General features: G+C 43.4%; 3 protein-coding genes and 1 long non-coding RNA gene across 9 annotated transcripts; 1 reads left to right on the forward strand and 3 right to left on the reverse strand.

Annotated features, from left to right (window-relative positions):
* Window positions 1-9,082: 9,082 nt before the first annotated feature.
* Window positions 9,083-33,699, reverse strand: ACSM2B (acyl-CoA synthetase medium chain family member 2B). Of its 2 annotated transcripts, none has more exons than XM_004750269.3 (14): window positions 33,588-33,699; window positions 31,736-31,920; window positions 26,791-27,001; window positions 23,890-24,097; window positions 22,484-22,627; window positions 20,552-20,708; window positions 18,309-18,388; window positions 17,970-18,093; window positions 16,704-16,784; window positions 15,485-15,586; window positions 14,470-14,597; window positions 14,249-14,348; window positions 13,087-13,206; window positions 9,083-9,424 (listed from the first exon to the last, which is right to left on the reverse strand). In XM_004750269.3, the coding sequence occupies exons 2-14, from the start codon at window positions 31,910-31,912 to the stop codon at window positions 9,320-9,322; spliced, it is 1,737 nt and encodes a 578-aa protein (XP_004750326.1). In that variant the 5' UTR covers window positions 31,913-31,920; window positions 33,588-33,699; the 3' UTR covers window positions 9,083-9,319. The 2 variants fall into 2 exon arrangements, with proteins under 2 accessions (XP_004750326.1, XP_044928048.1); XM_045072113.1 differs by lacking the exon at window positions 33,588-33,699 and adding an exon at window positions 33,231-33,322.
* Window positions 33,700-34,456: 757 nt separating this feature from the next.
* LOC123389728 lies at window positions 34,457-41,355 on the reverse strand. The gene is made up of 3 exons (XR_006604380.1): window positions 39,456-41,355; window positions 36,244-36,341; window positions 34,457-34,558 (listed from the first exon to the last, which is right to left on the reverse strand). It is a non-coding gene; the product is annotated as an uncharacterized LOC123389728 (long non-coding RNA).
* A 68-nt stretch (window positions 41,356-41,423) lies between these two features.
* ACSM5 (acyl-CoA synthetase medium chain family member 5) lies at window positions 41,424-75,843 on the reverse strand. Of its 4 annotated transcripts, none has more exons than XM_045072139.1 (14): window positions 75,765-75,841; window positions 67,817-68,029; window positions 64,248-64,458; window positions 63,032-63,239; window positions 60,693-60,836; window positions 58,403-58,556; window positions 57,147-57,226; window positions 55,195-55,318; window positions 54,528-54,608; window positions 54,282-54,383; window positions 44,770-44,897; window positions 44,580-44,679; window positions 42,646-42,765; window positions 41,424-42,215 (listed from the first exon to the last, which is right to left on the reverse strand). In XM_045072139.1, the coding sequence occupies exons 1-14, from the start codon at window positions 75,807-75,809 to the stop codon at window positions 42,105-42,107; spliced, it is 1,821 nt and encodes a 606-aa protein (XP_044928074.1). In that variant the 5' UTR covers window positions 75,810-75,841; the 3' UTR covers window positions 41,424-42,104. The 4 variants fall into 4 exon arrangements, with proteins under 4 accessions (XP_044928074.1, XP_012910572.1, XP_004750328.1 ...); XM_013055118.2 differs by lacking the exon at window positions 75,765-75,841 and adding an exon at window positions 71,879-71,961; XM_004750271.3 differs by lacking the exon at window positions 75,765-75,841 and adding an exon at window positions 71,201-71,432.
* PDILT (protein disulfide isomerase like, testis expressed) lies at window positions 74,026-114,553 on the forward strand. 2 transcript variants are annotated; one of them, XM_004750272.3, is made up of 12 exons: window positions 74,029-74,299; window positions 84,235-84,443; window positions 92,381-92,587; window positions 98,364-98,497; window positions 99,609-99,746; window positions 103,040-103,150; window positions 103,233-103,358; window positions 105,907-106,104; window positions 108,552-108,672; window positions 111,160-111,338; window positions 112,695-112,790; window positions 114,217-114,553. In XM_004750272.3, the coding sequence occupies exons 2-12, from the start codon at window positions 84,242-84,244 to the stop codon at window positions 114,448-114,450; spliced, it is 1,746 nt and encodes a 581-aa protein (XP_004750329.2). In that variant the 5' UTR covers window positions 74,029-74,299; window positions 84,235-84,241; the 3' UTR covers window positions 114,451-114,553. The 2 variants fall into 2 exon arrangements, with proteins under 2 accessions (XP_004750330.2, XP_004750329.2); XM_004750273.3 differs by lacking the exon at window positions 103,233-103,358 and having other exon boundaries at window positions 74,026-74,299.
* The last annotated feature ends 3,475 nt before the right edge of the window (window positions 114,554-118,028 follow it).

The raw sequence follows: 118,028 nt of genomic DNA on the forward strand, positions 1-118,028 counted from the left end.
CTGGGGACCCCGGCCCAACTTTCACAGCAACTTTTCCCTCCCACCCTCCAATGAAGCAGGGACAAAAGTACCACAAAGATTGCTGGAGACACCTAGGACATTCCTGGATTTGAGAGCAAGCCTGGCTTCCAAGAGGTGGGTTGTCCTGACCAATTCATTTATGATCAATTTTCAGCTCAAGACAGAGTTTTTATGGAGAGGAGAAAGTGAGAAGGCAGTGATAAGATGACTTGCCATAGTAAGGAAAGATTAAACAGCCAAAATATCAAAGTATAAAAGGCCCTGATACTCAAGCAGAAGAGGCAGATACTTTGGGGAAGAAAATGGGGACAGGAAGGAAAGTCTACAAGACACACTCTGGGTCTCAGTGGCTCTCCCATGTGGAACTGTAACGCTGGTGTTGTGGGTGAAGAAGTCCAGCTCTGGGCCAGGCAGCCTGGTTCAGTCTAGCTTTCACCAGTTACCAGCTCTGTGACATTGAGCTGGTTTCTTAGTCCCTTGTGCCTTGGTTTGCTGATCTGTAAAAATGGGTCTATGATAGAGATAGTGGAATCCTCTGAAGATTCCGTTCACACTTCTCTTTTCATTTCAAAGCCTCTCTTGTAGTCTGAATGAGCCCATTGAATTCCAGGTCTGAATATTGAACACTAGGAAGACACAAGTCACATCTAGTTTGGGCACTGAAGAGCAGTTATGAGTTCTCTATACTCTCATCCCCTGACTCAGTGGTCCTGGAAACCCCGTGTGGACAGAGTAACATCAAAATATGGCAGAGATACTATCAGCCTCCTTATCTGTTGTATTGTGTGGTTAGAGGTTTCTGTGACTTGTCCTGACTAGCCACCAGGACCTGCATGTGCGCAGGTAGGCTAAAGAATGTTGTTTTGTGAGACTTGTGCTGCAAGTTGGGAGCCTTGGGAGCCTGGTTAGTTATTAGCTGGCTTCCAGGTCAGAACTGGCCCTTCTGGTCTGGAATCTAAGAGCTATGCATTTTGCCTTGCAGCTCTTCTGGCTCCAGGCTGGGCTAGCCCCACCAGAATGGAATCGGAAGGGGAGGGAAAGCAAACTCAGCTAGTCCAGCCTCCTTGAATATGTAAAGAAATCACAAAATAGGAATTTAGCTCACTCCAAACTGTGCCTAGGCAGGCATCTTTCGCTTCAGAGCCCATCATTTGCCCTATGGCCCTAAGGTCAGATGGAAGTCTCAGCTTGGGGGAGGACACTCCACCCAGGCCTCTCCATCCGGCTGCTGGCCTGGCTGTCTCCATGAGACTTCCCCAGCTAAGCTGGATGTTTTAAGTTCTCAATTTGATGTAACTCTGTCTTTTTTTTTTTCTTTTTAAGATTTTATTTATTTTTTTGAGAGAGAGAGAGAGAGAGCGCGTGCACATGCATGGGGGGGTGTTGGTGAGAGGGAAAGGGCAGAGGGAGACAGAGAAGCAGGCTCCTCACTGAGCAAGGAACCTGATGCAGGACTCGATTCTAGGACCCGGAGATTACGACCTGAGACAAAGGCAGACACTTAACCAACTAAGCCACCCAGGTGTGCCAGGATCCACTTCTTTTCAGAGTACTCAGACTGGAAGAATATGGGAGAGGGAATGATAACCACACGCAGAGAGAAAAGAACGACCAAAAAAAAAAAAAAAAAAAAAAAAGACCAAATCAAAAAGCTGCATCTTAGTTCCTGTAAATACCCCCGCTCTTCTGAGCACATGCCCCCTTCCTGCTCACTCCTCCCTGGTACACCTCCTTTGGCGGCAAACTGGCTCTATTAGCCTACTGAAGGTTTAGTTAAAGGGAGCTAAAATTAAGAGGTTAACTTCAGATTAGAGTTCTCCCAGCCTATATGCTGTGCCCAGGCTGACTGCATCTTTGATTAAAGCTGATTCTCTTGGTCGCCACTCTGCCCCTCACACTGCGCCTCTCAAACAGGTATCTTTTCCTAGTGCTTTGTGTGAACCCAGGGCAGTGCCTCCATGGGCATCACTCTGGCAGATCTCTACTGCACCCGTGTGGTGATGTTGGAGAAAGACCAGTTCCCAGTGGGTGGGTCCCTGCGGCAATGAACTAGAAGTCACACTGGCAACTCTCAAAGTTGGCCCATTTCTGGTAACCATCAGTTTGTGCACTATAGTTAAGTGTCTGTTTCTTGGTGGGGGGAGTGGGGCGATGCGTAAAATAGGTGATGGGGATTAAGGAGTGCACTTGTGATGAGTACCAGGTGTTGAATCAGTGTTGAATCACTGAACTGTACACCTACAACTACTAATCATAGTTTATGTTAACTAACTGGAATTTATTTTATTTTATATTATTTTTAATTTTTGAGGGGTGAGGTTCAGCACGAAAAAGAGAGATTCCCAAGCAGACTCCTGGCTAAGCCCGATGCAGGGGTCGATTTCCACAACCCTGAGATCATGACCTGACCTGAAATCAAGAGTGGGACACTTAACTGAACCACCCAGGTGCCCCATTAACTAACTGGAATTTAAAAACTTTACAATATATATTCCTTAAGTAGAAATAAAAAATAAAATCTGGCTACTTTCACCATGGATCCTTAGCTAGCTACTTCCTTTTAGGTGAAGATGACACTACTTGCCTTTTCTTTCAGGTTTTCTTTATTTTTTTTCAGTGTTCCAAAATTCATTGTTCGTGCACCACACCCAGTGCTCCATGCAATACGTTCCCTCCATAATACCTACCACCAGGCTCACTTCACCTCCCCCCAAAGCCCCCCTCCAAAACTCTGTCTCTCAGAGTTCACAGTCTCTCATGTTTTGTCTCCCCCTCCGACTCTCTCCAACTCACTTCTCTCCATCTCCCAATGTCCTCCGTGTTATTGCTTAAGCTCCACAAGTAAGTGAAACCATATGATAAGTGACTCTCTCTGCTTGACTTATTTCACTCAGCATGATCTCCTCCAGTCCCGTCCATGTTGATACAAACGTTGGGTATTCATCCTTTCTGACAGAGGCATAATACTCCATTGTATATATGATATGGACCGTATTTTCTTTATCCGTCCGTCTGTTGAAGGGCACCTTGGTTCTTTCCACATTTTAGCGACTGTGGCCATTGTTGCTATGAACACTGGGGTACAGGTGCCCCTTCTTTTCACTACATCTGTATCTTTGAGGTAAATACCCAGTAGAGCAACTGCAGGGTCACAGGGAAGCTCTATTTTTAATTCCTTAAGGAATACAGGTTCCACTCCTTCCTTCTTCTTTTGCAATCTTGCTCCATTCTTACTATTTCTCAGACTTAGTCAGCCATACCTCCCCTTCATTTCTTCTCTTTCCTTCTTTCTCCCTTCCCCCTTCCTTCCTTGTTCTCTCTCTCCCTCCCCCTCTCCCTCATATCCTTCCTTATTCTTCTTTCATATGACCATGCACAATTACCTCTATTCTTTATTCAATATTCTCCTTTACATCAATTTCCTTATTAAAATATTAAATATCACCACAAACAAATCCATAGCAGTCTAAATGAAGCTCTGTACCACCACTATAATTACTCAATTATTACTTTTAAAAGATTTTTATTTATTTATCAGAGAGAGTGAGAGACTGGCTGAGCAAGCAGGAGGAGTGGCAGGCAGAGGAAGAAGCAGGCTCCCTGTTGAGCAAGAAGCCTGATGTGGGACGTGACCCCAGGACCCTGGGATCATGACCTGAGCAGAAGGAAGACGCTTAACTGATGGAGCCTCCTAGGCATCCCTAATTAAGCAATTATTTTACTTGCCACAGGGAAGAAACTAAAAATGAATACAGTGAAAGTAAAAATTATTGCTGTTATTAAATCCCATTTCCGGGGCGCCTGGGTGGCTCAGTGGTTTGGGCTGCTGCCTTCGGCTCGGGTCATGATCTCAGGGTCCTGGGATCGAGTGCCGCATCGGGCTCCCCGCTCCGCAGGAAGCCTGCTTCCCTCTCTCTCTCTCTCTCTCTGCCTGCCTCTCTGCCTACTTGTGATCTCTGTCTTTCAAATAAATAAATAAAATCTTTAAAAAAAAAATCCCATTTCCAATAGAGTTCACTGTCAAATACATGAGACCAGTCTTGTTCTCTTTTTGTTTAAAAAAAAAAAAGGAAATTAAGATTTGATCAGTTGTTTGTTGTTGTGAGAATACTGCACAACAAAGAGTGGCACACATTTATTTAACACACATTTCTCTCTCATAAATCTCAGACTAGTGGCTCTTGGCATAGTGGACAGCAGAGGCACCCAAATCAAACCAAAACCTGTAAGTACATTTATTTTTTACATTTATATTTTTTTTTACAATTTTTTACATTTTTACATTTAAAATTTCTGCTTGCATCATCTCTGTTAACATTCTATTGGCCAAAACAAGCCAAAGACCATGCTCAACAGCACGGAGCAGAGAATCCTATTCCTCTCCGCAGGAGAGTGTGTATGGGGGAGGGGGTGAATAGAAAGCAAGTAAAAGCAAGAAAAAAATATACTCTACCTCACAGGAACAGAGGACATAGAAGTCACAAACTGAGACTTTGTAATTGACTTAATGGAAGAGAAATGGGAAGGGAGAGCTCTGGCTCTGGACAAAATCAGGGTTCCTTTAGCAAGGAACAAGGCAGAGTAGAGGTGATTGTGGGCAAAGCCACTGAGTAGGTGTATTAGACATCTAGGGCTGCTGTAACAAAACATTGCACACTGGGTGCTCTAAACAGACATTTATTTCCTCACAATTCTGGAGGCTGGAAGTTCAAGATCATGGTGCTGGCAGGGTTGATTTCCTCTTGCCACCTCTTCACATGGTCATCCATCTGTGCAATGCACCCCTGGTGTCTTTCTGTGGGTCCTAATCTACTCTTCTTTTAAGCATGCCAGTCAGGTTGGATGAAGGCCCATTCTAATCACCTCATTTTAACTTAATTGCCTCTTTAAACACCTTATTTCCAAGTATAGTCACATTCTGAGGTACTGCGGATTAAGGTTTCAACATACAAAATTTGGGGGACACAATTCAGGCCATAAGAACAGGAGAAAAGCAATGTTCACCATATTTGTTCAAATCCTTTCCTCCTCCAAAAGTTGCTTCCTTGCTTATGTATCTTTTCTTCTGTTCCTTCCCCTTCCAATTAGTGTTTATTGGACATAGTTGAATACATTAGTTGTTACCAGCATTTCTGTCATAACCCATAGCTAATTTTTTCCCTTTAATTACTCATTGAAATGGTTGATTTGTTGGTTGTTGTTGTTGCTGTTTTCTGGAAATAATTTTTCTAATATTCTTGCTTCCAGATGAATGAATCCTTTCCAGTTCTGACTCTTGGCCATTCTGGGCGATATCAATGAACTCTTTAATTGCTCTCTTCTTTCTGTTATCACACTTTGCCTTTTTTGAGTCTTCTCTCTCAATATTGTCCACAGGATCCTCTTCCTCTTTCTTCTCTTTAGATATCCTTGTCTGTCCCCCAAGGACCTATCCTCAGGAATAGTTCCTCTCGTTCCCTGTGAACTTTCTATCTCATTCTCTCTCTTGCTCTGGATAATTTCCTAAACCACATTTAAAATCATGACCTCTCCCAAATACAAACTTAAATATCCAACTGATCACTAAATATATAACAGCCTTGTTATGGCCTGCGTTAACATGATCACAACTGAATTCAGTATTCCCACCTTAAACCTGTTTCTCTCAGAAAGTGTTATAATTACCTACCTGGTGTAACTAATCAAAACCCTAGACATCGCCCTTAAGTGCCTCTTTTCCCTTATCCCACATGACTTATTTAGTCACTAAATCACCAAGTTCCAAGAAATAGAATTTCTTCTGCTATGAATTCTCAAATTTGGGACACCTGGCTGGCTCAGTCAGAAGTTATCATACGGTTTCACTCATTTGTGGAGCATAACAAATAGCATGGAGGACAAGGGGAGTTAGAGAGGAGAAGGGAGTTGAGGGAAATTGGAAGGGGAGGTGAACCACGAGAGACTATGGACTCTGAAAAACAATCTGAGGGTTTTGAAGGGGCAGGGGGGCGGCGGGAGGTTGGGGGAACCAGGTTGTGGGTATTAGAGAGGGCACGGATTGCACGGATTGCATGGGTGTGGTGCAAAAACAATGAATACTGTTATGCTGAAAAGAAATAAAAAATTAAAAAAAAAAGAACATGTGACGCTCGATCTTGGGGGGAAAAGTTCAAGCCCCACATTGGGTATAAAGATTACATAAACAAGTAAACATCCCTCTAATGTATTCACCCTTCACCTACCAACACAATCATTTAGAAATGCATTGCTGCCTAAGTTCATTACCCTCCAGATGAAGTCCAAACCATTTATGCATGTGTTAAAATAATCCTCCCTTTGTCACTTCAGAACTTGAACCTGATGTTGAAATAATACTGAGTGTACCTTCCCAGGCTAAGCTCCTCCTTCTATCTGCAAATAGTGGCAACAAGCCTAACTTATGCCATCAACACACACACACACACAAAAATTGTTTAGTTTGGGGATTCCCCCCATAGCTAATGATTGCCCAGGGAAGTTATACACATTTCATACTTGACCAATGGGACTTGGTAACCCTTACTTCTTGGTTTTCAGGGTTACTGGGGTAGACTACAGGCTTTTGCTAGATAAGCACAAGAAGGATGAGGTGGTCTATCTTTAGCTCATCCTGAAAAAGACCATATTCAGTGATTTCATTGTAGTCACAGGAAGCCAATCTTCGTGAAAAGGACTGACTAGGGACGCCTGGGTGGCTCAGTTGGTTAAGCAGCTGCCTTCGGCTCAGGTCATGATCCCAGGGTCCTGGGATCAAGTCCCACATCAGGCTCCTTGCTTGGCAGAGAGCCTGCTTCTCCCTCTGCCTCTGCCTGCCTCTCTGTCTGCCTGTGCTCGCTCACTCTCTCTCCCTGTCTCTGACAAATAAATAAAATCTTTAAAAAAAAAAAAAAAAGGACTGACTAAATATTATGATTCCTTTATACAAGCTGACTAGAGAAGGGGGTAGAGTGGAGAGTCAAACAATATATTTTGCATGGGTCATACATTTCCCCTAAAGGGCCAAGTTCCCATCATCAATCATTCCTGAGCCTACGAGTTAGGCATGGAGGAAGGGGACATGATAAAAAATGATGAAGATTGGGGCGCCTGGGTGGCTCAGTGGGTTAAGCCGCTGCCTTCGGCTCAGGTCATGATCTCGGGGTCCTGGGATCGAGTCCCGAATCAGGCTCTCTGCTCAGCAGGGGGCCTGCTTCCCTCTCTCTCTCTCTCTCTGCCTGCCTCTCCGTCTACTTGTGATTTCTCTCTGTCAAATAAATAAATAAAATCTTTAAAAAAAATGATGAAGATAGCAGTGAAAGTGTCAAAATGAACAATCTGCTAGATTTTAAATTTTTGGAAGCTGTCAGTTAAATGATGCTCCCTTAAATGTAGATAAATCCAGACTGAGAAAGACAAAGTTTTGCTATTTGAGTAGCAGACTGTCTCTCTCTAATAGGCCGAACATAAAATTCTGGTGTCACCCAGTGGATTCCAGGAGGAGTATATGACAGGATGTACACATTCTAGTAGGTTTTTTCATTTTAAATTACATTCAATTAGCCAACATTAGTATAAATGTAGTACATCACCAGTTTTTGATGTAGTGTTCGGTGATTCACTAGTTGAGTATAACATCCAGTGCTCATCAGATCATGTGCCTAGTGGGTATTTTAAGATTACCGCAAGAGAAGTATTTTGTCAGGGGCTGGAAGAGAAGGCAAGCAAGAGGAAAGGATGCATAGGTGTTGTATGCAAATGGGTCTAGGTTTGAACCTGTAGCTGTCATTTATCAGCTACAAGTCTTTGGGGTATGTCACTTAATCTCTCCAAGTCTTTGCTTTCTTCTCTGGAAAATGGGGAAAATAAGGGGTGACTGTGAACATTAATCAGTATATGTATTTGTTTGGAATAGTATCTGACACTTGGCAAGAGCCTGATAAGTGATTGATATTCTTATTACTGTTATTGCTATTATTATTAAGTATTCTGACAGAGAAGAGCCTTAGACCCTCAGATTCTTTGCTTTCTTCTCCAGCTTACTTGAACCGGCTAGGAAGATTCATCTTCCATCCCTGGGTTGGAAACGATGCCCCCAGAGGCCCCAAGAATGGAGTCTGTGGTTCATCGTTCGATGCCTTCCCTCCCCGCCACCCCCCCCCACTTTACTTTCTCCAAAGACAACCCCTATGGTCTTGATTGTAAAATAATTTTATTACTTGATTATAGGAAGAGGAGATACTACCACAAACATGAGCCATGGGGAAGGGACACTTTCTTTGAGGTGCCTATATTGTTCTTACACCTATGTTCCAAGGTTTGTAAATGCCACACAGAGGTGAAACATGATAGTATTTATAAAATTCCTAGGACAGTGTCTGGTATATGGCACGTGCTCAATCAATGGAGATTTCCCTCCTCTGGTCATGACTGTCCTGAGGTTTGGGGTGACTTGGAGAGGGCTCCACTGTCCTATCCATGTGCGTGAGCCTGTGTGTATGGACCCTTGTCCAGGGTTGAGATGAAGTGATTTGACCCTTCATTTCCTTCCTAAGATGCAGGGTTCTGCTGGACTCTGCCACTGTCTGTTTTTCTATCTGCGAGACTAATCGTTAGTTGCTCTCCCTTCTCCCAGCTTCCATCATTTTTCTTCATCAGTCACTCTTACGATTTTTATTGAGCTTTTATTTCCTCCCTCCCTCCTTTCCTTCTTCTCTTTCTCTCCCTTCCTCCGGTTCTCTTTCCCCTATTCCTCCATCCCACCACCTTCCTGCCTCCCTCCTTTTCTTTCCGAATGGCTTTCACTGTTTCATTTTTTTTTTTTTTTAAACAGAGCAGCTCAGGCTCAGGAATACTGGGGGAAGTATTTGTGATTTTAAGATTTTATTTATTTTATTCGACAGAGAGCGAAATCACAAGTAGGCAGAGAGGCAGGCAGAGACAGAGGGGGAAGCAGGCTCCCGGCTGAGCAGAGAGCCCGATGCGGGGCTCGATCCCAGGACCCTGAGATCATGACCTGAGCCGAAGGCAGCGGCTTAATCCACTGAGCCACCCAGGCGCCCCCACGGTTTCATTTTTACTCTGATTTTCCTCTTTTCTCCTCCTGTCTCCTTTCCACTCTTTCATTCCCTCACTTTCTTCTTTCAAAATCTAATATGGCAAGATTTTATGCTAATAACCAGGGAAAGAGAGAAATCTGTTGTATTGTCATGAGGAATCTCATATCCGCAGAGGAAGGCAGAAGGCCCAAAGGGAAATGAAAGTAAGTAGAAGTATAGCACCCAAAGTGATGCCCATACAGGTCTCACTGGGGCCCAGCTTGCCTAGATGTCTTCCACTCCTTGTCTCGAAGAATCTTCCGCTGGATTTTCCCTGTGACAGTCTTGGGCAGGTCTGAGACAAACTCTACCTGTTGGGAAAAGTTAGTCCAGAGTGGGCCATCTGTGACCTCAGTGGGGATGGGTTTTTCAGAGGAACTGCTATAGGGTGACAAAAAGCTGTTAAGGCTGGAGGCTCCAGGTGAGTGAGGACTGAGCCTGGAACACTCCAAGGGCAGCCCTTAGGCAATAAGAAGCTTTGGAAAGTGCTCTGAGACAAAGGCAAGAAGAGATGGCTGGAATGGGACATAAAGTTCTAGTCAGTGATGCCTGATGTACTCTAGGACAGGGGAGAAGCAGCACAGCAAACACAACGTGACACGGTCCTCAGTCACCTGAGCTTTCACATCAGACTCCCTGGACTGCCATCTCTCCTCTACTGCCTGCCTGGCTTTGGACAAGTCACTTGGCTTTTCTAAGAATTTCTGCACTGGGTAAACTGGAGGCAGCAACAACTGTGCTCGGTTATTTGAAGATAAAATGAAATTACGCAGACTGAGTTCTTGATGGGTAAACACTAAATAGGTAAACACTCAAAAACAGTGGCTGTGATTAACCTGGACTACAGACAGTAAATATTTAAGAGTTAGGAAACCTGACTTTGAATTCCAGCTCAGTCATTTCCAGTTAGCAAAATCATAAAATCTCTCCAATTTCATTTTTCATTATCTGCGGGGAAAAAAATATTTGATGTCGAGGACTCCATCTCTAATATTCCTGAATCCTAACATATGGACAATGAAGACAATTTACTTCCTGTTACAAGGCCCAGCTTGCCAGGGCATTGATCTAGGAGTCAGATGGCCATGGGTTTGATAGAAATAAGAAAAACTGGGATACTGACACCAGTATGGAAAAAGGTATCTTCTTAAAAGGTGATGCTGGGGGTCTTCCACAGGCAAGACTGAACTTGTTGAGGAAGGGGTTTGTTAAAAATCACAATGGGATGGAGCAGGGGTTGGGAAACTGTAATCTGAGGGCAAAATCCAGCCCTTCTCCTGTCTTTGTAAATTTTATTTCAACACAGCTACACCCTTTAATTCCCAGTGGTCTCTGGATCCTTCACACTGCAAGGCAGAACTGAGTAGACAGCGAGTAAGGGTAGGGATAGAGGGTAAAGAGAAACTAGCAGGGGAGATCTGAGAAGGGTTTGGTCTCAGTAAGGAGGGAAGAGATAGAAAGAATGCTGCCCAAAGCATTCTAGAGGAGAGACTTAAAAAAAAAAAAAAAGATTTTTATTTATTTATTCGACAGACAGAGATCACAAGTAGGCAGAGGCAGGCGGGGGGTGGGGGGGAGGCAGGCCCCACACTGAGCAGAGAGCCCAGTGTGGGGGATCGATCACCAGGACCCTGAGATCATGACCTGAGCCGAAGGCAGGGGCTCTAACCCACTGAGCCACCCAGGAGCCCCTAGAGGAGAGACATTTAAAAAGAGACACATCTATTGATATTGAATAATATAATGTTATATTGTGGATCCATTGGATACTCCAAAATATTAAGTTACAATTCAAAATTCATTGTATTTTGGGGTTGATTTGATTTCTAGTTTCCTTTTTTTTTTTAAAGATTATATTTATTTATTTGACAGACAGAGATCACAAGTAGGCAGAGAGGCAGGCAGAGAGAGAAGAGGGAGCAGGCTCCCCGATGAGCAGAGAGCCCGATGTGGGACTTGATCCCAGGACCCTGGGATCATGACCTGAGCCGAAGGCAGAGGCTTAACCCTCTGAGCCACCCAGGTGCCCTCTAGTTTCCTTTTAAAATGCTTATTATGCACTAGTCTTCTGAGTACTTTAAGTCTTACAAATATTAACTCTTCTTCTTAACAACCTGGAAAGGGGTAACACCATTATTCCCATTTCACAGATAAGGAAACTGAGGCACAGAGAGATTATTAAGTGATGGAGACGAATTTTTAATGAAGCTGTCTAATTCCAGAGACTTTGCTATACTGACTGCCTCACTGTGAGTTTGTGGCTGAAAGTCTGGCTGCTCAGAGATCCCTGCAAGAATGATTTAACCCTCCCAGCCCCTACTGCTGCAGCCAAGGACAGATTCCCTTCCCCGGGCCACAGCCCCATCCCAGCACAGCCTGCATCCAGGTCTGATCTACATGGGGCTATAAAGTACCCTCCCAACCTTGCCCACAGCTCAGGCAACTCTGAAAGGTTGTCCTAGCTGCAGATCACAACCCCATGGGGTTGGCTGAGGCCCCCCGTAAGGCTACATCAGAGCGCACCTTCACCTTCTGCCGAGTCCTGCTCCCTTCTCTCTCCTTCCCTTCTCTTTCTTTCCCCAGGTGTTGATTCCAAAGCACTCACTAATAAACCGCTTGTATGTTTATCTCCTGCCCAGAGTCTGTTTCTCAGAAAATCCATCTATGACAATCAGCCTGTGCCGACAAAGCATTAGTGAACTTCTGGTTTCTATAAACATCTCAGTAGCTTTAGGCTTAACATAGTTGCTCTCTTCTCTACCCAAGACTCAAAAATATATACCCTTTTCCTTTTCTCTGGGGCAAGTTCCTATCTTGGACCCACTTCCAAAAACTGGCTCCCCCCTTCAGTGTCAGCCTCCATGCCTTAGTTCCCTGCCCCAGAGCGACAACAGGTAGAGTGGACTCTATGCTTTTTGCCTTTTCTGCTAAGAGCACTTCCACTTTCCTGTGGGAAGCCACCCCCCTCTCCCTCAGTCCAGATCATAGGGGCAGGGCAGTCTTCGCTCCATCTTTCCTACACTTGCTTCAGAGGTGATCACAAGACCCAGAAGTGGCCAGAGTGTTCCATCACCCTGGTTCTAGGGATTATTTAATGATGGGCTCCTGACCTAAAGTAGTTCACTGAGAATCAACCTGAACACTTTCACTGGTGCTTTTGGGGGATAAATGCTCTTTTATTACTATGATTAGCTAAATTGTTAAAGACCTGTGTTTGGACCTGCTGTTGGCCATTACAAAAGGGAAACATTTTAAGAAATGAAGTCAATACTTTCTGTAAAGAAAGAGGGTCAAAAGGTGAAAGAATTATCACTGACCACATTATTTGAATGCCTGGTACCGGTCACAACTAAAGCTGTCCCTGCCCCTGGACAGTTGTGTGAGCAATAAAAATTGTGTTCAATTTCTTTTTTTTTCCCAAGATTTTATTTATTTGACAGACAGAGATCACAAGTAGGCAGAGAGGCAGGCAGAGAGGGGAGGAAGCAGGCTCCCACCGAGCAGAGAGCCCGATGTGGGGCTCGATCCCAGGACCCTGAGATCATGACCTGAGCTGAAGGCAGAGGCTTTAACCCACTGAGCCACCCAGGCGCCCCTAATTTCTTTTTTTTTTTTTAATTTAATTTAATTTTTTCAGTTTCCAAGATTCATTATTTATACACCACACCCAGTGCTCCATGCAATACGTGCCTTCCTTTCTGTTGCTGACAACCGAAAGAATCCTGGATAAATAGCGAGATCCCAGTGCAGAGAGTAGGAATTTGGTGAGGAAGTTGGGAGCATCCAACTTTCAATTCAAAGCCACCTAAAGGCTGAGGCAAATATTCAAGCCTCCAGACAGCTTCTAGATGTTCATAATCCCATATAACTTTGGAATTACAGGCCTCATCCAAAGTCTGAAGAAGAGAAATACAAGAAGAGATATCTCTCTCCTTCCTCAAGCTGGGGGAGCAAGGGAGCTCAGAGACCTCACCTTCCTTGGGTACTTGTATGGGGCTGTCACTGACTTCACGTGCTGCTGCAGCTCCTTGGTGAGCTGGTTAGAGTCATGGGACAGAAACTCTGGGGCCAGGACCACAAATGCCTTTACCACCTGCAACAAAGATGAGGGCCAAGAGAGAAGGCATTGGAGTATTGTCCCCTGGAATAATGCAGAAGCAGGGCTAAGGTTTCCAACACAGCACCCCCTTTATATACCCTCAAATGTGCCTCTAGATACCTGGGTGAGAGAAAGGGAGAAAGTAGGGATAACAATGGCTAAGTTTCCAGCTCTCCCTCAAGTGGCTTACTGGATGGGCAGGTAGGACTGTAAATTGAAACCACCCTCACCTCCTATCAGTGGTAGAGACAAACTCCTTATAAGACAAGAGCAAAAAATGAAGACTGGGGGCCATAAACCTAAATGATTTTTTTAACCACTCCAAACTGCAATTTGTACATCTATAAAATGATGATCAATTATCATACTTAATTCATGGGAAATTAAATGAAATCATATATAGCAAGCCTTGGCCCAGTGCTTGGCACAGAGGGATTTTTGGTAGGAGATCCCCTTTGGGTCTCCCTTCCCTAGTGGCTTCTGTGATTTCAGTGGCTGATATGGCCAACACCTGCCAGAGATAGGAATTTATTCAATGTGTACCCTCTTGAAATGTACTTGGACACTGACCCACACCTTTGTACCTTACCTTTCTCTATACATATACCAAGTTCTACTAGACTCCATCTGGGCCTGTTTCTATGATCATAGCATTAAAGGGGTCTTTCTTCTTCCTTATGTTCTCATTGTAAAGCCCATGGCTCAGGGGCTCTACCTTTTGGCTCTAATTCTTCCTCTGTTCTGGTCAGGAATCAAATTCTGATTCAAATGCCAACCAGCAGAATAGAATGGAATCCCTGTAGCCTCATAATAATAGACCACATATGGTGTTTGCTATGTGCCAGGCCTTCTTGCAAGAACTTTACAAACATTAATTTGTTCAATTCTTGCCCAAGATCACACTGCTGGTAAGCAGCAGGGCTCTCCAGCCTCCAGATTCCATGATCTTAACTATAATGAACTGTGTCCTTGTTTCCAAAATCTGCACACCCCCACCTCCCACCCTTGCAACTCCAGTCTGCTGCTCCCACGTCACCTCTCCTCGGACAGGGTCAGGGCTGCTGACTACAGCCGTCTCAACCACAGCTGGATGCTCCATCAGTGCATTCTCAACCTCTGAGGGCCCAATCCGGTACCTGTAGAAGAGCCTGTCTTTCAGAGAACGCTGGGCACGCAGCCTCTAGGCCAGCCCAGAAGCTCAGAGCCAGCCAGAATAAAGATCCAGGTTTCCCTTCCCAGCCCAGAAACCAAGCTCACCCGCTAGAGTTAATGATTTCATCTCCCCGCCCCAGGTACTGGAAATAGTCGTCTTGATCCTTGATTGCCCGATCTCCAAGGATCCAAAAATCCCCTCGAATGTTGGCTGCTGTCTTCTCAGGATTGTCCTAGCGACCACAGGAAGTCATAGTCACTGTAACTGCAAAGCTGAAATCCTCTTCCCCAGGGCTGGCACGAGTAACTACACGTGATGATCTTGACCGGGCCTGCCAACCTCAGCCTCAGATGGACCTGGAACTTACCCCTTTATTCCAATTAATGTCCCCAGTGTCTCTGACCTGCTCCCCAGGGTCCAGTCTGAGGGATAATACTGATGCATTTATCCACCTCTGCTCTAGGGCATTACTTTGTAGTAAGCACACAATAAATGGCAGCAACTATTAGTATGGCATTTATTATTTGATTGTTTTATCATTTTGGTATAAGAAGGTGTGTGTTTGAGGTCTTCCCTGTCCATTTTTAAAATAGTGGTGTTCTTGGCTGACTCTTAGAATCTCTGACTTCACCATCCATCCTCACCCATACAGGAAAGTGGTTGGACTTAAGGATCATCTAATTCTAACGTTCCAAGGTCTGAAGACAGGGATGCTCTCAACTATTGGTGAAATCTCAATGTCATATCTAGCGTGGCTCTAAAGGACATTGTTAGGGGAGAAATTTGGAGAGAGGCAGGGCTGCCCTTGGGAGAGTACTGCTGTATGTAGTTTGGGGGCAATAAACTTTTTTGGCCTGAAACAGTTTTGGAGTGGAGTAGAAAGGGTAATGGGAGGAAGATAATTCTTCAAAAGGAAACTTAGGGGTAGGTTAAGGATGACAGGGGTGAATACCCAGTTTTTTCTCTCTGCAAAGTACCCATTATTGGACACTGGACACTCTTTGTTCCAAGTCCTGTCATGGTTTACCTCTTGGGAGGTATATAACTTTGTCCCCCACCAACCCTCTCAGAGTCTCCACTATCCCCACAGAGAACAGAGGGGAGGAGTGGGTTCCTCACCACATAGCCAGAGAAGATGCCTATAGGTCTGATGGGCTTTACCCTGATGCCCAAGTCTCCCTGTGTACCAGGAGGCAAGATCTTGCCCTTGTCGTCCAACACCTGAAAGAGGAAGCAGATAGGAAGAAGATTCTGCAGAACAGGAGGTGGCTAGAGTGGCAATGTGGAAGAGTTGAGCTGGTCTGATGGAAGACCCCCTTACTCCAGTGGTGACCAAAAACAAGAACAAGAAGCCAAGGGCAGCAAAGAATTTTACACCTCAACTTCTAAGCCTGGGATGGTTGAGGCAAAGCCCCTTATGGAGACAGGACCAGATGAGCTTGGGAAGAATCTTCTGGCTGTAGGAGCTCAGTAAATATAATAGCCTCCCATTTTCTTTGAGGGCCATGAACTTGGACATCAGACAGATCAAAACTCAAAGTATGCCTCTGCTACCTTACTAGTTGATTTGAGCTGACTGAGCTCTATGTTTCAGTGCCTTCATTTGTCTAACAGGGATGATAATAGCTTATGTCACAGAACTATATGAGAATGAAGGAAGGTATTTTTAAGAAGGTATTTAAAAATGATTATCACAGTCAGGGGGAGGGAGAAGCAGGCAATTACAAGTAACATTGAATAGAGTAAAAGTTAACACTTCAGATACATATACCTATGCACATAACCATAGACACAAATTCTATACATTGGAATTTAGCCCAAATAAATAATAAGGGAAAAGAGCAAAATTCTAGCTAAGACATCTTGCTTGTTGTTTTTACTAGAGAAAATTTTGGAAATCATCCATTGACCAACAAAAGGCATAAACAGTAGTGGAACCATCCAATCTACTACTATATAGTCATTAAAATTCATATTGTAGATAGGTTATTATTTGACTTGGAAAGATAGTCACCCCAAATTATTCAAGATAAAAGTAAATTACAAAATGATATGTCAAGATTCACCCTTATTTTTTAAAAATGTATATATTTATAGAAATGGCTAGCTACTTCATTTGCTGGCAATTCAAAGTGGTTTTCTCTGGATGATAAAAATATGATTAATTTTCTTTGGTCTTTCCTCTCTCCCTCCCTTCCTTCTTTTCATCCTTATCCTTCCCTTTTAAATATTATTTAAATATCTTTAATTTTTCCTCAGTGAACAATGCAATAAATAAATTACTGAAAAATTAGTGTATTCCCTACATTTCCCTCCCTCCTTAGAGCCCCTAACAAACCTGCACATCATAATGGGGAATAGCAGTTCCCAGGTAACCAGGTTTGAGTTTCATGGTCTTGGAAACTCTGCAAGTGAGTCCCTGCAGAAGATGGTAGACAGATTGGCAAATCTTAGGAGGAGTTATATGGTCACAGAAAAATTAAAAAAAAAAAAAAAAAAAGATTAAGCAGAGCAAATTCTAAAACAGTCCTGAAGTTGCCTTTTCTTGAGTCGCTCCCTTCCACGCCTGTTCCAGGCTGCCTTCCCTTTACTGGATTCCCATCCCGGGGTTGCGCTAAATTTTTTGGAAAGCAATCTGACTGACCCCTCCCCAGGGAAAAGGAACTGACAACCACATTTTAATCTCTTTAGTGGGAGCTATACTTTAATAAGTGACCATGGACCACAAAAGTCCTTTAAAACAATATGGGATTAAATTACCTCCCATAAGAGAGCCAGCTCTGCTTGAATGCTAAAATGAATCCCACAGAGATGCTGGTGTTTAAAGGAACATTCCTGAAACATGGCTTTTTCAGAAAGGCTAGAAGCCCTTGCAACACATCCACTGTCCTCATCCCCACTTGCAAAGCTCTTCTACATCACAGCGCTCTCATCCATAAGCCCTCCAGGAATCCTGCCAGGGGGCCCGCTAGACATAGAGGGCTGTAAGATAAAATAGTGGAGAGGGGACCAGAGGTACTAAGAGTCATAGGTAAGAGGCACTGGAAAGGTTGCTGGGGAAACTAAAAGCAGCAGTGTACAGAGCAATGCAAATGCTCCTGGTGCTCAAGGGGCCCCAAGAGTTCTAAGAAGACATCTCAGCAGGGAAGGTGGGGTCCTACTGGGTTCTTCTCCCCATAGCTCACTTTTGTCTGAGCAGCTTAGGGCTAAGTCTGATGCACTTGATAAATTTGGGTCTCTGCTGAAATGCTACCGCATTACAGAGGACTTTCCTGACAACCATATCGGAGATGCCAGTCCCTCATCCCACATCACCCCATCTCACCTGTTTTACTTTCCTCCCTAGAACATCTCACTGACTACCATGTCCTACATCTATTAATTTGTCTCAGCTCCCCACTCCCACTGGAATGTAATGTCCGAGACAGGAGAGCTTTGGCTAACTTGTTTCTGTTCAATTGTCAATACCTATTCCATAGCAGGTGCTCAATAAATATTTATTGAATAAGTGCCTGATAAGTGGTGGCTCATATTTTTACTCTCAGAAAGCCTTTCAAAGCCCATCAGGTGCACCAGCCCACTGGTTCCCCCTAGGAGCAGATACCGTTTCTGTCTGGCCATAGAATTCTCGGATGTCCAGTCCCGTCTGGGCCCTCCAGTTCTCCAAAGTGTCTGTAAGGAGGGATTCTCCACCACTGAAGCAGTTCTGTAGATGTGGGAACTTGTAACTGAAGGAGAGAAGGTAGGTAAATGTTCCCCCTCAGCCTCCCTGGAATGAAACTCTGTCTAGGCAAGAGGACTCCAGGTACTTTAATGATGAGGTAGGCTTCACAGGGCAACCCATGCTTAACGGTCCGAGAGATGAGCATATATATATGTGGTGGAGACACAAGGATGGACCGATAAACCCAGAGGCTCATACCAACCCCCAAAGTGCCATCACCTAGAAAGATCCTGTTGTATCAACATCCGGTAAACGATGGGTGCTCCTACCATGTTGTTGATGGGGTAGCTGGACAGCACCTGGAGGGAGAGAGCCGGCTGACATTAACCACTAGGCTAAATGCCGAATTTACCAGCATGCACCGTGGCTGCAAGCATGGGGCCTGGAGTTGGGCTCTGGATTTAAATCCTACCTTCTTTATTCTGTCTATTTCAGACCAAATCCTCAAACCAAAAATAACAGAGAAATAACCACCTATCATTACGGAGATACAGGTCCAGGACTACAGGCTGAAAGGACTAGATTACAGGTCCTGTAATATTTGTCAAATTCTGGCTCCTCCAATAACACCCTTCTAGAATTATGTAAACCATCAGTCCCCAAGGGAAGTCACTGTTGCAAATCGGTTGTATGGTCTTGGTTAAGTCATTTAACCTTCCAGGTCTCGCTTTGGTAATAGATAAATTCCAGCCCTATTTTCCTGAAGCATTCTTGGGACATAACTCAGGTAGAAAAGTGCTGTGAAAAGTTAAAAATACGGGGGCAACTGGGTGGCTCAGTCAGTTAAGTGGTTGAGTCTTGCTTTTGTCTTGGGTCATGGTCTTGAGGTCCTCAGATTCAGCCCCTTGTTGGGCTCCAGGCTCAGTGGAGTCTGACTGAGGATTCTCTCTCTCCCTCTTCCTTTGCCTCTCCTCCAATCACACACATACAGGCGCTCTCTTTCTCAAATAAATAAATAAATAAATATTTAAAAAAGAGGAAAGTCAGAAGTGCCTATAAACAATTCATAGAAGTGTTATTAAAAATAGCTAGTACTGATTAGTTGCCTGCCCCTGTGCCATCTCATTGAATTCTCATAATAACCTCATGGAGTGTGTATTATCACCCACATTTTAAGAAGGAAAACTGTGAGTCAGAGAGTTAAGTAATTTGTCCAAGGTCATACCAACTAACAGGGACTAGAACCAACATTTCTGGCCCTTACTTTCAACGTGTTGCAACACTACCTCCATCCCACGTTTTGCTTTGTGTATAATGTATCACGAAGAGAGATTCAGGCAAAAGTGTCTAGAAAAAAATATTAACATTAGCACAACATGCAATTATTTCTTCAAACTGTGCTTTAAAAAAAGATTGTATTTATTTGTCAGAGAGAGAGAGAGCACATGTGCAAGCACAAGCAGGGTGAGCATTAGGCAGAAGGAGAAGCAGGGTCCCCAGTGATCAAGGAGCCTGATGCTCCGGATGTGGGACTCGATCCCAGGACCCCGGGATCAAGACCTGAGCTGAACATAGACGCTTAACTGACTGAGCCACCCAGGTGTCCCTCCTCTGAGTGTTCCTGATGAACTGATATAAATGATGAAAAATTTCTCATTTCCCTTATTGCTTTGCCTTACAGGAAGCTCAACAGGAAATGAGCTACTTATTTGCTATACTTCTTACTCTCCTTAACCCAACCTACTCAACTCACTGATATCTCCACTCTATATTTTCCTAATATGCTTTACAATTTCACATCTGTTTTCATGCTGCTGTTTTCCATTTGTGACAGTTAACAAAAGCCATTTCAAATCCTTTTTGGAAAGAGGCGGTTACTCTGTTTACATTTGTTTAAAACAGAGAATGACAGAACCATTTGAAGAGAATCTCTTGAGAGAATCCAGACCATGCCTGACCTTTTGACATTTAAGTATGCCATCCAAGCCTCAGATTGCCCCCAGGGTCTCTGTTGCTAGCCAAACAGAAGCCTGAGTGGGCTATCAATTGCTTCAGAGACCTGGAGGCCCCAGGACACCAGTGGCCCAACTTCCCAACTATATTGGAGATCCAACATAGGGCATGCCTTTGCAAGCAAAATAATCCCATTTCCATTGCTTTGTTGCTCCAGGGTCATGAAATATGTAGATTTTATTTAATGGCTGTCCCGTTAAGTTCCACAGGAAAAAAATCTGATACTCTAACACCGAAGCAAAAGCCCATTAAATATGTTTTGACTGAACGGATGGCCTATGATAACTGCCTCCTGAATATATCCCTTTTATCTGTATAAAAGTCTCTCCTTTCTTGGACCAGGAGCTCCATGGGGGCAGGGACCATTTCCATCTTGCTTACCGATTACTGTCCATCCATGTGGCAGGAGTTAGTAAGTATTTGCTGAATTGAAAGAAACTGTAATAAACTGGAGTGTGCAAACCTTGGGCCATCTCTGACCTTCTGGTGCAAACTGGATCCTGTCTTACCTTTAGAATGACTTCTGGGTCAAACTTTGGCAAAAGATGGATAAATGTGCACGCTCCTGCTATCCAAGGTTGCAGAAATGAAGTCAAGATGTTCAGTATCCAAGCTGTGTCTGATATGGTCCATATTATGTCAGAGGCTTGCAGGCCCATCCATTTGCTGAGAATAAAGAAGAAACACATGTACATCCAAGTACATGAGAGCATGCTGGGGTGGGTGGAACATGAGTTGGAGGTATAGAGGCATAGAGGGGTGTGAGTGTGCATGCGTGTGCGTGTGTGTGTGTGTGTGTGTGTGTGTGTGTTGTAGCACTGTATGTAAGTATAAGCAGGCAGGAAGAAAGAAAGTTGTTCTAAACACATGTCCTATTTAAAGAAGGAGTGAGTATTCAGAAGGTGTAACCCCAGCTGACAATGGCCTTACAGATAATTGAGTCTCATTCTCATTCTATCCCCAGAACTTAGTACAGATTTTGGCATGAGGTAACCACCCAAAAAATGTTTACTAACAAAAGACATCTAAATGAATATCCTAAAAAGTCGCCTTGCTAAGTTCAAGTTTGGTCAGATAGACCTTTGGTTCTCTTTTCTTGAAGAATCATGAATTGCCTAAGCATAGTTGAAGGTCTTGTACAGGGTGAAATGTGTCTCTTTTCTCTTTTCAGGCCAGAATAAAAGTTATTAGCCCTGTCTTGAACAAAAAATGATTTAGGCTAGACATGAAGAACTTCCCTGTGACTGGGAATCATCACAGCTTGTGACTCTTACTGAAAAAGATTAATATTTTCAGCTCTGTAGGGAAATTGGGTCATAGCCTATAAGGGGTGAGAGGTGGAAATTTAGTATCTTACTTACATTTAAGTGATTTATCACCCCATCTTTTAGAAACTGCATTTTACTTTAACTCTTCTATTAAATAATTTAATTTTCCTGTACTGCAGACACATAGATGGGGCATTTACGTGTTTCAGATTTTTTGGCATTAAAATATTTTTCCAGTTCTAATACTAGACTTTTAACATGATAAGTAGGATATCCTGGGGGAAAAAAGACCCTGAATAGCTCTTATTATTGCATGACAACTTTGGCACTGTATTTTTTAATTCCATTGGCGAGGGTGATATAGTTAAAGAAAATTCTGAATTATGGGATCTGAGATCCAGAAATTCTGAATTTCAGTTCATTTCATTATAGTTCATCCTTGAACAACATGGTTTGAACTGCATGGGCCCATTTATATGCAGATTTTTTCAATATAGTACAGTACTATATCTGTATTTTCTCTACCTTATGACTTTCTTAATAAAATGCTCTTTTATCATGCTTACTTTATCGAAAGTATGCCATATATAAGGCATGTAACATATAAAATAGGTGTTAATTGATTGTTTATCTTATCAGTAAGGCTTCTGGTCAATTACAGGTTATTAGTAGTTAAGTTTTGGGGTAATCAAAAGTTACACCTGGGTTTCAGCCACCCAGGGGCCAGTGTCCCTAACCCTTATATTGTTCAGGAGTAAACTATAATCCAATTACAGCTTCCATCTCAACAGATTTTAAAAGTAATTTGATGCTGGTATTCAAAATGCCCTCTTGGAAAGTAGACAGCATCAGTGCAAATAACCAGCATTTCAAAGGACAAAATATAGATTGGACTGGAAGGGGAAAATGCATATCTACCTTGTGCTAATCCTATTAGACACATGGCTTAAAACTCTGAAGAGGTTTAGAGATCCCAAGTTACCTGAAACAAAAATGTCCCACCAAAGGTCACTAGATATCCAACTTGCTAAGCCATGCTCCCTCTTGCCCCCTTCCCAGCTGTCTTTCTCAGAAGCACCAGATGGTAACCCATCCAAAGAGAACCGGATTTGAGCTCAGAAATGTCTCATGCCCTGTTCATGTAGTTCTCTGGAGAGAAAGGGTTTCGCTTACCTAGCATCCATCTTGGCCTTGATGCCCAGGCTGGCGTGGGAGTGTTCCGCCATCTTCGGAAGACCACTAGTCCCACTGGTGAAGTAGATGGCAGCTGCTTCTTGGCTTCCAGTCTCCACACAGCAATGATTGGTAGATGCTTCTCTGACAAAGACAAAGACTGTCACATTCTCAGATCTCACTGGAACACTAGATGTCCCAGCAACTCACCTCTTCCTACCTTCCCTGATGCTGGCAAGGGCAAATCAGCCAACTCACTTCAGGAGGGGTGCTTACGAATGGTTAAGATCAATGGATTCTGAGTTAGTCATACTTGGGTTCAAGAACAACTCAGATTTGGCACTTTATGTGACTTCAGAATATTGAACTTCTCTGAGTTTCACTTTCTGTATCTGTGAAATGTCATCAATAATATGAGATGGCTCATAGAGTTACTGAGAAAATTAACTGTAACACAAAGATAATGAGCAACTTGCCCTGCAAAAACTCAATACATGTTAACCTGATGGTTGTTGGAAGCCCTTGCATGATACCAGGTTAATAGTAGGTGCCCATTTAGTATCAGTTTTCACAGTACAACCTCCTCTATTTCCTTGACTTTCCTCTCTTGAACACCTATCTCCTCTCATGTCCTGATTTCAAGTCTCTCAAAGATGGTTGCATGTAGTCAACTTCTCTGACAGTTATCTTAAAGATCATGACATTAGGAAAAGCTTTTGTTCCCCCTGGGGTTTCTAAGGTCTGTGTCTCTAATGGAGGCAGGGAAATGCATTCTTCCAGTCAAGCTTGCCATACACTCTTGGAAGGACTCATACAGTCCTCTGCTTCAGAAGCCTAGCCCAGAGATACCAAGGGTAAGAAGAGGATACTCAGTATATCAGCCTCCTCTGCATTTTACTGCGTATGCTTTTGGGCTCCCCTCTGACTCCTGCCGGATTTTCAGTAAACAGCTCTGAGCATTTCAATCCACTTCGTGGTGCTTCTGGTGTGGACTATGGCCGATTCACTTTGTGCCCCAGGATTTCTCTGTTGCCACGAGAACATGGGACTCTGAGCCTACTCTGCATGCATGCATGCTTGTGCAGCCTGGAAGTGTGGGGTCGATGATACCCACCCCCCATACAACCCTCCACCAATGGGGCTCAGGTGCTGATGGCTCAAACCTTGGCAGTCCTCCAGTGAATAATCCTGAGAGGCATTCTGTGTGGTCCCTGCAGATCAAGCCCACTTATGCCATGTAGTGACTCGATAACAAACTCTTAAATAGCTTTTCTTTCATCCTTGCTTCACATTCCCCAGGCCCACACTCTGCTCCCTGGAGCTCCCAAACAAAGCACCTGCACATAAGTGCTTTGCTCAGTTTCCACTTTTGGTCAAAACACAGGCTGAGACATGTAGCTACTCACCGTAGTAGAGTCTTAAAGTCAAGCCACCCGTCCCGGCTTTTCTCAGATACCAGTAGCTTCATTTTCAGAGAAGGGCACTCAGAGGCCACGGTGTCCACTATCTGGGACACTTCATCCCCAGCCACGATGGCCCTAGCTTTAGACTCCTGCAGCCTGTAGAGGATGTCCTTTGCTTTCATTTGGATAGTCCCGGGCATGAAGACAAGGCCTAGAGAAGCCAAATGTCTTAGAGAGAACTGGGTGGGAGGGTTATCTTCTTTCCTAAAGAAGACTGATATAAACAACCAGTGGGGAGCATATGGGGGTAGAGGGGTTGAGGAAGGGATGACCAATGGGGAATATCAATATTAAGGCACCAAAGATCAGAGAGTGATTTCAACACGGATTTCCTGGGTGTGTTAGAACAGTAAGGAGTCTACCAGGACTAAGGAGAGAAAACGAGTTGCCTGATGTCATGCCATGGACAGGCTAACTCCCTTGCTCCTGCTCCCCATCCACATACAATGCCCTACAGGAGCTTCCTGTAGCCCAAGACTTTCATACAGTAATTAAACTAAGTATTGTGCTGGCAAAGTGAGCACAGTAACTGAACTAAGTAAAGGCTCTTGGAATTTCTCCATCCTATAACACGGGTCTAGCTCTCAGCCCTGGTTACTTCTCCCGAGCCTGGAACACAGAATTATCTTGGCCAAGAGTGCTCTTAGCTTTCTTTGTTTTTGTCTTCTCTCTTGATAACATCCATGTGATTTTGTTTATTCTTCTGGAGAAAAACTAGACTTATATTTCACCATTTACAAAGCTTATTTCACATGTTCCTCCTCATGAATAGCTTGTACCCCTGGCTTACTTTATTCCCACTCTTAACACTTCAGGATCCACACTGCAGACCTGTTAACCATCCCAAGTATGTCTCCAACACGATGGCCATGTCGAGTCAGGTCCACAGAAGAAGAGACACATGTCCCTCGCTAAGTTCTCCTTCCTTTCAGACTGTAATATCTCAAAGTGTCATCTTCCTTGTGTGGCCTATTCACTCTCTTCATGGGGCCTCAAGTTCCTACAATTGTCCCTACATTTCCTTTGATTATTTGACCATACTTCCATCTTCCACCTCACTGATGGGAATACCTGTTGCATGTGAGGGAGCCCAGGAAGCGTAGGGTGGGAATGAAGATAGGTTGTGCAGGTGTTTCTCTGGCTTTCTCATACCTTTCCATTTCTCATCTCTCGAATCTAAAGGCTGATGATTCTTGAATTTCTATCCCCATCTCAGACATTGTGCCCTTCAATGCAACAGCTCACTTTCCATCCCTTCTTTTCTCCATACATATTTTTGATTGAGATATAATAGACACATAACACTGTACTAGGTTTAGTCATACACATAATTTGATATATGAATATATTATGAAATGATCACCATGCTTAGTTAACATCAATCACCACACATAATTACAAATATTTTTCTGATAATAACAGCTTTCAAGACCTATTCTTCGCTGCTTTCAAATACACAATAGAGTATTGTTAACTATAGTTCCCATGCTGTACATTACATCCCCAAGACCTATCTATATTGTAACTGAAACTTCTCATCCCTTCTTGAACATCACATGGGTACCCCTAACTCAACAGTTACCGAATTGAACCTGCCATCTTACCCTGACAGCCCCATACCTGCTTCTCCCTGTGGTCTTCACTTTGGTGAAAGCTCGAAGCATCTACCCAGATGCCAGAATTTCTATGACTTCTCCATCTCTCCATGGCTCTCTTTCTCTATCATAGGTCACTCATCAAAAAATGGTGTTCTGAGAGTCCTCCTAATTGTCTCTTAAATCTACCCACTCTCTACCACATCTCTACCACCCCATCCAAGGTTGAAGCCAGCATCATTCCTTGTTTCCTCTCTGGGTTTCCCACTCCTACTCTAGCCCTCCCCCATCCCATCTTTATGCACCACCCAGGGTGACCTTTTACAAACAGAGTATGATCATGTCACTCAATCCATCCATGCTTTTCCATTCCTCACTGGATAAGGATTCAGAACCCTCACCATGGACCTCAGGGGCCTGCCCATTGTTCCAGGCTCACTTGTCACTTTCTCCCTGTTGCCTCTAAACACTCAGATATCTTTTCAGGTTTTCTCATAATTTGCAAGCTTCCATTTTCTCTGTGCTGTTCTCTCTGCTTAGGGCATTCCTCTCTGCATCTTCTCCTGGCTGAATCCCACTTACCCTTCAGATCTCAGCCCAAATACCATTCCACTGGGACCCCCTCAGATTAGTCAGTTCAGGTCTCCTTTTATCACAGGGATTGGCAAAATTTTTCTGCAAAGGCCCAAATAGTAGATATTTTAGGCCTTGTGGGCCAGATGCTCTCTATCCCAGCTACTCAAGTCTGCCATAGTAGTGCAAATGCAGCTACAGCCAGTGTGTAAACAGGGTATATGGCTGTGTTCTAATGAAACTTTATTTACAAAAACAAGCTGCACACCAGATTTGGTCTATAGGTCATCGTTTGCCAACTTTTTTTCTTTCAATACGTTCTTATTAAATTCTCATGCCATTTATCAAAATTGTGATTCAATAATTATGCATGCAACTAATAGTTTAAAGGCAATCTCCCTCCAAAGATCTTTAAGCCCCATGAATGTATAAACCATGAGTTTATACATTTGAGTATGCGTTTTGTCTACTCTATATTAGCAACCTTTAGCACACTGCTTGGTACACAATTCACTTAGAAAATCGAACAAAGGGTGGCATTAACATATGAGGAAAGACAGCATGCTATGGAGAGGGGACATCTTTTGGGAGGGGTGGTAGAATTTCACTACCAACGGCTTCATAAGGGAGATGGTGACCTCTGCAAAAGACCACTACCAGGAGGTTCATTACCAACCTGCTCGCATGCAGCCCAGAGTCACCAGCCACCACTCAGGCACGCGGGGCAGCACCACCGCCACACGGTCCCCAGGCTGCAGGCTGCATGCCCCCGAAAGGACATTGGCTGCCTGCTGGCTGAGTTCCCTCAGTTGGCTGAAGTTCCACACTACTTCATCCCCATCACCGTTCACCCACCAGAGGGCTGGGCCTGGAGGTCGCTTGCCAGCCTGAAGAAAGAGAAGGCCTGCTGATTAGGGTGGGTTGGTGCACACATGCGTGTAGAATAAATCCTGCCTTGCAATTGTCACATCAGTGCTTAGTAGACTTGCTGATCTCAGGATCCCCTCCACACTCCAAAGACCTTTTATTTACATGGGCTCTATCTATCCCTACTTACTACATTAGAAATTAAAACTGAGAAATTTTACAAATGTGTGCTTTTACAAATAACAGAAACAAACCATTATACATTACCACAAATATGATGTTTTAATAAAGAGGTAAGTATACTTTCTAAAACAAACAAAAGAGTGGCTTCGTTTTACATTTTTGCAAATTTCTTTAACACCTTCCTTAATAGCATATAGTTGGATTCCATTACCTTCCTGCAGTACCACCTGCCATGTAGCCTCTGCAAAAGACCACTACATACTTGTCAGAACGTGACAGTGAAAAGGGCAAATGTTATGTTAGATTTATTTATTTGTTTTCCCCTCTCTATGTATTTATTTTTTATTATGGTCAAATATACATACCATAAAATTTACCATGTTAAGCATTTTTAAGCATACAGTTCAGTGATATTAAGTGCATTCACATTCCTGTGCAATCAACACCATCATCCATTGCCACAATTTTCCCATCTTTCTAGACAGAAACTCTGTCTTCAGTATATAAGATCTCCCCAGTTCACCACCCTCCCAGCCCCTGGAAACCAGCATTCTACTTTCTGTCTGTATGAATTTGACTGCTCTAGGAACCTCTTATAAATGGAAACACACAACATGTGTCCTTCTGTGACTGGCCTATTTCACGTAACATAGTATCTTCAAGATTCATCCTTATTACAGCATATGACAAAAATTTCATTTTTTAAAAGGCTGAACAATATATTCCATTATATGGCTGTGCGACATTCTATTTATCTATTCATCCACTGATCCTACCTTTTTGGCTATTGTGAATAATCCTGCTATGAACATGGGTGTACAAATATCTCTTCAAGATCCTGCTTTTCATTTTCATTTATTTCCATTTATTTTTTAATTTCCTTTTTTAATGTTTCTTAAAAGATTTTATTTATTTATTTGAGAGAGACAGAGAGAGAGAGAGAGAGCATAAGGAGGAGGAGGGAGAAACTGGGCAGGGAGCCAGATGTGGGGCTTGATCCCAGGACCCTGAGATCTTGACTTGAGCCGAAGTCAGATGGTTAACTGACTGAGCCACCCAGATGCCCAGTATTTTTTAACTTCTTCTTTGATTTCCTGGTTGACCCTTCCATTGTTTAGTAGGATGTTCTTTAACCTTCATGTACTTGTGATATTTCCAAATTTTTTCTTGTGGTTGACTTCAAGTTTCATCGTGTTGCTGTCAGAAAATATGCATGGCATGATCTCAATCTTTTTGTACTTGTTGAGGGCTGATTTGTGACTAGTATGTGATCTCTTCTGGAGAATGTCCCATGTGCACTAGAGAAGAATGTGTTTTCTGCTGCTTTAGGATGAAATGCTCTCAATATATCTGTTAAGTCCATCTGGTCCAGTGTGACATTCAAAGCCATTGTTTGCTTATTGAATTTCTGCATAGATGACCTGTCCATTGCTGTAAGTGCAGTCTTAAGTTCCCTACCAGTATTGTATTATTATCACTGAGTTTCTTTATGTTTGTTATTAATTGTTTTATATATTTGGGTCCTTCCATGTTGGGAGCATAAACACAATTGTTAGAACTTGTTGGATAGATCCCTTTATTATGATATAGTGTCCTTTTTATCTTTTATTACAGTCTGGTTTAAAATCTTGTTTGTCTGATATAAGGCTACTTCAGCTTTCTTTTGACATCCATTAGCATGACAAATTGTTCTCCACCCCCTCACTTTTGGTCTGCTGGTGTCTTTAGGGTTAAAATGAATCTCTTGTAGGCAACATACAGATGGGTATTTTTTTTTAATCCATTTTGACACCCTATGTCTTTTGTTTGGAGCATTTAGTCCATTTACATTCAGAGCAATTATTGATAGATATGAATTTGATGCCATTTTCTTGTTTTGTTGTTGCTTCTGGCAATTTTATCTGTTCCTTTCTTGTCTTTATCACTTTTGGTTTTTCTTTTGCACTCAGAGTACTCTTTAATATTTCTTGCATAGCCGGTTTAGTGGTCATGAGCTCCTTTAGTTTTCATTTGGCTGGGAGATTTTTTTAACTCTCCTTCTATTCTGAATAACAGCCTTGCTGGACAGAGTATTCTTGACTGCTGATTTGTCCATTGCACATTGAATTTATCAAGCCACTCTCTCCTGGTTTGCCAAGTTTCTGTTGAGAAATCTGCAGCTAGCCCTATGGGTTTTCCCCTTTAAGTTAGGGCTTCTTTTGTCTCGCTGCTTTTAGGATTTTTTTCTTTACCATTTTTATTTTGCAGATTTAATTATAATATGCCTTAGTGTTGGACCACTATTGTTGATTTTGATGGGAATTCTCTATGCTCTTGGATTTGCTTCCCTCTCCAGATTAGGGAATTTTTTAGCTTTTATTTTGTTAAATAAATTTTCTGCCCCCTTTTCTCTTCTTTTTCTGGTACTCCTATAATACAAAAGTTATTATGTTTGATGGAGTCACTGAGTTGCCTAAGCAAGACCCTGCTTTTGATTCTTGGGGATATATACCTAAGAGTGAATTATATAGATTATATAGTAATTCTATTTGAAATTTTGAAATTCTATTTGAAATTTTTTTTGAGGAGCTGCCATACTATTTTTCACAGAAGCTGTACAATTTTACATACCTACTGGTGATACACAAGGATTCCAATTTGTCTTGGTTTTGTTCTGAGATAGTTTTGATTTCACAGATTACCCTGAAAGAGCCTCAGGTATCCTCAGGGGTTCCATATCATAGTCTGAAAGCAGTACTAAAAAGTCAGAGAAAATTTAATAGTAATTGTGTTAGGTATTTAAAAATTCCCAAGAGTTGTATCATTTTGTACTTTGACCAGTAATGTGTAAAAGTGCCATTTTCCTCATAGTTCTATCAACAGGGTATGTTGTCAAATTCCTATATTTAGCTAAACTGGTAGATAAAAATATTATTTCAATGAAGTTTTAGCTTACATTACTCTTATTATGAGTGGGGTTGAACATTTTTTCTTATATTAAAGGGCCGTTTGTGCTCACTTGGCTTTTTTTAAGCATTTTATTTTTAAAGTAATCTCTATGCCCAATATGGGGCTTAAGCTCACAACCCCAAGATCAAGAGTCACATGCTCTACTGACTGAACCAGCCAGGAGCTCCTGAGCTCCCTTTTCTATAAACTGTCCATTCATATACCTGGCCCACTTGTATTTGGTTGTATATCTTTTTTTTTAATATTTTTTTTATTTATTTAACAGACAGAGATCACAAGTAGGCAGAGAGGCAAAGAGAGGGGGAAGCAGGCTCTCCGTGGAGCAGAGAGCCTGATGAGGGGCTCGATCCCAGGACTCTGGGATCATCACCTGAGCCGAAGGCAGAGGCTTTAACCCACTGAGCCACCCAGGCACCCCTGGTTGTGTCTCTTTATTCTTGATTTCAAGGAGCTCTTTTATGTTGGGAATATTAACTCTTATGCTATCACAGGAGTTGGATATCTTTGATCACTTGTCACTAGTTTATTTTGTTTATGGCATTATTTGTCAATGTAGTGGGTTTTTGATGTTTATGTAGCTAATTTATTAAATTATTTCTTTTATGGAGTCAGGATTCTGAGTCATGGTAGTAAAGACCTTTCTCATTATTCTAAGGAGGTATATAACTTTTAAAGAAAAGCCAAAATTAATTTAGATTAAATTTTTATCTGAAAAACTTGTTTTATAAAATGTTGACATTATTATTATTATTAAGATTTTACTTATTTCTTTGAGAGAGAGAGTTCCTACCACATGAGTGGTAGGAGGGGCAGAGGGAGAAGCAGGCTCCCCACTGAGCAGGGAGCCTGATACAGGACCCTGGGATCATGACTTGAGCCAAAGGCAAACACTTAACTGACTGAGCCACCCGGATACCCCTATTATTATTATTTTTTAAGAGTGTCTGCACCATGGACCATCTTCACCTAGAGGCCCAGCATTTGTGATCTGCACATCAAGGTTGTATTATGGTGCTGCCAACATCATGGTACGACTCCCTTTGAGCATCATGTTCTACCTCTTCCTCTATATTAGCCAGGAATACATCGTCCATGTTCTAGAATGGTGCACTGAATGGGATGGAATTCTAGAAGGTCAGGGAGGGAAATTTCCACATTGCCTTCTTTCTCTGTTATCTCATGGTAGAGCCCTTTTGAACAATTCCTGCCTAGTGGCCACCCTGCTTACACACCCGTGATGACAAGGACACATAATTTTCTGAGAAGACTAACTCATCCTTGGTCACTGCTGATTTTCTCTTACTCAACTCCAATCTACTTACTCTATGACCACAGCTCCCTTCTTATTTTACCCTAAGAGGTCACAAGACAGCATGTACATATAGGCAAACTGTGTGTCAGCGCTAGGGCGGGGGTGGGGAAGTGTTCGAAGTTGATCCACCTGGCACCAGCCCCAGAGTGCCCCTTTCTGCCAAGCCCATGCTGTCTTGCTCCTACCCATGCTGTCTTCATGGAAGACAGACATCTTTATAGCTCATCATAGTGCTCAATGAATATTTACAGAATGGGTTGATGAATTAATGAACTTTGTTCAACTTTGTGCCCCCTTTCCACCCCATTACCTTTTCCATGCCAGCCCAGTGATCTATCACATCACTAGCAAAGTTAAACTTCTCAGGGGCCTCCTGGTGACCCCACTGCAGGGATGTCAGTTGCTTGGTATGAAGGTGGACAGTGCGACTAGACATCTGGGTCCCCCATCGGATGCAAACCTGCTGGAGCTTCCACAGCCAGTGCATGGTCAGATCTGTAAAATAAAGAATTTACAGTAGTGAGTCTTTCTGTTATAGACAGCTCTAGGTCAGCTGCTTAAGGAGATTCATCACAACCTTATAGGGTTCTTCCAGAAAGGAATTTGTGGTGGTTATGTGTGAATTGGCACTCAGCATTCAGTACTGTTTCCTTCTGGTGTGCCATTCTCCAAAAGCACAACACCCAGTCTAAATCTTAGCTCTCCAGCCCTTCATGACAGTCCTATAAACATCTAATTTCATGCAATAAATACTTTTGTGTTTAAAATACCGTGGTGTGGTAGATTAAATTATTTTTTCCAACAACTGCCTCCTCCCTATCATAGGATTGTGTGTCCCCATTCATTTTCATGTGACTTGCCCAGTGCATTCTGGGGAAAAGAGTGTATTCACCTCTTATTGACTTTGGCTTGTTCATGGGATATGCTTTTGTCAATGAGGTGTGAGCAGATGAGATTGTGTAGTTGGTCAGGAACTCTTGCATTTCTGTTATTATGAGAGTAATGTATCACAGATAGGTGCTATGCCTTCAGCCTGGGTCCCCGGATGGTAGCACATGTAGTGGTGAGCTAAGCCCTAACAGCCACAACCAACACACAGACTCATGAGAAAAAAAATGTGTGGATATAATAAGCTCCTGAGACATATGTTATAATTGTTACTATAGTATATGCTGACTAATACAAATGACATCTACTTCCTTCAGCTGAATCTTGACTGAGATATAATTTTTCAAGCAAAGAAAAATTTAATTTGAGGGGTGAAACATTCATTACAGGTATACCTCAAAACAATAAAGCACTTTACTAATAATATAAGGGATCTGTTATTTACCCTACTTATTAACAATCATAAATAAACAAGTCTGTATTATACATTAGTCTTTCAGGTGACTATCTAAACTAATAGCATCCAAACTTTTAATTAACTGAGGTATCTTGAATACTATGCATATAGCACATGGGGCCTACACCTAGAATCGCATTAGAAATTATAACTGTTAAAAAAACAAGACAACAAAAAGAAAATTTAATTATTGTAATTATTGCTTTCATCTATGTGTTGGCTCCAGGGAACATAGTTCCAAGGCTGTGTAGGCTGGTCTCTGAGTTCCAACATGTTCACCTTGATGGGGGTGGCAGAATTTAACTCTAGGACCTTTGAGTCAATGAACCTAGCTAGAAGTCCTGCCAGTGGCTGGATTCCCATCCCCTTTTCTAGACACCAGCAGCCAGAATACTCAAAGTCAATGAACACTTGTGTCTTCTCTCCTATTTTCCACACGAACAAGTGAAAATATCCTTACCAGCTTCTAAGCAGCAATATTACTGCCTTTGTACCTTCTGGTCGCTCTCTCTTTCCATGGCTGGCTCTTGCTCATCCTTCTGGCCTTACCTCCTCAGATAGGCCTCCTTCCTGATGGCCATCCAACTCCTACCCCCTCTGACTGCCCTCCTCCCAGCCACCTCAGTCCCTCCCTTTGCTGTGCTATAGACACTTTTCCTTTGCTCCATGCTGCCTCGTCACTAAGACCAGGCCCTGTAAAGGTTCCTAGGATTGCAGCAGACTGCTTTTCCTGGAGATTTTCACTCTCCTCCACAGCCCTGACTTCTAGAGATCAGCTAGTGACTCATCAGCCAGCATTCCTGACAATAGTGCTCACCTGCCAAGTCCTTTGGGAAGTTTCTCTGGGGGTCTCTTGGTCCGCCCTCCACCTGAGCAGACAGCTCCTGAATCCCTACCACCTTTGATAAGAATGAGCTGACCAGGAAGATAGCTCCAGGAATCCCTGGGCCTTCATGGAGACCAGAGCTAATCATTAACTATGGACAGTTCCAGGGTCTTACATGGGGTGATAGCAGTCCTCCCTGTTGTGTTTATGGAATGCACAGTCCCAGAGCCTTGTAGGGGTGGGGGGGAGGGGAAGCAGCAGAGACAGTTCTTTTAGTTCAGGGAGCAAAGAGGAGATTTATGCTCAGGACTGACAGCAAGTTCTAGCTCCAACCAGGGAAAGAGAAACAGAACTTCCATGGGCTTGATGTCTGTTCTTTCACCTCCTTCAACCCCTTCTTCACTTTCTCTTTTGATGATTCTGCCTCATCTCCTTTATCTACACTCAGCCCATACAAGGTCTCACCCAGTACAGTAGCTAGGACCCCAGCTTCCTTGCAAATGACCCTCACATGTGTCTCCAGCCTGGATCTCTCTGTTGCATCCCAATCTGCTTGACCTCTCCCCTTGGATATCTGTCATTCACATCAAACATACTTTGTCCAAATCTGGGCACCTAATATTCTCTGTCTCTGCAAATTATCCCACTCCACCTATATTGTGTTGTCCACTCAATAAATATTAGCTCTTCTGTAGTTTGTTTGGCCCATAGGATCAGAAAAACAAAGACCTTCCCAGGTCATCAAGGAGTTAATATGAAAGCCTAGAGTGGGACAATAATTCCTTAAGGTCACACAGCTAACCAATCCCAGACCCACGCCTAGAATGCTAATCTCCCAGTAGAATGGCTCTCACCTGCCCAAGTTGGTGACTGGCATCTGGATCATCCAGGGTGGAAAGACAAGAGCTGGAAAGCAGAGGGCTCTCAGCCTCTGAGACAACCTGTCTTCCAGAAACACTAACCTAAGAGAAAAAATATTGCAGCTGAATAAGGGACTTCTGACATTACAGGTCACCTGAGATCCTATATTCTCTCAGATGGAAAGAGTACCCCAATGCCACAGAGCTTGCCTTTCTGCTCTCACTCTGGCCATTATGCACCCCAAGGATCTACTCAGAGAGCTAGTCCTCTGAGGTGCTGACCATCAGTGGTTCATATGCTAAAAAGGCCCCCATGACCAACAGGGATTGGGGCTCCCTAAATGCAGAAGTCTCTGTTGGAAAAATGAGTCTTGGAAATGGACAAGATTAGGGTGCTAGTTACTGAGCAATGACTCATCACTGAGGGTACAAATGCCAGAGACCCACATCAGGAGACATTTGAAGAAGTTAGAGGGCTTAAAGACCCAAGAAGCCAGGATTGAAGGTGGGAGTCTGGAGAGATAGACCTAGAGAAGGTACTAAAAGCAATCTAGTCCCTTTTTATGCTTTTCTCTGGGCAACCTAGAAATGATGTGGCTTGAAAAACCTGTTTATGTTGAGCAGCAGTCATATCCTGGGAAGAACTCCTCTTCTACCCCAGGAAAATTCATGGAACTCTACCACCTAGCACCTCTGGCCCTGAAGATTTTTGTCCCTTCTTAAATACCCCTGCAATAGCTATTCCTAAAAATCTCAGAATCACAGTCAGGAGTCTCTTCTCTTCCAGAAAGTCCTCCCCAGTGTCTGCCCTAAATACCTCTTGTTGTTGCTGTTCTCTGCCCTCTCACCAATTACCTACAATGGGGCTTCAGGCACCAGAAACAGGAAATGAGCTGAACAGCCCTTTCCCTTCTGTTCAGTCACTTCTTTTACTTTGATCACTTTGCCATGGAGGGGAGGAAAACAGGACCCCAGCAGAGACCTAAATCCTGCAGAATTAGGTACCTGAGTTGCTGTCCTTCTCTAAGGCTCTGTTAGAGGACTTTAAGAAATAGTTCTATCTGCTTGGGAAAGGGAGATGACATTTTCCATAGATATCTGGTGGAAATAAGGGATCTACCTTACCAGCCTTTCTCCTGGTCTACGAGGAGTCCCAAATGATCAACTACACTTCCCATTGCATTCTTTCTTGGGCACCTATTAGAAACATCGAAGTTGTTCACCTCTGCCTCATTTACTTCCCTGGTCTGGGGAAGGGGTACCGACTTTACCCCATCCCATGCATTCCTGCTCACTGCTACTCTCCCTGCCTTACAGAGCTCTCTTCTGAAGTCTGGATTTTCCTTTCTCCTGTGCTAGTGACACCCTCTTCCTTGTGCAAATACCCTCTGGTTCTTCAGCTCCTGTGATTATCAGCATCTTTATCCATGACTACACAGTACAGCTATATAGAAGCTATAGAAGTTCATGGTTAAGGACCAAGAACATGAAGTCTGTCTGGATTTGAATTTGGCTTCCCCTGTTAATGAGCTGTGTGTTCTCCCAGTCTTTTTTTTTTTTTTTTTTTAAGATTTTACTTATTTATTTGACAGAAAGAGAGATTACAAGTAGGCAGAGAGGCAGGTAGAGAAAGGGAGGAAGCAGGCTCCCTGATGAGCAGAGAGCCTGATGCGGGGCTCGATCCCAGGCTGAAGGCAGAGGTTTAACCCACTCAGCCACCCAGACGCCCCTGAGCTGTGTGCTCTTAAAGAAGTTGTTACTCCTGCCCGGAATTTCAGTCTTCTTACTTGAAAATGGGGGCTAGTCCTAGGAGACCATTCAGACGTGTGAGGATTGGACTTGATTGCTGGTAGGGAGTGCTAGAAACCAGTCACCTCAGTTGCTTCTGGAGAAAGGAGCAAGTTTGACTTAAACAGACATAACTCAAATTAAATTTTTACTTATCAAAGAGGACTTCAACCACCTGCACTTTGACCTCAGTCTGTACTTTCTAACAAATTAAACTCTTCTTTCCAGATTACCTTTTGACTCAGGCAAAAGACCCTGTGGGCAAAGTACCTCCTGACTGAACAGAAACTACCCCTCAAGCAATAGTAACGACTGCCCTGATGTAGCAAGACCCTGTGTGACTGACTTCAAGGCAATGTTCCACCTGACCTTTACTCCACCCCCCACCCCACCCCATACTCAATGACCTTTGTCCCACATTTTCTTTATATAAGCCTGGAACTATTTTCAACACTTTGGAGACTTTGAGATGCTAGTCTGCTGTTTTGCTGGTGTTGGCCTCACTGAAATAAATTCCTTTCTCATTTACCACCACTTGTCTCTCTACCTTTGGATTTTATCAGCAGTGGGTGTCTGAACCTGATCTGTTTGAGACCCCAAGAGCCGGGTGCCCTTGCACACCTTTACCCCAGCTACATTTACTTTTTCAAAAAAGTAGTAAGTAAAAGTTTTTCTTAAAAAATGCATTCTCATATAGTAAAACACTCAGCAAATTATAGCAAGACTAGAATAGGAGACTTGGAGAACAGTGTTTGGACTCCACACACCCGTATGTACAGAGGGTCTGGGAGTCACTAACCATTCCTATTGATCACCTAGAGATCCCAGAGATCACCCCCAATCTCTGATGCAGCAGATTTGGAGAATGAGGGTTGTGGTCCTGGAATCATAATTAGGGTCCCACAAGTGGAAGGAAGCTCAAGAAAAAGTAATTTATCCTCCCAGAAATAGGGGCAAAATGACCAACAGACCTATCTGGTTTGGAAGTTCTGGAGCCAATTTTCCCCAGATAAGCAGAATACCATATTCCCTGCAAACATCTGGTTTTGCCAATTAGTCAACAGATACTTATTGACTGCTGTTCTCAGATGGTCACAAATGTGACTGATACAGATCTCTCCCAGTTTGGAGGCAAGGTAGCTAATGACATGGAAAGTGATGAGTTTTCAAGAAAAAGTAATACTGCCCAGGGGTCGGGGAGGGAAGAGAGATCTCACTTCCCTCTTGAAGAGAGAGTTACTTTTTCTTGAAAACTCATCACATTCTAACACACTATAGAATTTACTTATTCATTATTATTTTTTTTTTTGCCTGTATCTCCTTCCATTAGAATCTAAAACACATGAGGAAGAAGATCTTTGCCTGTTTTGGCGGTTATTTAGCTCAAGAACTTGGAACTGTATCTAGCACGCAGTAGGTACTCAATAAACATTACAGTAAATGAGTAAGGGCTACTAAGACCAACAGACTGCAGAAGTAAGAAAAAATAACCACACACACCCTGGGTAAGCCTGGGCTAGGGAAAAAGAGATAGCTCTAAGTTGGATTTCAGTTTAGATTTAAATTGGACTAAATATTTTAATGCTTGAAAATGAGGTATAAGAAGGAACAAAAAGATAAGGAGTATATCCAAGGGCATACAATCCTCTGGGTGAGGAAGAGAAAGTGGACATAGTGGGTCTGAATATCAGCGGCAGGAGGAAAAAAAATACAAAGCTACTGTCTGACTGTAGGCCATCAACCCCAGCCTACTTAGCATCTCCATTATTGCTGCCACCATATGGTTAGGTAGGGTATACTGGGATCCCTCAAAAAGATCCCTGAGATGGGCAGAAGGGAAAGCTTTGCAAAAGAAGACTTAAAAGCTGAGCCTTAGTACCACTGAGCCCTCAGGCCAGGAAGAGGCAAAGTGGGTGAACAAAGGGACCACCTCCTTACACCACACACAAAAATAAATTCAAAAGTGGATCAGAAACCCAAATGTGAAACCTGAAACCATAAAAATCCTAGAAGAGAACACAGGTAATAACCTCTCTGACATCAGCTGTTGCAGCTTTTTTTAGATATGTCTCCTGAGGCAAGGGAAACAAAAGCAAAAGTAACCTATTGAGATTACATCAAAATAAAAAGCTTCTGCCCAGCAAAGGAAACAAAAAAACTAAAAGAGAACCAACTGAATGGGAGAAGATATTGGCAAATGACATACCAAAAAAAGGGTTATTACCAAAAATACATAAAGAACTCAAACAAATCAACACCCAAAAAATAAATAATCCAATTAAAAATTAAAAAAAATAATCCAATTAAAAAAAAAAGACATGAACAGACATTTCTCCAAAGAAGACATACAGATGGCCAAAAAATACACGCTCATCACCACTTATCAGGGAAATGCAGATCAAAACTGTAATGAGATATCCCTCACACCCATTAGAATGGCTAAAATCAACAACACAAGAAACAATAGGTGTTGGTGAGGACGGGGAGAAAAAGGTAAAGGAACCTTCCCGTGCTGTTAATAGGAATGCAAACTGGTGCAGCCACTGTGGAAAACAGTATGGAGTTTCTTCAAAAATTTAAAAATAAATCTACCTTAGGAACCAGCAACCACACTACTGAGTATTTACCCAAGGAATACAACAACACTCTTTCAAAGGGATACATGCCTCCCTATATGGATAGCAGCATTTTTACAACAGCCAAGACATGGAAGCAGCCCAAGTATCCACAGCTAGATGGATAAAGATGTGTTCATAGAGTGGAATATTATTCAGCCATAAAAACGAATGAAATCTTGCCATTCGCAATGACATGGATACAGCTAGGAAGTATCATGCTAAAGTGAAATAAGTCGTTCAGAGAAAGACAAATACCACAGATTGCACTCATATGTGGAATTTAAGAAATGAAACAAAGAAGCAAAGGAAAAGAGAGAAAAATAAACCAAGAAACACATCCTTAACTACAGAGAGCACACTGATGGGTTACCAGAGGGGAGGTGGGGGGTGGGGAAGGGGTGAGACAGGTAATGGGGATTGAGGACACATGTGGTAAATGAACACGGGGTGCGGCAGGCAAGTGCTGAATCACTATATTGCAAACCTGAAAAGAATACGACACTGCATGTCAACTTCCTGGAATTAAATAAAAACTTACCAAAAGAGGGAAAGGAATGGGGTGAAAAGTGTGAGAAGGAGAAAGAGATAGGAACCTGAGAGTAGTGGGCAGGGGTCCTGGCAGAGACTGGAGAGGGGTGGAGACCCAGGGAGGGGCTGCTATGCAAGGTATCCCCAGCTTCAGTCTTTCCATCTGTCAAGTGGAGAGAGCCTAATGCCTTCTTCTCAGGATTTGAGTGAGAAATGGGTTGGTTCTGTTTTCCCCAATGTGGGTTTTGCAAGGTGATTTTGGTTGAGCAGCGTTCACGTTCATGGTTCTTTTGGTGCATACTGGCAAAAAAAAAAAGAAAGAAAATGAACAGAACGTCAGACTCATCTTCTAATGCATGTATATATTGCTTAGGGCAAAGATGCTTTCTTTTTTTTTTTTTTCATGTATCATTTTTTAAATTAGTATTTTCTTTTTTTTTTTAATTTTAATTTTTTATTTTTTATAAACATATATTTTTATCCCCAGGGGTACTTTCTTTTAAAGAGGATTTGATTTACAGCGCAGATGGCGTGTGGAGAGAGTCACAATCCCAAAGGCAGCATGGGAGGAGTGAAGGTGGGGAATAAGAGAGTGAAAGGACCTCAGCAGAGCATGTAGCACAGTGCCAGGTTGTCAATAGAGGGATGGTAGCCGCTCTTGACTTCTAGGGCTGGGGCTGCTGGTGGGGAGGTGTGGATTGCTGGTGCCTGGCTCCCAACCTTTCAGCAGCCTCTGGGAGTTTGGCCTTTTTCCTTTCAAAGCTGAGCTCGGCTGAGGCAACTGTGAAGAGTTAGCTTGGCAGGGGTGGGGGTTGGTCAAGTGCATCAGGGGGTGCAGAGGGGGTTTGAGGCAGAATTGAGGAGGGTGGACAGGAAGGGGTGAGGGTGGGCGGGCCTCCCCACACCCTGCTACCACCCTTCATCATCACCCACCCTTCAGGCTTATGCTGACTGAAGTCTGGACAAAGGACCTCTCTGATTACAGCTGGAGAAGGACAGAATGGTTCAGCCCAGAATGGTTCAGCCCAGCCTCAGATTCCTATGCTAATGTCCTAATCCCCAGTACCTCAATATGTGGTTGGAATTTGGAGATGGGGCCTTTGAAGAAGTGCTTAAGTTACAGTGAGGTCCTCAGGCCCTCATCCAACCTGAGTGGTGTTCTTATAAGAGGAGATCAGGAGACAGACAGGAGACGGGAGGAAAGATCATGTGAGGACACAGAAGACGGCTGTCTACAAACCAAGGAGAGAAGCCTCAGAATTAAACTAACCCCACTGACACCATGATCTTGGACTTCCAGCCTCAAGAACCAAGGAAATAAATTTCTCTTGTTAAAGCCTCCCAGTCTATGGTACTTTGTCATGGCAGCCCAAACAGATTAATACAGGTACTGACTGGGTTGACTTTTGCTTATTGTTATATTTCCGGAGCCCAGCACTGAGTAGGTGCTCAATAAATATTGATTGGTGGCTGAATGGAGGTCCCGCAGGTTGGCTAAGTGGCACTGAAGATCACGTTGAGTTTCCATCTGCTTCATCTCTGCATGGCTGGTGTCAGAGGCCCAGAGCTACTTCTTTCCGTTTCAGGGCCTGAGATGTGGTTTTGGGTCCTTGCATCTTTTGTGATGGGCACAACATAATACACTAGTCTTCAGCAGATGATTGTTGGAGGCAGAGTGTGATTTGGGGGAATCGTTTCTTTAAGATACTTTTTTCATTATAATAGTTATACATACTTACTGAGAAATCTTGGAAAATAGAGAAACACAGAGGAAAGAAAAAAAAATATCAACCACTATTTTCAATCCCCAGGAATACTTGTTTTAACATAAGTATTTCTTTTCAGGCTTTTTTTCCATAGTTTTTCCTTTACCATTCAAAGTTATGGTTCTCCACTACACATATATTATTTTTATTCTTTTTTTTTTTTTGTCAGAGAGATAGAGGGAGAGAGAACGAACACAGGCAGACAGAGGCAGAGGGAGAAGCAGACTCCCCGCCGAGCAAGGAGCCCGATGTGGGACTTGATCCCAGAACACTGGGATCATGACCCGAGCCGAAGACTCAACCAACTGAGCCACCCAGGCGTCCCTATTATTTTTATTCTGATTTAAACTTAATTTAGTTCAAGTATGCCCCAAGACCTATTTTTAAAGGTCACATAATACGTTACTGAGTTAAGCTACTACAACTTAGTCATTGTCCTACTGGCTGGACATTGTTTTTTTTTTTTCTTTGTTGTTGTTGTTATAGTTATAAACAATGCTCCAGTACGTATCCTTGAATCCTTTATTTTGCAGTAATTACTGAAGAAGGACTTTCCAGATGAAAGGGTAGGACCAATTTTTCATGTCCCTGGATATGATTACCAAACGGCTTTATCAAAAGGGTCAAGTGGTGATTCCCCACGAGCAGTGAATTCGAGATCACAGGAGCCCTGACTTTATGGCGACCTGTCCTCAGAGGATCAGCTGGAAATAAGACAGTGGGCAGCTGCTGAGGATGCCTTCAGACAGAGGAGGGGGAAGTCAAGCCATCAAACATACACTAGGCTGGCAGGGGCTGTGCATCTGGGTTAGTGACATTCTTCTGCTCTCTTCCAGGGTCCTGCTCATTTGTAACTGAAAGTCTTCGATGTTCACAGTGTTGAAGGGATGATGCCCCAGACAAGGGCTAACCAGTGATCCCATCAGTTCCTCTTAAAGTTTCAGAGGCCTATGGGGCCTTTCGGGGGTTGCCTCTCATCTCCCCCCACTCTTGGATTCTCAATTTATTCCTTTGGATCTTTCCAGAAACCGTCTTGGGCAGTTCTGAAACAAAGGCCACCTAGTGACCATAAAACAAAAACAGTTTGAAATCATTTCCTAGAAGGACTTCTGACCTGAAAGAATCATTACCCTCTGCCACTTTGTTGAAAGTGTCCATGACTCATAGTTTTCTCTAAATGGCAATGACCAAAATGGCCAGGGTCTGGGGCACATGATCTTGCCCACAGAGATTCAGCCCCGCCCCTCCACACCCCCATTCTCCCACCCCCCTGAATCTGATGTCTGTCACTTCTTAGAGTAGGAACAAACTGGTTTGGGGTGGGCCCAGTGAGGAAACAGGGAGAAAAGGCTGAAGGAGAAGCTCTGTTATTTGTACCTTCATCACCCACACCCCTCACCCCCTGGGGCTTGGCCCTGACTGAGAGCAGATGCAGTGTGTGCTCAGGTGATTTCTCAGCTCCTCAAGCCCTAGAACCCCTGATGTTTACCTTCCTGGGATACTTGTATGGAGCAGTCACCCTTTTCACATGCTCCTGGAGCTCCTGAGTTAGTTTCTCAGGATCTTGAGAGGAGTAAGATGGAGAAAGGACAATAAAGGCCTTCACCACCTGCCAGAAGAAAACAAAAACAAACCCTCCAAAACCAGAAAGAATCAATCCCTTTATAACAACTTATTTCTCCTTTTGCCAGCCAAGCATGAAAGTTCTGCCAGCGCCTCTGGCTCAGCCAGAAAAATGGACAACATCATTTTTTTCCCCTATTGTCTCCATTCCAGGACCAACTATTGGAAGCACTGACTTTTGTAGACTGATTCCTGGATCCTACCTGTTGCCCAAACTGCTTCTCTTTCCTAAAATAATACTGTAAGCAGCCAAGGGGCTTCTTTTCTGATGCAAATACTCTGTGGAAAGAGAAGCTTCACAATTTCCCCAGGGTCCCTTACTTCCAAGTCTCTGTGACTGGAAAAGTACCTGGCAGAGATTTGGACATGCAGGACTGGGAATAATGCACTGAGGGGAAGTGGGTATTTCTGAGCCTGCATGTATACGTGTTTCCAGCCAGCAAACATTTTGCTGCACAGCTTCCATGCCACATGTCCTGAGGGACATTCTGTTACCTTGGCTGTTACTGCCTGAGCCTTTCTTAGCAGGCTGCCTCCCATTAAGAAGGAAGAGTCCTGACACACTGCAACCTGACACATGGTTTCTGATAGGAGTGGAAGAGGTCAAAGGCCAGTAGGTTGCTAACCCACCCCAGCATATAGCTCTGTCAAGGTGGGGGTTCACCATCCCAAGCCCTGTTAGGTGGGGGTTCACCATCCTTGCATGCTTCCCAAAAGCAGGCATCTCACTACATTTCATGTTCAGATAGATCTGGTGATTGGGAAAGGCTCTCTCTGACTGTTAAAACTATTAAACATGTTCTGACTACTTTCAATGCACCAGGCTCCATTCTGAGTATATGCAGATTAACCACACACACCCATCTGTCACAACCCAAGCTAACTTGCGATATACAATGCAAGGTATACTTTTCCAGGTGTGATTTCTCCAGAACATATATGGGGCTCCGACCTCCCTTATTCTAAATCATTGGCCTCAAATTTTAACAGGCATCAGAATCACTTGGATAGGGGCTTCTAGTCAAAATGAAGAAGGCCTGGGCTGCATCCTCAATCACTCTCATTCAGCAAGACTGACTTGAGGTCTAGAAATCTGTATTTTAAACAAGAATCCCAGATGATGCAGCTGTGAGTAGTCTAGGGCCCTGACTTAGAGACCCACTCCTTTGCCCTGGTGCTTCTGAGAACACACATAGCCTGATGTCGTACTAACTTTCGTAAGGTAACTACACTATACTGTAGGGATATGTTGGATTTGCCAGTGAAAAGCTTCATTTCTCCCACTCTGTCTACTTCTCTGAGACCGATGGGAAGGAATTTGCATTTCTCCTGGGAGAGGTCAGCTTATTAAATTTGGCTCACGCTTCTGATACAGCAGGGTCATGCTGGATACTTATTCTGTCATCCCTTAAGATGGATATTCCTCTCAGGTTAGCACTGTCAGCAGCCATGTGTGCTTGTTATATCCTCATCTGCAAATGGGAAAGGGCTCTACATCGGCCAGGACAAATGACAGAGACTGAATCCACTGCCAAGCTCTCCTGTCTAACGTCCACCTCTTTTGGACCCAGTTCCAGGTCCATTTGACACGAAAGTGATGGTATCCTCTCCTCGTGTCCCTCTCAAGAGTTGGCCTCTAAAGACATGACATTAATGCTTAACCGAAAGGAATGTGTGGCATTTCAGACTTTGTAGTACCCATGTGGAGTGAGATAGGGGGGAATGTGGGTCTTCCAGCTCACTCTGCTGGGTGCGAACAGGTAAAGAACCAGGAGGCAATGTTCTTGGCTGGACTGTTACCTCCCCTCTGATGGGGTCCGGACTGCTGACCACTGCAGCCTCCAGAACAGCAGGGTGCTCAGCAAGGGCATTTTCCACTTCAACGGGCCCAATCCGGTAGCTGGAAGAGAAAAACAAACTCTTCCAAGTGACCCCCCCCACACACACACACAAAGCTTCAAAGGGAGAAGGAAAGAGCAGACAGCTTGACCTTGAGGAATTAATCACATCGTCATTTCTTCCCGAGAACCAAAAGTAGCCATCCTTGTCCTTGTGGGCTCGGTCCCCCGTGATGTAGAAGTCCCCTCGTTCTGATGCCTCTGTCTTCTCAGGATTGTTCTGGAAGACAAAGTAAACACATGAAGGGCCATCTTCGAACAGCAACTCAAGCCAGCTCTGGCCTTCACAGGCCCATGCAGGAGGCTGGGGACCTATAAAAGCAGTTCCCAAAGACCATGCAGGCCAGAATTTCCCACTGGACTAGGAGTTGTGAATTTATACACTTTCTCTCTCTTTTTTTTTTTTTTTTTTTTAAAGATTTTATTTATTTGACAGAGAGAGATCACAAGTAGGCAGAGAGGCAGGCAGAGAGAGAGGAGGAAGCAGGCACCCTGCTGAGCAGAGAGCCCGATGTGGGACTCGATCCCAGGACCCTGAGATCATGACCTGAGCCGAAGGCAGCGGCTTAACCCACTGAGCCACCCAGGCGCCCCTACACTTTCTCTCTCTTAAATAGAAGGAGATGCCCGGAAATGGTTAAGGACAGCCACTTGCTACCATTCCTTGGAAGGGTCCAAGAAAGCATAGTTAAATGTAGGACAGTGGACACAGGGTCACTGGCTCTATTTTTTAAGATAAAAGAACATACTGATATTCTTTGTGCTCAGGAATCCTTGAAGGTAGGAAGAGAGCAGTTGGCCAAAAGGCAAGAGTCGAGGAAAGACGAAAAGCTAATCAAACTCTGATTCTCAAAACTTTAAAGAAGCTACTTGAAACAAACAAACAAAAACAAAATTACAGCTGCGTGCAACTATCCAGGTATGTCTCAAAACCATTATGCTGAGTAAATGAAAGCAGACAAGGAGTTAAGATGGTGGGGGATCAGGGGAACCTCAAGTTTGTCTCGCCCCTCAGATATAGCTAGATAGTAATCCAAACACTCTGAACACCTGAGAAATCAATCGGAGTTCTGAGAGAAGAAAAACTCCAGTCTACAAGTAGAAAAGTGACTACCTTTTGGTAGGTAGGAGATGCAAAGACTTGAACTTGGGGAGACAGAGCTGTGGATCCAGTGGCAGGGAGGGAACCCACAGGTGGAGGCTACCACAAAGCATTATAAGCAGCAAGGCACAAAACTGGAACTTTTAGAAGTCTGCTACCATGGATATGTGCCTGGCTTAAAGGTGCTCAGGTGGCAAAGCAGGGCAGAACTCACATGGTCTCTCAGGATCCCCTGGTCACAAGAAGGACAGATGGCACCTAAGTGCTGCATTGTTTCCAGGCACAGGAGCGTAGAAGGTGGCTGAAAACAGCCAGTGCAGGTGCTGGCTTTCTGCTCTGTTTTGCCATAAACTGTGAATCGCTCTGATAACTATGAAACTGTGACCGCTTTCCTAGTACAGGCCTGGCAAACAGCAGAAGCATAGGGAGACACCCCCTCACCCTCCTCCCCAGTGCTCCAGGGAGAACAGCACAGTCTGACCTGCAGGAGTCCCTAAAATGTAGGAGTTTTGAAATTCAGTTGTGCGCCAGAGATTTAGAAAAAAAAAACAAAAAAAACAAAATTCTCAGAGACAGGCAGGGTAAATGTAGGGTTCTGATGGAAACCAGGGATACAAGAGTAACTGCTCTTCCGTGAGGGCTCACTGAAGAGTGGGGGGGCATGAACTTTCAACTGCAGGACTAGAAGGTGGGGGGCTGTCCTAGTCACTCTATGCATCATCACTGAAAGGCTTCAGGGAGAAAAAGAGCACCACCTGGTGGAGTCCAGAGCCTCTAACACCAACCCCTGCCTCCCATTTGCAATCTGGAGGCCCATATGCACTAAGGCAAGTCCATCTGAGAATCAGTGCAACAGGCCTCTCCCCCAGAAGTCCTGCACAAACAACTCACTCACACAAAGTCTACTGATCATAGAGGGTTGCAAAGCTTCAGCTCTAAGGGAAAATAGTGTCTAGACTCCTTTGTACTTTTATTCTTTATTTTTAAATTTTTTTCATTTATTTTCTTATTTTTTCAATTATTTTAAAAAATTTATTAATGTCTAAAATTTTTGTTTTCATATATACTACATATATACTATTTTTTTGTTTACTTTCATTGTATTTTTCTTCTTTCTTATTTTGGGATCTAGATTCTTTTAATAAGCAGACCAAGAAACACCCAGGATCTAGTTTTTTTGTTTTGTTTTGTTGTTTTCTTTTTTCTTTTTCTCTCTTCTTTTCATTTCTGGACAGAATGGCGAGCTGGAGAAATTCACCCCAAAAGAAAGAACAGGAGGTAGAACTCATGGACAGGGATTTAATCAATATAGATATAAGTAAGATGTCTGAACTAGAATTTAAAACAACAATTAAAAGGATACTAGCTGGGCTTGAAAAAGGCATACAAGATCCTAGAGAATCCCTTACTCCAGAGATAACAGAACTAAAATCTGTTAGACCGAAATTTAAAATGTTGTAACTGAGATGCAATTCCAGATAGAGGCCATAAAAAGGAGGATGGATGAATCAGAGGGCTGAATCAGTGATACAGTAGACAAAATTAAGGAAAATAATGAGTTGAAAAAAAGAGGGTAAGAAAGGTGATGGACCATGGAGGCAGATTTAGGGAACTCAGTGACTTATTAAAACATTGTAACATTCATATCATAGGAATCCCAGAAGATGAAGACAGAGGAAAAAAAGGGCAGAAGGTTTATTCAGACAAATTATAGCTGAAAACCTCCCTAATCTGAGGAAGGACACAGATATCAAAATCCAAGAAGCACAGAGAACTCCCATTCAATTCAACAAAAACCGACAACCACCAAGGCATATCATAGCCAAATTCACAAAATGCACAGACAAGGAAAGAATCCTGAAAGCTGCAAGGGACAAGGGGTCCTTAAGCTAGAAGGGAAGACAGAACCTAAGCTAGGTTCTTGGCAGATCTGACCACCAAAATATGGCAGGACAAAAAGGACTGCAAGAATATATTCACCATGCTGAACAGAAAAAAATATGCAGCCAAGTATTCTTTATCCAATAAGACTATCATTCAGAGCAGGAGAGATAAAGAATATCCTAGACAAACAGAAACTAAAGTAGCTTGTGACCACTAAACCCCTGCAAGAAATTTTAAGGGGGACTCTTTGCTTGGAGAAAAAAAGACCAAAAGCAACAAAGACTAGAAAGGACCAGAGAACATCACCAGAAACACCAATCTACAGATAACAAAATCGCACTAAATTGGTATCTTTTACTAATGACTCTGAATGTAAATGGACTAAATGCTCTATAACGAAAAGGCATAGGGTATCAGGATGGATAAAAAAATAAGACCCATCTATATGCTGCCTATGAGAGACTAGACCCAAAGACATCTGCAGATTGAAAGTGGAGGATGGAGAACCATTTATCAAGCTAATGGATGTCAAAAAAAAAAAAAAAAGCCAGAGCAACCATACTTCTATCAAACTAGATTTTTTTAAAAAGATTTTATTTATTTAATTGAGAGAGAGAGAGAGAGAGAGAGAGATAATGAGCAAGGAAGAGAGGCAGAAGGAGAAGCCAACTCCCCGCTGAGCTGGGAGCTCAAAACAAGGCTCAGTTCCAGGGCTCTGGGGTCATGACCTGAGTGGAAGGCAGCTGCTTAACTGACTGAGCCATCCAGGCACCCTGGCAAACAAGATTTTAAACAAAGACTATAATAAGAGATGAAGAAGGGCATTTTATCATAATTAAGTGATCTAGCCAACAAGAAGATCTAACAATTGTGAATATTTATGCCCCCAACATAGGAGCACCCAAATATATAAAACAATTAATAACAAACATAAATAATCTCAGCGATAATAATACAATACTAGTAGGGAACTTTAAGACCCCACTTACAGCAATGGACAGGTCATCTATGCAGAAATTAAACAAGCAAACAATGGCTTTGAATGTCACACTGGACCAGATGGACTTAACAGATATATTGAGAGCATTTCATCGTAAAGGAGCAGAATACACATTCTTTGCAAGTGCACATGGGACATTCTCCAGAATAGATCCTATACTAGAGACAAATAAGCCCTCAACAAGTACAGAAAGGCTGAGATCATACCATGCCTATTTTCTGACTGCAACACTACAAAACTTGAAATCAATCATAAGAAAAAATTTGCAAAGACCACAAGTACATGGAGGTTAAAGAATGAATGGGGGATGCCTGGTGGCTGAGTCAGTTAAGTGCCTGCTTTCAGCTCAGGTCATAATCCCAGGGTCCTGGGATGGAGTCCCACATCAAGCTCCTTGCTTGGCAGGGAACCTGCTTCTCCCTCTGCCTGCCGCTCCTCCCCACTTGTGCTTGCTCTTTCTCTGACAAATAAATAAATAAAATCTAAAAATAAGAAAAGAATAAATGGGTTAATCAGGAAGTTAAAAAAGAAATTAAAAAACACAGGGAAGTGAATGAAAATAAAAACACACCAAATTTGGGATGCAGCAAAGGCGGTCCTTGAGGGAAGTATACTGCAATACAGACCCACCTCAAGAAGCAAGAAAAATCTCAAATACTTAACCTAACCTTACACCTAAAGAAGCTAGAAAAGGAATAGCAAATAAAGCCTAAAGCCAGCAGAAGAGAGGTACTTGGGTGGCTCAACCAGACAAAGACCCCCACAAAAAAGGAGAATTACCGACCAGTATCCCTGAAGAACATAAATGCAAAAATTTTCAATAAAATACTAGCAAATCAAATTCAATAGTACATTAAAATAATTATTCATCATGATCAAGTAGGATTTATCCCTGGGCTTCAGGAATAGTTCAGTTTGTGCAAATCAATCAACATGATAGACCACATTAATAAAAGAAAAAGTAAGAACAATATGATCATCAGTAGATGCAGAAAAAGCATCTTATCCAAATATCCTTTCCTGATAAAAACCCTTAACAAACTAGGGATAGATGGAACATACGTCAACATCATGAAGGCCATATATGGGAAGATCCACAGCTAGTATCATCTTTAATGGGAGAAAAACTGACAACTTTCCCATGTGGTCAGGAACAAGACAAGGATGTCCACTCTCACCATTACTAGTCAACATAGTACTGAACATCTTAGCCTCAGCAATCAGACAACAAAAAGAAATGAAAAGCATCCAAACTGACAAGGAAGAAATAAAACTTTCTCTGTCTGCAGATGACATAATACTCTATGCAGAAAACCTGAAAAACTCCACCAAAAAATTGCTAGAATTTGCACACAAATTCAGCAAAGTTGCAAGATGTAAAATCAATGTCCAGAAACCTGTTGCATTTCTATATACCAATAACAAAGCAGCAGAAAAATAAATCAAGGAATCAATCCCATTTGCAATTGTACCAAAACCAGTATGATACCCAGGAATAAACCTAACTAAAGAGTCTGCAAACTATAGAACACTTATGAAAGAAACTGAAGAGGACACAAAGAAATGGAAAAACATTACATGCTCATGAATTAGAAGAACACTGTTAAAATGTCTATACTACCCAAGGCAATCTACACACTTAATGCATTCCCTATCAAAATACCAACAGAATTTGCCACAGATCTAGAACAAACAATTCTAAAATTTGTATGGAACCACAAAACACCTTAAATAGCCAAAGCAATCTTGAAAAAGAAAAACAAAATGAGGTGTTACAATTTCAGATTTCAAGCTATATTAGAAAGCTCTAGTCCTCAAGACAATACAGTAGTGGTACAAAAACAGACACAAATGGAACAGGGAACCCAGGAATGGACTGAAAACTATATGGTCAACTAATCTTTGATAGAGCAGGAAAGGATTTCTAATGGAAAAAAGACAGTCTCTTCAACAAATGGCATTGGGAAAACTGGACAGCAATAAGCAGAAGAATGAAATTGGACCATTTTCTTACACCATACACAAAAGTAAATTCAAGATGGATGGAAGACCTCAATGCCAGACAGGAAACCATCAAAATCCTAGAGGTGAACACAGGCAGAAACCTCTTGGACTCAACTGTAGTGATTTCTTACTAGACACAATGCCAAGAAGGGAAACAAAAGCAAAAATGAACTACTTGGACTTCATCAGGATAAAAAGCTTCTGCACAGTGAAGGAAACTATCAACAAAACTAAAAGGCAGCCTACAGGATGGGAGAAGATATTGGCAAATGACATATGTGATAAAGCATTAGTATCCAAAATCTGTAAAGAACTTACCAAACTCAACACGCAAAAAACAAATAATCCAGTTAAGAAATGCGCAGAAGACATGAATAGATACTTTTCCAAAGAAGACATCCAGATAGCTAATAGAAACATGAAAAGATGCTCAACATCACTATTATCAGGGACATACAAATCAAAACCACAATGAGATAACACACATCTGTCAGAATGGCTAAAATTAATAACACAGGACACACCAGGTGTTGGTCAGGATGTGGAGAAAGGGAAACTCTTACACCACTAATGAGAATGAAAGTTGGTGAGGCCACTCTGGAGAACAGTATGGAGGTGCCTCAAAAAGTTAAAAATAGAACTATCCTATGATCCAATAATTGAGCTACTAGGTATTTACCCAAAGGATACAAAAATACAGATTCAAGGGTTACATGCATCCTGATGTTTATAGCAGAATTATCAACAATAGCCAAACTATGGAAAGAGCCCAAGTGTCCACTAACTGATGAATGGATAAACAAGATGTAGAGAGTGTGTGTGTGTGTGTGTGTGTGTATGCCATATCCATGTATTTAGATATACATGAATATATGGTATGTATTTATAATGGAATATTATCAGCCATCAAAAAAATGAAATCTTGCCATTTGCAATGATATGGAGGGAGCTAGAATGTATTATGCTAAGTGAAATAAGTCAGTAAGAAAAAGACATACAGTATGTATGATCTCACTCATATGTAGAATTTAAGACAGGTAACAGATGAATATAAGGGAAGGGGGAAAAGAATAAAAGGAGAGGGAAACAAGCCATTAAAATGACTCTTAACAATAGGGAATAAACTTAGGGTTGATAGAGGCAGAGGGGGGATAGGCTAGAGGGATGATGGGCGTTAAGGAGGGCTTCTGTTGTGATAAGGAAATGGGTGCTGGGGGCGCCTGGGTGGCTCAGTGGGTTAAGCCGCTGCCTTTGGCTCAGGTCATGATCTCAGGGTCCTGGGATCGAGTCCCGCATCGGGCTCTCTGCTCGGCAGGGAGCCTGCTTCCTCCTCTCTCTCTCTGTCTGCCTCTCTGCCTACTTGTAATCTCTCTCTGTCAAATAAATAAATAAATCTTTAAAAAAAAAAAAAAAAAAAAGGAAATGGGTGCTGTATGTAAGTGGTGAATCACTGAATTCTACTCTGGAAACCAATACTGCACTGTATGTTAACTAAGTAAAATTTAAGTTAAAAAATAAAATAAAAAGTGAATTTAAAAGAAAGAACCAGGGGGTGCCTGGGTGGATCAGTCAGATAAGCATCTGCCTTTGGCTTAGGCCTGATCTTAGGATCCTGGGATCAAGCCCTATGTCAGGCTTTCTGCTCAGCGGGGAGTTTGCTTCTCCCTCTCCCTCTGCCTCTGCCTCTATCCCTACTTGTGTGCTTTCTCTCTCTCTGTCAAATAGATAAATGTCTTATTAAAAAAGTAACGAGGGGCGCCTGGGTGGCTCAGTGGGTTAAGCCTCTGCCTTCGGCTCAGGTCATGATCCCAGGGTCCTGGGATCGAGCCCTGCATCCGGCTCTCTGCTCAGCAGGGAGCCTGCTTCCTCCTCCCTCTCTGCCTGCCTCTGCCTACTTGTGATCTCTCTCTGTCAAATAAATAAATAAAATCTTTAAAAAAAAGTAACGAGACACACAAAAATGAATACTTATAATCCTATTTACATAAAGTTATTTTTTAAAAAGGCAAAAGTATTCTATTAGCAACAACAAATAATTTAGCAAAAGCTGATGGCTTGGGTATTGACTGTTAGAGAGCCCAAGGGAACTTGCTGGGGTGACAAGAAGGTTCTATATCTTGATAGCAGTGGTGGTCACACAAGTGTATATAGGTGTCAAAAGTCACTGACCTATACGCTTGTCGTTCTTGCCCATTGCTGTAGACTTAGTGGCATGAAGAAGTCACTCAATAAATAATGAATGAATAAATTATTAATAAAAGTCAAGGATTTGCTATTGCCTACAAAAATGATTATAAGGAAATAGATTAAAATTTTAAAATTACCTCTGCTTAATGTATTATTGCATTACTGTTTGGGTATTTTGTTTTGTTTTGTCTTTTAAAGATTTTATTTATTTATTTGAGAGAGAGAGCATGAGAGGGGAGAAGGTCAGAGGGAGAAGCAGACTCCCCATGGAGCAGGACTCAATGCAGGACTCGATCTCAGGACTCTGGGATCATGACCTGAGCTGAAGGCAGTCACTTAACCAACTGAGCCACCCAGGTTTTTTGTTTTGTTTTGTCTTTATTTTATTCTGGCTGGTAAGTTTCTGTGACTTTAAATGAAATATGATGAAAGACTATCTCTCTTGTAGTTATAGAAAAGCCACAAAAATTCATTCTAAAAACGAATGGACTGATTTTCACTGTGTCTTCCAGTGCTGTAGCTGAGCGATGGCATCATATACACACCAGGTGGAATCCCTAATAAAGCCATGGTTCTTGACTTCGGCTCCACATAATCCACATCATAGGAAAGTCTGATCTCATCTTTGATCTCAGTGGGGCCCGAGTATCAGTCGTGCTTTGAAGCTTCCAAGGTGTTTCTAGTGTGCAACCAAAGCTGAAACCATGTCAGTAGAGATTTACAGAGAGAGTGTGGCAAAAACAAAGCCCATAATAAACACTCACTGAAGCAGGCATGAGGGAGAGGTCATTCCTGGATTATCATAGAAATTCAGACTAGAGTCCTTGGACATAATAAGCTCTGCCAGCTGACTCCTCTCCACATAAGACTTAAGATAAAAAGAATTCTGAAACTAGGCTCTGATACAAATTGCAGTTTGACTTTTGTGAAGTCCCTTCTCTTCTCTGAGCTTCAATTTTCTCATCGTTAGGGGCACCTGGGTGGCTCAGGTGGTTAAGTGACTGCCTTCAGTTCAAGTCATGATCTCGGGATCCTGAGACCCAGCCCCACATCGTGCTTCTTGCTCAGTGGGGAGTCTGCTTCCCCCTCTGCCTGCTACTCCCCGCTGCTTGTGCTTTCTTGTGCTCCCTCTCCCTCTCTCACAAATAAAGAAATAAAATCTTTTTAAAAAAATTGTCACCATTGAAATGATGGGGTGTCCCCTGTGTTATAAATTTGCACTCTCAGACATATCTGTGCTTAAATCCATGTCCTGGACACACTAGTTGCTTGACATTGGATAAGTCAATCTTCTCATTTCCTCATCAATAATAGTGCCAACCTACCTCATGCAGTTATTGTAAGGGTTAAACAAGTGTTTATAAATCTCAGAACACAATGCTCAGCACACAGAAATCACTGTGAAAATGGCATTCCCTGCCACTTACCAAATAGCAACTGAAGAAACAGAAGGGGCGGGTGGGCCTGACTCGGACAGCAAGATTCCCCTCTTGTCCTGGAGGCAGGATGTTGCCCTCATCATCCACGATCTGGCAGAGAGATCAGAGGGCCGTGTCTGGATATCTGTGCAGCCAGACCACCCCAGCAGCTGAGCCTGCTGTCGCTAACCAGGACATGCATTTTGCTCTCCTCTTTGAACCAAGCCTCACCAACAGTTGGGCAAGGCTGCCTACCTGCACATCGTAAGGTGGGGACGCTTTCCCCATGGATCCAGACTTGATTTTCATGCCTTTTGGATTGGCACAGATTAAAACCTGGAGAGAAAGCAGTTCCAGAAAGGTGGAGATGTATCCCTGTAGCTTCCTCCTTCCTGGTGCCCAGCTTTTCTCTCGCTCTCCCTCCTGCCTCTCCTTCCCTCTCCTACTCACTCTTTCTCTCCCTTCCTTCTTCCTCCCTTCTCTTCTTTCCATAGTCAACAAACATTTATTGAATGTTATACTGGACACTGACACATAAAGAACCAAATGTGTCACTAAATCAAAAGACTCAGTTGACCCTTCAACTCTCTGCTGCCCAGATGGCTATGGGCAATACTGGGTAAGATCTTTGGGTCTGACCAGAGACAGAAAGAGGCTGTCCTGGTGGAGACAAATGGTACCCGAGGCCACGAGAGTAGGTTTTCTTGGCTATGGTGTCCTTGTGAAATCATTTTATCAGCCAAAAGGGAAAAAAAAAAAACTGTTATCAGCTTCTCCCAGGGGACAGGGCAGTCCCTGACAGGTGTGGCAGCTGGGAAGGCAGAGGCTCTGAGAGCTGGTCATCTCCACCATATGGAGATGGTGGCTGAGGGCTTGGGTAGAGGTGACCTGTGGCAGGGACCCGGGCTCCACTAGCACTCACTGTTTCAGACTGGCCATAGCCTTCGTGCAGTTCCAGGCCCACATGGCTCTTCCACTTCTCTCTCACGTCAGGATTCAGTGCCTCTCCTCCAGTCAAACAGTGCCTCAGGCTCTGAAACTGGTACCTTTCTCAAGTGGAAAACAAGACCGCCTGTGTCAGGATCCCTGCACCCAACACTGTACCCCCAGTATTACTGCTCAGGTCTAGACATCTAAAGCCACTGGAGGATAAAGTCCAGGCTCTTATCACCTATTCCAAGTGCCCCATCCTCTGGCTTTGTAGGCATATTCCTCATGGGCAGGTAAATTTTTTAAAAAATCAATCTTATCTGATTTTGGAATAAAATCAGAACCTTGTATTGTAGGTTTTAGTATAACATAGCAAATTCAACGTGAACTGGCCAAAATCAGTTAAAAACAAAATGAAAAAAACAAAACAAAAACAAAAACAAAATGATGATAAATTGGTTAGAACAACCACCTAGTTAAAAAAGATAAACCGATTACATGGGGCACCTGGGTGGCTCAGTTGGTTAAGTGTCTGCCTTCAGCTTGGGTTATGATCTCAGGGTCCTAGAACTGAACCCCACATCGGGCTCTCTGCTCCACAGAGAGTGTGCTTCTCCCACTCTCTCTGCCCCTCCCCTTCTGGTTTGTGTTCTCTCTCTCTCTCAAATACATAAATAAGATCTTTTTAAAAAGAAAAGATAAATCGTTACAAATTTAAAAGGTAGAAAGTAGTCCGGTAGGAATGAATCAGTTGCAAATTTGTAGGGCAGAAAGGAGCCCCCTAAGAATCTGACAATTCTAACAAATGGGCCCCAAATTCCTACAGATATTAAATACGTTATAAAACCACCCCTCCATTCAACAGATTATCCAAAATGTAAAAAATGAGTGGTTGCAAATATATTTCAACAATTTTTCCGCTTTGGATAAACTTGGTTTGACTATTAATTAATACTATCTAGTAGCTTTCAACAAAATTGTTCTTAAATCATTCCGAGTTTGCTTACAGTTAAAATAATGATCTTGAAGTGTACACAAGAGATCAATGAATGGGATAAATTCTTAAAACAAAGAATTCAACAGGGGAATCATGTAAAAACTCCCCCTTAGGTTCTTCAAGGACAGATACATGCGATGAGCAAAGAGAACAGAAGAGGCAGACATAGATCAGTCAGTGAGTTACTGAAGAGGCATAGGTCTCTTTCCACACACCTCAGCAACTAGACTTGTCCTGCTATCAGATGTTGCTTTGGACGCACCCAGGATGGGAGCCACATGCACATAGTGTCTGGTTGCCTTCTGTGGGATACCCAATGACATTCACTCAGAGAGTGGCTGGATGGAGTTCATATGGGGCTGAGGGATGGAACATCTATTGTGGTGGGCTTGCTGGTCCCACCAGACCTCAGGCCCTGGCCACAAATCCCATTCCACAGGTGGCTAACAATTACCCAACAATTTCTCCATCCTCACACAAGTAGCAGACATATTGCTGAGAGAATGGCCTGTGCATGTATGATGGAGAGACAGCCCACCTCAAGTGCTAAAATTCCAGACTATCTTAAATCTATCCAATTCCATCTGGATACAAATTCTTGGGTAGGGAGTGGTGGTACAGAGGATTTTTATGGGGCATGTGCAAAGGATATAGAAGTGTATGCTTCAGCATGTGTGTGTGTGTGTGTGTGTGTGTGAGATAGAGGACCACAGATATATATAATATTCCAGATATGTATTCTATATGGAGAGAAAGAATCACAGACGTATGTGTATATGCATGTGTGTGTGGACATATATAGAGAAAGAGAGAGAGAGGGAGATGAGACAGGGACAGAGTGAGAGAAACAGAGTCGGTATGAGAGGGTGGGTGTGCATGTGGGCATATACTGCTGTATATTCACATATTTAGGTCCCCAAAGCACCAGACGGATGGGCTGGCTGTACCTGGTGAGATCCTCCTGTACCAGCAGCCGGAAGATGGTGGGAACACAGCAGAGGGTGGTGATCGGGTACCTGGAGAGAGTCTAAGCAAAAACAAAGGACAGAAGATCTCAGAGGTACTGGGGTGGAACTTCATGGAGATGGAGCAGGGAAACTGGATTTTAACTACTCTAAATATATCATATAAGTGAACCATACTGTATCTGTCCTTTAGTGGCTGGCTTAGGTCACTTAACATAATGTCTTCAAGATTCATCCATGATATAGCATGCGTATTCCTTCTTTTTAAAGGCTGAATAATATTCCATTGTATGTATGTGGTACATTTTGTTTATCCATTTATCAGCCAATGGGACTTGGGTTGCTTCCACCTTTGGGCTATTAGTAATAATGTCGCTCGGAACACGGATATACCTAGCTGACATCTTGACCACAACCTCATGAGAGGCCCTGATTCAGAACTAGCTATTAGGCTGCTCCCAGACTCCTGACCACCAGAAACTGAGATAATAAATATTTGTTTTAAGCCACTAGGTTTTGGGGTAATTGACTACCAAAGATAACTAATATACCATGTAAGGCCTGGGGGCAATAGAGGGAACAAGGCATATACTGGCTGATCAAGCCCTCAGTGAATAATGATGATGGTGAGCTTGACTGTGGCAAAGATAATCAACGTGTTAAGAACACACTCTGGGGGGCGCCTGGGTGGCTCAGTGGGTTAAGCCGCTGCCTTCGGCTCAGGTCATGATCTCAGGATCCTGGGATCGAGTCCCGCATCGGGCTCTCTGCTCGGCAGGGAGCCTGCTTCCCCCTCTCTCTCTCTCTCTGCCTGCCTCTCCATCTACTTGTGATTTCTCTCTGTCAAATAAATAAATAAAATCTTAAAAAAAAAAAAAAAAAAAGAACACACTCTGATTATTATTTTCACCGCAGTTTTGAAAAATAACTAGGGTTTTAACAGGAGCATAGGGAAGAAAGTGGTAGACGGAGAAGAACCCAATGCAGGAAAAAACAGAATATGCAGATATATGAAATTGTCTTATTTCTAAGGATCTAGTTAGAGGATAGGCAATAATTGAAGGTAGAAAGGTGGGCAGGAGTCAGATTATAGAAGGTCCTGGGAGACATTTTGTTTGCTATCCATACCAAAGAAGCCTTATGGTCACTTATTCATGCCTTTTCTCCTGCAAATTCAAAACCTAAATTCCACTCATCTCATTTACATCCAACACACAAGCCGTGTTTTTGTTTCTTACATTCAGAATAATCTTGGCATCAACTCGGGGCAGCTCATGCACAAAAATGCAAGATCCATTAGGCCAGGCAGAGAAGAGGGTCCAAGCTGCCTTAACCCAGCCAGTGTCAGACGTGTTCCAGAAGATGTCTGATTTGGTCAAGTCCACCCACCGCCTGCCAAAAATTAAAGAACGTCAGAACCCTCAGCAATGCTTCGACCTTTAAAAAGGATTACATTTCACCTTCTTTGGAACCTCTCCCACAGCGAGTACTCACTTGTGGGTATGACAGTTATCAAATCTGTACAAGAACCATAGTCAGTCTTTGTCTCAACAAGCATTTATTGAGCATATTCTTGCTTTTTATGCCCTAAGGGAAGGATATAGAATTAAAAAAAAACAGATTCCATGCCTTCAAGAGTTCACAGTCTAGTGGGAGTGGTCTATAAGGGGACACATAATCTCCATACAATGTGATGAGGGCACTTTCTTCATCCAATACTTCTTCTGGACTTGGCATTAGAGTGTAGGAAAGAATGATTAGTCTTGCTTTGGGGGGCTTGCAGGTTGGTAAGTATAAACATCAAGGAGGCCCCTGGAGAACAAGCTTTCATAGGGTTAAACCAATAGCTTTATGCAATTACAGAGAATGGGCACCAAACCCAGAGAAAGAATGGAGATGGAATCTGAGAAATGCTTCCCCAGAGGAGGTGGGGTCTAAGCGAGATGTAATGATGCACAGGAGCTACACTGGGGAGGCAGAGAAGGAACCACATCCCAGGAAGGGGAAGCAGTACCTGCGAGCATAGAAAAGTGATCATGTTCTGCACTTGGATTTGGGGACATATGGTCTCCGGTCCTCAACCTACCTAGATGCTCTTCTTGGTCTTCTCCTCTGAGTTTTCCTTGCTTCTCCCTTTGTTGTGGAAAGGCCTAAGGCATTCAGTGCTGAGGCCTCTTCTCTTCCTAGTGTCCATTACTTTTCACCGATCTCATCCAATCTCATGGCATTAAGTACTACTTTACTGATAATTCCACCACGAATCTTTCCCACTAACTCTACACATGAATCTCCAACTGCCTCCCCGATATCTCCATTCTCAACTCAGGGTATGGAGATGTCCACCATGCGTCTCAAACTTACAGTGCCAAACACGGAGTCCTTGTGTTCCACCAGACAGTTGATCCCAGCCTCCCCGCTATCAGTTAATGCTTCTGGTTGCTTGGGCCATAAATCTTGGCATCATCCCTGACTCTTCACTTTCTCTCTTGCTTTATGTCAAACCCATCAACAGATCTTTCCAGGCCTACATTCAAAATACATTCAGAATCGTAGCTCCTCTCACTCCCCCTGGGGAAGCCTCCACCATTCCCTCTTAATGCACTGGCCTCTGAAGTCAGTCTCTACTTCATCTCTTGCCCCCTACAGTTGATTCTCAACACAAACTCATGAGATAACCTTTAAAAAAAAAAAAATCAGATCAAGTCACTGCTCAAAAACTCCACTGTACTTCAGAAAATTAAACATAGAATCACCATACAATCCAGCAATTCCACTTCTGGGAATATAGCCAAAAGAATTAAAAGCAGAGTTTTGAATAGATGCTTATATCCCCAAGTTAATAGCAGCACTAGTCAGAACAGCCAAAAAGATGGGAAGCCTCCCAACTGTCCATCCATGAGTGACTGGATAAACTGCATTGGAATGTCACATATATGGGACTACTGTTGAGCCTTAATAAGAAAGGAAATTCTGACACATGCTACAAAATGAATGAAACTTGAGAACATTACACTAAGTGATATAAGTCAGACATAAAAGGAAAAATATGTATAATTCCACCCACAGGCAGCTCCCAGAGTAATCAAATTCAGAGACGGTAAGCAGAATGATGAATGTCAGGGCAGACGCGAGAGGGAATACCAAACTATTGTGTAATGTGTATTATGTAATACACATGGATTCAGATTTGCGAAATGGAAAAAAGTTCTAGAGATGGATGGTGGAGATGATTGCAAAACAATGTGAATGTCCTTAATTACACTGAAGTTTAAAAATGAAAATGGTTAAAATGGTAAATTTTAGGTGAAGCATCTCTTACCACAATTAAAAACAAAAATAAAACCAAAAAACCTCCCATGGCTTCTCACCTCGCTCAAAGTAAAGCCCAAAGCCTTCAGATACTACTGGATTTGCCACTTTGTTAGCTCTCTGACCTCAGTCTTACCACTACGTCCCTTACTCACATTCCTCCAGCTCACTCCCTACTTTCTGTTCCTTGGACTCAGCAGATGAACTGTCCCTTGGTACCTTCCACTGGCCACAAAACCCAGTCCGTAGCTGGCCTGGGAGTGCTCAACCATCTTGGGCGCTCCGGTGGTGCCACTTGTGAAGTAGATGGCCAGAGGGTCTTGACTCTTGGTCCTCACACAGTTGTGCTCTGTGGATGCCTCGCTGTAAGATATAAAAATCCTCGGTAGCATTACAAGTAGTAAAAAGAGTCGTAATAATAATAATATTTATAACAATACTGGCCACCATTTTAATAGATACTACTACCATGAGGCACTGTGCTGGATGCTCCAGCTTGCATCTCTGAGGCCTACAATGACCTTCCGGGGTCAGTACAACCATCGTTAGCAGCCTTTGTAAATAAGGAAATGGTGGCTCAAAAATGGTGCAGTAACTCTGTCTGAAGTGCCTGTGCTCCTCCACTAAAGCAGGAGGACCTTCTGGAAGAACATGCCCGTTTCCATGCCTGTGCTTCTTCACACTGGGCCACAGCCTCACCCCCACCTCAATTCCCCATAGTTTAGGGCTGAAGGGTTTCTTCAATTCAGAGATTTGAGATCTGGGCAATTCCTAAAGTTCTGTGATCTGGAGAATCTTCTCTCCAACTGGGTCTCAACCCTGGCTGCACCATAGGAACACATGGTTAGTTTTTAAAACAAATCCCATCGCTAACGCCCCACCCTAGAGAAAAACCAGAATCTTCAATGGTGGGCTAGGCATTGCAATTTTTTTGTGGGGGTGGTTTTATTTTTTGCTTTTTGTTTTTGAGAGAGTGTGTACTTGAAGCGGAGGGGCCAAGGTTGGGGAGGTGGTGGGAAGAGGGAGAGAGAGAATCTTAGGCAGGCTCCATGCCCAGCACAGAGCACAACAAAGGGCTCCGTCCCACAACCCTGAGATCATGACCTGAGCTTAATCAAGAGTTGGATGCTTAACCGACTAAGCCACCCAGGCACCCCTGTGGGGTTTTTTTGCTTTTTTTCTTAAAGCTCCTCAGGTAATTCTAAAGATAGCTGAAACTGAGAATCACTCAGCTAGGCCAACCTGACAGCTCATCAGAATCATCTGGGCAGATCTTTTACAACACAGAGTCCCGGGGCCTTTGCTCAGCTATGTCCTGTTAAGTCAGTCAGATGGGGGACCTTGAAACCTGAATTTAAAACAGCACCCAAAGATAAATAGCTAAATAAAATTTTAAAAAGAGAATTTTCCATAATTTCATGGTAGAAAGTTTACTTTCTAGAGTAGTCAAGAATAATCTGAAGAGTATTTACCATGTCCATGCAAACTTCGAAATATATCTTTTGTACCTAACTTTATTACCTACACATGTTAAATATTTTCTGTTTCAGTTTCTGCTCCTAATCATTATACTGAAATATAATAATATATGATTAAAAAGTCATATGTTGGAAATATAATATTTTGGAAAATATAATACATTATTTATAATGCATGGTTATGGGTCTTATACTAAAAATTGGGACACATCTAAGAGAATGCAGCATATAGTCCTTTTTCAAATGAAGATACTAATAGGAAACAAATGTTGATATTAGTAAAGGAAAAATGAATAAATTAAATAAAGTAGAACAACACCCAGGTGAATGTGAGGCAGTTGGTCCGTGGGACTTGTGATTTAATGGTGTAGACCCCTGGCAGGGCCCCTTTTCGCTTCTGCCTCTGATCAGGACAAAATCTCAAATTCCCAGGTAGGCTTCCACCAGGGCATTGCTCAAAGACAAAGGGCTTTTGGTTCTGTTTGATGTAATTGCCTGTTCGCATCTTATATAAGTCAGTTATCAGTTCTTCACCTGTAAAATTGGGTTAAAGTGCATTTCATAGGGTTTTTTCCAAGGATTAAATAAGATGATGTATGATTCATTATTGGGCTCTGAGCACCAAACACAACACTTAAAACAAAACAGGTCTTCATCACATCTGTGGTACATGAATGAATGTATGTAAACGCTTACCCAGCACTATGCCTAGCATACACTGAGCACACAATGCATGGTAGCTATTATTATATTGCTAACTGATCACCTACTATGCCCTAAATGCATCATATGGGTTCTCTCGTTTACTTTGGCTCATAGCTCTGCAACCACTATCACCAATACTGAAGCAAATGATGCCCACAAAAACTAAGGACGATCGTAGTACTGCTCAGTGAGTGACTTTGAAGGATCTTAAGGTGGTCACCAGGATTAGGTCTCAGGTCCATCTGGGCCCTACATTGAGTGCTCCTTTCTGGTTTACTCTCTCGCTGTAGTCAGTAATGCATTCCATCTCCTATTGTTTAAGGGGGAAAGCCGTGGCCTCCTCTTCATGTTGTCCTTTAGAGAGCCCCAACCTACCGGAGGAGTTTCCTGAAGTTCATCCAGCCTGGGCGACTGCTGTCTGATACCAGTAGTTTGGACTGGAGGAAGGGACAGTCAGCGTTAATGGCATCCACCCGCGGAGCCAGGGAGTCAGTGGTGATAATGGATTTGGCCCTGGATGCCTGCAGCCGATATTTGAGGTCCTTCTCTGTCAGCTGAGAGACACCCGGGATCATGACAGCCCCTGGCATCAGAGAGAGAAGGGATATTTTGGGGGGGGCAGCAGGGGAAGACCCTTATGAAGAGGTCCAGACCAGATACCCCCCTCAGAGACAGGAATAGGAAGAGATTAGAAAGGGGTGGAATGGCTGAACTGGAAAAGGTAACAATAATGATAATAATGAAATCCAGAATATGTTTATGGAGGAATTACACATGCTAAGAACTGTATGTGCATTATTTCACTTAATTCTCACAACTCTGGAGAGTAGGTGCTATTATTATACCCATTTTGCAGATTAAAACTGCAACAACGACAACTAAGACAGACACTTAGCCTTAATCAAATGGAATAACTTGCCCAAGATCACATGGTTAACATGCTGTAGAGCTGTGATAGTGAATCCAGGAGGTAAGCCTAGGGGTCCATTATCTCCAATATATTAAACTGCCTTAGACATGGCCTAGCTCTATGGTCTTCCCTGCCTGCATACAAAAGGCTACAACAAATCCTAGTGTTGAGAGTGGATCTCTTGGGGTGGGAGGCAGGAGGGTAAGTATAGTAGGTGGGAGCTCCAGCACTCCTGTAAGTTCAACCAAAGCCATTCTGAAGGAAGCTGAGTCCATCTTTTCTCAAGGAGAAGGGAAGAGTAAGCAAAAAGTAGGGACAAATTTTAGTCAGACACCTGAAAAACCACCTGAGTATCTCAGAATGGAAGATGAAAGACCCCACTGAAGCCAGCACTCTCATTTCACAGATGAGAAGAAAGAGAAGCACTTGCCACCCCCCGTAATGAGGCATGTGAGCTCCAGTTTACTCCAGTCCCCAGTGCTCCCTATTGCTTCACAATGACCTGCTTTCATCAGTTACATTACCTTCTCACCCTTGTGTTCAATCAAGTTTGTGATTGTGGGGCAAAAGGGAGGTAAACAAATAGGGTTTGATTTTCTCCATCTCCCAAACCATGTGACTATGCAAAGCTCTGGCAGGTGGTATCCGTCCCAACTGGTAGCTTCAGCTCTGCTCACTGACCTGTCCGTATGCACGCCACGCTGACCAGCCACCACTCTGGGAGCCGCGGGAGCACCAGCATCATCCTGTCCCCAGGCTGAAGGCCGCACATACCCTGGAGCACATTAGCCGCCTTCCTGGACTGCTCCCCTAGCTCCTCAAAGTTCCACTTGACCTCTGTTCCCTTGCCATTGACCCACCAGAATGCAGGGATCTGGGGCCGGTGCCCAGCCTAGACAGCAGTGTAGGCAGAAAAGAAATAGAAAACATTTCTTGAGAATTTTTGTTTGCTTGTTGTTTTTTAATTTTTTTTTTTGTAATTACTAGTCACAGGGTTCAAATTCAAAACAATGAAAAGATGCATTGAGAAGTCTTACTCCTATCCTTACGCCCATCTACCCTGTTCCCCACTTTACCTGCCTCAAATGTGACCAATATTATTAGTTTCTTGTAAATCCATTCAGTATTTAGGCAAATAAGTATATTCTGTTTTCCGTAACACCTTTTTAATGCAAAAGGTAGCATATGATTCATACTGTTCTGCGTCCTCCCCTTTTTTTGAGCTATAATTCTCATACCACAAAATTCACTATTCTGAAGTGCAAAATTCAGTGAGATTTTTAAAGATATTATAAAGTGGGCTTTGTGTTAACCAATAGTTTTGCCATCTAACTAACATGAGTGTTCTGAGCATGTTGAAACTAAGCAAAGCTACTCAGTAGGTTAGGTGTATTAAATGCATTTTCCAATTATGATATTTTCAACTTAACAATGGGTCTTTTTTCACTTTATTTTTTAAATGATGTTCAGTTAGCCAACATATCATTAGTTTTTGATGTAGTGTTATTCAACGATACAAGAAGCAGTAATCAAAAATCTCCCTAAAACCAAGACTCCAGGGCCAGAGGACTTCCTAGGGGAATTCTACCAAATATTTAAAGAAGAAATCACACCTATTCTACTGAAGCTGTTTCAAAAAAAAAAAAAAAAAAAATAGAACTCATTCTATAAGGCCAGCATTACCCTGATCCCAAAACCAGGCAAAGACCTCATCAAAAAGGAGAATTACAGACCAATATCCCAGATGAACATGGATGCTAAAATACCCAACAAGATCCTGGCCAACAGAATCCAACAGTACATTAAAAGGATTATCCATCACGACCAGGTGGGATTTATTCCTGGGATGCAAGGGCTGTTCAATATTTTAAGTCAATCAGTGTGATAGATCACATTAGTAAAAGAAAAGACAAGAACCTTATGATCCTCTCAAATGATGCAGAAAAAGCATTTGAAAAAATGCAGCATCCTTTCCTGATTAAAACTCTTCAGAGCGTAGGGATAGGAGGAACATACCTTCGTATCATAAAAGCCATCTATGAAAACCCCACAGCAAATATCATTGTTAATGGGGAAAAGATGAGAGCTTTTCCCTTAAGGTCAATTCAATGGTTTTTAATATATTCACAAAGTGGTATAATCATTGCCATAACCTAATTCCAAAACATTCTCATTATCCTAAAAAGAAATACCATACAGATTAGCAGGAGCTCCCTATATCCACCTCCCCCCCTCCGCCAGCCCTTGGCAACCACTAATCTACTTTTTGTTTCTATGGATTTGCCTATTCTGGATATTTCATATGAACAGAATCATATAATATGTGCCAGCACCACTAGTTGGAAAGATGCTTCTTTCCTCCCTAAATTTACTGGCACTTTTGTTGAAAATCAACCGACCATAGATTTATTTCTGGACTCTCAATTCTATCCCATGCATCTATACTTGTCTTTTTACCAGTGCCACACCTTTTTTTTTTTCTCACAGTCTTTATTACTGTCACTTAGCAGTAGATTTTGAAATAGGGAAGTGCGAGTCCTATTGTATTTATCATGACTGTTGTGGTTATTTGGTGCCCCTTGCCTTGCCACATGAAGCTCTGGACAAGATCATCTATTTCTGCAAAGAAGTCTACTGAGATTTTAATAAAGGTTACTTTGAGTATCTAGACCATCTAGACCAATTTGGGATATGTTTTGGGGTTTGTTTGGTTTTTTTTTTTTTTTTGCAGCTTTATAATTTCTGCTTCAATGGAATCAATTCTAAAAAACATACAGTTCAACCCTGTCAAAGGCAGACTTCAGTAAGCTCCTAAATGCATACATAATGGAGAGGCTAATATTTTCTGGTTGTTCCTGTTTCCCGAAAGTTGAACTTCTTCAGATGTTTTAGACTCTTCCAAAAACTATCATCAAGGGGTATGTTATTTTTGTATAATGAGGTAATCTCAGAGCATTCTGAGATTCACCCAAATCTTTAACGGGTGCTTCTTTAATAAACACTCCTGACATATTCCAGCCTTTGGTTAGTTTCCAGAGTTCTAAGAGGTTCATTCTGGTTCATTTTCAAGATTTTTATTGTTGTTGTTTTTACAGAGGACAAAATTTTAGAATGTCCTTATTCTATCATTTTTGCTGATATAACCCTATTTGTATATATCTTTAGAAGAAATCCTCCAAGGATGATCCCAGTATGGATAAAGAGCTCAGATTATATAGACAGGAACAGGGCACCCCAGTTCCATCTCCTACATATGCTTCTCATTTTATTCTCACAACAACTCCAGGAGGCAGATGGTATGACTTCCTTTTTAGAGGTGAGAAAACTGAGATCCAAAGGGCTTAGGGCATGTATCCAAAGACCATGTCTAACGGCAAAGCCACCTTCATACTTTACTATATCCACTAACAGTATACTTTCACTGAATCTGCGAACAGTATTATTTTCCTCACTGTTTTTCTTTACACAAGCTCTTCTTAAAATTAATATAAGTAAATTGCATGGAGATAAAGTTTATAGTCTCTTACTATAAAAGGTTAGCATCCTTAACATAAAAAAAAAGTAACTATAAAATACAGAGACACAACAGACACCTAAGGAAGAGAAAAAAAAAAAAAAAAGGAAGTATATGCTCAGAGACACACAAAGAAATCAAGATAATCTTAATTCAATTCTAAGTATCTGCTATGATCTGTGAAAAGCTCTGAGCCTCAGGCATGCTCTTTCCTTATTTAAAAGGGAAATATAGGGATGTCTAGATGGCTTAGTCAGTTAGGTGTTCAACTCTTGATTTTGGCTCAGGTCATGATCTCAGGGTCGTGAGACTGAACACCACGTGGACTCTGCACTGGGTGTAGATCCTACTTCAGATTCTCTCTCTCCTGGCCCTCACCTCTGTGCTCTCTCAGTACACAACAGTGAGAGCAATATTAACGATAGAGTATCAAAACAAAATTTTCTCTTTCACTTGATCAGAATGATGGGAACGGAATCAAAGAGGGCATAACTGTCTCAACTCTGTGATGTGTGTTCAGGAATATGAGACACACTGGGCTAAGTACCTAAGGCTCATGAAACTTGGTCATAATTCTTTTTTTTCCCCCCTAAGGATTAAATGCTAACAGTTTGTTTTAGGACTTGCAAAATTCCCAAGTCAAAATGTCCACCTGTGTTGTAGCCTTGAGTCACACTGGGATAACTAAGGCAGCCTCTGCGGCCCAAGAGGGACACTAGGACACAGTGGGCTTCACCTTTTCCAGCTGACTCCACATGTCCAGCACATCATGGGCAAAGTTGAAGTACTCAGGCACTGGCTGCCTCCCCAGGCTGATGGCTTCCCAGGTGGCCACAATCTTCTGAGGGTCAGGTAGAAGTGGCTGCTGAGGCCCACAGAATCCCCGGGCATTTCTCAGCACCTGGAGGACCCATCCTCTTAGCCATAGCATCCTGCTATTGCCTGCAGCCTGTTTCAAAAGAGAAGAGAGAGAACGTGACCTTGAATTCTGGGTTTTGTGGGGAGACTGAGATAGAGGAGAAATCTGCAGTCAGCCCCAATGGTGACTACAGTACACGCCAACTTGTAAACACAGTCGTGGGCTTTAGTCTTAATTCCACAGTGTGATTTAGGTCATTTCTTCTCTCTGAGCCTGAGATCCGTCCTTTCTACCTCTCACGGCCTATGGATCTCTGTGGGTCTGAGATCAGTTAACTCAGAGCCCACTTCTCAAGGCTTCCCAAGCCCACTTTCCCAAGGTAAATCCTGAACTGGCCTGACAAAGCCAACAAAGTTCTAGGGCTTTATGGAAATATAATGTGAGCCACACATGTTATACACAATTTTCCAGAAGCTTCATTCAAAAAAAAGAAAGGAAAGGAACAGGTGAAATGAATTAAAATAGCATTTTATTTAGCCAGTATGAAAGATTTTTTTTAAAATGGAGTCATATATGTTAAGGGTTGAGCCTGGAGGCCATGAAGGAAGTGGAGCTTATTCATGTCCTCACTGGTAGAACCTCGAACTTTTGAACTGCACCAAACCACAAATACTCCAAGGACTCAGCCTGAACACCGGCAACTTGCTACACAGCAGGAGACTGTTTAGTGATAGCCTTAGCAATCAACTATACTCAGTCAAGATTGGTTTTCTGCCACCAACATCAATCAAAATTCTTTGTAAGCAATATATACAACATTCCCTCTTGTCTTTAAAAATCCCTTGCCCTTTGGGGCACCTGGGTGGCTCAATCAGTTAATCATCTGACTCTTGATTTCAGCTCAGGTCATATTTCAGAGTCATGATCTCAGGGTCATGAGATCAAGCCCCACCTTAGCCCCACAGTGGCTCCATGCTGGGTGTAAAGGCTTTTATAAGATTCTCTTTCTCCTTCTGCCCACCTCTCCTCTCTCTTAAAAAAAAGAAAAAACAAAACAAACAACAACAAAACCAGAACAAAACACTTGCCTTTTGTTCCCTGGAGTATGGGGGGGGGTGGGGTGGGGGTGGGGGCTGGTGGCACATTTGGGTTGCTGCCCAAATCTGTGTTCTCTGAATTGCAATTCTGAGACCTCCAAATAAACATTTTCATTTTAGCTTTGCCTCTTTTCTTGCTCAACACTGGCTATATCCTATAATTTCAACATGTAACCAGTGTAAAAAGATATTACTAAAGAGATATTTTACCATTTTATTTTATTTTTTTGTACTAAGTCCTCATAACACAACATTTATTTAACACTTACAAGCACACCTCAGTTTGGACTAGCCACATTCCAAGGGCTCAGCAGCCGCAGGTGGCTACTGGCTACCATACGGGACAGGGCAGTCTCGGTGTCTTGCTATTCAAAGTCTGATCTACAGAACAGCAGCATCAGCATCATCTGGGAGCCTGGGACACCTGCAGAACCTCAGACTCCACCCTAGGCAGGGGGAATTAGAATCTGCACTTCAACAGGAGCCCAAGAGTGTTGTGTGCACTTTGTTTAAAGAGCACTGAGAAGCAGATGCAGGTTCTTCCCACCAAATTCCTCTCGGCCATAATAATAACAGAATATGGTCCTGTAACTGCCAGAGATTAAAAGTTTGGGCTTCTCCCACATTGTTTTATTAAATCCTAGCCCCCCAGTGTGATCATAACAGGAGGTGGAGGCCTCTGGGAGGTGATTAGGTTCTGAGACCTCAGGAGCTCACTGGCTCCTACTGAATGGGCAGGTCAAAGCAAAAAGACAGGAGTCTATGAACCAGAAGCGAGCTCTCAGCAGACACGAATCTGCCTGCCGCAATTCGATCTTGGACTTCCTGGTCCCTAGAACTATGAGAAATAAATGTTATTTAAATGACAACTGCCCAAACTGAATAAGAAGTAACCAATGTTAGGGCCAATTTAATGTTAAAACCTGTTTAACTTTTAGGGCCTGCTTAGCCAGAGCAACTCCATATTGCCTAGGTAGCCATATTGTTGTTTACAACCACGGACTTAATTCCGGGAATAAACGCCCCTGTCCTGGTTTGGTTCCGGGCATCGATTCCGGGAGTAAGTGCCTTAACAAAAGAAGCCACATATCCTGGGTCTGCGGTTATGCCCTATAAAACCAGCCTGTGAGAGGGGGAGAGGGTCACTCTCTTCGGAGGCAGCCCTAGCCGGTCAGTCTGACTTCTAATGCTTGGCATAGAATAAAGCTTCACATAACTTGCACTTTGTCTCAGTCTCGTTCCCCTGGCGGGTGAGTCTAACTTCTAATGCTTGGCATAGAATAAGGCTTTGCATAACTTTCACTTTGTCTCAGTCTCATTCCTTTGATAACAGACCCCAACACCAACAATAATAATGTGTGGCAGTAACAAGAAAAACAATAATAACTGCCATCTGCAGAAGGCTTACTGTGTACCAGGCATTTGGAAGGTACTTTACAGATGTTATTTCCTTAAATCTTGACAACAACTCTATGATATAATGCTATTTTCTCTGTTTTACAGATAAAGTCGGGGTTTTTTCCTATGCAAACACAAACATAGGGGTTTTATTTTAATTATTTTTTTTGTTATGTTACGTTAGTCACCATACAGTATGTCATTAGTTTTTGATGTAGTGTTCCAAAAATCATTGTTTACATATAACACCCAGTGCTCCGTGCAATATGTGCCTTCCTTAATCTCCATCACCGGGCTAACCCTCTCCTGACCCCGGTCCCCTCTAAAACCCTCTGTTTCTTGGAGTCCACAGTCTCTCACAGTTTGTCTTCCCCTCCTATACTTTCAACACCATCCTGACCAAAATACCATCAGCATTTTTCAAAGTGCTGGAACAAATCCCAAAACACGTATGGAACCAGAAAGGCAGGTTTCAAGAGGAGAAGTGACCACAGGTCTCACCTCCCAGAAATGCCCAGGTCCGGGCTTCTGTTTGGCTGTGAGCCCTGAGTCCTCAGACTCCCCGTCCCAGACCCTTTTCCATTCCCCCCCCCCCCGCCACTTCAACCTCCCTCCCATGGATTCCTCTGCCCCCTGACAGCTGATCATTAGAATCGGCCTCCCTGCTAACCCAAGGCCATTTCAGGCATGCCCCTTCTTGCTTTAAGCAGCAAAGGCCTCAGAGGCAGCTAACACCTGTCCTTAAAAAGATTTCTCTCTACATTACCTTGCTTTTGAACCCAAGAAATGCAAAAGGCCTTCGATCCTGCTTCAGCTGAATGCGGGCCTTAAACATTAAGGTTCCTCCAGGACACTGGAGAAGGCAATTTGATGACCTGGTCTCCCACTGGGAACTTTGGCCCCAGATGCAGCAAACAGAGAGCAGAGCCCAAAGCCAACAGAGGACACGGCGGCTTCAACTGGCCAGCATGCTAGAAGCCAATGAGAGTGGCCCTGCTAAGCTATGCTCACAGCTTCCAGTAGCTCTGGTGGTTATCTTCTCTGAAAATTCAGGTCACCACCACCTTACCGGAAAAGAGAACAGGAACTTCCTTACGTTTTTACCAGAAAGGATATAATAGTAGCAATAATATAAGCTAATTGCGTTCCTTTTCTCCTCCAAACCCTCCAATGCATAGAGACAGAAAGTAGATTAGTAGTTGCCTGAAGCTGGGTATGTGAACAGGGAATGACTGCAAATAGACACAAGAGGTCTCTTTGAGGTGACAGAAATGTTTTAAATTTGGACAGTGATCATCAAGGCTGCATAAATCTGTAAGTGTATTATTACTACCTACTACTACTGATAATTGTAGTAATAATGGCATACTTGAATGAGTTATGGTATGTAAAATTAAACCTAAAGCTTTTTGTTTTGTTTGTAAGCCTCCTAAGGCTCCCCTACCTGGTTCATAGTCCAAGCCAGTGTTCCAAGAGCAGTCCTCAAGGCCCTACGTGATTTCCTGGCTCTCCATTCCTACCCATTTGCTAAGCTCTGCTCCTACCACATTGCACTGGTCTGCCCGACTTTTGCTCTCCCTGCTGCTGGTAACCTGAATCTCTGGGAACAACAGCAAAAAAGATCCTATCTTGCAGTGTTTGCCAGTATCTGTGGTTAAATATTGCCATGGTGGCACAGCCAATTTCAAGCAACCAAAGATTTAACAAGAATTATTAATGGTCACTGGTACGCCCCCGTGAGCTGGCTCAAGCCAGTGCTGCTTCGAGCCTTTGCTGCCAGGACATTCCTTCCACACGGTTCACCGCCTCACCATTCACACACAGGCCCTGCTCTGTGTGCCTTGAGCCACCGCCCAACCCCCAACTAGAACCTTCTCCTATCTGACACTTCCCACTCTCCCTTCTCTCCTTGATTTTTCTCCTTGGCATTTATGACTTTCTAACATTCAATGTATTTTATAAATTTTTTTTTATTTTTTTCCAGTTTTATTATGGCATGACTGACAGATAAAATTCCACATATTTAAGGCATACAACATGTACATTACACAGTTGAGCTTAATTAATACAATCATCACCTCTCATAGTTGTTCAATATTTTCTATTTACTCACTGTGTCATCTGTCCCCTGTCACACACATACACTAGAATATAAACTCCACAACGAGAGAGATTTTAGATTTTCAGTATAGCTGTATCCTCACGACAGTGCCCTGCCACGTTGTCAGAATTCAGTAAATATTTATTGAGCCAGTGAAGAGTGAAGGAGAACTAATAGTGAACATTTTTTATCTGCCAGACATTGCTATGTGTAGCACATAAAAATTGACCTTCAGCATTCCAGACACAAAATTTATTTTTTTGCTTTTTCCCAGAATCACATCCGAGGCAGTGTAAGCTCTCAGTCTCCAGGATCTGTGGGAGCTTCAGGCTCACTTACTGTTCAAAGCACCTTCCTTAGCTATCCCTGGAAGTAGCTCAAAGTCCCTCCAATGGAAGAGAGGATGCTTATGTATCAGCTGCCTCTAGTTAGCACCACACTGGGTGTTGGTCCTGCACTGTGTTTTGTTCCCCTTGTAGCTCTGGCTCATTTCCTGGCCAGGTCAGGGTGGCCCATTTCTAGGAGGCAGCTCCTCTCCCTCCCCACCAAGTGTGGCCACAGAAAATCACCTCTTTGGCCTTCAAATTCCATTTCCCCTCAATGCCCAGGCTTCTGCTGGGTCCCAGGCAAACATTCTCATCTGCAAATCTGCAGTCAGAACTAAAGATACAATCTCTACTCTCAGGAAGGTGGATGGACAGATGACCTGCTCTTCAGGCAGCCTGATTTCAATATCATTGTTGTCCATTAGTATTTGGTAAGAATCAGGCAGCACAGAACTTGGGGCTACAAACTGACAAAAATGATGATGCTAATAATAACAATAACTGCCTTTTATTTTGTCATTCAACAAACATTTTGGAGCACCTGTTACCTGCTAGGCCAAGTAAATTATATGGAACTTAGAAGGTGATTTGTTCTGTGAAGAAAAATAAAGCCTAGAAAGAGACAGAAAGTACCCAAGAGTGAGCTGGACAAGTTAATGGTTTTAACAAAGGAATAAGAAAGACCCAGGCTGAGAAGGTGGTATTTGAGCAAAATGATATTTGCAGGACATTAAGAGAGTGAACCTGAATACATCCGGGTTTAGAGCTGGCAGCAGAAGAAACCACAATTATCCCTAAGATGAAAATGTGACAGTCATACTGGAGAAATGACAAGAAGGGAGTGGGACAGAGACCAGGAGGTGGGACAAGGGCCAACTTTCTGCCCTCCAGGTACCCTGTGGCTCACTTGGCTCATGTTAGCTGGGCTAATCCTTTCAACAGCCCTATGAGCTATACCATTTTACATGTGAAAATGTGACTCCAAAAGGGTGAGTGACATGGCCAAGGCCACACAGCTAAGAGGAACAGAGCTGGGACTCAGATTCTAATGTTTAGGCACCGAGTTCAGAGCCCACCCTACCATGCCCCTCCCGGCATCCCAGGCTGTGATTTGTTTCTGGCCCTCCTGTGACCTCCAGCCCCACTACTGTCCTTTGACACAGGCAGGTCAGGGCCTTCTTACCCAACAATAACCATTCTTCTCCAGGGCCACCCTGGAGAATCCCAGAACTTGGAACACTGTGGTTCAGTCTGCTGCAGTCCCTGCGTGCCCAGTAAGGACGGATTTCATTTCTGCCTCTGGATTTCTTCAGAACACTCAGCTGCCTGCGGGTCCTTCTGGGTTGCAAAGGGAAGCTCGGAGCCTGCTCTTCAGGCCACGACCTGACTTCCGTCCTCAAGTCCCTAGCAGGCCCGAGTGTAACCAGGCTTCCTACAGGTATGGGCTTGAGTGAATATGGCAATTCTGACGACAGGGCCTTGCTGGGCTGCCTTGCTTCTGCCAGGGTGGTTACAAATACAGTGTGGTTTACTGCGTAGATGGCTACATGTTAGTATTACCTAAGAGGCTTTAAAAAAAAAAAAAGATGCCCAGACTCAAACCATAGATATCAATGAAATTAGAACCTAGTATGTTTGGGTTTGAGCATCAGTATTTTTTTGAGTTTCCCCAAGAGATCCTAAGGTGCAGTCATGATTGAGAATCACTGAAATTGACCCTAGGGTTTGTGTGAGAATTAAATTAGATCATTTGTTCATTCATTAATTCAAACACATTCACTGAGCTCCAGATCTGGACAGGCACTGTTCTAGGAGGTGGGGAAACAGCTGTGAAAAAAGGCACTTATATCAAGAAGTTTAGAAACACAAACGATAACTACTCAGAAAGAATAAAACCAGATTTGGAGCAAACGGGTAATGTGGCCAAGAGTGGTAGAGGCAGAGGTGGCAGTAGGAAGACAGAGCCACATAGGAGGACCCTTTCTTGGAGGGACTGGTATTTATGCTGGGACCTGAATAACCAAAAAGGGCTGCAGATCAGGGAAAGGGTGTTCCAGGCAGAAGCAAAGGTCCCAGGCAGAGTGTGCCTGAGAAAGGGAAGGAACCAGCGTGGCGGACACGCTGTGAGTGGGAGGGAAAGCAGAGCACTGAGGTCAGAGGGTGAGGATGACGGGGTGCAGGGATGTCAGCGGACCGCACGTGAGGGCAGGCCCCTGGGTGCTTCCATCAGAGAGCGGTGTGATCTCAGCAATGTTTTAGAAGGAAATCTCTAAATTCTATGTGAGGAATGGATTGGGGGAAGGCAAAAAGACTAAGCAGAGAAGAGGCCACTACTCTGACCAGACCAGAGACAATGGTGGCCGGGACAGGGGGTTGTTGGTGGTGGAGACATTCAGTGCTCAGAGCACTGGCAGCTGGTAGCAAAGCCTCTCCGTATTAGCTGCTATTACTTATTCTTAATCATAAACGTTTCCTATCATGGCACTCCTCTGCATGTGGGGGGTTGGTTAGAGATGCCAGAACTAGGCTTGGAATGTGTGTGGCTGGGGCTGAGAGCTTCCCAGAGGGACACAGAGGAGCCACCAGTGTTATCAGGCCAGAGGGGTGGGTGCAGGGAGAGGCTGGGTTCCTGGGCAGGGACAGGGGTCCAGGTGGGGCTGAGGGCACAGTGACAGGGGTTGGAACCAGAATGGGGTCCAGAGTTTGAGGGGGATCCATGTGATGAGCTGATCTGTGGCCAGAGATGGTCTCGGAAGAGAGAGCAAGGGGCCGTGTGTGGAAAGGGGGTGGGGGAAGCCGGGAGAAAGAGAAAGAACCTGCCCCCTCTCACCCTTTTCCCAGCAATACATACAGTTCATTTCTTTGCTCCCTTCAGTGTGTTGAACAAAATAAATTTTAAAGACCTTATTGGCTTTGTTCAATGACTTATGAATCAGGCAGCATCCCATCTAGCAGACAGAAAGGAGCTCCGAGGAGCTGTACAGAACTAAAGACTTCTATAGGCTGAAGGGAGCCGGAACAAGGAAGTTACACCAGACAAAAAGTCTCCTTGGTAATTACAAGGTCGCTTTCCTTTAGGGGGTGGCAGATGATCTAGCTGGTGCCGATCAGGTGACTCCTGACTGAGTGGTTTAATATTCCATTTCTGGAGAGCCAAAGACTGTAATTAAGTTAAGTCTCCGTTAGGTGACATGGTACTCACCACAAGTAACTCCATTTGGGGCCTGTCGTCTTGTTTTTAACAAGTCAAACAGCAAATTCTGAGTGATGCTGCTTGTGGTCGCCGTATTTAAAATGTCAAAGTGCCCCCTTTCGCCTTCTCACTTTCAAATCTTTCCTGATGGACTTTTTCTCCTTAGCACTCATCAGCATCTGACATATCTAATATATTAGAATATCTAATATATTCTATTTCTTTATCTCACTTGCTATGTTCCTCTCTTGCAGAGTGTAAGCTCCATGAACACAAGGGGTACTGTCTATTTTGCTTACTTTTCTATCTCCAGTGTCTGGAATGGTACTTAGCATGTATTTATTAAGACCTCAAGATATATTTGACCTTGTTATATATATCTGAATGAATGAGTGAATGAATGAATGAACGAATGAGTGAATGAATAGGAGTTGTCAACCAGGGTCCACAGGAGTCTGACCATGGAGGGATTTCCCCGCCAGCTGGGGGGCTTGGTCTCCGTGTGAGGCTCAATCACTGGAGGCCTTCTCGGCTTGTACTCATTTCTGCCCAGGTTAGCAGGAAACCTGCTACCTCCTTGGGGCCTCCCACTGCCCCATCTCCATGAACTGATCAGGAACCACTGAGAATACTCTTTTTGTTTGGTTCTTTGTTTAAAGATTTTTATTTATTTGTCAGAGAGATTGAGAGAGAGAGCGAGCACAGGCGCGGGTAGCAGCAGGCAGAGGGAGAAGCAGGCTTCCTGGTGAGCAGGGAGCCCACTATGGGACTCCATCCCAGGACCCTGGGATCACGACCTGAGCCAAAGGCAGATGCTTAACCAACTGAGCCACCCAGGCATCCCTGTTTGTTTTTTTATAAGTATTCTTCAGTTTTTTATTTATATATTATTTTTATTTAAGTATAATTAACATACAGTATTATATTGGTTTCTGGTGTACAATATGATTTAACATTTCTACACATTACTCAGTGCTCATGATGATAAGAATACTCTTAAATCTCCATCACCTGTTTCACTCATCCCCCCCCCCCCCCGCCAACCTCCCTTCTGGGAACCATCTGTTTATTCTCCGTGTTTAAGAGTCTGTTTTTGTTTTCTTTTCTTTGTTTATTCATTTGTTTTGGCTCTTAAATTGCATGTATGAGTTAAATTCTATGGTATTTGTCTTTGTCTTTGACTTATTTCACTTAGCATGTTACCCTCCAGAGCCATCCATTTTGTCGCAAATGGCAAGATTTCATTCTTTTTTGTGGCTAATATTCCATTGTTTGTGTGTGAGAGTGTGTGTGTGTGTGTGTGTATACCACATCATCGTTATCCATTCATCTATGGATGGACACTTGTGTGGATTTCAGATCTTGGATTGTAAATAATGCTGCAGTAAACATAGGGGTACATTATCTTTTCAAATTACAGTTTTTGTTTTCTTTGGGTAAACACCCATTAGTGGAATTACTGGATCATACAGTGATTCCAGTTTTAACTCCTTGAGAAAACTCTGTATTGTTTTCCACAGTGGCTGCACCAGTGCACATTCCCACCAACAGTGTACAAGGGTTCTTTTTGCTCCACATCCTCACCAACATCTGTTGTTTCTTGTCTTTTTGATTCTAGCCATTCTGACAGGAGAGAGGTGATACCTCATTGTGGTTCTGATTTGTATTTCCCTGATGATGAGCAGTTTTGAACACCTTTTCATTTGTCTATTGGCCATCTGTATGCAGGAATATTCCTGTCAAAAGCCTGAGAGGAGAATGCAATGGGGAGCCAACAGTAGCTGTGACTGGCCTGGCTGACCTTTAGATGACTTACTGTTCACTCTAGCTGGATGACTCACCTGGGTTGATTTATTTGACTGTGTGGTTCTCAACCTACAGACTGTAAGAACTACCTGGGGCTGTCAACGACAACACATGGATCTCATATGGATCCCAATTTCTTTAAATTATGAGATAACTAGGGTAATTCTCACATTATCTGGATATTTGATAAGAAACTATCATTCAGGGTGCCTGGGTGGCTCAGTGGGTTAAAGCCTCTGCTTTCGGCTCAGGTCATGATCCCAGGGTCCTGGGATCGAGCCCCACATCGGGCTCTCTGCTCAGCGGGGAGCCGCTTCCCCTTCCCCCCCCCATCTCTCTCTGCCTGCCCCTCTGCCTACTTGTGATCTCTGTCTGCCAAATAAATAAACAAGATCTTAAAAAAAAAAAAAAAAGAAGCTATCATTCATCCTGTTAACTAAGACAATGGTATGGCGGTTATCTTTTAAAAAAACAAACTCTATCGGGGCGCCTGGGTGGCTCAGTGGGTTGAGCCACTGCCTTCGGCTCAGGTCATGATCTCAGGATCCTGGGATGGAGTCCCACATCGGGCTCTCTGCTCAGCAGGGAGCCTGCTTCCCTCTCTCTCTCTCTGCCTGCCTCTCCATCTACTTGTGATTTCTCTCTGTCAAAAAAATAAATAAAATCTTTAAAAAAACAAAACAAAACAAACAAAAAAAACCCAAACTCTATCTTTTAGAGATTCATAGTGAATTATTTATGGATGAACTAATGTAACACATGGACTGGCTTTCAAATAGGCCTGGACAGGGAGTGATGCAACTAAGACAGACTGGCAGTGACAGTAACCCAAGTTGAGTGACAGGTATGTTAGGGCACATTAACTGTTTTCCCTATTTTTGCATACAATATTTTTTCCAAAAGAAAGTTTTAAAAAAAACCATTTGGGGAGCTTTTAAAACATATAGATAACTGGGCTGCACCCTGAGTGATTCTGAATTAACGTCTGCTTGAGGCCTGGCATCAGTACCGTTTTTTAAGCTTTTTAAAGCTCCCAGTGAGATAAATGTATATCCCGGGACAAGAAGAGCTACTGGAGCACAAGTTCTTGATCGTATCCTTGCAACTACCCTGAGAGGCAGGCATTATTCACGCAGTCTACAGATGGAGACGCTAAGCTCTGATAGTAAACTCACAAACTTGAAGGAGTCCAAGATGTGAGGGGGGAGTGCAAGGCGAGGGTATGTGAGCAGTGTGGTGTGGTGACTTAGACCCGAGGTTTGCAAACTTTTTCAGGAAAGTGCCAGATAACAAATATTTTTGGCATTGCAGGCCTACATATCATCTCTGTTGCAACTATTTAACTTGGCCATTGTAATAAAAAGCAGCCAAACAATACCAAAAGAATGGGTATGGCTGTGATCCAGTAATACCGTATTTACAAGACTTGGCCATAGGCCAGTTTGCTGGACTCTGGTTTAGACCACAGACTTTGGGCTTAGATGCACCTGAGCCCATGTGTTCCTTCCATCTGCCTGCTGGGTCGTCTTGTAAAAATCTCCACCTTCATGAAGGGAGCATCATAATTTTACCTACTGATACAAGAAATGGGGTTTGGAGCCAAGAGCCAAGAAGGAATTCTTGAGACGTCTTTGGTGCAAAAAGGTGGTTTTATTATAGCATGGGGACAGAACCCATCAGCAGAAACGAGCTGCCCTGGGGTCATGAGGAATGATCAATTATATATTTTCAAGCTGGGAGAAGGTTAGGGATAGCTTAAGTGTCAAACGAATTTTGGAAGCAAGGTTTCCAGGGCCTTGAGGAGGCTAGCTACTGTTAGGAAAAGATCACTTATTACTATCTAGTAAAACCTCAGTCATGAGACCCTTCAGATGTTCACCGGTGAGTCATATGCTTGGAGGAGGATTTTCAACACGTATCCTGGGGGGCAGAGATAAAGGACGTTTCCAAAGGAATTTCTGTATATTAAATTAGGCTCTACAGGACCCTGGGATTGGGCTAAAGATTGCCTTTGTCCTTCGTAAAATATTAACACCAAGGCAGCTGAGTTCCTAGAGGAATGTCACTGTTTCAAGACCTGGTTAATGAATGGACTATAAGTAGTAAAGAAATTTAATTTTTCTTTTGCCTTTGCTTCCCACATCACCTACTTCATAGACATGCTGTGATGATTAACAAGATGGTATGTGTAAAGCTCAAATACTAGCTTCATACATGGTGATAGGTACTTAGCATTATGGGCTGGCATGTTACTAGGTCAGCAATGGTCAGCAGAGAGTTGAAGCTGGGGTTTCAGTGCAGAGGAGAAACAGGGTAGGGCCCCTGTGATACTTCGATTTTTAAGTGTTAGAAAACAAAATTCAACCCAGTAAATTTTAAAATCTAATTGGCTTTATTAACCAATTCACAAATTGGGTAGCATCCTATCCAGCCAGTAGAGAGATGCCCCTAGGGGTTGTACAAAATGGAAGATGGTTATAGGCAGGAGGGTGGGGGAAGATATTAGCAAAAGGAAGGACTTTTTCAGGCAAGAACATCTTGTTTTGTGGGAGAAGGGAAAGGCAGAGATTTTGTTTGTCTTTTGGGTTTTTTTCATCATGCAGATTATCTTACTAAACAAGAAATTTGTTACTTGCTTACTAAGCAAGAAATTTATCTTGCTAAACAAGAAATTTCATGTTAACTTTTGTAAGGTTATATTCCTGGGATAAGCTGAAACTATAACTGAGTCTTGTTTGCCACTGGCAAGGGGAGGGGCTCAAATTATTCAATTTGGGACTTTTTTCTTTTTCTGTTTTAACGTAAGGAATATATATTTGGGCATTCAGATGACCAAATACATTTCTCATCTAGATTTGGTCTTCATCCATAATTCCTGGCACACAGCTCTCAAAACAATTGGAATTTCCTGAGCAATAAAATAAGAGCAATGGAGCATCTTTTGTTACAGCATTTGATCTCATCCGCAGTTCCTGAAAAACACTTCATTCAGAGCATATACCATGGGGGACTCAAAACCTCTTTCTTTCAAAACAAAAACAAAAACAAAAAACCCACAATCCATTTCTGTAACTCAAGTAAGTGCCTGATTCCTGCTATGAGTTTCAAAAGCCGGTTTTACAACCCCAAATCAAAAATCTGATTCTGTTCTCTGCTGCAGGCTCAGCCCTGCAATGATGGAAGGTAAAGGGTATCAGGGTGGGGAGCCTCTGTTAACGTCTCACAATATTGTTCACGGCATCCATTTTTTAAAAAAAGATTTTATTTATTTTAGAGGGCATGCACATGTGGGAGGGGAGATGGAGAGGGAAAAAGAGAGGGACAAGCAGACTCTGTGCTGAGCTTAGAGCCCCATGCGAGAATCAGTCTCATGACCCATGAGATCATGACCTGAGTTAAAACCAAGAGTCAGATACTTAACCTACTGTGCCACCAAGGGGCCACAGAGAGGCAGGATATCACTGTGGTTAGGGCATGGATCTGTAGCTAAAATGCCTGCCCCCAAATGTGGGGTGACGAGGGGGTGGAAGCTGGCGGCATAGGGGTTGAAAGGACTCAGCTAAGGCAGGACAAAGTAGACAAATTTACTGAATACACCACCACAAGGGAGCAGTGGGCAGGACAGCAGAGAAGAGGCTGTCTGCAAGGAAGCAGTGGGTGGGAGCTGTTTTTAAAAAGTAAATATGAGAGGCACCTGGGTGGCTCAGTGGGTTAAAGCCTCTGCCTTTGGCTCAGGTCATGATCCCAGGGTCCTGGGATCGAGCCCTATATCTGGGCTCTCTGCTCAGCAGGGAGCCTGCTTCACCTCCTCTCTCTCTGCCTACTTCTAATCTCTGTCTGTCAAATAAATAAATAAAATCTTTAAAAATAAACAAATAAAAAATAAAGAGGAAATATGAGGCATTAGGGCGACGTGGAATTCCCTCTTGTTTGGCAACTGTGTCTGGTTATAAGGAGCCCATTGATTAGTTAGGGCCTATGGATATTCTGAGGTGGGTCATTTAATGGGCCTGTCTGTATTCAGCCAGGGGGTCGCTATGGTCTCTGTCTATATTCCATTGCTCAAGGCTGTCTGCCTAAAAGTGGCCTCAAATGGCACCTGCACCCCAATGTTTATAGCAGCAATGTCCACAATAGCCAAGAAATGGAAAGAGCTCAGATGTCCATCAACAGATGAATGGATAAATAAGATGTGGGGTGTGTGTGTATGTATAATGGAATACTGTGTGTGTGTATGTGTGTGTGTGTATACCTCTATCTATATATCTATATATATAAACTGGAAAACTACTCAGCCATCAAAAAGAATGAAATTTTGCCATTTGCAACAATGCGGATAGAAATGGAGGGCATTATGCTGAGCAAAATATGTCAGAGAAAGATATGATTTCACTCATATGTGGAACTTAAGAAAAAACATATGAACATAGAGGAAGAGAAGAGGGGAAAAAAACGTGAGAGGGAGGTAAACCATAGGAGACACTGAGCTGGAGAAAATAAACAGAGGGTTGCTGGAGAGGAGGTGGGAGGGGAGGATGGGGTTACTGGGTGATGGGCATTATGGAGGGCACTTGATGCAATGAGCACTAGGTGTTATATGCAGATGATGAATCACTAAATTCTACCCCTGAAATTAACATTACAGTATATGTTAACTAAACTGAATTTAAATAAAGAGTTTCTTTTTTTTTTTTTAGTTTTTTTATTAACATATATTATTAACCCCAGGGGTACAGGTCTGTGAATTGTCAGGCTTACACACTTCACAGCACTAACCCTCCCCTTTGTAAACAACAGCACATACCCTCCCCATTTTAAACAATATTAAATAAATGAACAGATATGGCCTCTACACCTACTAATTGTGTGATCTTGGGCAAATGATTTAACCTTTCTGTACCTTATTTTATCCTCATTAAAAGAGGATTACAATAGTACTATCCTTACCTCCTAGGGTTGTCATAAGAGACACGACAGTGTGGAAAGCACTAGAACAGTGTCTGGCACATTACAAGAATGTTAAGATACAGGTACTCACAAAATTTAGCTTTAAAGCTGGCCCCAATTCTCTATATTTTAGGCCAAAAAATTACACTAGATCTATTTTTTAAAAACCTTCAGATAGTTTGACAATTTCCCAGGCAATTATAAAGTGTTTATTCATTCATTCACATATTTATTCATGCCACTTGTTCATTTTCCTACCACAATGCCAGGTGCTAGGGTACAGCAGTCAACAAAGAAATGAAGATCCTCATAAATTTAATATGAAGGTGTGACCTAGAATACTGCTATAGGTCTTCTTATTTAAGACACTCATACAGTCTATGTTACATGGAGAAACAGCTCTATGATTGAGGAGTATTTATGAAGATCTGAGGAGGTGATTCTATGCTCTAAATTATTCGGGAAGACATAATTAAGTAAAGTCAGAAAGGAAGCTTCTGATCCAGACCATTCTAACAGTTAAAAATTGTAAAAAAATAAAATAAAATAAAATAAAAAGTAAGGAATTAGAACAGAAATCATGTCATAGATCTAAAATGTACTTTTATACTTTTATAAGACATATATAGGATATATTTCACATATATAGGATATATTTCGTATTATTAAGAAAAACAGAATGCTGACCAATATGCATTAGCTGACTCCATATATGTTTAAAATCATACACTCAAATAGTATGCATTTATTTTGGAATTTTCAACATGTGTAGGAATTCATTTCCAACTATTAATAGGTTTCTCAGAGTTGAGATTATGAGAGAGATTTTATTTTCTACTTAACATATTTTCATTGTATTACTTGGGATTTTTACAAGTGTGATTTATAGTTATGATTTTTAAAATATCAACAGTTGAGAAAAGTTGTTCAAATATCAAATGAGGTGTATGAATAGGAAGTGAAGTAGTGAGCTTCCCACCATAAGAGGGCATTCAAGTAGGGAGCTGGAGGAGCATGAAGCAGAGGCCATGATGGGGAATTGGACCAGTTATCTCTGAGGCTCAGAGGCTTACCCTAGGACTCTGGAATGGGACTCATCTCTCCAAAAGTCTCACCTGTTGTCTGGGGAGCCAGTGGGCTCAAGTGGCTGGTGTGCAATTTGGATTCTTACTGCTCTGAGTGGAGCCCTGTTTCTCTGAGCTATCCCTATGCAGTTTACACAGGGAGTGAGCTTATGCTGACACTTTGTCTCTTTTCCAGTGCCTTGCCAAGCTGCAGGGACTACTAGGGAGGGAGTGGGCCATGCTCAGGCCATGTTCTCCATGCATAAACTGGGTAGGCAGGGAAGGTCTGGGGGGAGAAGTAATGACATGGTGCCGTGCCACCTATGCTGATATGGGCTCTTGTTCCTCTCTGTGCTCCTGAAGGATAACCATGAAGCTGCTATGGATGTCCCTGCTGCTCGTGGCCTTTTGCATCTCCACTGTCTGGGGCTTGCCAGAGGAGGACATCAAGGAAGCCAGCATCAACATATCCCAGCCCATGCATATCGTGGAGGAAGGCAACCTGCTAGTGCTAACACCTGCTGGCCTGACCCAGATGCTGAACCAGACCCGCTTCCTCATGGTGCTTTTTCGTGAGTGTCCCCCACTCCTCAGTGGTGGGTGAGGGGTGGGGTGAGATCTGCCTCCATGCTCCTGGCAGCCAGAAGAGTTTGACATATTGTTTAACACACAAGAACACATATTATTAACATACTTAATAAGTATATACTCCCAATCTCAATTTCCAGATGAGAATACTAAGGTCCAGGGAGGTTAAGCAATTTACAAGACACTACACTGCCACTTTAGCCTGGGCACATGGGAGATGACCAGTAAATGAGCCCTCATCCTGCTGTGGCACTGGGGCACAAGACAGATCATCAACTTTCTGTCAGGCAGGACTGGGTTCAGCTTCAAGGAATAAAGAATTGGCTAATGAGGACTTAAATCCAAGAATTATCTCATATGCTCAAATGCAGACCAGGCATATGCAGTCAATGCCTGCCTTAATCACACTGCACTTTACAGGAGCCTTGAAACAGCCTTTGATTCAAACACAACCTGAAGCCGGGCTGGCTGAGAGGCAGCCGGATGGTATAAATTCTTCCTGACACTAAACCACCAGGAACAGCTTTCTCTTCTGGGCAGCAGAGCCAACAATTTCCTGCCTGGGGCTGATTTATGGACTGTTTGCTCAGGTTAATGTTCCAAGGACACCTGGTTCCCAAAGCCAATAGGAACTTGTCCCCTTTGGAGCCCTAACCTGACAACCTCTACCCTTTGGTGCCCATGAGCTCACTGTCTTCTGGTTCCCTTTGATCTCTCTGGCTTACTTCTCAGGTCTTTATGGCTCCTCCTCTTTCCCATAACCCCGAAATCAAGGATGTAATAGGCAGCTCATGGACTGAAGATGCCCAGGACGGGGATTATGTATGGGCCATACAGTGTTTTAAAAATTGAGACATTTCACAATTAAAGTTGAATTTACATCTGCTCTTGAAGAAACAAGATCTAGAGGCACAGGCCCACATTCTTGCAAAGTGACAAATAGCTGGAACTGAGTAATGATTTTTCCTTTTCATCAGAAAACATGCCAGTGAGTTTGCCACATCCCTACCAAGCCAACCCCACACGGTTACAGACCCAGCCTCACCCCTGTAGCATTTGAGTGTGTATCCCCCATCTGAAATTCAGGCCTCTCGTCCCTTCTGAATTGGTACAATCTCTCTGAGTGGTGTCATGTCAGTGGGGGAGTTTGGGTATGCGACAATCTCAGAAACTCGGTTGTCCTGGGTCCCAAAGCCGCCTCAGCTGGCTTGTGTAGCCGCTTTATAGCAACATGAAACAAAAATACTCTTTTTGTGCCCTTAACCTTGATGGTTCCCAGAAGGGAAAATCTGACCGGGTCATTTTTGTTTCCATCCCACACAGAGTATGCCTGATGCATAAAATTTCACCCCAGCAGTTCCAAGCTTCTGACCTCTATGTAGCCCAGGCTGTTAATGGTCTCTTTCACTATGCCTGGGTGCACGCTGGATTTTACTTCAAGCCTATGGAACAAGACCTTGTAGAGGTGATCTGGTTTGGGCCATTTTCTTTACATAAGCCAATGAGCGGGGCAGGCCTTTCCGGTTTGCTGACTGCCTCCTAGAGCTGATTCCCCACATCCTTTATCCACCACCCACACATCTGTTTCATGGTTCCCTTCCGGGAAGAACTGAGAACCTGCAGGTCTCCTCTGCCTGCTGCAGAATTGTAAGCTAATGGTTAGCACAGATCAGAGATCCAAGAAGAATACATCCATCTTCTCTTTTTTGCTGCAGCCCTAATCTCTGATCCTGGCCCCTTGATGTTGAAGGAACTAGAGCCACACACTGTGCATGACACAACGCACATGTCAACACACACTTACCCTCCAAAAACGATGCAGCAGGTAGATGAGACAGAGGAACCTGTCCTGTTTGCATGAGAATGCAAACCTCTGCCCCTGACTGTATTAATCAGGGCAGAAGGGGGAGCCCATGGCTCTTCACAGCCTTAACTGACATAACTTGGGGATTGACACTGAATCTAGTGCTACAGAGAGAACCAATCAATTCTACATTCTTTAATGACATTAAATGAAAACCAATTTGAATACTTGAAACTTGAAGCATTCCCACTAGCCGGTATTTCAAAGCAGTAAACACCAGCAGAGATTTTATTATCTAAAAGAGACACTCAGGCTCATTACATTTGAGTATCTGATTCCTTCCAATATATGGTTTAAAACAAAATGAGTTCTCCAAAACTGGCAGGCCTTCTAAAGTGACCTTTGGAAAAACTAATTACTTGGAGAAAGCATTATAAATTTTCTTTTTTCCTGGGAATAAACAGGCTCCTTACAAAAAGGATTTTTCCAATATCGTCCCAGGGACATACTGTATAGTAACTCTCAAATCTTTAGCGGCTGTCTACGTTCTTAGCTCTCTGAGGACTCCAGGCTCAAGAGCCAGTGGTCGGCGGGACTACTTCTTATGTGTTCCTCACGTGTCTCAAATTCCACATGTGCTCAAAATAAGAACTCAGCATTTTTTATTTGATCCCTATAACTTGCTTTGTCTCACACCCTGCCTTAACTGACAGCAGCTCTCTCTACCCAATGTCAAAATCAGAAATCTCAAGGTCATTCTTGACTCCTCTCTATTCTCCATCTAACTTGTCACTAGGCCCCATTGAAACCACTCCTAAAGCCCTCTGCAATCTCCAGTTTTCCCAGCCCCTTGCCACTGCCTTCGTTCCAGCCAGGGTTTCCCACCCTAAACACCACAACAGCCCCCTAGAGCATCTGCCCATCTCCCCCAAAGCTATCCCTACAGCACACCCAGAAATTTCTTTTTTCTAAAAAGCAAGTCTGATTGGGTCACCTCCTGATTAAAAACCCTCAGTGATTCTCTAAGACTCCAAACTCCTTAACATGGCTAAAGAATCCTCTGCTTGGCCAGATTCCCCACTTCACATGAGAGCTACGTTCTAGCTCTGGAGTAATTTGTGGTTGCCAGACAGATCACACTGGTTCAAGCCCCAGGACATTTACACTTACAATTCCCTCTGACCACAGTGTCCTTCCTACACTTCCTCGCCTGGATTGTGGTGTTTAAGCTCATGAAGCCACCTTGTCAGGAGGCTGTGTCCACACTCACTCCCACCTACACTGCTAGCAGGCCTTCTATGCTGATACAACCCCCTGGACCCTCCCTTTCATAGCATTTATCACACTGTACTGAAACTGCTTTCAAGCTTGTGGGCTCCCTGGGGGACAAGGGCCAAATCTCATTTACCTCTTGATTACTAACATCTGAGCTTGGTAGGCTTACATGAGATGTTGAATGAATGGCTGAATGAAATGAGCTTTCCTTTGACCCATAATGATCTGCACAAATGAGGAAAGGAGTAAAGAAGGTAGTATTCTTCAGGTTAACAGCACTATGGAGAAAAACAAAAAAGAGCAACAGAGAGACCAAAGACTTAGTGGAAGTTTATTTATATAAACTTATATAATTTACAGAGGGTGGCCTGGGAAATTTATTTATAAAAATTTATATAGCGTGGTCTGGGAAAGTGACAATTCAGCAAAGACCTAAAGGCAGGAAGACAGCAACCTATACAGATAGCTGGTAGATGAGAGCATTCAGTCAGAGGGAACGGCAAGCACAAAGGCCCTGGGGTGGGAATGTGCCAGGATGGCTAAAGCTGAGACGCTGAAGAAAAGTGGGAGATAAGATCCCAAAGGATGTATGGTCCTTTAGGCCCTTCAGGCCATTGTGATGGTCAGAGGAATTTGTTGGCTGGCACTTGAGGAACCAGAAGGGACTGATTACCATCCCAAAGTTTCTATCACCTGTGAGCACCTCTTTACACTATAATGGCCCTATGCGATGGGGAGAGGATTATTCTCAGAATATTTTTCCACACTTGATCTAGAGCTTGGTCTAAGCTTGGTTTCTCATCCTCAGCACTATTCACACTTCAGCTGGATGGACAATTCTTTGCTGTATGCGGGGGTGTGATGCATTGTAGGATGTTTGGTGACACCCCTGACCTCTACCCATTAGATGTTAGTAGCACTCTGGTGGTGACAACCAGAAAGGTCTCCAGATAGGGCCAAAGGTGCCCCATTGAGAACCACTGTCTAAAGAAAGGCAGACTCCAGCTCCCTGGGCTGAGAGCTAATTTCTAGTCCCTATAGTCTCACTTTCCCAACCACCAGCCCCTCCTCTGACTCACACTAGTTGCTCAGAAAAGGGAACCTGGGGTTATCTACTAAAAACCCAGGCAAACATTGATTCTAGGTCAGTTATCCATTAACACATCTACACATCCAGCAGATATTCAGAGGGCCATTTTCTCTTCTAATATGAGCCTGGGTCCCATTTGCTTACCCCCGAACCCACATGAGAGCCACACAATAGGCCCAGGCCTGTGCTGGATGACGTGGTGTTAGTCACACTTATCTCCCTTTCCCCAAGAACCAGATGTTCTGAGGATCCTGACATTTCCATTAAGACCCTCCCTTCCCTGAGAGAACCTGGTCAGGGCAAGATCAAGGGTTTTCCACCTGCGCCATCATAATGGTTAATGTTTTGGGGGCACTTCTGTGCCAGAGCTTTGCACACCTTGCCTTACTATGTAGGACCATCTTAAGGTATAGGATCAATTAATATCTCCATTCTGCAGATGAGGAAACAGAGGTAGAGAGATGTTTAAAAAACAACCTGCCTGGACCACAGGTGCTGTAAACCACCAGAACGGCCTCTGTTTTATGAAACGACCTAATGAAGTTCATGGACTACCATATGACAGGCAGACAAAGAGCTCTATCTAGATTGAGCTTAGGACACAAGGAAGGCTGTACTCGCAGGAGCTCTCTGCCTCCCACAGAGGGCTCCCTGCCCATCTACAACCCACTGGGCTCCACTCTGCCCAAGCAACAATGTACATGGGAATTGTTCCCGTCCCCAACCACATACTAGCTGTAAGACCTCGGGCTTCTGTTTCTTGTCTGTAACATTCCTCACCTGGAACGGCAGATAACTCAGAGGTGGTTCTGAGGATACCCAGGATAATGCATGTAACACTTAGCAACACGGTTGGCACAGTAAGTGCTCAATAACTTGTCATTGTTGTTACCTTGTTCTCATTACTGTCACCATCACCATCATCACCATCATCACCATCAATCAGCCATCTGGCTGCTCCTGTCAAAACCTCAGAGTCATCCTTGACTCCTCTTGTTCACTCACACTCCCCATCCAATCTACCATCTTATCCTCTCTATCCAATCTATCACCAATCATCTCCCCCTCCAAAATCTTAGACTCTGACTCCTTCTCACTTCCTCCACGACTACTACCCTGGCTCAAGCCATCACCAGCTCTCACCTGAAATATTACAGAGGCCTCCAAATGGTCTCCCTGGATCCACTCTCTTTCCCTTTTGTGGTCTAATGTTCATATAATATTCAGTACAGTCCAGTTAAACAGTAAGTAGGATCATATCTAATTCTGCCCGAACTCTCCAGTATCTTTCCACAACCGTCAGGGAGAGGGACCAAAATCTATTCAGTGGCCAACAAGTCCCTATGCTATCTAACCCCCAGGCTTCTCATTTTGCTCTAGGCCAAAGAGACTTCTAGTCATTCCTCAAACATGCTGTACATACTCGCACTTCAGGATCTTCGCACTTATGGTTCCCCTGCATGGAAACTCTTCCTCCACATATCCACAAGCCTGCCTCCCTCACCTCCTTCAGTCTTAATTGAAATGTCTCTTATGGGTGAGGTCTCCTTCAGCCTACTTAAACTCAATCTCCTTGATACTCCTAACCTCCAGCTTTGCTTCTTGTCTCCATAGCACTTAGCATCTAATATAGCATAAATTTTACTTCTTTTTTTAAAAAATATTTTTCTTTTAAGATTTTTAAAAATTTACTTGAGAGAAAGAGAATGAGGGTGAGACAGAGAGAGCAAGCCGGGGCGGGGGGGGGGGGAGTAGCAGAGGAGAGAGAGAGAAGCAGACTTCCTGCTGAGCAGGGAGCCCAATGCAGGAATCAATTCCAGGACTCCAGAATCATGACCTGAGCCGAAGGCAGCCACTTAACCAACTGAGCCACCCAGGTGCCCATATTTTACTTCTTGACTTCTTTACTTTCTGTCTTCTCTAACACAAGCAGGGATTTTTATCCACTGACTATTAAATCCCCAGAACCTAGAACCATGTCTGGCACATGGAAAATCTTAGAAAAGATCTGTGGAATGAATGAGGAACAACTGGATGAATGGATTGGTGGATGTGTGCATAAATGTCCATTACTATTATTGTTAGATCCTATCCGGCTACCTTTAGGATCCCAGCATTCCTGTTGTCACAGACTATTTCTCTCACTTTCATTGCAGACACTCAGGAGCACTGGGCTGTGTGTGGAACCTCTAAATGCTCCAGCATTTGAACCATCATTCCATGTGTTTTTCTTGCTCTAAGTTGCCTAGAAATTCAGATTTGGATACAATGTCAATCAGTCACCATGAGCCACGCAGGGCCAGATCCACAAGGAAGCCCAGGGAGAGGCCTGAGGGCCGGAGCAACTGGCAACAGGCCAGTGCCTGCTGGCGATGATGGATGGGGGGTATCGAAGACAATGATGGTGACAAAGCAGGTGGTGGAGAGGCAAAAAGTCTCACTTCCTGTGCACTGATTGGGAATTTAATGAAAACAATCATTCACTTTCGGGTTCCATCGCAGGAGCAGGTGTACTGACTGACGCTGGAGCATGAGCCAGTTGTCCTGGAGCTGGCTTTCTGGGTTTTGCTTTACAAAAGCCCTCTCTGTTGAACTTGGAACTTGTTCCTTTTTACCTCCTCCAAGTGTGTTCCAGATAGACAGGTCAGAGGAGTGGGGACTGACACAGGGAATGCATTCTGACTTGAAAGGGAATCAGTGACCCCTTGCCCTGGCTTGACCCACCTGTTGCAGACATCAGGGCAGGGAGGGGCCTGCAATCTCTCAGTATTATCAGGAAGAGGGAAGGCTAATGTGAGCGCCTTTTAGTCCTCTCTCATTTAGGCCAGGAATCCCATGCCAGCTCCCTGAGGCCATTTTCCAGAAGGGGGCTCCCCACTTCTAATCCCCACCTCACTGCCCAGCAATATGAGGCACCAAGGAATCCTAATCGAGAGTGTGAGTTCTCTTTAATACCACTTACCCAAGGGATAGGCTCCGAGGGAGCTTCATAACCGCTTCCCACACCTGACCTGCCTTACTTGAGAGTTCCCTGATGTATTCATGCAGCGGGAGCAGCTCCATTTGGCCTGTAAGTCTGGAACTTTCCACCAGATGGCGAGCATGCTCCCTCATTCTTTCTCCTCTGACTTCTGACCATAAAAATTGTACAATAATAACAGTAGTAATAATAATGCATTATGTCCTTATCATGTGTCGGGCACTATGCTGAGAGTCGTCTACAAGTGCTGGGTAGACAGCATATTGAGTAGTTCCAGATCCTGGCTATATCTTTCACTGCCACAGGACCCCGGGCAAGTTGGACATTTTGCTTCCTACCAGTTTCCACATCTATAAAACTGAGATAATAACCATACCTATCCCACAGGGGTGCTGAGAGGAGTCTCCATCCACGGAAAGCTTTTAGAAATTAATAAGCTCTGTATAACTGATTGTTAAATCTTACTTGGCTGAGAACTCTATGGGATAGTTGATAATATTTTTCTCATTTTACCCATGAAGAAAATGGGACTCACAGAGTTGGAATGAGTTGCCCAAAGTTGTATGGCTTCCAGTGTTGCTAGGCCCCAAGAACCCTGATGTGCTTCCCAAATGTCCAGTTAAATGAAACATGTGCCTCCCTCGCATCATGTTTTCTGAAAAATCTACTACAGCAGACCACAGTAGCCAAGCTGGTCAAACCCAGCCTCCTTCTTGGGAAATGGGGAGTGGGAGAGGCTCTAGCAAGTTCTGATTTATACTGGCTCTTTCAGACAACCCATCCTCCAAGCAATCCAGGAATCTGGCTGAGGAGTTGGGCCAAGCTGTGGAAATCATGGGCAAAGGCAAGAATGGGCTCGGCTTTGGCAAAGTGGACATCACGGTAGAGAAGGAACTTCAGAAAGAGTTTGATGTTAAGAAGGCCCCAGAGCTGAAGCTGTTTTTTGAGGGCAACAGGTCAGAACCCATCAGTTGCAAAGGTAAGAGTCCCTGTTCATCAATCAAGGCAGTGCTAGCTACGGAAACACAAACACCAGCATTTAGGTGGCTAACAGAACTATGAGTTTATTTCTTCTCATGTAGAACCCAGGTGGCAGCCAGAGGGTGGAGGTGGGTGGCTCAGCTCCACACAATTTTTCAAGGACCCAGGTGCCTTCTAGCATGCAGCAATATCTTCCCTTAGAGCCTCTGAAGCCCCTGCCATTTTCTCTATATCTAGCCAGCAGTTGGGGCAAGGAGGCAGAGGACTGCCACTGATGGTGCTCATGAGCCAGGCTTGGAAGTGGCAAACATGACTTCTCCATTGACCAAAATTCTGTTACATGGCCCCACTCAACTTAAAGGCTGAACAATATGGCCCTGATCTGTGTCCATAAGGAAAATACCATTTTGGTGAACACATAGCTGCCTCCACCACAGCATACATCTCAGCTGGTGGGCCCTAGAAGCACCATGAAGTGGGATAGTGAGATGCATGGCTCATAAACTGCCAGAGACCAGAGAGTGAGATCCTAACTCCATCTCCCACTTCCCGCCCCAATCTTCACCTCCCGCCACAATCTTCTACTTTAGAATGGTTTTGACAGGGTCCCAGGCCAAGAAAAGGGGCTCTGGGAGATGAGAAAACAAGACAGATTTGGGACAGGGTGACTACCAAACACTGGAGCTTCTATCATCATCCACTTCATTAACTCATTCATTCACTTATTCATTACCTTTATTGAGAAACTAACATGTGTCAGTCCCTATCTTGGTATCAAAAATGCTGTAGCATTATGTGACTCAGTGTGGCACACGGTAGGTCCTAATTTTTAAAAATACTAAATATATAAATGCATAAATGTCCATAAAACTGATGGATGGATGGAATGAAACTAACAAATGCCAAGGTGCCCAGCACAGCCCACACTATGCTAGTAGAATGTTCCCATTATATGTGTGAATGACTGAATCAGGAAACTGAGATAGTCTTGCAGCATCTGGCATTTAGCAAGTCTGCAATAAGCCTGTTTGAGTTTTGTTGCAAAAACCAAAAGGGCCCAGAGAGAGCAACCTCCTGCAGGGGCTTGCAGTATGCCTTACAGTTCTAAGAGCGGACACAAGGGGGCAGGAGACACAGGCCAGACTCGCAGGGGAAGGTGCTGCAAAAGCGTCAACCTCAGCGCGCATTACATACAAGACCAGGCAGGGCAGTGGCTCCCAAGGACCTTGTGGGACCATGGTGGCAGGGGGCGGGGCAGGGCAGGTGAGGTCTGACTTCTCTTTGAAGCAATAAATGTGACAATGTGGCAACTTCCAGACTGTCTGGGCCCCTTCTGGTAGAAGCCAGTGCCTGGGACCCCCTCTGTCATGCAGGAAAGCTGCATCACCACCTCCCCTAGGAAGTCCCCTTTGACTGCCCGCATCAGGGTGTCTGTCCTCCTCAGGAGTTCCATAGCACCTGTGCTTAGTGCCCTCAAGGCCCTCACAGAACTGATTCTGTTCTTTGTTCTCTAGCGAGAGCACAGAGCAGAAGCTGATTTCACTTCTTTTCCTGGGTCCTCTGAAGAGGTTGCCCAAACTGGCAGGCACCAGCTGGCTTTAAATCCTTACCACACACCTGAAGGACAATCGCTTCCCCTTGTCAACTCTTATTTTCCTAATCTGTGAAAGGGAGATGGTGGGAGTATCTACCTCCGAGGGTTACTGATGAAGTGAAACAAGATTGTAAGGCACAAGCCCTGAATGGATCTGAACCGTTTACTGTGCTCCATCACTATTCTGGGCCCCTTACATATGTCACAACAACCCAGCATGGCAGGTGCTGCACAGAGAAACTGCACAGGAAACTGCACAGAGAGGTGGAGCAACTTCCTCAAGGATCCCCAGCTACTAAGCACTGCAACCCACAAATGTTTTCTGCAAAGGACCAGATAATAAATATTTTAGGCCTTACGGGCCAATCTCTTTCGCAACTACTTAACTCTGCGAATACAGCGGGAAAGTAGTCCTATATAAACCACTGACTGCCAATAAAACTTTATTTACAACATCAACTGGCAGGACAGAATTGGCCCATGGGCTGTCATTGACCAACCCCTGCTCTACGGTGTGCTGCACTCAAAATAAATGGCAGGTGGGGCTCATGTTTTTATCAAACTATTACTTTTCTGACCCTTGCACAGTGCCTGCCTGCAACACTTAGGTTCTTCAGAATAGTTTTTGAGTTTGAATGGGATGGAACTGCAAGGACCCACTGCAGGCTGACTTGGGCTAAGGAGCCAGCCCCTATTTCTACTAAGCCTGACCATCCCTCCCTTTCTTTAGTGTTACCCCCAACTAGGGAAAGAGGCAGTGGGGTGCTAGGAGGGAGCCAGAGCCTAGATTTAGGACAAACACGAGTTAGAGAATTTGAGCCAGTCTTCCAACTTCTCATCTCCTAAACAGGATGACTAAGCCAGTTCTGCCAACCTGGCAGAGTTTCCTGAGCTCAGAGGGGTGACAGAGCATTACTGGTCTCCTGCACCAACTTTTCTGAAAACCTTCCCAGGAGGCAAGTTGGGGTTTAGTCCTTGTTGGGTCAAAGCTAGAGTTCTGGTTCTCCTCTAGTCTCCCAAGGATTGATGATGGGAAACTTGGTCACGGCCCCCTCTCTGGAGGGAGGAAAACTCGGGTTGGCTCCAGGGCCTCAGTTAATGATGCATTCACAGCTTGTGCTTGGAAATATGCAGTAGAGGGACAGCCCCAGTCAATCATTGACATAGCGTTCACACCTCAGTTGTTACCCTGTCCTCTGGCTCAGAGCCAAGTGCCAGCGGAGACACCTGCCCAAGGGGGTCAGGGACCGATCTGCAGGCAATCAGGAACAACCTATTTGTCAAGTTCAGAGCTACCTCAGCCGCATAGGGTTCAGAGGGGCAAACAGAGCCCAGACATCCCAGAGAAGATGGCCTAAGATCGAATTCCCTCAAGCCAGCTTACGTTATGATTCACCCACCTCATCCATTTACCCTGTAATTATTTCTTGAGCATCTGGTATAAGCTGACATTACAGGCGCTAGGCGCTAGCCAAAAATCATAATTTCAGAAAAAGACAAATTCAATGAAGAAAATGCAACAGGTCATAACCTAGAGAATGATACGATGGGGGTCTAAACCTCTAACTAAATAAGCCGGAGGAGTTGCCCCGACCACTGAGGAAAGGCAGCCCAGGCAGAGGGAGGACCGGGAGACATCAAAGCCTGGCGAGCAGGACGATGAGGGTGTGGCTGCAGCGCAGACTGTAGGAGACAGCCACACATAATGAGATCAGAGCAATGGTTCTGATCAGTTGAAATTCAAATGCATTTGGTGGGGTTTTGTTCACCTCTTTTGGTATTTTCAGGACTTTGGAACCTGTTCCTTCCAGAGCAGTTACAACATAATTTTTTTTTTCCAGACAAATGCCTATAAGATGAACTATTTCCATGATATGTGCTTGTTTCCTCCTGAAAGATGGCTGGGAACACTGAAAATAGAAACTCAGCCTTGGGGCTGAATCCAGGAGGCGAAGGGGACTGCAGGAGGGTGGAGGGCGGAGTGCTGTGATCTGGGAGCTGCAGGAAGTCTCCCCTCACCCCTCTCTGTCCCTTGAGGCCAAGACATCGTCCTTCTATGAACTTCTATGGGTCTGACTCATCGTGGCTTTTAAAATGGCCTAATCGGTATCTACTAAAACTAAACGTAGCATTCCCTATGACCAGAAATTCAACTCCTGGGCATGTACCCAAAAGAAGTGCATCCAATGTGCCCCCAGAGACATGCATGAAATTTAATTCTTAATAGCCCCAAACTGGAAACAACCCAAATGCTCACCAACAGAGGATGGATAAATAAATTATAGAATATTCATGCAACAAAATGCTACACAGCACATACAACAATATGGATGAATCTCATAAAGAAACAAAGCCTAGGCCCCAAAACACACAATGTGATTCCACCTGCATAAAGTTCAAGATCAGGCAGACTAATGCATGCTGTTAGAAGTTAAAATAGTGGTTACCCTTAGGTAGGGACAGGTGAGGAGCTGGGACGGGGCATAATGGGACTTCTGAGAGCCTGGTAACAGACTGCTCTTGAGCGCTGCGAAATGATCTGTCTCTTGACAGTTCAATATCTGGGTGGTACTCAGGTCTGTTCATTTTGCAAAAATTCACCAAATTATGCATAATAATTTGTATACCTTTCTATATGCAAACATACTTCATTTTAAGTTTTGTAAATGGCCTAAGTTCTTAGGAAATGTAAGCGAAGATGCTGAAAAGAGTCCTTTTCAGTACATTTACCAACTCAACATGCATTCATCAAGCCCCATGCAGCAATCCAGCACAGGCTGCCCGCTCCGACTGTTAACCTCTCCCTCTTCTTCCTTGTCCAGTTACAATCTTGCTGTTGCCTACTTATTAACTCCTATGCATCCTTCAGTATTCAGCTCCTAAATGATCTCCTCCAGGAAGCCCCCCTTGACTTCACAGTATAGGTCACATATCTTTGCTACAGGCTCATAGAACTTTGCTTTTGAGTTATTACTTTGGGTGTGATTATATACTTGTTTGTGTAATTACTTGACAACTGTCCTACTCAACAGAATGAAAACTGCAAAACAGTGGGAGTGTATTTGTTTCTGCTCACCATTACATCCCCAGGACCAAGTACAGCACTTGATAACATGATAGGTACTTAGTATATATTTGTCAAATGAATGAATGAGTGAAGGCATGAATAGCAAATGAAGAAATTCATTCAGCTTAAATGCTCCATTCTCTTCTATAGCAGTCTTTGACAGAAAATAATATTTTACATTATATACCATCATGTGGAATTGATGATCCTAGCAAACACATATCCATCTGTAGCCTAATGTAATTCTAGCACACTGTTAGGTCTCCCCTAGATATGGTGTATGTTTCCCAATTTTAAAAGCTAAGATTTTTGTGTGCTTGGAACCTTCCATATAATAGCTGAGAAATGGATGCCAGGATCTATGACCTTAGTGAATATCTGCATCTCAGCTGAGGAACTGAAAGCACAGGTAATAATGGAATTTTCCCAAGGTCACAAAGCTAACTGGTATTTTTATTTACACTTCATTCATTTACATTTTTTAAAAATAAATCTACCTTCCTGTCACTTTGGAAGGTAGATAGAAAAGAAGACTGGGTATGCTTCCTTCTGAGTTTAATTCCCAGGTTCACTAATGGTGGGTGGCTACTGGCAAGTCTAACCTCAATTTCCTCATCTGCAAAATGGGGAGAGTAAGAATATCTCATAAGGTAGAGCTGTTGCAGGGATGTAATACATGTAAATGGCTCAGCACAATGCCGTGTCCTTGGTAAGAGCTCCATGACATTTAGCTACTGCTGTTAATGTTCATGCCTTGCGGGCGCCTAGGTGGCTTAGTGGGTTAAAGCCTCTGCCTTTGGCTCGGGTCATGATCCCAGGGTCCTGGGATCGAGTCCCGAATCCCACGCTCTGCTCAGCAGGAAGCCTGCTTCTCTGTCTCTCTCTGCCTGCCTCTCTGCCAAATAAATAAATAAATAAATAAAATCTTAAAAAAAAAAAAAAAAAAAAGAAGTTCATGCCTTGGGGATGGGGCAGGAAGGACTGACCTTGGCCTTCAATGGGTAGGAGCCCAAGACCAGATGCTTCTGGTCATTAAGCTTGGAGAAAACAGTCCTTGCTCCAGTTCAAGAGGAAACTTGTATAGGAGATCTATTTAACTGTCTCTCTCTCCAGGAGTGGTTGAATCTACTGCCTTGGTCGTTTGGTTGAGAAGACAAATTCGCCAGAAAGCATTTTTGTTCAATAACACCCAGCAGGTGGTAGAGTTTGTGAATTCTAGGCCCTTGGTCATCATCGGCTTCTTCCAGGTACTGGGGTCAAGAGGTGGGAGTAGCTTTTTGACTGGTGAGCAGCCCTGTGTCTGGGAGGGGGGTAGGGGTAAGGAGAGGTCTTTTACTTGGGTTAATGCCATACCCATTCTTTATTTTCCAATGAGCTGGTTTTCCAGGTAACAGCAATGCTAAAATGAAGAAGGAAAGAATGGAAGATGACGTGGGTAGGAGAAGCTAATTAGAAAGGTGGACAGAAATGCAGAGAGAGTAGAGGAAATTGATGTTTATTAAATTGGTTTTGATAATATTAATGATCTTGTGGAGATCCATTTAGAATATCACTGAGTAATAAGTAATTTGCAAATTGTTTTTCCTTGTGGAGAATGAATTTCTTATATATCTTTACTCATTTCTGGTAACTAGGATGGCTCCTGCCTTCCCCCAGTGGAAGTCAGAACTTTGGCATTATATTTTTACACGGGGAGAGTACATACCTCTTTCTGTCTCACTTTTGGACAGCCCCAATTTTCTTTCAAGTTATAGAAAGAAGGCTGCAACTACAGCCATATTTTGATACCAAGTTTATATCTTTTGATCCGCATGGTCAACCCAGTTGCCTCTTCTGAAAACAATTAAGGAATACATGTTTAAAAGTCTCAACCTTGGGGCTCCTGGGTGGATCAGTGGGTTAAAGCCTCTGCCTTCGGCTCAGGTCATGATCCCAGGGTCCTGAGATCGAGCCCCACATCAGGCTGTCTGCTCAGCAGGGAGCCTGCTTCCTCCTCTCCCTCTCTCTCTGCCTGCCTCTCTGCCTACTCGTGATCTCTATCTGTCAAATAAATAAAATCTTAAAAAAAAAAAATTATCAACCTGTGTGTTAGAACAGCTTTATTCTAAATACCTGGAACAAGTTGAGCTTATCAGCTCTTTCCTTTAATCTCTGTGGATTGGCCTATTTTGGCTTTAGTCATAGCCACAGAAGTATTCTGAGTATGTAACTTCATGAAAGGGGACTTAGGGAACCCAGGAAAACCCCAGAACTTGGAAAAGTGAGGAGATGAACTGATCACCATTTCCACCTTGACCTTAAATAAGCCAGACGTTTTTCTTTCCACCAAAGTCCCACCAAATCTCTTTCTCCAAACAGGATTTAGAGGAAGAAGTGGCAGAGTTGTTCTATGATATGATCAAAGACTTTCCAGAGCTAACATTTGGAGTGATATCAATTAGCAATGTCATTGGACGTTTCCATGTCACCCTTGACAGTGTTCTGGTGTTCAAAAAGGTAAGACTTGGGTTCTACTGAGAGTGAAGGGTCCCTAGCTCAAAATGGATTATGCATGTAGCTACAAAATTTGGGTACAAATTCTGGTTCTGCCACTGCCACCTGCAAGCTACATGGCATTGGACTAGGCAGCTATTATTAGATCACAGTCACCCAGAGTTTCTCTGGCCTTTCTAGACATCTTCCACTGTAGGCTCCTCTTCCTCTTCTTAACCAGTAAATGCCAGTCATTAAAGCTCAGTCCTCTCCCCTATGTTTTCTTCTGGTCCCTGCTCTCTCACCCACCCTCCATTAGCAATTACCACCCATACACCCATGACTTACAAATCTCCCATTTTCAGCCAGACTTTTCTATCTCCAGACTTTCATATCCATCACCAGATGTCTCAACATGACCAAGCTTAACATCATAATCTCCCTTCCAATCTTCCAAATCTTCTTTCAGTTTTTTTTTTTTCCCTCTCAATGAATGGTATCACCATTTCTCCCAAGTCCCATCTGAGCAATCAGAATACTCTCAGGCATTATTCTAACCCATCCCTCTTCTCCACCTTTCACAACTGTCCATCACCCCAAACCTATAGATTTTAAATCCAAAGTATCCCTTGAGTCTATTTCTCTCCACTGCTGCCATCCTAACTAAGTCAAGTGACCATGATCTCCCATAGCCTAATGCAACATTCACCCAATTGGTCTGCCACATTCTCTCTTATCCTCTAAAGAGTCATATTTACAATGGGATGCCTGGGTGGCTCAGATAGTTGAGCTCTGCCTTCGGTTTGGGTCGTGGCCCCGAGGTCCTGGGATCGAGTCCCACATTGGGCTCCCTGCTCAGCAGGAGCCTGCTTCTTCTTATGCTTCTTCCCCTCTCTCTCTCTCTCTCATGAATAAATAAATAAAATCTTTAAAAAAAAATAAACAGTTGTATTTCCAAAACTCAAAAATTATGACCACCTGCCTCCTTCCCACTGAAAGCTCTTTAATGGCTTCTTATTATTCTTAGGATAAAGACTCAAGGCCCTAATAAGGCCCACAAGGCCTTCCTCAGTCTAGCCTCTACTACACATTTTCCTCCTTTCCCTCACTGGGATCTGAGAACAGACCATCCGAGCTGTCTAATAGGGCAGCTATCACATATGACTATTTATATTCCAATTAATTAAATTAACATTTTAGTTCCTCAATGAAACAAGCTACATGTGAATAGGGCTATTATATTGGACAGCACAGCACTTCCATTATCACGGAAAGTTCTATTGAACAGTGTAACTCTAGACACTGTAATCTGGTTCCTGGAACATGTCTTACTCCCTCGTCACACAAAGCCAAATCCTTACAATAATCATGTTATTTACAGATATGGCTTAGAGAGGTTAGGTTACTTGCCCAGAGCCACACGGGAGGTGGGCAAAGTGATAGCCAGACCTGCTTAAGACTGTGAGCCACTAATTTTACTTAGGCCCTTAGAAGTCATTACAAGGTTTTAAGTTGGAGAACAAAATAACCTGATTTGGGTCTTTGAATGGGACAACAAAGAGTCCAAAAATAGATCCAAATACATATGGGAATCTAGTATATGATAAAGATGATATTTAAAATATGTTATTCAGGGGCACCTGGGTGGCTCAGTAGGTTAATTAAGCCTCTGCCTTCAGCTCAGGTCATGATCTCAGGGTCCTGGGATCGAGTTCCGCATCAGGCTCTCTGCTCAGCAGGGAGCCTGCTTCCCCCTCTCTCTCTGCATCCCTCTCTGCCTACTTGTGATCTCTGTCCAATAAATAAAAACTTAAAATAAAATAAAATATGTTATTCAATGACTGGTGTTGAGAGAACTGGGTAGCCATTTAGAAAAAAAAAAAAAAGCTAAATCTATATAACCTCCTTCCATGCACGTAACTAAATTGCAGATTGATTTATGATTTAAAAATATAACAAAGAAACAATGGAAAGACTAGAAAATGCCACGGGGGACTTCGATTTCTAAACTCGGAGCTGGAAAGCCCTTTTATAAAGCATGACAGAAACCCACAAAACTATGAAAAGAAATACTAATAAATTTGGACCACATAAAAAGTTAAAATTTCCAAAGAATAAACCTCATCACGATATAAAAAACCAAGCGCAAACATGAAAAATGGACTAGGACAGAGTCAGTATATTTTAATGGTTAAGAGTATGAGCTCTACAGTCAGACTGCTGGGTTGGAATTTTGGCTCCCCCTCTCACTTGCTTAGCAATCTTGGTCAAGTCACTTCCACTTTTCTGTGCCTCAACATCCTCAGCTGTACAATGGGAGAAATAATGATTCGTAACTCAGTGGAATGTTATGCGGATTAAATGAGTTCTTGCATATAATGTATTCAGCATTGTGGCTGATGCAATATGAGCTCTCCATAAGTCTGATTAAAATTATCGACTATTATCATGTTCAGAAAAGAGTTTCAGCTTTGTCGAAAGGACAACAGTACCTATGAAGTATTTAAACGAGAGTGTAAGACCATCACTCTGGCTAAAGGTGCAGGGTAGGTTGGAGGGAAACAAGGCGAGAAATTGGAAGACCATTAGGCAGCTTTTGCAAAAGTCCAGGCAAGAGGTCTGGACTACAGGTTAAGCTCCATGAAGGCGAAGAGAGAGTAGGGAGAAATCATCCAGAGACAGCTACATCTTTGTTCTCCTTCCCACACAGATTTTGATCCTAAGCTACAGAGAACTATTTCCTTCCCTGTGTTAATCCAGTCCTTCTGAGAAGCAGTCTTCAAGCAGGATTAGACATGCAAAAGATTAGGGAAAATGCTTGTGAAGGGAAAGAGAAGGAGCTGGGGGAGACTCATCAGGCCACTCATAAGGTCTGACCTTCTAGAAGGAAGGAAGGTCCCCTGCTTGCAGAGAAGTTCTAAGAAAGCTGGTCACTGTCACCTACCAGAGAAGTCCTGCATCTCCCAGAAATGGGCTTGCCTTAGTACCCCCAACACAGCATCATTGGTTAGGAGCAGTGTGCAAGGAACTGCATCAACACAACTATTTGGATGGATTTCAAAATGAAGCAACTGGCTGCCCACTGACACACTCCCTGCTTTATAGACTGGAGATTTTCAAAGCTGCCACAGGCCCATCTTTCACTTACATGCTAATCCGCCCAGCCATTCATATTTACCAAGTACCTACATTACAGATTAGGCTTGTCACTATGGTGGTCTCCTTTTGTCCATGGGGAAAACTGTGCTATTTGTATCTATAAAGTGTCTACATTATGGAAACTATTGTCCTCCAATGCTTTTCTCCTTCTGTCCAAGGGAAAAATTGTGAAACGCGAGGAGCTTATTAATGACATTACCAACAAACATGTCCTCAATCAAGTCATAAAAGGGCACCTCACCGATTTTGTTATTGAATACAACACTGAGGTCAGTGAGCCAAAGGGTCCCTGGGAGAAGGGAAGGTAGGGCAGCTGTGTGCATGGATGACCCACCTCCCTGGTAATTTCAGAGCAAGGACCTGATTTATGAATTGCACATCCTGAATCACATGCTGCTCTTCGCCTCCAAAAGCTGGGAATCATTTGGTTTGATAATGCAGCATTATAAATTGGCATCGAAGGAATTTACAAATAAGGTTTGTGGAAAGTGCTACTGCCCTTGTTGGATGGGTATCCAGGACACTAATGTTGTTTGCTGCCCTGGTGATTGTAAATTAAACCCAGGGTGATTTGCATGTTCATTTGCATAAGTTCCCTTATTTGCGTATTGATGTTACATATTATCTCCTACTTAATTTTAAACCAGCTTCCTCCTCCTTCCTGCCCAGCATCTCTTCCTTTCTTGCCATACCTATGCTGTTCCTTCCCTCATCTTTTTGAGAAGTCTACTATGGGAACATGATGGTTTGGCTGCTTTTTTGATGAAAGATGCTCCAGCACAAGTGAAGGGCTGCCTTGTGGGTGGTCTTCGGCCTGGAAGTGAGGGGGAGGAGAGACCACCCCTGTCTGAGGTCAGGGAGTATGAACAGCCTGCAGGTGTGAAGTGGCACGGATTGATAAGTAACTGCTGAGACTCAAGGCTTTAGCATCGCACAGACCTGATTTCAAACTCTTTTCTTCTTGGGAGAGATTTTGTTCATGATTGTCTTAACCTCTGAGTTTCAATCACTTTATGTAAAATGGAGAACTTCATGGAAGAATTAGAGGTGTCACAGGCAAAGCAATGAGCAAATGTGCAGTGAGTGGCGCTATTATTGCTCTCATCACTGTTAGAAACAAATCTGTTTTTCTCAAGTGCCATACCTATGTGTCCCACCACCTGGACTGTGGGGGCAATTTGCTTCATTTTTTATTTTTTATGAGAAGTACAGTAATGGCAGATTATTTTCCTTTTGATGAAAATTACTCTAAAACTCAAATGAAACCATTAAAAACTTTGAAACCCAAAATGAACACTCAGTAAAGCCACTAGGGTGCATATTTAATGTTCGTGCTATAAACCACCACACTATTCTCCAGGGAGTTTGTTCCAATTACATAAATAGTTCTTGTAGATAGAACTTCCTGGTTTATTCAATTTAAAATTTTTGATGTGATTCAGCTGATCACAATCTAACTGCTTCCTTCTATATCTCTTACATTGTAAGAGTCAATACATAGCCATATTTCTCCCAGATTTATTTTTTTATTTAACTCTTTAATCTCAGTGGAGTGTTTTTTTTTTTTTATCATATATTGGGAGATAAGGTTCTAAGATGGCCTTTACCCCAGCTATCTAGCTTCCTGAATGCCATTTGATTGTGATCCATTTTAGAGCCAAAGATAAATGGATGAACATTATTCACACAGGCCATTCCCCTATATCTTACCTTGTTCATGGCTAGTCAATATTTGTTGAAATATTCAAGGATTTTTTTTTTCCCCAAGGATGGTTCTAACGCGTTGCTTTGTTTTCCACTCCCCAGCAGAGGGAAGCCTGTTAGGCACATAGTAGGGCCCTTCATATTTTGATAGATGAATGACCTGAGGGTATCAGTGTTTGCTGTGGCTTTCCTGCTTTGCCTCTTACTTCTTCTCTGCAACCAGTGTCATCTTTTAAAAATTATCGTAGCACTTTCTGGCTCTCACTATTCTTTAATGACCTTCTATCTTACTCAGATAAAAGCCAGCCTCCTTACTAGACCTCTGATCTCATCTCTGACACATCTCTAACTTTGTCTCCCTTGACTCTCCCCTCATGGTGCTAAAGCCACACTGGTCTTTCCATTCCATTCAGGAATATTCTAAGCTCCCTGACCCTAGGCCTTTGCACTGATAGTTTCCACTGCCTGATTCAATGTTCCCCTGACTTGTTAACTGATCACCCAGGTCCCAGCTAAAACGTCACCACCTCAGATACTCCTGACCCTCCTACGTAACACTGGGCTCTAACCTCATTGCACCTGTATGGTCATTCTCTATCACGGGGCTCTGTTTTACTGTCTAATTAACACTCATTGCTATCTGAATTTATTAATTTGTTTACTCCTTTGTTGTGTATCTTTTCCACTAGAACATAAACTCCATGAGGGCAGATCTTATCTGCCTTGGGCAGTTTGTATCGCCAGTGCTTCGCAAAATGCCCAGCGGGTACTCTGCGGAACACTTGTTAAATGGCGAGTGAATGAAGTCATGAATTTCCTTGAGCGAGGAATAATCTAGAATAATAATGAGTTGACACATATTGAGCATTTTTACTTCCCAGTATCAAACCAGGCTTTTCTTGTCCTGTTTAATTCTCTCAGTGACCCTATAAGGTGGATGCTCTTATAATCACCACCATATGGGTAAGGAAACAAGCACAGAGAGGGTCAGTTACTGTTTTGTCCAAGGATCTGGATGAAAGCTTAGGACCTCCTGACTTCCTGTGGTTGTGTGGATGGGACCCTGCACAAGGATGGTGAAACCCCAGGCTGGAGGCTGACCTCTGATTGTGCCCTAGGGCACAGAGCTGCCCCTGCCCAATAGAAAGTTGTTCTGTCTTTCAGATAGAAATAGCCATAGACCCTGCTATTTGCATTCCCTTAGGGCTCTCCCAAGGTTTCCCAAATTTCTTTCAGTAAGGGATTCCTTAGCTAATTTCAATCTTTACCCTTTTCATGGCCTCCAATCCCAGAGAGACTCAGGTTTTATTTGATTTGGCAGATCCTTTTCATCCTTGTGAATGCAGATGAACCCAGAAACGGACATATCTTGAAATACTTCAGGATCACAGAGGTTAATATCCCATGTGTACAAATCCTAAACTTAAGCTCTGACGCAAGGTACAAAATGCCTTCTGAGGAGATAACCTATGAAAATCTCAAGAAATTTGGCTATAGCTTCCTGAATAGAAATGCCAAGGTAAGTTTGCTTTTGGACAAGGTTTACTCAGAACCTCAAAACTGCGTAACTTTGCTGGCTTTGGTTATCTGAATGGGGAGGCAGAATCTCGTGGTTCAAAGTGGGGAAATAGCCATATGTCTCCATCTCCAATCTTTTCACCTTTGACCTGTCCTGACTCTATAATTCCATCATTTAACAATTCCACCAATACGTTTTTATTTTGAATGGCATTTCAGAATTGAAATGCAGGAGCTCCCAGGGCCAATATTCTCTGAAAGGAGACACTTTTCCTCCTTTCAGACTCTCTTGTGAAAGATTTAAGGATAGATGGATTTTATCGGAGAGGAGATAGAGTAGGGATATATTAAGCAATCAGGATTTAGCCTCAAAGATTTTATGTGCCTCTTATTGGGAGGCTAGAAAGGAGCCTGTTTTGCTAAAAGGAAGGAGAGTCTGTAGCAGGACCAGACGTAACACAGTATCTCCTGCTGTTTATGTAGCATTTGCAATGTCCCCCAGCCACCCTGCTGAATTAGGAGACTGTATTTTTTATTTTCCAAATGGGACCACTTTTGAGATTAATGGGTGGGGGTGTGCATTCTTTAAAAGTATTCTGGAACAACAAGAATAAATTGGAACTTTCCAGGCAAACCAGAATGATTGGTCAGCTCTCCTCTGAGGATTCCCATTACCTTCTGTCCATTCCTGCACAGACACGCCTTCTCAAGTGAAAGCCATTTTTTTTCTCTGATGCACATCATCATCACAAGCCAAGTGGTGAGGCTGATATTTTCCATGTCATTTCTCCTCCTCCTCCCTTCAAAACCCCAGACCCTATGCATTTGGACTTTGGATCCTCTGCTCCCTCCCTCCATTGCTGTCCTCTGATCATGTCCCTTTCGCTATCGGGAGACTTAAGCTCCTCATTGCAGACTTGCCCTCCATCCCTTCTCTGCCATCATTTCCAGAGACACCAGCATCCAGAACCCTGGTCTGTCTCTCTCTCTCTCCTTTCATAACGGGTATGTCCAAGCCATCTGAGCCCCCTGCTCTTGGGGCCACACACTACAGATGGCAGTTCCTCTGAAAATGTGATTTCAAGCTCCCCATCCTCTTAATTTCTTTTTCTAATATCCACATTGCTACAATTCTTTACCTTTCTCATGGACTCCAATCTTCTGATCTCCTTTCACAAACTCTTTTCTGCCTTCCTTCATGAACTTGGATTCCATGGTTCATAGCTCTGCTGATGATTCCCTTAACTTCTTTATCTCTTTATTCCTTAGTCTACCTTCTACTTCTTTATACCCTGTAGAATTTACAAGGCAAAATCACAACTCTGGTTGAACCCACTTAACGTCCCTACTCTTTCCAGGCCAAGGCTAGAGAAAAAGACCACCACCATGAGGCAGGCCTCATGAAATCACAAATCTCCCAGGGGCTCTTTGAAATGTCCTGACATCTCTATATAAATTTCTCTTAGTGTGTTCATTCTCTGAATCTGAGTGTCTCTGTCCTCATACCCTATTCCTACTTCCAGTCTCAGCTGAGTAAAAGACCATGTATCATCATGACAGGGGCCCCTCATTTTCCATCACCACATCTACAAACCTACCCAGAGCTCTACCCATTCTCTCTCCCTTCCCACTAGTTTACCTCAGGAGGTGTCTGTCTCCTCCTCAAGGGCCAAAACATACTCCCATGCTCTTGAAATAGAGATGAGCACCTTTCACATGACACGAGATGTCAATGCCTGATCTGGCTCACTTCTAATTTTCATCTTTTTCATCATTTCCCATCAACCACGCCCAGCCTCCACCTCCTTTATGCTCCCTCAAAATGAATCCTGAAGTCATTTCTAGAGGCTGCTATGGGGATGAGGGAATTACTGCAAATCCGAGTTAATGGGAAAGGAGAACAGAGAGCAGGAATGAGGAAGTGGGGAAGACCCTCCAGGCAGAGCTATGGCATAAACAAAGGCCTGAGGTAGAAGCCTAGCCCTTTGGGGAAATAGAAGATCAGTACAGTTGAAGATACCAAGGAAAGAATGGTAATGAACTTGATGAGACTGGTAGGAGCCAAAGTGTGATAAAGGTCTTACAGGTCACATAAATTATCTTGCGTTTGATTCTTGAAGTAATTGGGAACAGCTAAATTTTGGGGGGAGGGAGGGACAAACTAGTTAAGATGTTGAAGATGTGAACCCCACTCTCATCTAAGAACCTCAAGAATCATGTATTTGGAATGCTAGAATTCATCCAAGCTTGAAGCCTTGCCTCTTCCCAACCCTCTGATCTCTCAGTCTTCTCTGAATAATTCAGGCTGGACATCAAGAACTTCAAACTCTTTTCCCAAAGTAGTTGTAAGAACAAGAGAAAACTTTTCATTGTTTCCCGTCAGGGCAGGGAGCCCCAACTGCCAACCCCTTTCTGAAGACTGTTAGACCTCTCAAATTTGCTTCCTAGAAACATCAATCCAGTGAAGACATTCCAAAATATTGGGACCAGGGGCCAGTTAAGCAGCTCGTTGGGAAGAACTTCAACGTAGTGGTCTTTGACAAGGAAAGGGATGTATTTGTGATGTTCTGTAAGTATCTCTGCAGAAGTCATAGAAGACATGGCCCAGACATTACCTTTCAAGTGTTGCTCCTGAATTCTGGGGCCCCAAATCTCCAAAATCTATCAAAACACCATGCCAAGGATGGTCTTCAAACATCTAAAGGGATTGGATCAAGGTGCTATCAGCTACAATTCAACTCTCCCTGAAAATCCAATTCTTGGAACATATGGAATACCTTCCATATAATCCAGTCCTGTGGCTTCTATAGCAATAATAATGCTGATGGCTAACACTGATTCAATGCTATGGTATACCAGGCCTCTTGCTGAGCCATTCTATACTTTATCTCATTTAATCCTCACAATATACTTTTTTTAATAACCTTTTTAAAAAGATCTTATTTATTTATTTGACAGAGGGAGAAAGAGCACAAGAAAGCAGAGAGGCAGGCAGAGGTGAGGGTGGGGAGCTGCTCCCCACTGAGTAGGGAGCCCAATGTGGGACTCGATCCCAAGACCCTGGGATCGTGACCTGAGCCAAAGGCAGTCACTTAACCAACTAAGCCACCCAGGCGCCCCTCATAACATACTTCTGAAAGTAACTACTATTATTGCTACCACTTTGCACAGGACTAAACAGAGTCTCAGGGAGGTGAAAAAACTTCCAAAGTCAGGCAGCGAGTAAGTGCTGGAACTGGAATTGGGAGTCTGGACAGCCTGACCCCAGTGCCTTGGCTGGTCATTGCTGGACAGAATAGCAATTCTGGCTTTATGTAACTTGTCAAATGGCCCGTATTGAACCTACCTGAGTTGGTGTGGCCAAACTGAAGACTCAAATCATGCAGGTTAAGAGCTTAGCAGTGTCTGGCATATTCCAAGTACTTGATAAATGACAGTTCTTATTATTCCTATTGCTGTAATTACTTTCAGTGCTTGCCTAAGGACAACTGCCCTTTCTCTGTTGTTTCTGATTTGCACATGAGAGCAAGAGCCAGGGACCTCTCTCCCACCCTGAGACACAGAGAAGGATGACACTGAAGTTATTCAGAAATCTCTTGTATTTTACCATCTATGGAGCACCCACCATGAGCCAGGCATGAGTTGGCTGTATACACGTGCTCTTATTTCCTCCTCAAAACAAGCCTCTAAGGAAGGTCCAGGAGATTTCCCCATGATACAAATCAAAGAACTTAGCCTCAGAAAGATTAATTACCTCAAGTCCCACAGTAACTTGGAAGGCAAAAACTTCCAATCAAGCTCTGATGCCATTCCTTCCTGAGGGCTGCATTGCATCATGCATGCCTTTAAAAAACTCACTGAAATGGACTCTCATCCACAGGGTGAGGTGTTTAAGGGCCATATGATGGAATAACCATGATCTATTGCCTTTAAGTGCAATAGATAAGAGGCGGGGCCACTTTTCTATACTTAACTGACACAGAGCTAAGAGAATGCCTATTTGGTTCTGGTAAAAGGCAAAAGCAGCCTCATTTTCTTGAAAGCAGACCTGTCAGATTGGCCCCCTGGGGCTGCGAACATTATCTCCCCACCCCCCTCCCACTCCAACCCAGGCCCATCTGGCTCCAGGGGAGCTGCGGGGAGAACAGATGATCATGGAGGCACTTGGTTTGTAAATGGAGGGATGATTATCCAAATGCAGAGTGTTGGGGCCCTTGAGGCCACCCCTCCCACAGAGCCAGAAAACTTTAAGGGGTTGATAAGCAGGGAAGGTTAGAGCTCGTCCCTGATTTTCTTCAGAGGGCCTGATTCAAAGCTAAAAGAATGGTCCGTAAGGACTAAAAGGCAGGGTGGTAGAATGGTCACAAGTGCCTTGACTTCAAATTCCACTTCCTCTGCTTAATTATCTGAGTGACCTTGGGCTGTGAGCTTAACCTCTGCTAGAAAACTCTTGTGTGTGCATGCTCTCCCTCTCTCTCTCTCTCACACACACACAATTTCTGGTAGAACATGAGGAATCATCTAGCGTATTCTTTTACCTTCAACTGGAGTAGAAAGCCATTTTTTTGTTTTTTAAAGACTTTTTTTTTTTTTTTTTTTGACAGACAGATCACAAGTAGGCAGAGAGGCAGGCAGAGAGGCGGGGGGAAGCAGGCTCCCCGCTGCACAAAGAGCCTGACGTGGGGCTCGATCCCAGGACCCTGAGATCATGACGCGGGCTGAAGGCAGAGGCCTAACCCACTGAGCCACCCAGGTGCCCCTGGAGTGGAAAGCTATGTTAAAAAAAAAAAAAAAAATTAGAAGAAAATGTCCTAGCCTGCTAAAAATATTAGTGTCTGGGTAGAGGGGACTAGATTAATTTTTTTCTAATTGATTTAATAATGACCAGGTACTGAGGCTGAAATGTAAAATAAGTAATATAGTATTCAAAGAAGGAAGAAATGTAATTTGCAGAAATAACAGGACCATTAGTAGAACACAGTGACAGTATTTCTGGGGTAGCACTGGCTTTCAGTCTTTATTAGTGTGAGCTTACACAACAGCCCTTCTCTTCCAGATGCACCCTGGTCAGATAAGTGTAAGGCACTGTTCCCAGTGTTGGAGGAGTTGGGCAGAAAGTATCAAAACCACTCGACAGTCACCATTGCCAAGATGGACATCACAGCAAATGACATTCAGCTGATGTACCTGGACCGGTACCCCTTCTTCAGGCTCTTCCCCATCAACTCTCAACAAGTGAGGGGCTCTTGGGACCTACATACCCGGAAATATCGTTATGCTATTATCATGGACCCAGTGTCTCCTGATCTCCAGCTCTGCCTTCTACCAAATCAGCTTCATTCTCGGCTCCAGCCCCCCTTATCCTCTCATGTTCAATTTGAAGCGTGCTCTCCATGAGCTTCCCCCAAAGTCCCAAGACTTGCAGAATGGGGTCCCACTTGGGTCAGCTGCTCTTCTCTGACCTAGTCATTATTGTCAGGAAGATGTGGTTCCCTCTGATATTGGGACTGAGCTCTACCCAGAATATTTGGAATAAGGTGGGGGGGGGGGAATCTCCATGTGAATTTTTGAGGTGGGGTGCTACGAAAAGAGGGAAAACCACATGATAGAAAAATAGGTCAATGTCTTTTACACACCAGTGTCACAATCACCAAGCATCGCCAGTGCCATGGAACATACTCTCTGTGCTGCTCTGGCATGTGGGGAAGGGTGTCCATCAAAGCACTGCAAGCAAAGGTTCCTGCCCCAACAGGAGTATGACAGAGTGGGAGAGAAGTCATGATGCGGGCCCACCTCTACTTGCAACTGGAATTGAAGGGGACAGATTCTGGAGGGCAGATATTCCATGCAGACATGGGATTTTAAAGAATGCTGAAGATTTAAATCAGATTAGTGGAGGGGTGTGAACTATAGGCAGAATTGCAACAGGTGGGCAAAAGGGTGGCCACAGTGTTGTGAAGAAGAGGCCATCCTTCCGGTACAGAACGTGCACATGGGAGAGTCATGGAAAATGAGGCTGGGTTGAGAGGGTGCAGCTGTGGTGCAGCTGTCACAGATATTCCATTATCTGAAGAGTGTAGACAACTAGTGGGCAGTAAGCAGCTTCAGAATCTTAAAGACTGAAAGACTAAAGGGAACTAGGGATGGCTGAGCAATGATCATGTATCAGATGCTTTGTAAAATAATAACTAGTCTTTTTTAATGATAACAGTAAAAATAACTATATACAGCACTCACTGTGAGTCAGGCACTGTTTTAAGTGCTTTTCATATAGTAGCTCATTAAATTCTCACAATAACGTATGTCATAGGTAATGTTATCATCTGTACATTTTAGATACCAAAACTGGGTCATAGGTTACACAGGGTTTGAGCCCTGACAGTGTGGCTCTGAAGTCCCTGAGCCAATGACGGAGGAATTTTTATTACCCTTATCTTAGAGCCATAGTAACGGAGGCTCAGAGAGGCTAAGGAACCTGCTCACTGTACTCAGGTTGTTAGGAATTTGACCCTGGATTTATCCTACATAGCAATCCCTGAATACCTTGCAGGAAGAGGCTACTGTTGTGACCTTCTTCTGTTTTCTTTCTAGGCTGTACTGTACACAGGAGAACATACCCTGAGGGGCTTTTCTGACTTCCTGGAAAGTCAAATCAAGACAAGGATCGAGGATGAGGATGAGGAGGAGGTAAGGCAAAAACGGCAATACCCAGGATCCTTCTGTTCCACACAAGAACTCATCAAGAACTCAATTAACTAGGGAAGAATGTGTCAAGAGTCCAATAATCTTGTGCTCTCTGGAGATCACTGACTACAGGTGAACAACCACCTATTCTAAATGATTTAATTTCCAGGGCACTTACTGCAAGGAAGCAGAAACAGCAGACTTTAGAAACAGAAGGAAAGGCTGTGAGGTCTCCTAAGGCTGCTTCCCTGGGTCCACCGTTCCTGAGTTGGTAACCAGATGTCTTGACAGGATCCAGCTCTTTGGCATTATTTTCCTGATGGCTGGATAACCATCCCCATCCTCTCAGAATCCCCAATCCCATCCAGGCCTCAGTGAGGCCATCTGCAAGAAGGTGCCATCTATACTAGTTAGAACTCTTGGGGCGCCTGGGTGGCTCAGTGGGTTAAGCCGCTGCCTTCGGCTCAGGTCATGATCTCAGGGTCCTGGGATCGAGTCCCGCATCGGGCTCTCTGCTCGGCGGGGAGCCTGCTTCCCTCTCTCTCTCTCTCTGCCTGCCTCTCCATCTACTTGTGATCTCTCTCTGTCAAATAAATAAATAAAATCTTTAAAAAAAAAAAAAAAGAACTCTTTCAGTTGCAAATGTCAGAAACATTACTCTTTGGTTTAAGCAACAATGGGAACTTAATCCATATAACTGGTAAGAACATCAGGCACAGGTGGATCCAGGGGCTCAAACTCATTTTCTGTCTCTCCATCTCTGCTTTCCTCTATGTTGGCTTTATTCTTAAACAGTCACTTCCCCATGGAGGGTCAAAGATGGCCTCACAGCTTTAAGCTAATATCCTTCCAGCTTAGAAAACAAACACCTGGGGTGCCTGGGTGGGTCAGTCAGTTAAGCCTCTGCCTTCTGTCTGGGTAATGATCCCGGGGTCCTGGGATGGAGCACTGCTTTGGGCTCCATGCTCATCGGAGAGCTTGCTTCTCCCCCTGCTTTTGTGTGGTGGTCTCTCTCTCTCTCTCTACAAAAGAGAAGAGAAGAGAAGAGAAGAGAAGAGAAGAGAAGAGAGAGAAGAGAAGAGAAGAGAAGAGAAGGCATCTATTTCTTCATAGTCCTAGCAAATGTCCTGGCTAGGGATTTCATGAAAGGCCTGGGTCATATGTCCAGCCCTGGAGCTAGACCTGGGGCACCCACACTTGTGGCCTGCAAGTGGAGAAACGGGACTCTCCAAAGGCCCTATTTCTAGAGGGTTCCCATGGTTGGGAATTTCCTCACCTGAGCCAAATGGGCCTTTGATCCTCAAGTATGTGTCTCTGGGTATTTCCCAAAAAAGAAGGCCTGGTAATTACAACCACAATTATCACATATTTCTTGCCTCTTTATTTCTTTATCCTATGTCTTTCCTTCTTTCTTTCTTTTTTTGAATAGCTATTGTCTGTTGAACAAAGTGAAGTGACTGAAGAGGAGGCATTAGCTGAGGAAAAGAAGGTACCTTTTATCAAGGAAGAGTTACCTGACCAGAAGTTGCCCGAGCTGGAGAATGTGACAGTGCTATTAGAGCCAGCTGGACAGAAGGAAACAGCTGAGGAGGAGGAGAAGGTGGCTAAGCCAAAGGGACCTCCAAAACAAGAGAAGAAACCAAAAGTGAAGGAAGAACTATAGCTTCTTCAAAGCCCAGAGCCATTTTCTAAGGGGAATCTACTCCAAAAAAATTATATATCATTGGGGTGGGTGGAAGCTGGATGATTAAAAACTCCTGAATGTCTTTGGCCCTGTTCTACTCATTGCTTCTTTTTCCTGGTTGGGGCTGCCTTAGAAGAGCTGTTTGGTCTGAAATTCGTACAGGGTTGCGAGCAAAGCCGTAACTGCAACAATTAATGATTATTTACAACATGCTGCTCAGTCATGCAATTCTCACATCACTTTCATTATCCCCATTTTAAATATGGGGAAACTGAGGCAAAACGACATTAGGCAACTAGTGAGGATCACACAGTTAGGAAGCCCTTGAGATATGATTGCAGGCACACTCACTCCAGAGACTGCATTTAACCACTATGCACACACTACCTCCACTAGGTTAGAGTCCCCAGGGTGGGGACTGATTTCTTTATGCTTCATTTTGACACAGTAAGAAAGAGATCCAGCCCCAAACAACTCCCTAGTCTTCTATATCTCAATAAGTGACTCACTCTTAAGCACCGAACTGCTAGCATAATGCTCAAGTCCCTTCCTTCACTACCCTAAAGGAAACCCCACCAATTGGTGACTCCACCCACTTGCACTGGCTCCACCCCCTTCCATCCAGCGACACACCCCCTTATCTCAGGATGACTCCACGCTCTTCCCCTCCACCACCTCCTACCATCCTCAGCCCTGGAAGTCTCCTGGAATGGTGTGCTTCTACTGTTACTCTGTACATCCCTGCCCACCGGACATCCATATTCCATAAAGTTGCTGAAATTATCTTTTAAAAAGCCACAGTCTTGAAGACTTGCAACACTACCTGTTTTAACAGTATAATGGAATCTTTACTGCTTTTACAGTAAGATTCAGTCTCCTTAATATGCCTTCAAGGCTTGGAAAGTTCCGGCCCCACAGATCTCTTCTACTTTTTCCTCTCTCCCTCTCACTTTCTAGGCTCCAGCCATGCTTCCTGTCTATTCTTTGAATAGTTCAAGTGCTGTCTCTCCTCATGGTTGTTACTTCTGCCTAAATGCACACGCGGCACACTCCCACAGATCTTCATGCAGATGTATTTTTTCATCCTTCAAACCTCAGTTCAAATGTCACCACCTCAAAGAGGCCTTCTCAGATACCAATATTTGAAAGCATCTTATTTTGCTGTGCACTAATATACCACTTGCTTCCCCCACTGGTGGGTAAGTCCCTGGGGAGCTGATATATCAGCTATTTTGTTGTATTTTGTTCCACTGTATTTCCAATACTTAAAACACTGCTTAGACAAACTAGATGCTTAGTAAATAAGTATCCATAGATCAAATGAAATTTCTTATCAGGCAGCACCTCATCTCTGAGATACATGATTTCACTGTCATCCCAGAAGGGGGAGGTGCTGACAGTGTTGCCTAGAGACACAAATTAGATTCTGTATTAGCTTCCTATTATTGCTCTAACAAATAGCCACTAATTTAGTGGCTCAAAAAGTAACCAAACTTCTTACAGCTCTGAAGGCCAGAAATCAGAAGTCAATTTCACTGAGCTAAAAAAATCAAGGTGTCATCAGAGTTGGTCTCCTGTGGAAGAATCCCTTGACTTGCCTTTTGCTGCTGGAGACTGACTGCATTCCTTAGCTCATGGGCCTGCCCAGACAACCTTACATCACGATTCTCTGAACTTAAATCATACTGCAAGGTCCCTATTGTCACGTCAGGAACCATTCACAGCTGCTGGGAGATTAGGAAAGACATACTAGAAAGTCACCAGCTGACCACAGATTCATGCGGCTGATCTGTAACATTTTGGCCAAGTGATAACAGAGCTCCTCTTGAAAAAAAGGATATTATTTTACAGACCAAAGTCTCTACAAATCGTCTAGGACTTTCCACTTCCCACCTATCATCTCAGAGAAAGGCTGTTTGTATTCCTTCAAGCCTCTGGATCCAGCTCCTGGGCCTCCCTCTCCCACCCCTAAACCTGGCCTGTCCACATCCAGATGAAGCAGGGAACAGCCTGGAACTCACCTGAGCCAGACTGCCCCGACAGGGGCAGGTGTTAGTATTCAGGACACGGTGTGAGGCTCACCTGCCTCAGCCTTAAGGCTATGTGGCTGCAGGTCAAAGGAGGGGTTCATGGGGGCAGGCTGCAAGGAATAAATCACATGGAACAGAGTTCCCGGCTGGCCCCCAGCCAGAGAATGCATGTGCTACCTGCAGGTCCTGCATCTGTCTGAGGCCTTGGGAAGTGGGGGCTCAGGTTGGGAAAAACAGTTAGAGGTAAGGCCAGGGATGACCCTTCTGTCTGGAGAGTCGTCTCCCTTGGCTCATTTTCTACCCCCTCTAGCATACACCACTCTCACAAAAATCCTTTCTATTCTGTTTGGTCAGTTTTTCAAATTTCTCCACACCTTAGCTTCAGTCCCTCAAAAAAAGACCTGAAACCACTTATCTCTCATGGCTGAGCACAGAATGCTTTTTACCCCAAGGAGTGCAATGCATCATAGGAGAAAATCTGAAGAAGATGAAGGGCTATAGTATGGATTTACCACGGGCTAGCTGGATAATCTCAGGGAAGCAACTCAGTATTTCTGAATTACAATCTTCTTGGGAACATGTTGCTGGGCCTCGTTGTCTGAGACACTAAATGTAAAAGCAATCATTATAGTTTCTGACCCAAGAGAGGCACTCAGTAAGTGACAGCTGTCGAGATTATTAAGATAAGTTTCTTACCAGTGTTTAAAAGTTAAGAGGGCAAGAGCATTCCAAGAAGATGGAAACTTCTGATAAACTGAATAAAGTAAGGTTTGTTCACAAATATTTTTTGGCTACTCTTCTGCAAGTTAAGATAAAGAAAAAAAAAGTGATTGAATAGCAACATGGATGTCTTTAGTGATCTTCATGAGCAATGTCGATGGAGCTGGCCGTTCAGGACATGTATCAGTGTGAATTTGAGGAGAAAGTGTGCAGATAAATCTTTTGTGAAGTTTGGCGATGAAAGGATGGAAAATAGGATGGTGGCTGGAGGGAGTGTGGGGTTAAAGGAAGGTATCTACAGAGGGGACTAGCAGAAAAAAATAATTAAAAAAAAAAAAAAAAAAAGATGGGATGAGCAGATGAGAATACTTCAGTGCCTCTGAGAAGAGGGAGTTATAGGAGGAAGGGGTAGGTGAAGGTGAGGGAGAAAGGTTATCAGCCCAGGGAGAAGGAAGCTGCTCTCATCACGGCAGGAGAGGAGATGCGGAAGATGCGTCCAGGGACAGGAAGGGAGGCAATGCTTAGTAACTCCAGGGAGAATGCCATAATGTCATTAAATGTGTGGGGCTGGGAGATGGCAGGGGTTTTGAAGAAAGATTGGAAAAACAACCAAATAGAGAAATAACACAGGATGCTCCAGCTGTGTTGAGGGCAGGTGATGCTTGTTGTTTTAAAATGTAGTTTTGTTATTATTATTCAGATATGGCAAGGCTAACAGATGAGAAGATGAATGCCATTGAAAACATAGTTGATTAGATTCCCAGATCCCAAGAGGAGGGGGCACACGAAGAAGCACCAAGGTCACTC

This window comes from Mustela putorius, unplaced genomic scaffold (genome assembly GCF_011764305.1).
Source record: "Mustela putorius furo isolate JIRA1106 unplaced genomic scaffold, ASM1176430v1.1 tig00004007_pilon_pilon_pilon, whole genome shotgun sequence".
Taxonomy (NCBI): Eukaryota; Metazoa; Chordata; class Mammalia; order Carnivora; family Mustelidae; genus Mustela; species Mustela putorius.

Bases quoted from the DNA above. Each gene is read 5' to 3' on its own strand.
- PDILT (XM_004750272.3), top strand. From the start codon at position 84,242: ATGAAGCTGCTATGGATGTCCCTGCTGCTCGTGGCCTTTTGCATCTCC. The intron at 106,105-108,551 runs GTAAGTTTGCTT...TTTGCTTCCTAG, and splicing joins TCCTGAATAGAAATGCCAAG to AAACATCAATCCAGTGAAGA. The intron at 111,339-112,694 runs GTGAGGGGCTCT...TTTTCTTTCTAG, and splicing joins TCCCCATCAACTCTCAACAA to GCTGTACTGTACACAGGAGA.
- ACSM2B (XM_004750269.3), bottom strand. From the start codon at position 31,912: ATGCACTGGCTGTGGAAGCTCCAGCAGGTTTGCATCCGATGGGGGACC. The intron at 24,098-26,790 runs GTTGGTAATGAA...TGGCTTCTCTAG, and splicing joins TCTGGGCTGCATGCGAGCAG to GCCTTGTCTTCATGCCCGGG. The intron at 20,709-22,483 runs GTAAGCGAAACC...CTTTATTCTCAG, and splicing joins AAGGCCAAGATGGATGCTAG to CAAATGGATGGGCCTGCAAG.
- ACSM5 (XM_004750271.3), bottom strand. From the start codon at position 71,269: ATGTTTAAGGCCCGCATTCAGCTGAAGCAGGATCGAAGGCCTTTTGCA. The intron at 68,030-71,200 runs GTAATGTAGAGA...CTTTTGAAACAG, and splicing joins TTCTTGGGTTCAAAAGCAAG to GCTGCAGGCAATAGCAGGAT. The intron at 64,459-67,816 runs GTGAAGCCCACT...ACTGCTGTCTAG, and splicing joins TGTGGAGTCAGCTGGAAAAG to GCTGGGCACCGGCCCCAGAT.